Source organism: Rhinolophus sinicus, chromosome 2 (genome assembly GCF_057876585.1).
Source record: "Rhinolophus sinicus isolate RSI-liver-muscle chromosome 2, RSI-T2T, whole genome shotgun sequence".
Classification (NCBI taxonomy): Eukaryota; Metazoa; Chordata; class Mammalia; order Chiroptera; family Rhinolophidae; genus Rhinolophus; species Rhinolophus sinicus.
Genome location: NC_142502.1, coordinates 47,100,915 through 47,203,618, shown reverse-complemented (window position 1 = coordinate 47,203,618; position 102,704 = coordinate 47,100,915). Strand labels below are relative to the sequence as shown.

The window sequence follows — 102,704 nt, the reverse complement described above, 5'->3', positions numbered from 1 at the left end:
ACTTTATAGAATCCCATTGCATTAATTATCTATTGCTGTGTAACAAATCACCCCCAGAATTAGCAGTTTAAAACTTACATTTATTGTATCACGTATACTCTGAGAGTCAGGAATCATTTGTGGCTTAGCTGGGTGTTCTGGCTGAGGGTCTCTCATGTAGTTGCATTCAAGCTGTCGCCTGAGACTGTCATCTCTGAAGATTTAACTAGAGCTGGAGGATCCACTTCCAAATTTGCTCACGGGGCTGTTGTCAACTCACCGCGTAGGCCTCTCCATAGTGCTGCACGTAACATAGATGACCAAGAGCAAATAGTCTCAGAGAAAAAAGCTGTGAGTGAGAGAGCGCCCAAGGTGGAAGCTGAAATGTCTTTTATATTTTCTCTTGTCACCTAATCTCAGCAGTGACACAGCATCACTGCTGCTGATGCTATTGATCACACAACCATCCTGGTCCAGTGCAGGAGGGGATCACCCAAGATGTGAGCATCAGGCGGCAGGAATCACTGGGGACCAACTTCGAGACTGCCTACCACAACCTTTGTATAAGCGGGGGAAGTGTTATGTATCCATTCTATCATCAACCAACATTTGGGTTGTTTCCAGTTTGGGGCTCTTATGAATAGAGCTTCTTGAACATGCTTGTACGTGTGTGTTGGTGCATATGTACATGCATTCCTGTCGGGTGACACATGGAAGTGTAAGTGCTAGGTCACTGCCTATGCATGACTTCAACTTTAGTAACTAATGGCAAACTATTTCACCAAGTGAGCCACACATTTACCCTCCTACCAGGACTAAATGAGGTTTCCACTTGCTACACATCCTCAACACTGCTTGGTATTGTCAATCTCTTCAACTTCTGCCACTCTAGGGAGCATGTGGTGAGATCTCATTGTGGTTTTAATTTGCATTTCCCTGATGGATGAAGAGCTTGAACAGCTTTTCACAGATACAGAGACACAGTGTTTTATGAAGTAGTCAACATGGAGACAGCAGTCAGGTCCTCCTTCAAGGGGTTGCTTGCTGCCCACTGACAGGGAGTGTGGTCAGCAGCCAGCCAGCAGCTCCTTTAGGGTCAGCCTTGACTGCAGAGAACCCCCTGTCCAAGGCCATGCTCTCTCGGGGAGCCCACGCTCTGACTGAGCAAGGCCATTGCAACCTGACATGGGACGTTAAGGAGCAATATTCCCTCCTGAGCCCCCACCAGGCTGGCCTTTGCTGGGCCTCTGTCAGAGTCCACCTCCCTCCTCTGCCCAGTCCTGCTTCCTCCCCCTTTTGTTCATGATAAACATCTTGCACCACACACCTTTCTCGGGGTCTGCTTCGGAAGAACCCAATCTGTCACACACTGTCTTTGTAAGCCTAGTGCCTATTTTCCTACCGAGTTATCTGTCTTTTGTTTTTTTTCTTACTAATTTGTAGATTTTTGTTTAGTATGGATTCAAGTCCTTTATCAATTATATGTGTGGCAAATATCTTCTCCCACTCTGGGGCTTGCCGTTTTCATTTCTTTATTGTGTCTTTGAAGAGCAGAAGTCCTTTATTTGGATGTATTAGGTTGGTACAAAAGTAACTGCGGTTTCAAAGGTTGAAAATAATTGCAAAAACCGCAATGACTTTTGCACCAACCTAATAATTCAGTTTATCTTTTTTTTCTTCCTTTTAGACATGCTCTTTGTATCCTACCTTAGGACACGGATAGATTCCCCTATATTACGTCCTAAAAGCTCTTATTGTTTTGCCTTTCAAATTTAGACTTACAAGCTACAATTTTTGTATAAGGCATGAGACAGAGACCATGTATCATTTTTTTCCCAGATGGATATCCTATAGTCCCAGCACCACATGCTGAAAATGACTTCCTTTCCCCCACTGCTCTGCAGCTCCCACTTGTCACATATATCAAATGTGTGGGTCTGTCCACATGTGTGGGTCTGTTTCTGGATTCCCGTTCGGCACCACTGGCCTTTTTGTCTGCTCTTGTGCTGATATGCTGATACCACCTAATTCCCATTCTCTCTCACGTCCACTTCGAGTGGGGTTTCTGTTTCCAGTTGTTCCGCTGAAGTTGTTCTTATGACGATCAGGAACACCCCCTCCTGGTTAAATCCAATGGTCAGTTTTCAGTCCTAAGCTCCCTTGTCTTCTCACAGCCACTGACACCAGTGGTACCCACTTCTCGTTGATTCAGTGTCTTCTGGGACACCCCACTCCTGGTTTTCCTGTCACCACACTGTGTGTGCGTTACAGCCTAGAGTCAACTCTGATGCCTGGTGACCCTGTGACGCCCACAGTGTCCTGTCCTCACAGCCCTGCTCAGCTCCCATAGGCTTATCCCCGTGGCTTCCTTTATGGGGTCACTCCAGCTCATATTTGTTCTTCCTCTTTTCCTGCCACCTTCTGTTTTCCCCAGCATTGTCGTCTTTCCCAAAGAACCCTGCCTTCCCAGGATGTGCCCGAAGTGTGCGCCCCTTCCTCGTCTCTCCCATTTCCTCCTCCTCGCCCCAGCCTGATGGCAGCCCACCTTCCTTCCGGCTCAGACCTCTTGGCACTCATTTGTTTGGTGGTCTCACTCAGCGTCAGCGTGTAAATGCCATTTAGCCCCAAATTTCTATTTCTAACTGGACCTTGTTCTCAAACTCCAGACTCACAGACCCAGCTGCCCATCTAACATTTCCATTTGAAGAATCTCAGACTAACACATTTAAGACAAAACTTCTAAGCTTTTCCCCCAAATCGGTTCCACATCTTGCCTTTACCTTCTCAGCTGATAACAACTCCATCCTTCTAGTGACCCGGGCACAAAACCTTAGAAGTATCCTTTCTCCCTCTTGTAGCAACACATCCAGTCCATCAGGAAATCCTGCTGAGGTGACCTTCACCATATACACATCCCAAATGCAAACACTGACCCCACCTCCATGGCTGCCACCCTGCTGGAGCCTCCATAAGGACAAATGGATAGCTAGACAGTAGTCCCCCCTATTCTTGGGGGATGCGTTCCAAGACCCCCAGTGGATGCCTGAACCGTGGGTATTACCGAACCCTATATATACTATGTTTTTTCCTATACAAACATACCTGTGATAAAGTTTAATTTATAAATTAGGTACAGTAAGAAGTTAATAACAATGACTAATAATAAAATAGAATTATTATAATATACTCTAATAAGCATTATGTGGTCTCTCTAGTATCTTATTGTACTGTACTTACCCTTCTTCTTGTGATGATGTGAGATGACACACTGCGTGAGGAGAGGAAGTGAGGTGAATGAGACATTGTCCAGTAAAATAAGGGTGACTTGAGCATAGCACTATGTGGACCGAGACAGTCCCCACAGCTAGTAAGTGACAAACAGCCAGGGAGCGTACACAGCATGGATACGCTGGACACAGGGGTGATTCGCCTCCCAGGCTACTCAGAGCAGCATGCAATGTAAAACTTGTGAATTATTTCTGGAATTTTCCATTTAATTTTCAGACCACAGTCGACCTCTGGTAACTGAAAACTGCCAAAAGCAAAACCGCAGATAAGGGGGGAACTGCTAGATGACATCCATTGCCTGACAACATACGTAAAAATTCCAGGGAGATTTCTGCAATAACCTTCTAATTAGTCTTCCTACTCCAATCCTCTCTCTCCTTAGTCTTTTTTTCCCCCTTCACACAACAGCCAGAGGGATGCTGGTAAGACGTAAGCTGGATCCCGTCACTCCTCTGCTCATAGCCCTGCAGTGGCTCCCACTTCTCGCAGGGTAGAAGCTCAAGTCCTTACAGGGACCTAAAAGTCTGTCTGGCTGCGACTTCCATCACCTCCCTGAGCTCTGTGCTCTATTCCAGCCGCGGGCCTCTCTAATGTTCTCCGTGAAGGCCGGGCTGCTCCTGTCTAGAGCCTGCGTGTTAGCTTGGCTCTCCTTCTGGAACCCGCTTCTCCAAATACCTGCAAGGCTAACCTCACTCCTTCCAAGCCTTGGCCCCAATGTCGGCTTTGAGATGACACCCATCCTGACCATGAACCCTGAATCCTGCCCTCCCCCTGCCTTCTGAACCATTCTTGGCTCTTTTTTCCATCACACTGACCACCTTAGCACATTCTAATTAAGTTACCTATTATGTTTATTGTTCATTCTCTTTCTCCCGCTTCTAGACTGTATGGCAGGGATCTTCATATGCTTTTTTTCTGCTGAGCTTCTCTTTGTATCCCAAGCACCTGCAACAGTAGACAATTGTCTACAGTTAGGTTTGTCCTCTGTCCTTTGCTACAGGCTCAGGGCCCCAGACCGGAAGCCGTGAGGAACCTCAGTGAGGCAGCTTCCTGTTGCAGCTCTGCTGTAGGAAGCAGTGTGACAAAAGAAGACACACGGAATGCTGTGCGGCACCTGTAGGGGAAGGGGCCTGGTCCCAGCTTCAGTTCTGTCACCAGCTGTGACAAGTCACTTCACTTCTTTGGGTCTTCACTTCTATGTCTCTCTCTCCTGTCAATGCCTGGCCATCTGTGGGTGCAACTGGGAGTGCAATTTACTTCAATTCAGAGCTGAAGAGAGGGTGCCTCCTAAATTCTCCGCACTTACACACAGGCTTTACTAACTTCCAACGGTAATTCCACCCCATGGCAGTAGCTCCAGGACTAAAACCCAGGAATTTTATTTCTGTCCCTACATTCCAGCTCTGCTTATACTAGGCTGTGGAGAGGTTCGGGGGCAGGTACCTGGTTCAATCAGATTATAAGTACCACATGCAAAAAAAACTTTACAAATCATACTGAGATGGAGGAAGGCTTTTTAAAAATATTCTTGCTCTAAAATGTATTCTTTTTAACACACGGAAACATTCACCATTCTATTCAAAACACCATTTTAGCATTACCAAACCTAAACTCCCATCTGAAATGCGCTGCTCCTCAAGTGTCACTCCTGACATTTTGTGAGATACCCTGTCATTAAGTCAGCAGATGTGAAAGACGTGGGGGTTTCAGTGTATAAAAAAATAATGCTGTGAATCACAACACTACAGTTTCACCTCCAATTCTCAAAAGCACTTTGCTGAAAATCACATTAATCCTTATAATTTCCATGATAATAGGCCCAGATCAGTGTTTTGTGAGTAGGGCTCCGGGAGATGGGGCAAGATCTCTGGGATCGGATCGTGGGAAAGAGCTGCAGAGACCTGAACCAGGAGTTGGCTGTGGGGAGAGCTGCCACTACAAGACACTTGGAAGGGGTGCTATGATTACCTTCAACTTGGGGCCCCTCTCCTGGTGCTCCCCCTTCTCTATGTATTGTCATGTCATGTCAAGAAGAGGGATTGTAGGCTTTTGAAGAAATTTGAAATGTGACGCACAGCACAGCCAGTGACGCGTCCCAAGGATGTGGTAGAAAATCAAGAAATTTAAAAGTTGGAGAAACTTTGCATGCGACTATAAAGCAAGTAGGCTAATTTTACAAAGATATAGATGCAGAGTAAGGTGTATAAATGTGGGAGGCTATAGTTATTGCAATTATATTATCGGTCACCTCCCTGGGAATCTGCAGATGTGATTTAAAGATCATGGTTTTTAAAAAGTCTCATTGAATTTTAGTCACATGGCTAATTTTTAATCAAAACGTCTATCAGCAAACGTGATTACCCTCCCTATTCATCTGAATCATCTCTAAATGACTTTTCAGTCAAAAACAAAAACACATTTTCCCTCGAAAGATGAGCAAGTGCCAACACATCTGTTCAGAAGAATGTCTCGGAGGTCCCTCAATGATTTCAGCTAACGAAAGGTCCAAACGCTCCCTGGGCTTGGGCAGCCTCTGAGGAAAAAGGACACCACTAACAGAATGGCAACTCTTCTACATGAACTGACTTATGTGGAAGCAAACAATCAGTTTGTTGGGAAGAGTGTGGACGTTTTTGTTGTTGCGGGGTGGGGTGGGACAGGTTTTAGGTTGAGGTTTTGAGGAGGGGTGCAGAGAGCAATAATCAAAATCTTTTATGGTCACAATATACAACAGATATAGTTTTTGTTTTTTTAGACACCCGTTTTCCATTGTCATGCTGGAATGGATTCAACATTGGAAAATTCTGGATATTTTTTTTAGTTGGTGAATTAGCTTCCAGTGTAACCTAAAATTGTCTTTGACAATCAGATAAAACACTTGCAACAGGTTTACATGAATATTATTCTCAAGGAAAATGACCTCGCTGGTCCTAAGTTTCACTAAATAGAACTCATTCCCTTTGAAAATAAGTACTCTATACACCTTTGTAAATAGAAATACTCCATATTTTGAGTTCCAACTTTTGAGGCAATCTTCCGTGGGTAGCTCATGTTTCTGCACGCCTTGTGAGCAGTGGGCCACAGCTTTGGTTCCATACTTTTCATGGCTGCTTAAGGAACAGCGTTGGAAGACAGAGTGTCTCTTGGACAGCTTTGCTTGCAGGCCCTTTAAAAGATTAGGTTTCCTGAGCTCAAAATTCCTCAGCCATGACGCAAACACACTGCATAAAAACACTGCCAAACACACTGCATATTCGGCATGCGCCTGGCCTACTCCCTATCACCCCATGGAGCTTGGGGGACAAGAGGAGCAGATGGGGACATGCAGCTCACATGGTGCGGTGTCTCTGACCTGGGAGTCTCCTGTCTTCTGACGGCTCCATGACACTGTGGCAGGATAACTGCTTAGCTTGAATGTTAGAGTAAAAATCTCACTCTGCACATTCTTGACAACAAACATCCAAAAAAATTAAATTTCGTAGAATAAAAGGATTTCTTTGTCCTACCTGACTTCCCACCTCTTTTAAGCAAACAATATAATACTCTAATACAGTTCTAGCACAATGAATAAATACGGATTGTCTCCTGGAGTTGCAAAGGGTCTTCATGTTTCCAGCTCGAAAACTGGGAAGTAAATTTAATGTATTAAAGGATACATGTAGGAAAGAAAAAGGTTAGATAGGAATAACAAAGATTAAAGGGAAAGGAAGTAATCCTAGAAGGTGGAAAATAGAAATGAATTACAAAGCATGTCTTTAATTTTGGTTTCTTAGTCCCACAAACTAAACCATTCTATGCTGAAGAAAATTATAGCCCTATTGCCCTCTACTGGAATCAGGCTGGGAACTACAGGGCAATAGTTTGAAGTGGCTCTGTGGAATCTGCACACCTATGCGGTATCCATTGCTGCCATTGTCCAGATTTTAGCCTCATTTATCCAGATTTGAGCCTCAGGCATTCAGAATGGTAAAAGGAACACCGCTCCTTTGCATACCCAGCCTGACAGGTTCCAGTAGAACCACCTAGTGCTGAAGAGTGGGCCACCTTCCCACACTCACCTTTAATGTGTAGCAGCCACCGATGCCAGGACCACTAACAGAGCTGTCGCCTTTGCTGGAAGCACCATTAGAACTTCTGCCCTCACCTGCCCCACTTTCATTCCATGCACAATAGTTGTTTAGAACCCTCCCCTCGTCTATTAACCCCAGCACCGAACCTACTCAGTTCCATCTCAAAAAGCATCATTTTGCTCCTTGGGGCTACCGTAGGGCTGGACGCAGTGAATGCCAACCTTTCGACTCCTGCTGAGTAATGACAACTCATGAACTCCAATGCTGACTGCCAAAGGCCCAAACCTTCACGTTAGCTTAAACGTCACCCTATCAGGACGTCCAAGCAGCGTTTACAAATGCTTTGATTATGCACTGAAATCAGAAAGAATATATAATGCACCAATAAACGTATTTATTTATAAATTATAGAAGTGTACAATTGTACAATATATTATGTACATTATAAAACACACAAAAATAGAAATTTAAAAGGATGAGATTAAATACAAAGAACCATTTTAACATTTTCCCAATGGACTGACCATCTGCATAGCCCTGGGATGCTTACACCCCCCACCCCCCCAAAGCATGCCAATGATTGCTATATTTGGATTTTTAGCTCAGGTTACAAGAAAATGTACAAGATCACAGCTTTCTTTTTTAAGTTTTGCAAAATAGCCCCAGCATCAAGTTTAAATATGTGAAGACGCTTGATGTTAACTTCTTAAGACAATATATATTTGGACTAATCACTACACAGCTGGTAAAATGTCACGTTATGTTTATGGTTCACCGATAAGCTGTTTCACTTTAAGGCAGACTGTAACAGGGGAGTTCACGGAGTTCACTAAGAATATTTGGGGAGAAAAATGCTCTAAGAAACAGAAATAAAGGACGAGGATTTGCTTTTTTTTTTTTAAGCTAACAAATAGCACCTAAAATAATACCTCTGCCTACAGCAGAAAGAGCTTTAAAAAAAAGGTGTTCCAAACAATGGCCATTAGCCAACGCAAAAGGATTAAAATGGCCTGCCACACGTCCGCCTGCCCAATTACCAGTGAGTCCTCAAGAACATGAATTTTCTGATTTTTATAGGCCCCGTTTCCAATCACAGACTCAGGCACATAGAAACTCAGTAAATATGTAATGAATGATGAACCACCCCTCCAAAAATCTGAATTACATTTGAAATAAGTATTGTTGCTAAAGAACACGCCAGTGTCTGGATAAACACTACGGTCAAGAATAATACGCTCAGAGCCTTACTCCATTCCACACACCCCCTCCCCTTTCCCACGTCAGTTCTGTGGCCTCTGCCTCCACTGATTCCACCCAGGGCCTGAGCTTCCCACAGCACAGGGGACAGTGCAGGGGGACAGGCCCGTCCTTCTCCAGCCTGCAGTGCAAGCTGGGAGAAATACGAGAGTATTGTTCTATCAGACAACCTTATTCAATGTGCTCCTTAATTTTTAAAAAATATTCACACACACACACAAAAGTTTTTAAACGACATGAACATCTAACTTTGAGATTGATATGCACAGAGGAAACAACGTGGGGCCTCAAGTTTTCTAACACCAAAATTTACAAGTGCTAGACTTTCAATTGTGGTCTCCTCCTGGGAGAGTTATCTTTTCATAAGTATTTCACCAACTTAAAGAGGTAAAATATTATAGTTTAAGTAACAATTTCCTAAATAACCTGTGTCACTGTGTAGACACACACTGAATGTTTTCATCTATATGTTTATCTATTCTGCGGGCAAAATGTCACTGTTTCTTGATGGGAACAAAACTAAAACTACACTCAAGAAGGGTTTCCATTAGATTAAATGCAAACCAGGGTAAGTTAGTTATTAAATTTTGAGCAAGAGAAAGAAGGGATATGGAGTTTCACAGACTTGCTGGAGATATGAGAACCATAAACTGAAGCCTGTTTTTTCACTATTGCGGTATAGAGTGTTCATTAGAGGAAAGTTTATCTATTTGGTTGGGAAGAGTATACATATATATCACACAAAGGGTAAAGGAAAACAGACTGGTGGTTGAGGTGATGCTGTTTTTTTAAGCACTGTGGTGAGTTATTAGGTTGTGAAATCATTCTTTCTAGAGTCAAACAGAAAGAAGCCAGCCATTTGAATGAACTTATAAAGGTTCTTTAAGACAAAACAGCCACTAGAATACACTTTTCTTGAAAAGTATCATTCAAGAAAACCAGGACATGTGCATACTACACATTGTTTTGTTTGCTCACTTCCCTTGCCTTCACACCACATGTTTTCCTAACCTCTCCTTTCACTCAACGCTACAGGCTGGCTCAGTCCCTTCCACCACTTAGGTGACCAGAAGCTGCCTCCCCTGACACTGGAGCTTCCCAGTAAAACCTGACTAGAAAAGTAAACCCACCTTCTTCTTGTAAAATGAAACAAATCTTCAGTGGCACTCCTGCCTGCCAAGGAAAGGTCTCACACCTTTAAAAAAGAACAGGTGATGGAAGTTCCCATGAAAAGAACTACTTTGAACATATTATACGAAACACTACATTCTCAATTTAGAACCAAAAAAACCATTCATGTTTCTGGTAATTTTCAACTTTTATTTCCAACTACGGCAGTTAACAAAATACCCGTGGTAATTCTGCATGGGAAGTGGCCACCTTACGTAAACAAGGTCACAAATTAGTATTCTGAGAGTACTTTGGCCTATGGAGATTTTCATAGGGAAGGATTATTACAATCAGTCCTATATTACAGACTTATGCTTCCTCCATATCTAGTAATAAAAATATTCATCTTACCTCAATGGTTTATTGTGTGTACACTGCTACTCTTTATAATTTATAAGCACTATCCTTCAGGGTTGCACTGTGTGGGGGGGAAATTCTCCGACTCACGGGTTTTTCTATAGTATACAGAAATAGCAGTCACTTCAGCAGTAATGTACAATTATTATTAAATTTTTAGTTGAAAAATAAAAGAATTATCCTATGACATCCTTTCTCTGGGAGTAAAAAGACACACACCACTACAAACATAAAATGAGTCAAACTTCTATTTTATTGACAGGAGTCCAAAATGAATACAAAAAAATGCCTCCTTTTCATGTTATATATTTTTTTTTCCTTAAAAGGCTTCTGATAGAGTCAGGTAGATTAAAAGCTAAGAATGTGTTTCGGCTTTTATAGTGAACCTCTTTAAAAAGGTTTAATAAAGTAAGTCACCAAGAACAGAGAACATATGGTCCCACCATCATTTTTAGATCTATAACTTATAAAAAGAATTAGATCCTGCACTGATCTGCTAAAATAGAGGCTTAAAAATGTTTTAAGCCATTAAAAGCCATTTTTACAATCTAACTTTGGGCAATTAAGAAAGGAAAATCCCAAAATGTAGCCCTCTATATTATGTGGAATGTGAGAGAATGCCAACTTATGACCAAGATAGGTAAAAATAACAGGTTGAAAGCTAAGAATGACGCTGTTATAAATAATCTTGTATCACTGCAAATGTAAGTAAGTGAATGATAGAGTTCATCAAGATTAAAACTTGAGCAGACGTTACTTGAAACGTATTTGTGGTGTTTATCAGACTTTAATGTTTGCTAAAACTAAAGCTGAACAAATAAAAGTTGCTCATTTATAGACTGTTTCTCATGTACCTTTACTTTTACTGGGACCATAAATTGATCAGATAATACATAGCCCACACTTCGGACAGTTATAACAAAGGGTTTATTATCGCTTGCAAATGAAATGAATGCACCATCGCATACTTGAAAGGCTTTACCAAGCTGTAAGCATCTTTCAGACTGTACCAAGGCACCAGCACTGCCCGCTTACGTTATGCATCCATTTCCAGTAAAGAACTAACACCTCCCTCACGTCAGTTCTGCACTGTTTCCGGTTTATTATACACTTCCAAAACAGTGAAAATGTGAAAATATTGTGGTCCATTTGCAGTACTGCTTAGTCGTCATCTTCCTCTTCTTCTTCCTCTTCCTCAAAGCTATCTTCAAAGCCCTCGCTGTCCTCCTGGTCTTCATCCCCCTCTACTGCTGTATCCCACTGCGGGTGATTTTCTGGCACAGGTTTAGCCTCATGAACTTCCAACTACAAAGAATTAAATGTAGACATCAGAAATTTGGGGATGAATAATGGAAGAAATATCTGGTAAAGAAAAGGTTTTCTTTGACCAAAGCACTTCTAAAGAAATAGATTTGTAATTCCAAATTTAAGACATTCATTTAGAATTCGTCCCAGGGGGGGAAAAAACGTAAATCTACTAACATGTAAATGTAGTTAAATTTCTAATACAGTTCGATATTTTGATTTTATGGAAGTTATACTATTTATTCTGTGGCATGAACGATTAATAACTGTGATTCTTGAGCAAGAACACTGAGTGATATCTTAGTAAGTCTTCTGATGAGGGAAGAAAAACTCAAATGTGACTTTCAAAGAGGTATTTTGCAGCTTCGGGACTCATGAAGTAAAATTCTATAGCCAGCGTTAAGAAATATGGTACTCTTGTGGAAAAAAAGAGGCACGTCTTTACTGGCTCCCTTTCCTTTGGGACTGCAGTACACAGTGAAACAATACTGCAGCACAATCTCTCTAACACCATAGAACGACTTTTATAAAAACCCCAAGTAAAATGGTAAACACTAATGGGAGCATGCTTCAAATGATACTTACACAAAGAGTATACTCTAAAATGCTAAAAAATAAATTAGTTTCAGAAATTAATAAACATTCCAACAGAATCTGTGGAAAAACACGTGCTTCTCTAAAGAAAACAGAACCCCTATGGTAAAGTTATATAGCATATTATAGCACAATTAAAAGGTATCACTTAAAGTAATTTATATTCAACGTTCTAAATCATTACACTACTTTAAGTCAACAGCTTCAGTTTATTGAAAGAGTAGTCCATCAAGAGTATCATGTATAAAGTATGAGATGACCTTTTGCCCTCTATGACTACTCTACGTTTCAAAAGGAGAAATGCTTCCTTAGCACATTAAGCACTTAAACAGGCAACCATATTTATTGAAGAGTCACTATTCTTACCTTCAAAGGTTTTATCTGATCCAAACCCATATAAGAGTCTGATCTCAGAAACACTGTATACTGATAATTTCCAGGCTTCCCTGGTGCAGGAAACTTAAGTTCTACCTAGAAGACAAAATCAGCACTTAAAATCTGTATCTTGAGGAGTGGAAGAAACAACAGGTCACTCCTAAAATTCCTAGACCAGAGTATTTAATAGCTACCATAGGTCTTTACTCAGGTGACACAGAAAACCCTAACAAATGTTACAGAAGTTCTAACAACACATATATATAACATACAAAAGGAAACCGAATTAGGCAGAATTGATAGGGTAAATTTGTATCTCCACAATTTAAGAAAGCACTTTTAAAGCAACCAAGTTCTGTGCTGACCGTCACCTTGACAACTTGAAGAAATGAAGTACAAAAATAAAATAACTGGGGGCGGCCAGATAGCTCAGTTGGTTAGAGTGTGAGCTCTTAACAACAAGGTTGCCGGTTTGATACCCACATGGGCCACTGTGAGCTGCGCCCTCCACAACTAAATTGAAACAACTACTTGACTTGGAGCTGACGGGTCCTAGGAAAACACACTTAAGTAAAAGTTTTTTAAAAAAATGTATTTGACATGTAACATTGTGCAAATTTAAGGCATAAACATGTTAATTTGATATTTTAAAATAAAATAAAATAAATGAAATGTTGAAATTATTTAGACGTCACCAGAAAGGCAATCATTCTCACCAAGTTCTTATTTCTAAGATAAATGCTGATAATAGGAAAATATCTATATCTAATCTATATGCATATATATATATATATACACACACACACACACACACATATATAAAATGTGTTCCCAGTTCCTGACGGAGCTCCTGTAACTTCCTAAGTGATAAGAAGCCTAGGAGTCGCTTTGTTCTAATAGTTGGTCTTTGACCCTGGTTCATAAATCTCTTGGAATTTCCTGGGCGATAGGAATGTGTTTTGTTCTAATAAACTGACTCCTGGTGGGTTCCTACCGTGTTTCCCCGAAAATAAGACCTAGCCGGACAATCAGCTCTAATTATACTGTATTATTATTATTATATTATATTATATATTATATTATACCCAGTCTTACATTATAGTAAAATAAGACCAGGTCTTATATTAATTTTTGCTCCAAAAGACGCTTTAGAGCTGATTGTCCGGCTAGGTCTTATTTTCAGAGAAACAGGGTAGGTGAGGGCTGATCACCAGAAAGACCAAGCCATGATTAGAAGCTTGGAACTTTCAATCCCACCCTCTATTCTCTGGGGAGGGGCTGGAAATTGAGTTAATGATCTACATGCCTATGTAATGAAACCTCTATAAAAATTCTCCAAGGGGCTGTGGGGAGCTTCTGAGCTGGGAACACGTGGAGGTGATGGGAGACTGGTATGCTCAGAAAGAGCATGAAAGCTCCAAGCCCCTCCCAGCACACCTTTACCTATGTATCTCTTCCATATGGATGTTCATATATATCCTTTATCATAGTCTTTCATAATAAACTGGTAAATGTGTTTTCCTGAGTTCTGTGAACCATTCCGGCAAATTACTGAACCCAAGGAGGGAGTCGTGGGAACCCTGATTTATAACCATTTGGTCGGAAGAATAGGTGACAACCTGGGACATGTGATTGGCATCTGAAGGGGGGGGGGGGCAGCAGTCCTGTGGGACTGAGCCCTTGACCTGTGGGATCTGATATTATCAGATCCAGGTAGACAGTGTCGCACTGAATTTAACTGTAGGTCATTCAAGCTGCTATCACAGAGAATTACTTGGTGTGCGGGGAAAAACCCACACATCTGGTGTCAGAAGTGTTATGAAGGTGGTAGTAGTGTGAGAGTAAAGGAGAAACACACAGGAAAAGTGAGTTTTTCTTTTACAAATGCCCAATGCCCTAAAAGGTCAAGAAGATATGTTATTTCCTATCAAATCATAAACTTCAAACACAAAGAAGTTTTAAATATACTTGAGCAAAGTAAGAATAAATCCTTAAGATGACATTTGAGTATTCTGGTGATCTGCCTCCAATCTCCAAAATCCAGATTTTGTAAGCAAAATTAATTTATTAAAATATGCCATTAAAACTAAAATATATACACACACACACACACACACACACATATATATATATATATATATATACACACATACATATGGAGATATATATATGTGTGTTTGTGTGTGTATGTGTGTGTGTGTGTATACATATGTATGGGAGAACCTTTTTTAAAAAAATTAATCTCACACTGTGGCCTTTCTAACTGTAAAACAAAATCTGAAATTCATAAAAGAAAAAATTAGTCACAATTAAAAAAAACTCCAATATAAATAAATGAATAAGCAAATAAATAAATATTTATATTTTCGCTTGGTAAAAACAACCTTAATAGTAAAACAAACAGGGGACAAATATTTGCAACACGTACCACAAAGGGTTAATTTCATAGCATTTAAAAAAATATTGCAAAATCAACTTAAAAGACAAATAACCCAACAAAAATGAAAAATTATCACAAATAGATAAAAATAAAAAATACAATTCAAACACAATGAATTTAAATATTTGGTTTCGCTCTTAAAAGAAATAAAATTTAAACTACACTAAATACAACAAGCATACCTTTCCCCAAAACATAAGATCTAGCTGGACAATGAGCTCTAATGCGTCTTTTGGAGCAAAAATTAATATAAGACCCAGTCTTATTTTACTATAAGACCGGGTCTTTATAATATATAATAACATAATATATATAATACTGGGTCTTATATTGATTTTTGCTCCTAAAGACACGTTAGAGCTGACTGTCCGGCTAGGTCTTATTTTCGGGGAAACACAGTAGTAAAAATTGAGGCAGGCAAGAATCATCAAAATGAATGGATAAAAAGACTGTGGGAGAACAGGATATTCACATAGTGCCCAAATATCACCCCACAAATTAGAGGGGAAAAACCCCTTTATTACACAATAGAGAAAAGCCTTAACTAAATGATCAACCATATTACCACCAATGCGGGGTGATATAAACTGATATAATGTGTCCCTGATATGATACAATAAGGTTATATCATCTATGTTGTATTTTTGCCAAAAATATTTAAGATGAATACAATCATGAGTAACCAATGAGACAAATTCAAATTAAGGGCTAATTTACAAAATACCTTGCCTGGACGCCTCAAAAATGTCAATGGCCTGAAAAATTTAAAAAGTAAAAGGCCAAGGAAGTGTGCTAACGAGGAATGGCAACCAAACGCAATGTGTGATCCTTGATTGGATCCTGAATTTAAAAACAAGACAAAGACTGTAACGGGTATTAGTGGAGTATTTGAGGAAATTTGAATATGGACTGCATATTAGACAATAATACCGTATCAATGTTAAACTTCCTGAATATAATTGTATTGTGCTGCTGTAAAAGGCCCTTGTTCTTAGAAGATACGTGTTCAGGTATTGAGGGGTATAATGTCATGATGTCTGCAGGTACCTAAAGTGGGTCAGGGGTGAAATATGCATGAGTGTGTGTATGTTCTTTGTGTGTACACATACAAAGATATAAAACATACATGGCAAAATGTTAACAATTGGTCACTGCAGATGAAAGGTCTATGGAGGTTCATAATACTGTGCTTAGAACATTATTATAGGTTTTTAAAGTTTTTTAAATAAAAAATCAGAAAGAAAAATTAACGCTGAGATGTCAGTTTTCACCTTTCTGATTAGCAATGACATTCAAAATGTCTGAGACACTGAGAAGCAATGGGCATACTTAAACATTAATTCTCCCTATGGAGACATAAATGCCCAGTTCTATGTATCAAAATTAAAAATGTACAGAGCCTGATTCATTAATTGTACCTCTATGAACCTATCTGACAGATATGCACGCATATATACAAAATGACATGTGAGGTTACTCACTGCAGCAAAGGACAAGAAACTGGTAAGTCCGTTAGAGTGCTAAATAAACAGCCACACAAAGGAATACCATGCAGCTATAGAAGGAAATGAGGAAGACTTTTCTGTACTAACATGGGACAAATTCCAAGTTGCACCACTGAGAGAAAAAGGTAAGGTGCCGAACATGGTATATGGCCCTTTTTGTGTAAAACCGGGGAAAATACACAAATGCATTTACTTGTAATTTACACACAATAGCACATGTAGAATAAAAATTTGACAACATTGATGGCCTCCACGAAGGGACTGGGTGAGTGAGAGACAAGGATGGAAGATGTTTCAATATGCACAGTTCTGTGTATCTTCTGAACTCTTAATTCGGTCAATGTTATTATCTATTCAAAAGTAGGTAAAATTTAAGTTAAAAAAATGAAATTGCTCTGTCAAAGAAATACCTGTAAGGTGGCTGTGGTGCCAAATAAACAAACTACTTCATACATTTATACTTGGCTATAAAGGGGGAAAAAATCTTTCTGGATTAAAAATCAACACCATAGAACTATCTCCAAATTTAAAAGCCTTGCTCTTGTCCAACAAGGCCAGGCAGACAGAACCTGTCTTCCTAAAAAGGTAACATAAAAAATCAAGAGCAAAAGTAAGAAAACAGAAAGAAGTTCCCATGGGGTAAAATATGCTCATCAAATGCCACCGTGGTGATGTCATGAACAGTGGACAATGCCACGTAACCAAACATCCGATGCTAAAAATGTAATCTCCCATTCTTACATTGGTTTTTAAGAAAAACAAATATATGTATGTATACATCTTAGCACTAATCCAATGAGGATAAAAACCATACATTTTTGTACAGTGTAATTAAATTCTGGAGAGAAAGGCGTATGTTCTTAGACATTAACAGTGAAAACTCCCCCAAATAAATTGAGAACAAGTTTTCAAAAGACTGACAAAATTGTCTTTATAAATTTCAAATGAGCTTCCCGCAAGAGACACCAGAGAACAGTTATAGAATGTCTTAATAAATAAAATGAAATAAGCCAAATATGATAAACCGTTTTTTAAAAAAAGATTTTATTAAGTAGCATGATGGCAAAATGCTGTACATTTATAAAAACTGGAATACTGTTGTTGGATAATTACCTCTTCTGTATCTTTTAATGTACAGACATGATACGGCATAGATACGAATGTCTGTTCCTTCCTATCTGCGATATAAAGCCACCACCATTCTTGTTTTTCCTGCAAAGAAAACAAAAAGAGTATAAATAATCAGAAAACTAGAGAAATCTTTTTGCCTTGTCTCATTTTAGAGGTACTGCCCTTATTTTACTCACTGCTGTATCCCCAGCACTGATACAGTGCCTGGTACAAAACAGATGTTCAATAAATATTTACCAAAAGAATAAGTTGTTCTTAACCATTTCTAGACCTGCTCTCCAAAAGAAGTTTGTAACAAAATTTCAAATGGCCTTTTCAACCCTATTGATGGGTCTCTGTATTAAAAAACTCCTGATTAACCTTAAATGACAAAAGATATTCTCAAAAAGAAAACAGTATAAACTATTACAATTATCATCTAGCAAATAACCTTAGTGATCTTACCTAGGAATAAGCAAAAGCCAGAAAGTAGGAGTGGAAGAGATTGGGCAACCAAATGAGACATCAATACATTAAAACACATTACTCGTCAGAGAGCATCTTGGGATTCTAAAAGTCTATTTATACCTTTCAATGCACATGATTTTAATATGAATAATCTCAGCATTTTTAGTTATACTTCATAAAAGATGAGGAACAGAAAAAGAGCTTGGTAAAAAAACTGCCACCAGAATGCACAATGACAGCAGGGAGAACCCATGAGAGACAGAAAACTATAAAAAAAAATGAGAAGACCAAGCAGTGTGGAAGCATCAAACTTCGTCTGCTCAGTGACCATCAGGAATTTACAGCACACGTCGGTAACTGTCCGGTCATCTGCTTAGTATCCACTGTTTAAGAATTGGGTAGAAAAGATATCTTTCTAAAATGGCTTTAAGAAAAATGTTCTGAGGCCAAAAATAAAATAAACTCTAGAATATTCTATATACTCACTTAACCAAAACACCAGGCTGTTCTAAATTCTCAACTGTCCAAAGAAGGTTAAAGACATAACTTTTTACTGAAAAGTTTCTTAAGGGAACTGTTTGTTTATAAGCCCAAATCACTTGTACTTTCTCTTTTATTTTAACCACAGGACACTAAAATTTGGTTTATCTTTCTAATAGTGTTACACTAAATTCAACTAAAAGTTCTTTTGTTTAAATGCCTTAAACTACAAAGCACTGCAACATTAATAAGCAGAATAAATAAATCACAGGTGCATGCTTAACCCAGCTTTTGTTTACCCTAAGGGTTAGGACTACCACAATTGGGGGGGGTGTGCGCGCACACACACAAAGTGGGTCAACACATAATGGACTCAAAGTAGAGTAGTTAATACCTGGGCCCTGTGGGCCACAGAATCTGTTGCCACTACTCAACTCTGCCATTGTAGTGCCACAAGAACGAGTGTGGCTGTGTGCCAATAAAACTTCATTCACAAGAACGGGCAGGAGGCAGAGTTGTCTGCAGGCTACATTTTGCCGAAGCCATTTTAAAGCCACAGCGATCTGGATTATTCCACTTCTCTAACCCTCAGTTTTCTTCTCTGTCAAACGATGAGTGCCTACCTCAGGCTGTGTAGTCAAGATGAGCTGAGATAATACAAGTAAAGTAAGTTAGAATGTCTAGCACATAGAATGCAATAAATACATTATGATTATTAATGAAATGAAGTAAACACCTCTATTATTTAAGTGGTTCTGACATGAAATTTCATTGCCAGAAATATCATTACCAGAACATGCATATAACATAAGAAGCATAGGGATATCTTCCAGAACGTGCTTTCTTCTTTACCTCTCCACTTGGAGAATGCCTTTCCCTCCCCTCTCCCGGGCCACTTGATTAAAATGAGACTCAGTCGAAATATTTACCAAGAAGCTAGTGAATATCAATCTGTGGCATGGCACCTGTGCCCAGACTCTGATGCACATGGTGAAGGTGGAAAAGAAGCTCTGCCACGAGTTATTTGCACTTTAAACAAAATTGTTTTTCTGTTGTGTGTGATTTCCAACCACTCTTATTAAATATAATAAATGCACTTCAATAACATGTAAGTGAATTATTAACATAAATCTGTAAGTAATTTAAGTGGGTAGTGTGATAGTTAGGGTAGCTGGGTAGGTACCGGGGAAGGTAGACAGGGACATGTTAGGAAAATCCTAAATAAGTTTTATCTGATAAATGATACTTTGAGATGTTTACCATGCAGGTGCAGGTTAAATTAGAAAGAGGTATTTTTACTACTAAAATGTTCTAAGAAAGTGATAATATTTTGCCTATTAACTAAGCATGGTCTAAAATGAAACTGTCTGTTTTAAGGATAAAAATTATGCAGTTTATAGAATCCCATGGCACGTACAAAACACAATCAGTGAGTGGCATTTATTCGCTTGCTGTCTGGAGCCGTGGTGCTGGCAGAGCACCAGTGCGATGGGCAGCGTGCCCTGACAGACGGGCTCATGACCAGGACATGCCAGGAGAGCAGCGTGTGCATTGAGACGGCATCCTGGGCTGACTTCTCCCCAAGTCAAAACAACAGTCTGTGCAGAGCCACTCATTTATGATGAAGAAACCCACATGACTTAGGACTCTGCCTTCAGCAGCCCCAGCAACTCGGCTCGGACATTCTAGAGCAGAAAGCAGATTTATACATGAAATCACCCGCCAAACATGAGTGGTAAGCAGAAGGTTCTGTGGCAAAGCTGTGAGGCAGTCTGTGGAACAGCTTCCCTGAACTAAGAGGCAACCAGTTCTTGACCTCCAGCCGCAGGCAGAATCATCCACAAAAGTGAAATGGCAAGCAAATCCCAAATTCATTTGAAACACAAACTATATAGCCTGTCATGGAGATCAAAAGCCGAGCAGCCCAATCACAAAGCAAACAAGGGCAAGAGAACAACAGCACTATAGTGATCTGTCCTGAGCTGGTGGTTCAGCCACGCTCAGTTCTTACTGGACTTAGCTAGTCCCATGATTCCCACGACTGGGGCAAGTACTGGCACCAGAGCAAGTCCACTGGCTCCAGGTGGCCAGTATAAGACCCTCAGAGAAAACCCACGGGAAAAGTGGAAGAACTTTACATCCTATTTAATATTTGATAGAAGCGAGAGATTCACAATAGCCACATAGTCAGCGCCAAGACATGCTTTTGTGTAATTACGACTGCCTGAACTGCTAATGAGAAGTCTTCGTAAAGCACAAACCTCAGTAATCGGAACAGAAAAGATAGAAGCACAGGAAACCACAGAAATTCTTAAAAAGTTAACAATATTCTTTTTAAACAACACATTCACTAAACATAATTCATATTGAAATATACCCTTCAAAAATGTGGCCTTTCAAGAACAGACCACATTAAGCACATCTGAGCCAGTACACACCACAAAGGGACAAACGGCAACTGAGAAGTATCTGAAGAGAAAGTGAATGGAGTAAGGAAAACAACAGGGTGTGTATAACTCACCTCAGGGAAGTAAAGACTATAAACAGGATGTGTTATCTTTGATTTGGTTTCCAGTAGAGCTCTCTCCTTTCGCTGTATACTTTGTTGTAATTCTTGCCACTCCTAGTAAAATAAAAATTAAGTATTTGAAATCAACTATGTTTTTGATCATTTTGAGGAGTTCCCATCTTCTAGCTATTATTCCTGACAATGTTAACTACCACTGAGTTCGGTCCCAAATCTGATCATTTCCCTGCTCGAAACTTAACAATGCTTCTGTTCAGAAATCAGATCTAACCCCTTTAGCACGACTACACAGCTGTTCATGACCTAACCTGGGCCCTTCTCACCACTGCCTTTCTCCTTGGCTTTTTTTTTTTTCTTCCCAAATTAAAAAAGACTATTTAATGATATGGAAAGAAATTTAAAAGTTTACAAAACAATAATTATGCAGAACTCCACATTTGTAAAATACGCATACCTATAAATGTATAAACAGAAAACAATTTAGAAGGTATGTACCAAATGTTACCACTAGTTATATCTGAGTTGTTGGATTGTAGGTGATTCCCCCTCCCTTGTCTCATTAGGGAGACCACTTCAGGGACGGTGTAGATGCCTGACCACTGCGCTATACACCTGAGGCTGAAGCTGAATCACAATGAATGTCAACTCCTTGGCTTTTATATTCTAGTCATTTCACAATATATAGACTTCTCTGAACTCACCAAGCTGGTTCACAACTCCTAAAACCTGCTTGGATTTTTTGTTTTCCCCTTTCTCTACTTGGCAAATTCCTACTCATTATTGTTTGAGGAACAGCTAAAACCTAAAGTATGAGCTCCTGAGTACCACAAATTTCCCTCCATCTTGGGACTGGGTTGATCACTCCCTCCTTTGTGCTATCACTGTACCTTGTGCAAAATGTGCATAATCTCTTTTATACTATTCGTTTATTTGCCTTCCCCACTAGCCTACAATCATTCAAGGGCAAGCACCATTTCACATTTGGCTTTGCACTCCTGTCATCTAACACAGTGCTTGCAATGTGACAGATAATGAATAATTATTTGTTTTTTGTATAATTACTTGCTAATTGAATGAATGTGGTTTTGGTCATCGGAAGAAATTAGTCTGCCAAAACCTTATGGGTCACCTCTACTAACCCTAATAAATTCAGAAAGAAATAGGTCAACTCTTTCTCCAAGCAAGGCTAGGGATAATTTCTTTGATAGTTTTAATTTTCTGGCTATCAACTTGATTCCCAAAGTACAAAAACAGTAACTGCTAAAAACAGCCATCCTTATTTTTTCCCCACGATTCCCAAGGGCAGGTACATTATTTCTTTTACTTTTATCCTTTGCCCTTTACCTTTTCCTCTTTTTGGCCTTGATTTTCTCACAGAGGTTATTTAGGGAATTTGTTTTTCTCTCTTAAACTACAAGGGTTATTGTAGACCAACGGTCCAGTCAAAAAGAATAACACAAACATAAAGAAAACCGATGAGCAGTTCACAGTTTATTTGCTGGGAACTTCTTTCTAAGGACCATTATTTGTCCACAAAATACTCTTTTCTATAGCCCTCCCATAAATCATGCGCAACTTAATGCCGTGTCATGAGATTTTTTCTCTTCTCTATACCCTCACAATCTTAAATTACTTAGAGACTCCCTTTCCTTAATGTCTTATATACGTCTTGAAACAAGGTGGCATTCTGTAAAGGTTATAGCTTTCCCCTTATTCAACCTCTTGACATTAGAGGTCCCAATAACGTTTCTTTACCCCAAATATTACATGGAACTTTTGAGAGACTCTTCCAAGTAACTGCTACCTATTTCAAAACCCACCTTTCCTTACTCATAGCTCCAGAGTCGTCTTCGACACTGAAAACTGCCCTAAGAGACCAAACTGACTTTACCTCAGAGCTTAACCTACCTAGCAATTTAAGATTTAAGAAAATTAGGATCTCCAATCATTGTTAGGAACTACTTTTCTTTAAATTCTGACCACTACCCCTCAAAACTATTCTTACAAAGTAATACAGGATTATAAAATATACTGGTAACAAACTGATAAGCAAACAAGCAAGCATTTATTTTGTTATTAATAACAACAAAAACCAAAAACATCCTCAGAGGTGTAATTCCAATTGTTTAAACCTTACTGCTTCGTCATCTTTGTTTTGCTTTTCATCCTGCTCTCTATCAGAATCCCTATCACTGCCGTCCTCCTTGTCACTCTGGGAGTCTCTATTGGTTTCTTCTTCTTCAGAATCACTGCCTTTCTCAGAAACTTCATCTTCATCTTCCTTTCCAGCCGCTTCCTAAAAGGAAAACACAACCACAGAAGTTCTGAGTGTCTCAATGAGTATCTTACTCTGAGTCCCTGAAGGTAACTTACTGTCATATTTAAACTGGCTCAAGATGATAACTTCACTATTCATATAGAATTTTAGAGAATTATAAATATTCTTATTTATAAATATGTGGGAATCAGACTGAAGCCTTTAACATTTGGCTTATTTGTCAATTATTATTTTATTCATTCTTCATAGTTTGTAAAATAAAAAGTCTATTTGCAAAGCATGCTACCACAATGGCTGAAACAGCTTATCTTTCAAAAACATCAACTATGCAATATATTTTATTTGAGATGGGGAAATGGGAACTTTATAGAAAAGTACTGTTTGGGGAGTTTAATATTATCTTCTAAACTGACAGAGTACAATGCAGCAAAGAAAGCCAATATCCCAGACAAAATAGTTACTAGTCCATTTCAAGAAGAAAAGGAAAAGCGAAATAAATGTAAAAGGAAGTAGAAATAAAACAAACCAGAAACCAATTAAAGAGAAAGCAAATATACAAAAGGAAAACTGAAACAAAAGTTGGTTCTTTGAAAAGATTAACAAAATTACCAATATTAGGAATAAAAGACGTAACTACAGATCCAAAAGACCTTAAAAATAAAGGATATTATGAATAGCTTTACATCAACAAATTTGATAACTCAAGAGGAAATACACAAATTCCTTGAAAAACACGAATACGAAAATTGATGTAAGAAAAAAGATCGAATATGTTAAAGACAAGAGCTCTGTAACGAGCTCTTAGCCCACATGGCTTCTCTCGATAATTCTTCCAAATAAGAAAGAAATCCAACCTTACACACACTCTTCCAGGAAAAAGAGAGAGACTACATCCCAATTTGTTTACTGAGGCCAGCACAAACCCAATACAAAACATGGCAAGGATATTACAAGAAAGGAGAATGACAAACCAATATTCTCTCATAAAAACAGATGCAGGAATCCGAAACAAAATATTACACTGAATGTTATCAAATCCAGATAAATATAAAAAAGGATACTACATTGTGATCAAATGAAATTTGTTCTGGGAATGTAATGACTGTCTAAAAACTTTTAATGTATCCATACAATTCACCCCATTAACAGAAAGGAGAAAAATCATACAATCACCTCAATAGATGGAGGGACAGCATTTAATAAAATTCAGTATCTGTTCATGATAAAAATTCTCAGCATGGGAATAAAAGGAAACACTTCCTTAACCTGATAAAGAATATCTACAAAACCCTATAGTTAACATCACACTTAGTAGTGAAATAATGTTTGCTTTCTCCCTGAGATCAACAAGAGAAGGGTGACCACCATCTTCACTTTTAATCAACATTACATTGCAAGTTCTAGTCGGTATAATAAGACAGAAAGGAAGAAAGAGCATAAAGATTAAAAAGAAAAAAGTAAAACTGTCTTTATTCACAGATGGCATAATTGTGTATGTAGAAAAACTTTTCAAACATGTCTACAAATGGTTAGAATTATTGTCAATTCATCAAGACTCCTTGATGCAAGATCAGTATTTAGAAAGCAACTATATTTCCATATACCAGCAATAAACATTGCAGAATGAATTTTTTTAATGTTATTTGCAATAGCACCAGAAAACATCAAATACATAGGAGTATATCTAATGAAATATACTGCCATTGGAAATTATAAAAAACTACTGAGAAGAATTTAGGAAGGTCCAAATTAATAGAGATAAGCCATGCTTATGACTAAAGACTCAGTATTGGTAACATGTGAATTCTCCCCATATTGAACCACAGATTCAATGCAATACCAGTCTAAATTCCAGCCGCTTTTTTTTTGGTGGAAACTGTCAAGCTTATTCTAACCATTTAGAATGCAATGGATCTAAAATAGTCAAGACAATTTTGAAGAAGTGAAATAAGAATTTGAGGACTTACACTACCGTATTTCAAGACTTAGCATAAAGCCACCATAATTAAGACAGAGTGACATTGGCAAAAGAATAGACAAATAACAATGAAATGGAGTAGAGGCCATGAAGAGATAGGTACATACACAGTTACAGCGCCTTGTTTTACAACGTTGCATTTCAGGGAGGAAAGGATGACCTTTTCAATAAATGGCGCTAGAACATGTTGTCCATAGTCCCCATCTCACACTACTCACAAAAATTTATTCAAAATGTATCACAGTGCTAAATATAACAGGTAAAATAATAATACTTCTATAAGTATTATAGAAAAATCTCTCCATGTCTTTGTATCCTTGGGATAGGCAGTGATGTCTTAAACAGAACACAAAAGCACGAACCATAAAAGACTGATAAAACAGACTTCATTAAAATTCTATCAAAAGCTAAGCTACCATTAAGAGTAAAACAGGACTCATATCCAGAATATATAAAGGAATCCTACAAATCCATAAGACAAACACCCCAACAGAAAAAGAGGATATCCAAACGACCAGTAAGCATATGAAAGGGTGCTCAATATCATTAGTCATCAGATAAATACAAATAAAAACCACACGCAAAGATACAACAGACCCACCACAGTAGCTAAAATAAAATAAAAAAGACTAGTAAAACCAAGTATGTGCGGATGTGAACAACTAGGCTCTTATTTTGCTGGTCGGAGCATAAAATGATACAACTCTGGAAAATGGGCTCTTTCAATGAGTTAAACATAAACCTATTTTATAATCCAGTAATTCCACTGCTAGGTACATACCTAAGAAAAATAAATGTCCACAAAATGACATACACAAGAATAAGCATAGCACCTTTATTCATAATAGGCAAAAAACTAGAAACAACCCAAATGTCGACCAACCACAGAACAGATAAGCTGTAGTATATTCATACAATGGAAACACACACACACACTGGACAGCTGCTACACACAATGTACGTTAATGTCATGGACATGATAGTGAATAAAAGCAGTCAAACCATTTCACTCACATGAAGTTTAAGAACAGGCCAAACTAATTAATAACAGAATGGGGAAAGGGTGTGCAGGTGGATGGGAGTCATTGACTGCAAAGGGGCACAAGGGAGCTTCCTATCCTAGGGTGCTGGTAAGGTTTTCTATCTCGTCTGGGTATCATGGGTACATACGTACAACGTAAAACTTCAGGAGCTGTATGCGTAAGATTTGAACATTTCAATAGATGTTATACCTCAATAAAGACAATTATATAATAACAGTAATAAACTTACACTCCCAATGACTCCATTTGCCTGCTTTTGTTTCTGTTGCTTTGATTGTGATAAGGGCACAGGTGTAGGTTTTTTTTTAACAGGTTTCTTTTTTTTTGATTTAGCAGTTTTCTTGGGTCCTTTACTCTTCTGTTGCCATCCTCCTTTTGTCCTGTTCTTGTTAGTGTCACCCAGCTGTAAATCACAACATACATACACATTCTGAAGTTATAACAATACTTTCATTTGGGAGTCATAGCAATTTTTAGGTGGAACGGCTAAGCTAAATGTTTTAAACTGAATTATTCTCCTACAGCAATATAAATCAGAGAACTAAACAAAACATTTCTATCATCGAGAAAGAGAGGTAATGAAATAAGTATTTACCCCATCTTCTGCTGGCTGTTCCTCTGCAGCACAGATGGACTGTTCCTTTTCAAATACTTCCTGGAGGCAGTGAAAAGAAAAATATAGTCTGTCAATCCGTTCTTTCAGATAAAACTGGTGACGATAGGGAGGCAGGGGGGACAGGAAACTTAGCAATTACTAAATGATACTTCAGAAGTTACCTTCAAAATATCTCACATCTGTCTTGAGTATATTTTGAAAAGTACAGTCTACTTAAGTTTACAAATACAATGACTTAAGATGTGTAAATTCATTCTAAAGCCAACAATATTTCAGTTTAAATTTTCACTTTTATTCTAAAGTAATAAGACGTGACTATTTTCAAGTTATGAGAATTTTAATACATTATATTATTTTCTAATATTAAAACTTCGTAAGACCAATATTAGTTTATTCATTATTGTCAGTGATATTGCTCATTGGATCTGTAACAAAGTGGAACGCCAAGAAAATACACATATCCTAAAGACATATCCACCCGCCATATAATCCATTTAGAATCAGTACAGAAACTGTAAGTTTAGGATTTAAATTCCAGTAAGAATCAACAAGTGATGTGGGTTGTGTTTAACAAGCTCCCTGGGATTACTAAAGCTAACAAGTGAAAAATGATAACTGTTAGCCTAGTAATTCAAGGGTCAGCAAACTATGGCCTATTGCCTGCTTTTTAAACAAAGTTTTATTAGAACACAACCATGCCCATTTGTGAGTTCAGTAGTTGCTACAGAGACTGTATGGCCTGTAACATCTAAAATATTTACTAACTGGACCTTTACAGAAAAAGTCTGCCAACTCCTACTCTAATTCTATCATCTCTGCTTGTTTCATTTATTACTGGGTTCTAATACTTAATTACTCTGAGGTACAGTTCATACAAGAATTGGACGATAAATACTCAATTCTTTCCCTTCCTCCAGGACAGTTTTGTTTTTTTTTTCAACCAATTACCCCAGAGTGTTAATAGCCCAAGGCCAATTTTTTGCTCATTTCTCAGGCTGGGAACTCAAAAGCATGTGGGTAGTATAAATCTGGATTCTAAACCCAATCCTGGCCACTGACTTAGAGTTTCCACTTTTCCCATCCAGAGTCCACGACACAAATGCTTCATTACCACTTGCTACCATAAAAATCAACATCTTTGATTTGATATATCCTACAAAATATGCTTTTCTACCAGAGGTTTTAGACATGTGGTTTAAGTGTAGCATATGTTTTCTGCAGATGCTCACAGACCCAGAGCAGAACAGGCTAAAACTACCACTCGTTAAATAAACTGAGTTGAAATACTACAGTCTATTAAAAATGAGTTACAATTATAGTTGTAACTTGGGAAGTACTACAAATATGTAATAGTAACAGAAAAACAAGATGCAAGAAACATATACAATATGATCGGATTTAATAAAAAAAGAATGAGAAAAATAGCAGCACGCATGTATAAGCATATACATTATGCACTGTAAAGGTCCAGATAGTAAATATGAGCTTGGAGAAAGATATGAAAGGATATACACAAGACTGAATTCTGGTCATAGGGACTGACAAAGGGTTTCCTGAGGGATGTGCATGAAAGAAGGGATCCGTGAAAAACACATCATTTAACTCTATGGTTAGTCATGCCTTAGGATATGTAAAGGGGTGAGCTTCAAAACTGATAATCTCAGAATGATAAGATTTTAGGAGATGTTAATGTCTTCCTATACTTTTCTGCATTGCTTGATTTTTTTCTCAGACAGCATGAATTTTTCACATAATTTTTTAAAAAGTTTTCAACAAAATTTTTAAAATAAATAAATAAAAATAAAAGGAGCAAATTCTCAACATAATAACCTCTGAATAGCACTTTAGAGTTTAAGAACTATACCCACATTATAGGGAATTGACAAATCATCACATGAAAAATTAATCTATTGTTTCAAAGTTTTTGTGTGAAAATGAATGTGAAAAAACTCTGAAAATTAATTTAAAATTTCAAAACAGCTAACAGAACTTGTAAAATTAAATTCTGCTGCTCAATATTTTTGACTTGGGAACATATAACTGAAAATGAGAAAATAAATACAAAACACCTTAACACACAACTTAAAGCATAAAAATACAAATAGATGACTTACCGCCATTGTTTGCCTTGTCAATTTCACGAGCACCGTCACTAGGGATCCTACTGTGATGTTGTTGCTGTCTTCATCATCCAATACTGTCAGAAGAAGGGGAAAAAACTGAGTGAAAACTAAAAATCAAGCTCTTTGTCAAATCAAACAGCAAAACTTAACTTACCCAAATCAATGTACTTCAGTATTTCAAACACTGTATTTTAATCTTACTCAATAAAAAATAATTTATTGTCTGTCTATTCTGTATAAGGCTCTCCAGTAGATGCCTTCAACAATGTACTCATTTAATCCTTAAACTAGTTTTATGAAGCATTACTATTATTTCTACTTTAAAGAAGTGAGATTCAGAAATAAAGTAAAATGCCCCATGTCACATAATGGCTATATTGGCACCCACAAGTTTCAAACTCAGGTTTTTAAAAGCAAAGTATAATGTGAGAACTACCATACATAGCTTTCTTTCATAGCGATATCAAAATAGGATTCTGTGGCTCTATTAAATTGTGCAGATCTTATATTCACAAGATTTCATCTGTATGATCATTGCCTGCCTGTCAGAATAAAATAATTAAAACTAGTATTCTACACCACATTAAAGAGATTTTGAAGACAAGAACTTCAAAATATTGTTTATACTTAAAAATATATTTTTGCAATGTTTTTGTAATTGTTTAATTTTTTTAAACCACATTGGCCACACACAGCCCCAAAAACCTAATAACAAAATAAGCTTAACAGTAAAATAAAATAACATTACGATTAATAAATTAATATAACTTATCAAACATATCTTCCATTCAAATGCAGATGTAATTCATTTTTTTCCTACAAACTTTATCTATTAGCATTTTCTTCACTATGTATTTCTGCCTACAGGTTTTCTAAGTTTGCCATGTTTATTTTACAGATTTAGATTAGCACACTCTGTTCTGTCCTGAACTAGCACACCACCAGTTGGAAAAGAATGACCTTCAACAACCTATAACTGCTATCTCCTCCATCATTGGCTGTGAGGTACAACAGCTGGGTATCAAAAAAGGGTACGGTATCCTTCCTTAAACCTGGAAGTCTCCATTATCTCAAATCAAATCCGTGCTACATATTCATCAACACTGCAATGCTGTCTGTGCATGAGCACTGCACGTGAATTAACACCTATAACAATGTCTGTCACTTGGCGCTTTCAAGTGAAGAAAAGCCTATAGGGGATTCTATACAGCCCCTAGAATGTGGGAAAAGAGATCCACTCACTATCTCCAGCACTGGATCAGGCAGATGCCCCTTTCCTGCTTCTGTAATTCTCCTACTCTCCCTCCATAAGCTCTACTACTCATATTACACATTTGAACAGCACTGTAAAAATATAAAATAAATTGTCCATACAAAATGATATGGAATGGAACACATCATGGTGTTCTGGAGTGAGACTGAATACTCTTACCTTACATCTAATAAGAAAATCTCTCGACATTCATTTTCTAAGGAGCATGTATTATTTTAAAACCTTTGATAATATCAAAGAGTACCTCTTCAGTCCCAAACTAGATTTTTATTTGAATAGTTTCTGATTAAATTAGCGTGGTCCTAAATGAAGCCTTCAGCTTTTAGTATTTTTAATGTTTAAAATTCTAGGACCCACAAAGAAATCCCAACTCCCCACACCAAAGCCGCCCGTTTTCCTACATACATGCTACACTCCAGTCAAACTAAAACTAGGCTGCAGTTCACCTTCTTTTCTCAAACATCCCCGTCTTTGAGAGCCACTTGTCTCTTCTTAATTCCAACTGGAATGCAAACTCAGTAAGGCAGAGGCTTTGTCCTACTCACCACTACTTCCCCGGCACCCAGAAGCATAGGTGGCACTCAATATTTGTTGAACGAATATAACGTACAATGTCTTTGTCATTCACTTAGTACCCAGCCTATGTTTCCTTGTTTTCAATCCTATGTTTATGGCCTATTTCCTCAACTAGAAGATATAAAGCCCTTTAAAGACCAAAACCATTTCTAATGCATCTTTGTATTCTTGGTTCCCCAAGAATGTTATCAGAACAGTAAGTTAGTAAATGTCAAAGCTCAGAACAATGCCTCCACGAAGGAATGTGGCAGATAATCTCTAATTCTGTCACCATTCTACAATATTATTATTCAGCTATTAAAATGGGAACTCAAGGGGCAATTAAGTAGGTAGAAAAATACTCTCAGTTTTCTTCACTCCAAGCAGATAGAGGTAAGTGAAGAAAAACAGAGAATATGGTAATTTTCAAGGCTTAATTAACATAAATAAATTGGTTATTTTAAATTAATTTTAGAACTAAGCAGCTACGTCTTTCACACTAACAATAGATACAGTGTTGTAAATATCTTTCATTACATCTGAAACGCTCTCATTCTTTGAAAAGTTAAGATATTCCTGCAAGTTGAACTACAAAACTCCTCAAACTGAATCCCATTATAAGGATAATAAAAGTAAGACTTTATCAGTGTTCTCAAAACTATGAAGTATATAGTACACTATATTCCACCATAGTAAATCTGACAAATAAACTAGTTCTGCAAAGCCTAATTACAAGTTATGTTATTAAATGAAGTGTTTTAAGAACCTTGAGCCAAACAAACGAGAGCCAGTCTATCAAAAGGGAAACAATCAACATTCAACTGCAAACCCTCCTACTTGCCCTGTGATTTTATGTCCATAGTCACATGTGGGAAACTCCCAAGGACAGCCATAACCTCTTCATATTTTTCATCTTCAAGGAAATGCAGTAGATTATGACGATCTGATTCTTTTAAACTCACCAAATCCTGGATAGTCTTAATTTTGTACTGAATTTAAAAAGAGAGAAAGAAAATAAATCCAAAGTCAACTTTATAGCATTTCGTGGCCTTTTTCTCCAAGGAAATTTAAATTTAGGATTTTTTTTTTTTTAATTATACAGTTAATACAGGGTTATTTTTTAAAATTAGAAAAAGTTACAGGGAAAAAAAAAAATAGCATTATATAAAACCTTGACCTAAGCAAGAACTATTGTGATTTAATGTGCTCAGTACAATGACCTTTATTTTCTATTTTAATGATAAAAACTTTTAAGAGTATGAATATATCTCCAAGTACAGCTACACCCTAAAGTTTTTATTATGGAATATTCTCATTTTTTGTTATTTTCCAAATATAGTTGTCCATTATTGCAGTAATATCCATCTTGGATAAATGGATATTTAGGAGAGTGTCTTTTAATTTCCAGGTGTTTGGTGCTAGCTATTAAGTTTTACTTTCACAAACAGGGATTAGATCATGAAGCATGTGAAATGCCTGTTTTTAGATTCTGAACTTTTCAATTATGACTTAAAACAAGTACTTGAAAAGAAAACTCTGGTACAAATTTCTAATATACATTTATTAGTGCTACCTAATATACTATCAAATCCAATGTCTATCTTCTGCCTACTTTGTTGAATGGATATAATGTAATGTTTAAAATCTCCAACCAAAATTATAATTTCATTGTTTTATTTTATATTTCCTCAAGTTTTTCATTTATACATAAGGTATTTTTGCTCTCTCTAAAGATTCATTATGTCTTCACTATAATTGCATTTCTAGATAAGAATTATCTTTATTTGAACTACTTATTTTTCAACGTTTATTTTGTTCATACTAAACTAATAAACCATTACCCAACATTTAACCACAAATGAAATGACTAAAAAGTATACAGTGCATTTTTATTTAGTATATTCATTTTTGGTAACTATTAAGCTGCATTGACCCCTACGAGTAGTAAAATCACGTACAGTAGTAAGATACTATAAAACAGCTACCTAATCAAAAAAATATGAACAGAACTACTTGAGGGATAGTTTGAGAATGTTTAAGACATCCTGAATCTAAAAAATTCATGGTAACCATTTCTAGAAAACTTCCATGTTATCTTTAAGTAACATGACAAATTGTTCAAAACTGATTTGAAAGTAGCAAAGAATTACCTTTTTATGATTAGAAACCCTTCTAAGATTGTCCTCTTCAATGTGAGGGAGCTGCAGAAGGGGAGACTTAAACTGCTGAAGGCCTTGCACGGCCATCTGGGACAGCTTCATGCAGTTTTCTAGGGATGCCAAAGTTGGAGCACGAAACTCCCTTTCTTAGAAAGAATAGGAGGAAAGGAAAAAACAGAGCTGGACTTTCTATATGTTCAAGAGTATACAATTCATCACAAAAACAAGATTCATGTGAATATCCGTAACCCCTCAAATTTTAAAATCACAGTGTTGAATTTCCTTTAAAAGTTATTAGATAAAATACAAAATATATACACACGTGGTCAAATGCACACTGTCCAGCAACAACCACTGATTTAATAGAAAAATTCTTTACATCAGCTCCAAAAACGGTACAGTCTCAGACGTTACCAGTACCAAGAACATAATGACACCATGCCAAGAATAGACATTATTCATCAGAACAGACCACAACCACTACCTCCTTTTTTAAGGATCTTCCTTTCCATTACTGACCACAACTCCCGCATTCTTTTTCCCTTTATGCAAAACCCACTACATTTCAAATGAGTCATCATGACATCACTTAGAGAATTACTTCAAACACACCGTTAAAATGCAGAATAACCTAACTCTAAAAATATTCAGAGGAAGGAAAAGGATGTTTTAAATCTTTGCCAAAATAAACAATAAAAGGTGAAAAAATTAAATTCAAAACATAATGATTTGTGATAAATACTTTACATAAAAGAAAATACGTGGAAAGAAATAAGAAAAACCATGAACAAAATTGGGAAAGCTGTTCCAACTTATAGACAGAATCACAGTAAGTGCCCTTAATCTTAAAACTATGAAGTGTCATCTGCATATGCTTGCAAGAAACAGTACAACATAATTAATTATGTTTCCTCCTCACCTTCACGGCTCCGGGCCATTATTATTAGTTGGCAGATTACATTAACCATTTCTTGAAGTAGGGCAGGGCATTTTTTCAGCATAAATTGTTGATCTGCAAAACAATTTTTAAAAACCCTGAAATCAATCATTCCACTTTTATAGTTAAAACATCATTATCAACTGTAGTCTAAGACTAATACTAATTGTAAGTTGTCTTACAAATATCTCATGTGACCCCAGAATTTTACAGGTTGAACCCAACAGCGTCTCCTCAGCAGCACTATGTCAAAAATCAGTCAGAAAACCCAGCTCAGATCAGATGTTCGTTCCAAAGGCAAATTTTCAATATTATGATGTTGGGCTTTATTAATTAACTCCCTACATTTTTTTGTGTGTGTTTTTTTTTTGAAATAGTAATAGTCTAATCTTAATCTTACTGTATTTAAAAACGAATTTTCTTCTTGGGCACCTAAGTTTCTTTGAGCATAATTATGGATAAATCCAAAGACTAAGCTTAAGAATAAATGTCAACTAAATGGAGAGAGAAAATGGGCGGAGGAAGAGGAGGAGAAAGAAGAAACAAGCGAGGGGAGGAGAGAGAGGAGACACTTTCATTTATACTGCATATCATAATATGATAGTTAACCATTAAAATAATCCATTGGGTTAATATTCAATCTAAAAAAATATTTGTTCCCTACTTTTTAGGTAACTGGTAAAACTGGAGATGGTATCATATCTGTACAGAACATTAGGGACAGAATTACTAGTTAACTTGCAACTCTAATAATGCCTAAACAGCGCTCCCTCAGTCCATCATAAGAAGCATCCTATCTATCACCAATCAGCCTCAAGTGGCCTTCTTTTCAGAAGCATTTGATTACATTATTGTCTTAAAAGGGGTGAAGGGGAGTTGCATTCAGAAAGAACATATATTCCCTAAAATAATAACTTTCTTTTAAAACTTCAATTGAAATAACGCAAGTGAAGAAGAGATGACACTCAAATTCGTAACATCCCTGGAAACACTGCTGTCCCAATCCACTGCTTTTCTTTTAAGCAGAATTAGATGACTTCAAGTACTTATTATTGGTAACCACCGCTGAAGGGTGACGGTGGTGGAGTAATGGAGTTGATGGAGGTATCTGCTTTGAAATCCATTTTTTCTCCCCACCTAAAGCTTACAAAATCTTTTCTTTTTTAAGTCATTAGGAATTATTGTATAATCTGCAATTGACTAAACATTTCTCAGAGTACTCTCACTTTGAAATACTAAATTTTAACATTTACCAAAACATCTGATTTCCTTAGACCTTTGAAGTCTTTGTGAAGTAATTATGTAGCATACAGACTTCTTTTCAAAAGGTCTTTAAGCTAATTATTTGAGGAGGGGAAAAAAAAACAGCAACAAAAACACTGCACCATGAGGTCTAATTAAATCTGCTGCTTTCGAACCACTACAACCCTGCAGATAGTAGAATCACAGATACCTTCTTCAAGGGTCTCAGGAATTTTCATTCTAGCAAGATGAGACAGTAAAAGAACTCTGGCCTTCAGGCTATATGGGCAGGTAAGTGGAGGCTCATTCTTCTTTAAATTAATGCTGCCAATTTCTCTGATTAGCTAGAGTAAATAAAATAATTATTCAAAAATAAACATTTTAAAAAGCATTAACTTTAATAATTAAATGCTTATCAAAGAATTTTGGAGAAATGCCTAACCTGAGGTATTAGAATATTATCTGTTGGTCTGCTTGTGGCATCTTTATTATATTGAGGATCAAATTCAGAGGCTCCAGCTAAAACCATGATAAGACCTAAGAAAACAAAAGAAACATGAGGGTAAATAAATATATTTGCTCACTACTCATTTCCCCTCTTATGATACTTCATTAATCCTGAGTGAGGCAGTTTTCCAATCACGCACAGTGCTTAAAAATCACTTGAACTCCACTAACAAGTATTAATTTCTCCCATAAAAAAAGAAATGGCTCACTTTTTCAAAGATGAGCAATATTACCTTTTCTATCACAAGTGACTAGAAATATATATCAAATTAAGGGCCAAAGCAACTGGATGCATTAAAATCACTTCCAATAGTATCTGTTTCTAGACCAAGGCATGTGTTCCACAGAAACTTTCTACAGAGTGTTAAGTATTCCATGTGATATTAATACGTTATATGAAAAACAGAGGACTCTATGTTTTAATATGGCTGAAAAATAATGAGTTAAAAAGAGTTTTAAGTTTCTTCACTTCATGACTTCTCAGGGCCTTGAATAAACTAAAATACACTGTCATTTACAGAAACTTTTATTCCAGAACCCTGGAGAGTTTTGTGGGAGTAGTGTTCCTGGAAATACATATGATGTGCAGCCACATATATTAGCACGAGTCATGTTAGTTCATACAGGCTCTTTAATGACTGGCCCTATAACCATCAACCTCATCTTGCAGCAGAAAATACATGCAATGTATTCAGAAAAAGCAGGACAGTATAATAGCAGTTAAGTGCATAAACCGTGGAGTTTTCACTTACTAGCTAAATAAACTACACAATAGTTTTCACCTCTCTATGGGGGCCTGTTTCTTCATATGTGCCTGACATACAGTATGCACAGTAGTATGTGTGAGCTATTACTATCACTACCTTCAAATGTTTTCATGAAAACAACTGGTCCTAAGACAGCTATGTAAATGGTACCAATGCTAAAGTAAACAAGGGTATACAACCAAACCTACAAGCTAAAAAATATTTTTTAATAGAATTGTGTAAGGCTAAGTACCACTCTCAGCAATGAAACAGAAATCAAGATCACTGATGCAAAAAAAAACCACATTAAAATAGATTATAAACACGAAACATTTTCATAAGGGAATAAGTTCTCAACTATTAGGGCGGTGCAAAAGTAATTGCGGTTTTGCAATTATTTTTAACCTGTTAAACCGCCTAACATTTCATTACTTTTGCACCAACCTAACATTTCAATCCAACATAAGGAAGAGTGATACATGTGCATAAGGGAAAATAACACTCACTCATTCCTCAGAAACAAAAGGCCTCTCATGGTTCAGAAACACAGGATCTATTAACACAGTCATGACCCTGAGGCGTCTCTTTCTGGTTACCAAGAAAGTCAGTAAAATTCGCAAATCCAAAATACAGAAAAGTCCATTTAGGTTTTGGAGTAAAAATGCATTCTCCAGTGAAGCACAATTTAAAACTTATTGTCTTCTTTTTGTTTATTTAAGGAGGGGAAAAGGGACGTCTATGATTTCTGCAGAGCAGTGATTCTGAAAGGCAATACTACATTGTCCAGGGATAAAATGTACAATGCTACTTTTATGGGATCAAAGCAAGTATTTAAGATGGTACTTCCTTTTCTCATAAGAAATTCTGAAATAAGACTCTAGGAATGAAATATTCTAGCAGTTTTCTTTTATTACACCTAAAGACTTCTACTTATTTTACAATTAATACAGTATAATGTACTAATTTATGACTCAGGAGCCAGACTGCCTGGGTTTAATGTTTAATCCCAGCTCTGTCACTTACAGACAGTGACAGAGTTTCCTCATCTATGAAATGTGCTTAAAAACAATATTTACTTATGGGGGCACAGCAAGGATTAAATAAGCTATTACATGTATAGTCCCTAGCAATGCCTGGCACACAACAAATACTCAAGAAATGTTAGCTGGTATTATTACAAAATTAGCCCCCATGAAGCTTTGCCATAAAATTTCTGAAACACACACACACACACACACACACACACACACACACACACACGTGGCTGAGTAAAGGAATAGTAAAAATACATATCAAGAAATGGGACAAAGAGTGTTAGCATTTTCCTCCAGCTTTAGTTACATGAACTAAGTGTCTATAAAAGTGTTTCTCCAGTTGAATGCATATCAACTACATAAATGACTCAGAAAATAATTTAATGACACAGTTACTTAAATTTACTTACGTTTCATATCCATATTTCGTGTTTTATAAACAAAATATGTATAAATCTGTGTTGTACGTATTAGAATCTGATCTCCACTATAGCGTATTGAACGATACCACCAAGAGCCCTAAAACACAAATAAAATTAAACAAGAAATAAAGCATGAAAACTGTAATAAATGTTAAGTTTGAAGCAGCACATGTTTATGGTCAAATTTTCTAACTGTTCATAAACCAATAAAAATACCTGAGCTTTAGAACAAATGCCTTTGCTACACTTTTCAAATGATTTATTTAGCAAATATTTATATCTGCATGATACCTAAACACCAACCTACCTCACTACATATATATGATTTTCAGCTAGAAATTGAAGACAAACTAGGAACGAAATAACCCATTTCTATAAGCAACAAGGTGGTTCCTGACACATAGCATGTCTTCAATAAATATTTAATAAGTGTAGGAGCAACTTTACTGTTGACATACTACTTTCATCCACATTATTCCATACAATTAGATCCTCATACAACAATCCTATGAAGGTAAGAAGGTTAATTATTAACCTCACTATCGGATTCAGCAACTATTAATCAGAAAGAACACTGCCAATCATGAAAGTAATAAACAGTGGGGGCTGACGGGGGCTCAGTTTGTCAGATTGAGGGCTCTGGGCAACAGGGCTGCCAGTTCGATTCCCACATGGGCCAGCGAGCTGTGCCCTCCGTAACTAGAATGAGGTCAATGAGCTGCCGTGAGCTCCTGGAAGGCCAGACGGCTCAGTTGGTTGGAGCACATGCTCTCAACCACAAGGTTTCCGGTTCAACTCCCACAACATAGGGTGGGCTGCGCCCCCTGCAACTGAGATTGAACACAGCACCTTGAGCTGAGCTGCCGCTGAGCTCCCAGATGGCTCAGTTGGTTGGAGCATGAGCTCTCAACCACAAGGTTGCCGGTTCGACTCCCACAAGGGATGGTGCTGCGCCCCCTGCAACTAACAACTGCGACTGGATCTGGAGCTGAGCTGTGCCCTTCACAACTAAGACTGAAAGGACAACAACTTGACTTGGATGGAGCTGATGAGAGTCCTGGGAAAAACACACCACTGTTCCCCAATAAAAAGTCGTGGAAATACACACTCTTCCCCAATAAAGTCCTGTTCCCCTTCCCCAATAAAATCTTCAAAAAGAAAAAAAAGTAATAAACAGTAAAATCATAAACATTATGGTATCTCCATATTGAGATACTATGCAGCTGTTTTTAAAAATGAGGTTGCTCTATATGTTGTGCCCCTAATATGTGAAGAAAAAAAAAGGTCACAACACAATACATATGGTAAGATCACTTTTTTAAAAAAAATGTGTTTGTCTACATAAATGCATACAAGAATATTTGAAAGGGAAAACACCACACTTAGCGGTGATTATCTCCGACAGAGAAATGGAGTTGAGGGAGGTGGTGACAGAACACTTGCATTTTACACTCTAAATACACCTGTATTATCTTAGTGTGTGTAACTTTGGGATTGGAAGTAGATACATTTGACATACATCAGTGATGTCACCTTTAGAAGACTTTTGAAGTATAGTTGAATATAAGCTTCTTCAAATTCAAGTATCAATGGATTATATTTTAATACAAATTATATTCTCTTAGGGAGACTCCAAGGTATGCCATCAACTCCCTTTTCAAAGCAGAAAAAAACATGTTATTAAAGAGAGCCAGAACTTACCACAACAACGGGAAGGATAACCATGAATGCCAACCCATATACAAGTAACACCTAGAATTGAAAAGAGAAAAAAATTATAGCCTTTATCAGGCAAATTATAACATCCATGAACACTTATGTTGAGGCTTATATGGGGGAGGCACTATTAAAAACACTCCTCATGTATTATTTCGTTTAATCCTTACTTTCAAACTCTATGAGGAAGCTACCATTATTATTTTCCTGATAAAGACAGAGAACCTGCAGCATATATAGGTTACATGGCTTGTCCTGGGTCACACAACTAGTCGGTGGTGGAGCCAGAATTGGCATTCCAGCTCTAGAACTATGCTCTATTCCACTATAATTATTTTTTAATTTGCTCTATAAATAACACCAGCCAAACAGCTTTCTAAATTATACTTCCCTTCCAGTAAAGTGATTATGTATCTACACCTTGTCAAGTGGTTAGTGCCTTGGAAATAAATGATAGAACCCTACTTGGTTCCTTTGCCTAAATATCAAGGAGCAACTTCATAATGTTCTGTTTGAAGTCTGTTGGTCTCCTACTGCTTGCTCCCAAATCTGGTAGCCAACTACCTTTCTCTTTTATATTCCCAGAGTAACCCTAAGCATGGTAAATAAACATACTTATATACAGCAACCATACTGAAGATAATAGTAATCTGCCACAAAATAAGATTATATAGCCATTATATATAGCCAATTACAAACCACATAGATTTTATTGCTTCAAATATAGCTCCTAGATAAACACTTTCAAAAAAGACAATCATCTACTTCTCAACAATAGGTTAAGGTAATTCCTGATGTTTTAGAGATCAGTGTCTATAACTGATTGAAGTCTGATATCCTACTGCATCCTGAAGTACCATAAGGAACATATACCATTAATTTAGCATATTTTAACATTAACTTAGCCTGGGTAAATGTGAAACGAAGGATAATTTAAATTTTGAGCACCATAAAAAACAGTAGTTCCTCAATCCAAGGGTAGAACCCAATCTGAAATTGCCTCCAAAGGAAAATCACCACAACTTTAAGGTTTTAAAATTACATTTAGAACACACTGCCCCAAACCAACAACCTAATAATGGAAACCAATTATTTTCTCCATTACATACCAAGTTTCACAATACACACTTAAATTAAAAACAGCATAGCAGTATTTTCATTGTAATAGCTCTATAGCAACAAAATATGTCAAACACATTGTATTAGGTTAGTGCAAAACTATTTGCGGTTTAAAAGGTTAAAAATAGGGTGGCCCGATGGCTTAGCTGGTTAGAGCGCAAGCTCTGAACAACAGGGTTGCCGGTTCAATTCCCACATGGGCCAGAGAGCTGCGCCCTCCACAACTAGACTGAAGGACAATGACTTGGAGCTGATGGGCCCTGGAGAAACACACTGTTCCCCAAGATTCCCCAATAAAAATTTTAAAAAAAGAAAGAAACCACAGCAAGCCTCCCCTGCAGCCCCACCCCTGCCCTCAAGGGCCACATCCTGGCTGCCTGGCAGCCCCTGCAGCTCATGCACTGCAAAAAAATAAATAAAGGTTCGAAACCGCAATTACTTTTGCACCAACCTAATAATATGTCTTATTTAAGTGCACTCACCAAAATTGAATTTTTCTGGTCAACTATCCAAGCTGGCAGGGCAATTCCAAAGCTTGTGGCTAAAATAGGAAGAATATTTCTGAAGAGTCTCCACTTCCAGTTTTATTTATTTATAATCTTAAAATTTTGCCTCACACGCCCCCCCCCCCCCCAAAAAAAAACCCTGAGAAAGATTATCTCATTATGCATGTTCCCTCCCATTACACAAAAGTTAAGGGATATAATTTATGCCTGAAACTAAATTTTTCCAGAAGGGGAAAAAAAACAAAAAACAAAACTCAATCTAAGTACATGAATTCCTTCTTCCTAGAAAATCTATAGTCTTTTGTATTTCCTGAGTTTATGTAAACACTATGAAGGTTTAAAGTCAGCAAAAAACCCAGATTTTTTTCATCCAATTTTTATCAACTAACTGGAAATGATGAATGACATTACTACTCTTCGCATCAAATCAAAGTTCTATCTTCAAAACTAGTCTCTAGAAAGAAAAATAAAGTAAAAATTAATTAAAGAGAAGTCAATTTACATATCTGCTTAACTCCTTATGGTTGCAATTTTCCTATTCATAATCTTTAAAACATCAAAATATTCTTTTTAATTTAGTTAACATTTTCATAATATACACTATATCCCCAGTATTTTTTAATCATCATTTACCATACCTTGTGGTCCATCTGGATTTCCAAACTCTTCCCAATTTTTCCGGGACTCTTCATCAGTTAAACTAGCATTAAAAGAACAAGGTATAACCATTAGAAAGCCCCATCTGAGAAATAAGTATTCATATATACAAACTCCATTAACCATCCAACTCATTTCTTAAAGATACTAATTTCAGATAATCAAGAAAAGCCTCTCTGAAATTAGAAATAAAAGGGGAGGGAGAGAAAGGAATTCTGCATTAACAAAAAATGCCAACTATTAAGCCTTGATACAAATTCTTGGTTGGCCCACGTGTCCTCAAGTTTAGCCAGTTCAAGCCAACAGATGAAATTTTAAAGGCTAATACATTTTCTGAGAAGGCAGGGAGGATTACAGTGACTTTTTTTTCATATGCTCATTTTCCAAAATTTCTTCAATGAGCATGTTCATACTTCAATAATGATATATTCCTATTTTCTAAATATAAATTTAATACAAAATTAATAATCCCTCTAAAACTGGCACCACATTCTCAAAGAAAAAAAAATACTTATAAAATTCCATTGCTGTGGGAAAGGTCATCTAGATTGTGCTGAGATCACAGTTTTCTCCTAAGCCAACTGCCAGTAGGACTAGGAAAGTAACTGCTAAAGCAACAGCTTCTTAACCCAGGCAATATGAAAGTGACAGAGCGAATTTTTTTAAATACCTAAATACAAATATAACCGCTAACCTGGGCAATGGCTCAAGGCACAGAGAGAGTGGTTTTATTCCAGGTCCCAGTATACATGTTTAAAAAACATTAAAAGAAAATTTTAATTCTTGCAAAAAACTTTAGTGTTGGTTAAAGAGACAAGGCAGACGCACACACTAAACTAAGCAACAGTAAGGAAGGCATTCATGTACACCAGTTGGTAAAAGATTATGCTTATGTCAAAATCTAATTTTAGCCGTATTTCTATTTCTCAGAATACATGTACTTAAGATACAATGTAGGTTCTATTCAACCAAGTTCCATGTTGAGAGAGAGAATGCAGAAGTACCTTTATAAAACAGCAAAAATTTTCAACAATTTTTAAACTTATCTCTTTGTTCATTTATGAAAATAAGTACCTTGACATCTTTAGTTCTTATTTAACTATCTCCACTTACACTATTTAGACTAAGGCCACAGTAGCTAATGGAAAGCATTTTTAGAGACACTGCAAGTTAATAAGGAGTGGTGCCAAGATTCTTTTCTGCTGAGGGAGGGATGTTTCTCAAAAAATTTTGCTCTGGTATACCTGTATAATTGCCCACCTCACCCAGAGCTTTAGCTACTGTTTCTCTCAATATTCTGTCTTCTAATTAGATTCTTTTGCCCCAAATTATTATCTGTCCCCTTCTGCCTTTCTGCTGACAGCAGCACAATAAACTGCTCTGTTCTCTACATAATGCCCTAGGATTTTGCAAGATCAAGCATAGCTCACATTATAGAAAAACTTGGGTTTTTAACCTGCACACACATTTGATTACAATTCCATGAACTCATTAATTAACCCAACTTGTACAACTGCTTTGTGACACGCTGGATATTCAATCAAATTAAAGGATCAACTTTTTTAAAAGTCAGTGTAAAAAAAAGCAACTGATTTTTTGCTAGTTATTAGTGCTTTAGTGTACTACCATTCCTAAGATGCAAAGTACTTAGAAAGCTATGTGATTTGTTAATTCATATACAACAAGCTTAAACAAGACCAATGATACTAATTTTTAAAAATTCAGTGAGTATCAAGTTTCCTAAACATGATTATATCCCTTCACTTCGGAGGTGGGAGATTGTGTCCTAGATCCAATTATGAATCTAATGAAGTATATGCCCCTTTTGCTCTGGAAAAAATACACAATTACAAATACACATAAATTCCGTATATAATTTCAGAAACCGATTATAAATCCTGATCTAGAAAATGCTTTCTCTAAATTATATCTGAGTGACCCTGAGTGGGCTATGGAGAGCTAAGTTACATAGTCATGTGTACCAACACATGAAAACAAATTTCTAAAAATTACAGTAGCTTTAAGGTAACATCTCTGCTGCCCACTTGTTATAAAGTAGTTTTAAAGATGAGTTTTATACCTGAAAGCCAAATCCCAACTATATCCACAAGATTGACCCAGAGAATTCAACAGTTGACCTAACGCCTCAAAAGTAACCAGACCTCCTTTCCTTTAAGGTAAAATCTGGTATTAAGATATAGGAATGATCCAGCTAGTTTATTATAATGGACAAATAAGGGAAGAGAAAATATCCTGAATCACCAAAGCAAATGCTAAAAAATTTTGCATATCAAAGCCTATAACTGCATTCCAAAAGTTGCTTGAGCTATATTTAGGCTGCTCGAGTTATACATAAGATGGGAGCTTCAATTCAATCAGTCAGAACGTATCTTGAGTAAAATGCACCCCTTTAACTAGTTATACAAGTTACAAAATCTCAAAGTCTGAGTCCCATAATCATTTACTTCTTAATTTGTCTGGTAGACCACCACATTTTACATACAAAACATTCTATATCTCAATCATAACCAAAGACCATGTGTTATTCTTCTGTACTTTTTAGAATAGTGACCATACATCATAAAGAGTCAGATTTCAGTAACCTGAGAGCTTGAAAATGTTACAACACCAGAAGAATGAGGGGAAAAAAATAATTGCATCGAAAGCACCAAAACAAAAACTACTAATTAAATAATCTTGGCTATCTGATGACCTCTGGAAATCTTGAGTTCTTCTTAAATTACCTGAAGACAGCAACTAAAGCTCTACAATACTTGAGCAATGAGAGTAAATGCTTGAAGGAGACACAGTAAAAAAAAAAGGAGGGGTTTGGAGGGCACCACCTGAAAGACAGCAGTTTGGAGGACACCTGCTGTATAGATAAGAAAATGTAGTACACACTTCAGAAGCTCCTGAGGGCACTGCTTTCTCACAGAATGATACCCACATGGACAACAAGCCAGCCACAAGAAAGCGGGGAGGGCAGATGCTCAGTACATTTTTATAAGCACAAAAGTGGGTATGACAGTATTTCCCAAACTTCTCGCATTTATGTGCCACTTACAGTTTGCTATTAATGAATAGCCTATTATTTACTTATATTTTTTAAATTACCTCACAAAATTATATATTGCTCAGTTCTCGAAAAAAAGACAACCTCTTGTCTTTATTTTATTCTTTAATTCAACAGACAAGCTGTTCGGAGATATACCTATCATGAGTCCTAAAGATTCCAGCTAACTTTTGTTTCTTGTAATATTAACACTCAAAGAATAACTACTTCTAATTTTATATAGTCTATCTTGTTTCTAAATTAAACTGGTCTTTAAAGAGTTTAAATGAGACACTCTACACTGCCAAAACAGGAGAAACAGATTGAGCCTAACAATAAGCCTAGAAATGAAAGCAGGTGTAAGTCCATCCTCTTCTAATCAGGATGCTTCGAAAATAGCTCAATTAACATAACTTACTACTTGATCGAACCAACTTCATATGGCAGAAGCACTAGTCTAACTTATTTAAAGTAAGGTTTAGTTAGATTACCACTTTAGGGTTGCCAGGTAGTTCTATAAATGACAGACTCAACATATGAGATCAGCATTTAATAAAAGCATATGACAACTATTTTACTTACTATTTTATTCAAATAGAAAGCTATCTTTACCACTCTTAAAAATGTGTAATGGGTACTATGATACTTACGCTGCATATGCTTTTGCTATCCTCATGAACATAACTTCATCACCTCCTTTATCTGGATGATACTTAAGTGACAGCAAACGATACTGTTTCTTAATTTCTGCCACTGTTGCCCCCTAAAAGGAAAAGCTTTGTTTTAGTAAAAATAAACACAATGCTGTAAAAACAAAGTCCATCCCATTTTGAACTTAAAATATGAACTACTCAAAATTTTCAGAAAGAGAGAATGAGGGTTTTTTTCTATTTTATCCCATAAATTTTACCCCAAGTACTTTTTAAATAAAAATATACTTTGTCTCTTACATTTATTTAATTGAGCGCCTCCTATGTGCTATGCAGTACACTAGGCACCAATAAGAGAATAAAACCATATATGGTTGACCCTTGGACAACACGGGTTTGAGCTACACAGGTCCATTTATACACTGATTTTTTTTTTTTGGTATCTGTGGTTTCATATCCGCGAGTTCAACGAACTGCAGATCGAAAACAGTATTTTGGAATTCCCACCCGCAATGAACCAAATGCAGATCAAAAATACTATTTTCCATCCCATTTGCAGATGCGAAGGGCGGGCTGACAGTAGAGTCAAAAGTCACAAGTGAATTTTCGCCTGGGCGGGATCAGCGACCCAACCCCCACGTTGTTCAAGGGTTAACTGTAATGCCATATTTAAATAAAAGGATAGTGACATTCAAATATTGAAGAATGATCACGGTAAATTAAGTCTAGCTGAAAAAAATTCTCAAATCAAAGGTTAACTTCCTTTCTAAGAAATAATCTGAACAATATCTGGTTTCATCTGCTTGTCAATATTTTAAGCAAATAAGTTTACCTTAGTTGTTCTCTAATTAGACTCAATTTCTTTTTTGTTATTTTTTTCTTTTTTCTTTAGAGTCAATTTCGATTAGTAACTTTTCATATTGATTTTTCCTAGCATTAAATTGCCCCCTGACCTTTTTAATCTTTAAAATCTCTGATGACCATGATCATCACAATAAGAAAAAGCAAATGATATGTCAACCTTTCTTCTACAAAGTGGAAAACTAGAAAATAAACACACTCCTTTCTCTGTATTATATGAATCTCTGGATCAAGTCATCTGCTGAACAGAGACTAGAAGTAAAAGAAAGTGGTTTGGGGGAAAAAGGGAAAGAGCATTCGATTCAGCTTGGCCACCAAGAAGTTATGGGACCCCAGACAAAACACAAATTTTCCAGGCCTCATTTTCTCCATCAGAAAAAGAAAGGCTAGATGACATTTAGCATTCATTTCAGTTCCAACTTTCCAGTGATATACCTAAAAGATTACTTTCTGTTAGGACCCGTCAATCAAGTTCAATCAAGAGATCACCCACGGGGTACACCCAAGGTTAACCTGAATTTCTATGATAATGACACCATTTCTTTGTAAGACATAAAGACTTAACATGCTGCCTTGTGTCAACTAATACAGGGTCATAAGATTTTTATCATCCAAGTAACATATATGAACTTCCTGGTTTTAACTCTGCATTAAAGCAATCTTACACATCTTTTAAAAATATTCACTAACTTCTTATTTCATCTTCAAATATTCTTACATTTTGGCGATTACAAACCAATCCTTAATAGGATGGCAATCAACATCTACAGTTTTAAAAACATAGGTATATTAGAATAATAATGGATTAGATCTTACTTTAATAAAAAATTTAACTGACCAAAGTCTGATCTTTTCTAGGCACAACCCAATTTCTTTTCAGATATGGACCTATAGTATTTTCACAGGATCATTAAACTAATGTGCAGTATATAAAAATACTACTTACCGGATCCAAATTTAATACTTCATAAGGATTGTATTCTTGATATTCTCGATCTGTTTTGGAAACTTTGTACGCAAGGAATAAGAACAATGCCCATCCTGCAAGCAGAACTATTTTCCTGTTTAGGAAAAAGACAAGAGAAGTATAAATAGATACATCTATATGGTTTTCCTTTAAGAGTTATTATGGCAAGATTAAGCCATAAACAATCTAAGGTAGTCAGTCTCATATCACTATGTTATTGACTCCAATTCTACAATCACTGGGTTATAAACTCCTGTTAGAGCAAGGACAGTGTCGTTTTCACCTTTGAATTCTCTAGAATCTTGCACAGTGCCTGGCATGTAATATTCTCTCAGTTACTATTTGCAGAATTTTAAGTGCACAAGTTAATTCAACGTATTACCTTATTGGACTATTACATCTGATCAAAATATATTAATACTAAGTATTCAGTAAACCATTTAATTTAAAAAAGAATTGCTTTTGACCTTGCAATAATACTTTTAGTAAGATAAACTACAAAAAATAATGGGTCAACTGTGAAAAGATGAATAAATTGCCTTGTTTATAATAGTAAAACTTTGGAAACAACTTAAATGTTCATTTATAGGGAATGAATAAACCATTTGCAGGAAACTAATTAAATAAACCAAGATAGAACCACACAATGGAACATTTTTTAGCCAATGTAGGTATAGAAAGATGTGCATAATAGGTTTAAAGGTATAAAAGAACATATAATTTGGGGAAAATAACTAATTTCTTCTTTCTAATATGTTCTGTTTAGTAAAAATATTTAAAAGATTGATATTATCAGTGTTGGAAGGCTAAAGAAAAAAAAGCTCTCATACACTCTACACCCTGAAGGACTATTTGGCAATACAAAAGAAGTACATACCCATTTAACTATCCATCTACTCCACTTCAAGAAACTTAGAAGGAAATAAACTAGAATTAAATATATATAGTGTAAAAGAGTGGTTAACATATAAATAGCAGAAAACACACACACACAGATGTCCATCAACAGAGTACTAGGCAAATAAATTAATCGTGTATCCATACGGTGAAATACTGTCTAGCCACTAAAAAGTAGTATTTGTAGTGGAAGACTATCTACCTTGTATTGTTAAATTAAATAAAGAAAAACAGCTTTCAAAGCTATATGTACATATAATATAATTCTATTTTTTGTAAGTTTATTATAAATAAAAATATAGAAGGTAAATCATCTTAGCGGCTATTTTTAAGTGATGGAATTGAATGATTTTTGTTTTGTTATACCCTTTGTATCATAATTTGTTACACCGAATAGGAACTGTTAAACAAAGACACAAAATGAATCATAGGAGGCCTAATCAAACAAAATTCAAGTGACCTGTTTTGAAAGACAGGAAGAAAACACATTCCATGTGTGTAAACCCTCCTGGTAGGAACCTAGCTTAAACGTGTTTATTTAGAATGAGACTCTATGATCCAGTTCCAACCTACCTGCTTACCTTTATCACCCTGGTTTTTCAAGCAAAATAAATCCCCATCTCGCAGAGTTCCCTAAGCTTTTACCACCGTCATGCTTATGCTCCCTTAGATCTTTCTACCTACAATTCCCATTTCCCACCTCTGCCAATCCAAACTATATCCATCCTTCAAGACTCAACTCAAATTATCCACCCTTGAAGAAGCAACCCTGGTCAAAGTGATCAATGGGGACACTGTGGTTACAGTCACAAAGAAGCACAAACCATGACTTTCCTCCCCTGACTTGCTGTAAGCAACCTGAGCATATGGACAGGGTCTTAATTCAGTTTTGACTAACTCCAGAGTAGCTCAGATGCAAATTTCTTTCCATCTGGCCAAAATAATGCTCTAAACCAGGGGTGTCCAAACTGCAGCCCGTGGGCCAACTGCGGCCCGCAATCCATTGTTAATTGGCCCGCAGCAAATTCCAAAAATATATTTAGTTTACTTAAATAAACCAGGTGAGGCAATACATACTTCACCTCGAGTGAATGGCCTGGCTGTTTATGTATTTTACCGCATACGGCCCTTGGTGAAAAACGGTGAAAAAAGTTTGGACACCCCTGCTCTAAACCTTATCAAGGACATAATACTGCAGGCTGCTTTGCACACGAGCTACAGGCCAAAAGAAGAGGGAGCCCTACCTAGAACACTTTTACTTTTACGTGGCTATCTAGGGAGAGGTAGTTAAGAACACATGCTCTGGAACAAAACTACCTGAGGTCAATTCATAGCTTCACCACTTACTAACAGAGATCTTGGCAAATTGCTTAGCCTTTTACAACTCAGTTTCCAACTTTTAAGATAGGTTTGAGAATTAAATGAGATTAGGTATGTAAAACACCTAGAAAGTGCCTCAGAAACAGTAAATAATCATGTTAGCTATTGGCTCCTATCCTGTTTCCCCGAAAATAAGACCTAGCCGGACAACCAGCTCTAATTATATTGTAATATTATATTATATTATATTATATTATATTATATTACACCCAGTCTTACATTATAGTAAAATAAGACCAGGTCTTATATTAATTTTTGCTCCAAAAGATGCATTAGAGCTGATTGTCCAGCTAGGTCTTATTTTTGGGGAACACAGTGTTAGTAACTTCTACCCAAATCTCAGCTCAGACCTTACTAACTTCTCTGCCTAGAGCCAGAGTTAAGAGTTCTTCCTTTGCTCGTTCACTGCATCTCCCTCACAGCCCTTACTAAACTCTTATCATTACTTGTTTACTTGCCAGTATCCCCCAAGACTGTAAGTGGTTGAACCAGGTCCATTTGTTAATACCGGACACATACATAGCAAGCACACAATAACTACTTATCAAATAAATGAAAATAATTTAAAATAGTAATTTTCAACTGAAACCTCGAGTTTACTAGTAATACCCTCAATATGCTAAAGAACACAAAAATGTACTTGATTCCCACACAAATCAGTAACTCCACATTTTCTTTAGTCAATTCTCCCAACAGGCAAACAAAGCTCAGAAAACAAAGATAAGGGTGAAACTGGAAACCACTAAAGCAAGATATAAAGCAAACAAGGGTAGAAGAGAAAGGAAACAAAAAGCGTAGGATATGCTACATCCCTTGTTAGATGCTTTCTTTACATGCAGCACCTGGCTCTCTGAGCCAAAGAATGCAGAAAGGAGAGGACAGGCTCATGACAGAACCCCCAGGCTGATAAAACCACAACCAATAAAACCATGCTCTACTTTCCCAAGAGCCAAAGCAAAGGTGGAAACATAACGGACTGCATCATGCTCTATGCCCAAGTTTTTTAAAAAGCATGTTTGGTTCCTCTGAAAAGATAAGCATTTTCACTACATGTAGCTTTAGTAATTAACTAACTTGTGAAGTCTTGGGGTTTTTTTGTTTGTTTGTTTGTTTTGTTGTTTTTTTTTTAGCATACTTTAGAAGTCATTTTGCAAGCAACTTCCAGAAATTAGAGTATTACACAATCACTGCTTAATTTTGCAAAAAAGCTTCAGGTTTAAGTAGCAGAAAGGTTTTGATGGTTTCTGACCTTATTTAAATTGTTACCAGTATCTATCTATGCAACTGTTGCTTAAATATCCTTTAATTTGTACTTCCATTTATGTGAGTCAGTTTATTAATCACTGAAGAAAACTTCAAAGTTGGGGGTTTTTCCCTGAAAACTGAGGTTCAAATGCTCACAAAGTGCTGACCAAAGACTGAAAAAGAGATTGGGAGGCCAAATTATTTGTCTTGCTGCCTCATAAAGGTTTAATTTAAAATGAGAAGCATCAGCAAAGAATAAACAATGAACGTGAAACCTGTAAACACTAATTTTGTCTTTTAATTTCACATCACTGAAGAACTCTGAACTCAAAGGCAAGATTTCCCTCCGTCTACAAAGGAACTAAACCAGGCAAAGTTAAGCCTTAAAAACTATTTAACCCCCCCGAAGTTACATAGGTATGTTGAAAACTATCATCATCATTTAAACAAAGATTAAAACATAACTGGTTCTATTTTTACTAATTTCCTCCGTTACGTCTTTCCCTCCCTCCTACCTACTGGATAGATAAATATAGGTAATTCACAAGATGCAGTCCTCCAATAATGGCAACTCTTTCACCTCCAATCAGTTTCATCTATTACCTCTGAATTGATGGCTTAGGGTGAAGGTCCAATGCCTAGGCTCTAAACCAGCATTCCCATAGCCTCCCACAATCAAACAGGCCTTCTCTAATTAAACATGCTATCATGGCCTGTTTAAGTGATGGACCTGCCAAAAAAAAAGGGTGATGAGGTCCCTGCTCCACCACTTCTAGCTGCATGACCTTGGTCAAGTTATCTCATTTTCTTAGTCTCCTTGGACGAAAAAAAGGGTTCTATGGAAAGTAACCTCACAGGGTGATCTGAAGGTCATGGTGGGTAGTTACACCCCAGGCATATAACTTTTTAGTAAAAGGTTTACCTTTGCCTGAAGTAAGCCCCGTCCATTGTTTATGTGTATTTAAGTTAACACACCTTTGAAATAAGCTGTAACCACCAGAAAGCACATAATCTTGTTAGCTATCCTGTAATCTAATCCCCGTCTTGCTTTTCAAACCTCCATGCAATCTTCCTTGTGTTCCCTCTTAATTTCAACTGCATAAAAGAAGTTGCAAAACTGTTATTCTCGGGAATATTTGAGATCTTGCTCCCCGGAATATGTCGTCAGTTTGGCTCAAATGAACTCTTACAAAAACTCTCTACAGATTTGGACATTTCTTATGTCAACGGTCTCAGTTTCCTCATCTGAGAAAAAGCAAAAACAACTACCTTGAAGTTAATATAAAACTAATGAGAGAACATATAAAGCCCTAGCACAGCACCTGGCATACAGTATGTGCTTAATAAACTTTAATTATCACCATGAAATGCAAACTTGATCATGTCACCTCCTTGCTTTTGATAATCTTTTAAATATTCCCCCAGTCTTTAAAACAAAATTCAAATCCTGACACAAGATGCACAAGGTCTTCCTTCAAGATTTGACTTCTCCCCTCCTAAGTTAGAAGTACACTCTCTTTTCTTTGAACTTGTAAACCATTCTGTTCTCAAATTACACTGTTCATATCTTACCCTTACTAAGGCTACAGTTTCTTTACCGATATGTTTTATTCATTATTATACCCCTATTTAAGATGATACCTAGCAAAAAGTAAGCACTAAGTATTTTTTTATTGAAACCGAATACTTACTTTATTGTAGGAATAATATTTGGCTGGGGTTTTAATAGCCGTAAACGATACCACATACATCTTCCATATACTTTTCTGATATTCTTTAATCGAATTTGCTCTGTAAAATAAATAAATAAATAAGGTGATAGGTAAATCATTTTTCACAGTGAAGGCAAAATAAGACTTAATATCACACCAACCTTCATTACCATTCTAATATTTTATTGGAACATGCAAGTACTGCCTACATAAACAACCTTAAAGAAAAATTCACAAGATAGGTTAAATTTTCTACCACTTAGAATAAACGATCTATATGGAAAATTTTATTCAACTACCAAGGAACTGTTTGTCACGTGAAATTTAAATAACTTCTAACTGAAAAATGTAAAAACTGACTTGAACCCGAAATATTTAGTTACATGATCAGTAATTTCTGAGAAATTCTCTCCTCCTTTCCCTTCTGCTATAGAAGGAACAAAACAGTATAAAATAGTTGAAACATGGTTTATTAAGGAACCTAAGCTGAAATGATATTCTTCAAATATGAAAATAATCATGTTGAATTAGAAATGTCACCCAAATCCATAAAAAGTTAAAATAGGTTCGTATAAGAGTTGTGACAAAAGGTCTTAGTTTAGTCCCCAGGAAAAAATCTGCAATTCAATTCAAAAGTAATTAAACCAAAGCCAAAATATCATACATTGTTTTACTACAATAAAACTACATTTACTTGGTTTGAATAACTCTCCCAAGTTAAAAAATTTTAAGTAAATTTTAAAATAAAATGCCTTTTCACGAAGATGGCACACAGAAAGCAAAGAAAGAAGCCCCTCCCAAAGCCGAAGCCAAAACAAAGGCTTGGAAGGCCAGTGCTAAAAGGTGTCCACAGCCACACACAAAAAAGAAGATCCGCGTGTGATCCACCTTCTGGTGGCCCAAGACACTCCAAAGGCAGCTCAAATATCTTCAGATGAGCGACAAGCCTGACCACTCTGCCAGCGATCGGGTTCCCCTTAGCACTGAAGTCGGCCATGAAGAAGACAGAAGACAAAAGCACACTTGTGTTCACTGTAAATGTCAAGGCCACCAAGCACCAGATCCAACAGGCTGTGAAGAAGCTCCGTGACATTGACGTGGTCAAGGTCAGCACCCTGCTCAGGCCTGAGGGAGAGAAGGCGTAAGTTCAACTGGCTCCTGACTACGTATGACGCTTTGGATATTGCCAACAAAACTGAGATCATCTAAACTGAGTCCAGCTGGCTAACACTAAATATAAATTTTTTCACGATATTAAAAAACCACCATCCTTAAATGAGATGTCAGGTTAATAAATAACTCTGCATATAATAGCATGCTCCAAGCCACCACGTGAGAAGTCCAACTACCTTGTCAGCACCATCCTTTGAGGAAAGCATCCACATGGGAGAGCTACAAGGCAGGCGGCGTCAGAACCAGGTGTGGTGAAGAAGGAACCATGTAGGGAGAGGGGTGGTGGCAGAAAAGGTGCTATGCAGGGGGACTGATCAAATAAGTTAATACATTACGGATAACTGGAATCCGTTTTTGCCTGTCAGAAAAGGGTCTTATATGTATATATGAAAAAATAGAAAGCAAGCATGAATCCTGCAGTGTTGGATTGGAACTGAAGGTATCAGTATGAACTAATGTCATTTAATATAGTGATATAGAGGGTGCCAAAAAAATGTATACACATTTTAAGAAAGGAAAAAGCTTAAAATTGCAATATTCAATATTGAAAATGAAAGATGAATACAAGTCAGGTTTGACTTCTGCAATTACAAGAGGTGCTCAAAGTGGAAGACTTCTGTGGCGAGCGTGTAAACTGTTCTAACACCAGAGCAGAAGAAGCAGGATTTGTTGCTGTGCGAGGCCTCCTGGATCTTCCCTTGTGACATCACACACAATACGATGCATCTCAAACTTATCATGAAAGCGTGCAATTGTTAGGTGTGTTGGAGGTTCTATTGCATACTCACCCTTCCATTGTTGTTGTTCTTCCACATCATTCTCAAATTTCAAATAACACTTGAAAATGGTCTTGTACTCCTCGAATGACAACCATGCTTCCGCCATTTTCTTTGACTGTCCTGCCTGTTGTATGGTGACGCCATACGTTTATTTGATTAACGCCATCTTTTGAGCAAACGTCATACTACACATTGCTACCGTAATTCAATTTTGCTTCAAAAAGCAATACATAGATAACATCGCTTAAAACGTGTATACATTTTTTTGGCACCCTGGTAGATATAGTTCTACAAGTATACACATACATACGAGGTGTGATCAAACAATACATTGAATGTTTAAATTTAAAAAATGTATTTCAGTAGAAGATACATTGCCATTAATACCCCTCAAAACACTCCCCCTCACTTCGAACACACTTATCCCATCATTCTTGCCACTTTCTGAAGCAGTTCTGGAAGTCCTCTTTCATGAGTGTCTTTAGTTGCACTGTCATGGCTGCCTCCATGTCCTGAATCATTTTGACTTTGGGGAAGAGCCAGAAGTCACACGGTGCCATATCTGGTGATTAAGCTGGATGAGGCCACACCATAATGTTTTTGACAGAAATTGCCACATACCAGAAGTGATGTGTGATACAGAGTGTTGTCATGATGATGATTATGGCACACTTTAAAACACACCTTCTCTCAACTATAGCTCACTCCCGACTTACTGAACCAAATAAGTTGAAACTTGTCACACACTGTTACTACTGAAGATCCCTGCCTTTCCATTGGATGGGACTCGGCAGCATTCACCATATTTTGTGATCACAACAGAAAAGCTCCATGTCACACATCGCTTATGGTTTGGCAATTTCTGTCAAATAAAAACATTACAGTGTGTCCTCATCTACCTTATTCACCGGATCTGGCACCGTGCGACTTCTGGATCTTCCCCAAAGTCAAAATGACCATGAAAGGTAAACATTTTGAATTAATTCAGGACATCAAGACAGCCATGACAGCACAACTAAAGACACTCACGAAAGAGGACTTCCAGAACTGCTTCAGAAAGTGGCAAGAACGATGGGGTGTGTTCAAAGTGAGGGGCAGTATTTTGAAGAGGATTAATAGCAATGTGCCTTTTACTGTAATACATTTTTAATTTAAACATTCATTGTATTTTTTTTATCACACCTCGTACATATTCCCTCGCTCTGTCTAATAAGTGAGCCTAGAAACAGTGACATCTCAGTAGCAGTGAGCACAGCTAGCACCTGGATGTTGGCTTCTAAATGCCATTCTCCACTAACAGGAACCAAGGATCCAAGTATCTTCCCACAAAAATATTACTAAAAGGAAAAGAATGATTTTACAGTGGTAAAGTGTGGTAGGCTGAATAATGGGGGGGGGGGGTCTCTACCCCCCACAAGGATGTCTAGATCCTAATACCCAGAACCAGTGAATATATTAACTTACATGGTAAAAGGAACTTTACAGATGTAACTAAATTAAAGATCTTAAGATAAGGAGATTATCTGGGTGGGCCCAATATAATCACAGGGGTCCTTATAAGGAGGCAGGAGGGTGAAAGACAGAGAGATGATATGACAATGAGTAGAAGTTGGATGTGTCCTTTGAAGATGGAAGGAGGGGCCACAAGCCAAGGCATACAGGCTATCTCTAGAAATTGTATAAGACAAGAAAACAGATTCTACTCTAGAGCCTCCAGAAAGAACCAGCCTTGCCAACACTGTGACTATTGACTAGCCCAGTGAAATGGATTTTGGACTTCTGGCATCCAGACCTATAAGAGAATAGATTTGTGTTGTATTAAGCCACTAAAGTTGTGGCAATTTGTTACAGCAACACCAGGAAACTAATACAGAAAACTTGGCAATCACCATCTTAATCAGGTTATTAGCGAACATCACCAGCAATGGGACAAAACGCAACCGTACAACCTGACGGAACGAAATGAGAAGAATCAGTTTTGTTAAATTCCTAAGATACATAACTTGAATGTAATCATGAGAAAACACCAGACAGCCCAGATTCAGGCCATTCTACAAAATAATTGGCCTATAATCTCTAAAGTCAAGAAAAAACTGAAGAACTGTTCCAGACTTAAGGAGACTAAAGAAAACAGACCAAATAAATGTGATGTGTGATTCTGAATTGGATCTTTTACTATAAAGGACATCATTGAGCCACGTGACAAAACTTGAATGCAGTCTGAAAATGAAATGGTAGTAATGTTAATTTTCCGATTTTTATGGTTAAATTATGGACACTTTTGAAAATTCCGCTGGCAATTTCATTAAATTAAGCCTCCACAATCTCCCACTTTCAGGTATGAAACCAAGGAAACATTTGATACGGTTATAATGGTGAAGTCTATTAGCCAGACAGCTGATCGATTCAAAGGAATGGCATTATCCCAATGTCCCTTGCCAGGACAAAGTACACATGGTTTGCAGCCCCCACCCTCTTACACAATGTGTGCCTACCTGCGCCCTGTATGCCTCACTTTTCCAATCCAAAAATTAAATCTTAACCGGAGAATATTTAAGTCGGTTAGTAAGTACTACAAAGTATGGTTCACACTGTAACACAGTGGCCCTTAGATTTCCAGCACAACTAAATATTCATAGTACACATTCCAAATCTCTAGATAAATGACCTCAAGTCAAACTGGAAGTAAAGTCCTTCCAGACAAGTTTTATAAGACACTTAGAAGAATAAAAAGAAGTTCACTTACAAACTCCTAGTTTATAGAATCACTAGTTCCACGGCCAGTGAAAATTGTTGTAATATCATTAACTTATGATGTAGTTTTTAAAGAATTTATCCACATTTATAGAAAAGAGAAATTACAAGGTCATAAAATAATTCTGTGGTTTAAAAAACAACATAACAACATATTATGACTGCTCTCAGCTGCCGAACATAAACTTTATATGACTGTGGGAGCAGTTCAGATTTGGGGGGAGGTAATTATGGTTGTCTTTCATAAGCTATACAGAGCCTTTGCTAAAACAGTCGCGTCCATCTGTCCATGCCTGGCTGATCTGCCAGTCTGCAACAGAACTGCGGGAACTCAGCATTGTATTCCTGGGACCCAAAGAGCTGAAAGAATGTTAGCCAGATCTAACATCTTCAAACCTGTTTGCCAGCTTACCACAATAGAGTTTTTAAAAATCATGTACCTTCTTGTAGATTTCTAATTTGGCATCTAACATTTTTCATTGAAAGTTTGAAGAGTTGCAAAATATGCCATTTCTAACAAAAAGTTGACATTTTAAAATAAAATAGCTCCACTGCTTTTAAATGAGCCGATGAAACCTAAAAACCATAGTAATGTCATACCCATCCATTTACAAAAATCCAAGAACAAGCGCTTCATTCTACTTCCCCCACATAAGTTACACTAATGTGTTTTTATCCTGGTAAGTCATTCCTTATAATACTAACACGGACTCCTTAAAATTGTTTTAATCCCTGTAACTATTAAGTTTTTTCCAACTTCTTATTGCGAAAATTTTCAAGCCTTTGGCAAAGTTGAAAGAGTATTAAAAAGAATAATACATTTCATCTAAATTTACTAATTATTAACACTTTGCTACTCTTGGCTTTATCTCTAGCTCCCTCCTTCCCTCCCCCCTCCTTTTTATCTGAATTATTTTAGAGTAAGTTGCAGACATAAGACACTTTACCTCTAAATGCTTTGGCACGTCAAATGACATCAGTAAATTTATCACACTTAAGTTTAACATCTATAAGATTTTATGAGTTGAAATTTCTGGGGTCGGCCCTGTGGATCAGGTGGTTGGAGCGCCTTGCTCCTAACACGGAGGTTCGATTCGTGGACCAGTGAGCTGCGCCCTCTACAGCTAAGATTGTGAACAACGGCTCTCCCTGGAGCTGGGCTGCCGTGAGCAGCAGGAGGTCGGTGTGAGCTGCTGTGGCCAGGAAGCTGTGTCCTACACAACTAGACTGAGAAACAATGGCTTGAACCAGAGTGGGGGTGGAGGGAGGCGGAAGAAGGGGGGGAAAATTTCTGACACTACATTTTTTTGGTGTTATCAAGGCAATATAAATATCACAAATTGATAAATTACTAAAATAAGAGTAATATATCTGTTGTGCTTTCACTTATAAGCAACTTGTAAATATCTCATATGTTCAAAAAGAGTTAAAACTCTAAATACTAAAACTTTTTTAAACTAAAAAGTACACTTTTGCCAACATGGCACAGTGTTAGATGAAACAGCTTTATCTTCTACTTTGTGTATCGTGCTCAAACTTGAAGTTGCAGATTACCTTGAATGACTCAATTTACAGAAAATCCATGCCATACAACCTAATTGGCAAAGGCAGGCCTCATTGTTAAACCAATTATGCAAATCAAACTTGGTCAAAAGTCTGACTTCATTTTTCAGTTCAAATATATCTACACATTTTGATATTTTGAGGATGACAAAAATCACTGAGAAATAAATTTGAGGACATGCCTTTTCATAGAGATTCAAATTAATAAAACTTAATGATACACAGGTAACATAATTTATTTAAAAGAAAAAGATGTATCACTCTTCTCTTTCCAAACTTCAGAGACTCCTAAAACTACTTGTAAATCCCTAAAGAGTTCAAAATAGTACCAACAATCAGGTTATATTCAATATTCCAAGAAGTCTAAAAGACTTCATACAGCAGTTTTCTAGTCACTCAAAGTCTCTCTGTAGCTAGTCGAGAATATAGCATCTCACATGATGATACTGGCTCACTCATTGTTGGCAAATTTTGTTCTTTTATTAATTTAAAAAGATAGGAAAACACATTTTACTCAGTGCAGTCTGGTTCCCCGAATGCTTCAAAATAAAATAGGAAAGGCATGAGAATGATACTTTGGAAGTGAAAAATTGGGAATCACTGCTCTAGACCACTAAAACTATATAGTTCACCTAGTCACCCTAATTTCCACATAGACAAGGAGAAACTAAAGCATAGTGTTATGCTCTTAACTTGAATCTGAATAGTTAGCCATGGTGTGTGATTCTCAAGGCCAGTTAAGAACCATTTGAATTTGGGACAGATGGAGGCTTGACTAAACACTGCTCACCATTACCACGACCCAATGAATATAATCACAAATTATTTAAATTGAAAGGATTTCAGAAACTTTGGTTCATTTGCCACCCACCCCCTTGCATACTCTGGCAAAGGAGTAGGAAACCCAGAAGGCAACTAACTGAAAATGTTAGGATCAGAGCAGAACCACCCACCACCAACAAAGTTTACAATCTTCAGGAATGTCTGAGGATTATATAAGTGCAATACACAGAGGGTGTCAAAAAAATACATACACATTTTAAGAAATGAAAAAACTGTTATTAAAATTGTAATACTCAATATATACCAAAAACAAAAGATAAATACAAGTCATGTGTATACATTTTTTGGCACCCCCAGTATAACTGCAAACCCATACAAACCAAGTGGTTCAAATAGATCAAGAACTATTCAATCTTCCTAAAGCTGATATTTAATTGGACAGCAACATACAACTATATCATACGCTCACCCACTACCTCAATTTTCTTTTCCCCTTTTAGTGCTGAAACAAGTACCAGAGACCAAGGTTTTGCAGTCTCAGCATTACTGACATTTTGAACTAGATAATTCTTTGTCATGGAGGGCAGCTATCCTGTGTGTTAGAGGGTGTTTGGCAGTAGTATAGTCTCTGCCCTCTAGAAGCACCACCCACAGGAGACAATACTAGACACACACACACACACACACACACACACACACACACACCAATAACACTGCTTTATAGAGGCCTCATTGTCAGCAAGTTCAATGATATGGCCTGCAGACCAGGGACTCAGGGAGAAGAAATAAAGGAAAGGTTAGAAGAATAAACAGAGGTGATAAAACAACAAGTGTCTTTTTCCATCCCTCTAAAAGTATCCTTCAGAAAAAGAGAATCCCTATATATTTGCCTACTTATGAACACCTGGGTGGGTGCTCAGGAGCTTGATTTCTTTATTTTACAGACCAAAAAAAAAAAAAAAAAGCCAAGAAACAACAACAACAAAAAGGCTTGGGGAAGACAGGCTAAAACAATCTCAATTAATGTTAGTTTGGCATACTTAGAGGTCATCTAAAGGCAAAAAATTTTTAAATTAAGATTTCCATAATTATCCCAGGGGGTATATCTCACGATTACAAGTGTTGGCTGTCACTGTAAGCAACTTTTGTAAAAACCACTTTAAAAATACAGCAAGTCGCTTCATTATGGAGATTAAAAATATATACCTACAGGATGATGAAAATACCTAATGTTATATAAAGCCACACTTGTGGCTTGAATGAAAATTTCCAGTCATGGCATCATAGTATTCAGAACCCAAAGTGCCATATCCCAAACAAATGCAAAGAAAAGTATATATTCTGAAGACCTGTTAGATGAGTCAAAAAAGAGCTGTGATCACAAAACCACTGAGGATGAACACATGAAGAATTTGAAAATAATTGTTTCTTGAAATGTAAGGAGATAAAACTATTTTTAAAATACTATATTTTATTATATGGGATTTTAAATATGCAACTAAAATTTATAAACATTTTAAGTAGATTGAACTTCATCCTTAAAATGATATATATTCAAGATGGCCAAAAAACTTTTTTCATCTCATTAAGAAATAGAATAGTAGGTCAGATCTTGTCATTTCTCTGCTTAAAAACCTTCAATAGTTTCCTATTGCACCTAAAATAAAATCCAAGCTCCTTACCTTGTCTTAAAGACATGGTCTGCACCCCGGCTCCCTCTCTGACTTCATCCCAAATTATTCTCCTCACCTGCCACACTCCTGCCACTTTGGTTTTCTCTGTTCCTGGAATTTGCCCAACTCCTTCTTGCTTCAAAAGATTTTGTATACAACTATTCCCTCTGCGTGAAATAGGCTTTTCCCACCCAGTTCAATCTTGTAATGGCTGACTTTCTTTTGTCGCTCAGCTTGAAGAAACGTTCTCAGGAAGACTTCTCTGAATACTCCTCACACAGTATTCACCACTACCTGATATTTTTTACTGTTTATACATAGTATGTCTATCATCTCGAGGATGAGAACAGGGATCTCATCTATATTGCTCACCCCGATAGTCCACTGCCTAATACGATGCCTGGCAAATAGTAGGTGCTTAACAAATGTAGTGAAGTATGAATTATCTCATTTAGACAGCGCCCCAACCAGCCTGGGCGTGGGTATGTATGCATGTATTATTATTATATTTAAAACACTGAGGCTCAGAGAGGTTAAGCAACTGCCCAAAGTTACAGATGGTACCAAAGGAATAGCAAATAATCACTAAAGAGATGGGACTTGTGCCCAGGTTCAAATTCATAGGCCTGTGTGATTCATCACGTTATTTCAACTGCCTTCCCCTAATAAAAGAACTAGATCGCCTAAAAGACACTGTGTCCCTGTGCTCATTAACTTAATCACACCTATCCTAACCATATCTCCAAAGCAGAAAATGTAATATGTAAGAAATCCAAGTAAAAAATTTAAGAACATGGGGCAGATGATACTTCTAATAAAACAACTGAGTAGATGGTATCTCTAATAAAAGTCTAATGAAATATTTTATGAAAAAAAAGTGTTACAAATAAAACTGGAAGGTCTTCAGTACTAACGTGTGTGTGGGACAAGACAACACAGCACATAAATTTCAGAGGAAAATGGCAAACCAGTTATTTTTTGTTTGTTTTAGCTCAATTGGCTATAGAAGTATCAAGGTCCAAAAGAAAAGCAAACATCCACTTTATTATAAAGGACTGCATCCTTAGAAGAGTCCCAGAAGTGAAATTATTAGGTTTAAAATTTTTAACATTTGTATAGCTCCTTTCTAAAAAAGTAATGACTACACATTCTGTTGTGCTCCAAATATAATAATTTGTGTATCTGTCTAATCATAATCCTTCCACTCCACCCAGATTAAAAACCCTTATCAAAACAGGACTATATTGCATCCATCTTGTATTGTCTGCTGCTCCTAGTACAGGCAAAACACTGAAATGCTCAATCTATTAGATTTAACTACTAGATGTACCAAACAGAAAAATCTAAAGCCAAAAAGATCTGGAATCTGTATGAAAAAATTCCTCCATCCACACTGCCACAAACACAATTCCAAAATATAAGGAACACCTTTTTAAGAGAATGAACCACAACGCCTTTCAAAAACACAATGAGATGGTGAGATAACATTTCTTATCAACAAAGTCTGGTAATAAACATTTTTAAAAAGGAAGTCTGAGTACAATATGGATATATTTGTTATGACCTTCTTTATGTCTGAATAAAAAGTACGATTAAGAGAACAAACATCTGAGAAAATGAAAATAAGCCTATCTTTGTTTTTCTTCAAGATCAAACAAGTATATAATGTGACCTTCAAATAAAAACAATTTTACATAATGCATTTACTAAGCCACTGTTTGTCACTATACCTATAAAGCCTAAATGTTGCATTATAATTCATACTGCCAAGTCCCCAATTGGTTTCCTCTCCTGTGGAGCACTTATGTGTGTCTATGCTACACGTCTGATACCCTTTTCTGTCAGGATAGAACTTTATTTCAAAACAACTAAAACTTTGCAGATTTCTAATACTCCTTCAAGATCTAAAGTCTTAGGAAGACGATATGCTCTAAACTGAATATGCACATTCATAAAATATGCTTTGAACACGAAGCTAATACTAGCTAGTTTTTTCTATTAAAAAAACACAACACTCAAAAAATCCACTCACCAAGAGACTGAGGTAATCAATTCCACTGCAATTGGAAATCACCTAGATAGATTAAATCACTAGACAGACCAACAATTCACTTCAAATAAAAATGTTTATCCCCATCCTTTGCCCTGCACTCAATCCTCAAAACTGATAAATGTTAATAGGTTACTATTGGGCCAATCACCAAACAGCTTTTAAGAGAAAGGGAAATACAAGTAAGTAAAGCAAGGAAAGACAGAGAGGAATGAAAATTCAAAATCTGCACTGCACTCTCTCCTTCCCACCATGGTACTTATATTCCATAAAAAGCCCAAGCTATCTTAGAATTCTCTTTCTAATCTGTCCATTCCCCTGCATCCTGACTTCTCAGTGGACTAACACTCTAAAATGGACTCATCCACTGAAACGGCCTCCTCCATCCTTTCCCCCATCCAGTCACCATCACCTTCCAACCTCGCTTCCACCAACTCATTCTTCACGCAATGCTCCACAAAAGCAAAACTGGCCATGTTGTTACCCTACTTAAAAACCCCTTGTTTACCCAATTAACGTATGAGATAAAGTATATAACTCCTAAAATGGCTGATTTGCTCTGAAGTGCCAATCACATTACATTTTTACCATTCGCTGAACTTCCCCACACTTTTGCACCTGCTTTCCCCTACATCCAGAATGTGCTTCTCCCCGTTACCTTTTAAGACCTATCCCAAATTACTTCCTTGGCATGAAACACCCAAATCCCCAAACAGAATTATTCACTCCTTCCTCTGTGCTCCCACAGCACTTTGCACTTGCCATTTTAATATTTATTATAACGTGTTAATTACAGGAGGCGGTATAGGGCAAGTAGTGGCTAACAAGAGCGGCTCTGGCATAAGACAGATTTGGGTCCAACACCCAATCTTCCACCTGGTAGCTATTTAGCTTTAGGCAAGTTAGTTGCCTCCCCGAGGGCTCCATGTTTTCATCAATAAAACTGGGATAGTATATGAGTATAAGTAAGTGCTACTGTGAGTGCACTTAGTACTACCCACCGTGAGGCCAGTAAACATTCCTTGAAGAGCAGCAAAGCTGGGATGAGGGGGCTCACAATTCTCCCTCATACTGGAAGGGGACGTGGGGCCTTCCCTCACAAGAGGAGGGACTAAGGCTAAAGTCATCCCCACAGGGGAAGTAGGGGATTGCATAGACCAAAATGTTGAATTACCCTTGGTGATGGAATTACAAGCAATTTTTGTTCTGTTCCTTTGTGCTCTTCTGCACTGGGTATATATACAACTTATTAATAAAAAAGCTACATGCACTTAAAAATCTGATCTATCACCTAGAAGCAGCATCTAGCACCAAGTTAATGCTCTATAAATATGGGCTAAATGCAGCAATTTCTACAGTGTATTCAATTTTGCAAGCCATGTTTATAAGCATTTACTTATTCGCTTATCATGATCACTTCTTGAGTAGGTAGGGCGGGTTATTCTTATTACCCCTAGAAAATGAGGCTAAGAGTTCAGAAATAGCTAAATAGGGACTAGGCTGGAACTTAAAACTAAAATCTAACTTTCCAAATTCAGTTTTCTTACTCTACTACTCAGCACTAAAAGTGGACTCCTACTCACAGTCCCAAGTCAGAGAGCTGAATCACTTGTACACCACTTGAGAGGGAGCAAGCAAAGAAGAATAAAGAAATGTAACTTTTTTTAAAAGTTCCATTAATCCTTCCAAACAATAAAAAAAAAAAATCTGAGTACTTAAGTTCCAGATCAGATTGTTCCAGAAAGACTATGTAACCAGCAAAAACAGTAGGAGCTAACAGCCCTACTACGTGCCAGACACTGCTCTAACACTTTCCATGTATCAATTTGTTTCTCACTTTAATTCTAGGAAACAGATAACTACAGCTCTATTTTACAGATGAGTAAACTAGAACACATAGGGGTTAAATAACTTGCCTAAGATCACACACAGTAAGCGGCAGATCCAGGTTTCAAAACCAGGCAGTTTTGAAAAAGTAAATCAAGGATTAAGGTCAATAAGTTTTGAAAAACTAAGGTCACAAAAAATGGACGTAAGTATTTCTCCAAAGAGGACATAAAGATGGCCAGCAGACACATGCAAAGATGCCCAACATCACTAATCATCAGGGAAATGTAAGTCAAAACCACAATGAGATATCACCTCACACCTGTCAGAACAACTATTATCAATAAAACAAGCATTGGCGAGGATGTGGAGAACAGTGAAACCTTGTACACTGTTGGTGGAATTGTAAATTGGTGCAGCCACTGTGGAAAATAGTATGGAGGTTCCTCAAAAAACTAAACATTGAATTACCATCTGATCCAGCAATTCCACTTCTGGGTATTTATCAAAAGAAATCCAAAACACTAATTCAAAAAGATACATGCACCTTATGTTCATACTTGTACGTAGCCTCCTGTCAGTACAAGTCACCAAATTTTTTGGCTGCAAACATCTGAAAAAACTTATTTCCAGAGCTTTGGGTGAACCTGTAAGTCAAGATTTCTCTTTACTATTCAAGACACTGCAACTGGACTTTAGAAAAAAGGCATTATGATAAAAACATCTTTTAATACCACTGTAATTTTAAAGAAACAACTCGAGTTACTATTGTAGCCACAAAAAAATCCAAGTGGTGTCCACCAACTGTCATGATGATTAGAATAGCATTAAAGCATCCACCTTAATTTTTATAATGCAGTTTGGGGCAAGACCAAACCAATACGTCAACATACGCACATTTACTGACTAAGCCAAGTCTGAAGCAGAGAGCCAGATGTGAAGAAGGGGCAGATCAACACTTAACTTTCTATCTAGCAATGGAAACAATAGAGGGCTTGGAAGCTAAACAACTAAAGACCTGGCTCCACCACACAGGAAAGTTACTTAAGCTCTCTAAATTCCAGGTTCTTCATGTAAGAATAAAGGTGATAATAACAGTACCAATTTAGTTGTATTTTTAAGAGGATTAAATAAAGTAACATTTGAAGTCCGTGACTTATAGTCAATATTAATTCCCTACCACTTTTTCAAAGACCAACTATATGCTGAAGGGACTCAAGTATGACTTGCCAGTAAGTTATCAAGCAAATTTTATAATACAAAGCCCACCATGAAAATATGACTTTCAAATTTCAAAAATCCAGTGTTGATTAAAATGCTAATTTGTGAAATCAGGGCAGCTTTTTGAAACACATTCTAACCACACCTACTTACTCTCCCAAAATCCTTTTGTCTTCCACACAACCAACTGCACACAAAAATAGGTGTTAAGTGAAAATAAACTATTATACTGGAAAGTGCACTCTTTTAACTTGAAATAAAATTACCAGAATGGCCTAGGTTTTGCAGATGAGGGAAACCATTACAGTATTAAGACTTCATCACTTACACACAACCACTGTCCAAAGAACCCAGACAATTTAAACAAACTTAGGGAAAAAAGGTACAACAGACCAAAATCCAGTTTTCATAGACTATCCACTGAATGAGAAAACTGGTAACTTTAGGCAGATTTTTGCACCTAATGGATAGTTTTATTATTATTAAATGTACAAAAAGATGGCATCCTTTATTATTTATCCTACATTCAATGTAATTTAGTTCCATTATGTAAGTCATGCATTTTACAGAGAAATTAATCAGTCTTAAAGCCTAAGTTCTGAGCTGATTCAATGCTTACTGTTACCAATTTCCTGCAAAGTACAGTACAGGAGTACAATCTAGACAGCCGGGGCCTCCACCACACCCAATATGAGGGAAGATACTTAATCAAGTTAGCATAGCTCTTGTGAAATAGAAAGCTTTCCCCAAAAGTTAATACTCAACACCTACAAGTTACTGTTAGTGCTTCCATAAATAACCAATCAGGGCTTTGCAGTTCCATTGGCTTTTAGACTGTCACCTGCCGTATGTCCTAGGAGAGTGCAACAAATGGAATCCAAGCATTACCTAAACAAAAAATGCCTTCACAAGAATCTATATCATTCTGTGCTCGAAATCGATGTTTAAGGTGAAGATTTAGAACTAACCACAAATGGACCAGCTACCTCACAACTACCTACAAGGTGAACTACCTACAAGACTTAATCCTTCTTAGTTGCACTTTTTCCGCCATAAACAGGAAACGCCAAGGAAAAGGAAATACAGAAAAGCCTATTTTTGGTAAGGGGAACAGCGGCATTGCTTCCAACTACGACAAGTGAGTTAAGAAATGAAAGAGCAACGGGGGAAAAGGCCGAGAGGAGGGGCGACTGGTGAGCTCAATTGGAATCCTAAACATGCCATCCAGCTCAGACGGTGCCCAAAACATCTGTAACGACAGCTGCAGCAGGGAAGCCAGCGTGTGGGAGGAAGACGATCGTGGCTTGGGGGCTCCGACTTGTGCCTTCGCGTCCTCCTTTGCCAACTCTTTTCTCAGCTCCCAATTCCCATCCTCCCCATCCCATCCTGCTCCCTCCGTAAAGACAAATACCCATTAAAACCGGAGACAGAGAAGACAAAGAGGCAGGTGGAGGCAGCAAAGAGTATTCAGAACAATGGGGAAAGAAGGGAAACTCCAGAGCAGGACAATGAAGGGCGGTGGAGAGGAGCCGAGAGGCACCGAGGGCAACACCGAGCCCGGGCAGCGCCAGTGGCGGGCGCATGGACGCGAGGCCCGGCCGCGCGGGCGGTATCACCCCGGACACGGCGAGCGGGGCTGAAGCGGCGCGGCGCGGCCCGGAGGGGCCGGCGGGGCCTGAGCGGGTCCGCCGGCAGCTGCCAGCGGGACTCACCGGCATTCTGGTCTCGGGGCCAGAGGTAGTATGTGGCCGGGATCACGATGAGCCCCACGAAGGAGGTGAGGAAGTAGAAGAAGGTGTTCCCGCTGTCATCGTACTGGAACTGCTGCCCCGCCATGGCACCCCCTCCTCCGCCTCCCTCTTCTCACCGCCGCCACCACGACCCCGCTCTGGGATCCGGCTCCCAGATCCCCGGCCCGGTGTGGCGTAGCTCCGACGCCGACGCCGCCTCTCCTCCCCGCCCCCACGCTACTCTCACCGGCAAGCCGCCGCCACCACCGCTGCCGTCGCCAGCCCTCGCGAGAAGAGACAGTTTCTTTCCCGCAAGGTACCGCCCCCCATCCCTTCTCCCCCACACGCTAGCTAAGGGAGACGTGGCGCGCGCAGCCGTGGAACTCGGCGAGGTCCCGCCCTTGGCCCCGCCCCCGAGGCCACAGCCCCGCCCCTCGAGCTCCTGTAGTTCCGCCCCTAATCCCAGAGTCCCTCCCCCTTCCTTCTGTGCGTCTTTACCCAGGGTCCCACTCCTGGTACCGAGGTCCGTGTTCCTCGTCCCAGCAAAGGCCACGGGCTCGTGCCGGTCACCTGGCTGCGACCGGGGTCACAGCTTTTCCGAGCAGAGCTCCCGTGCCTCCCCTTCTCCTATCCTACCTCACCCTGTCCTGCCTTCTCCCTTTTTAATATCCCTGGTCGATAATGGTTCCTTAGGTTCCGGATCCGCTCCTCCAGCCCCCATTTTTTGGAAACACGGGTCATTCAGAGTAGAGCGGTGCAGGGGGGGAGGGTCGGGGTTTTATTGTAGTATCGTTTGCAAAGTAATGTTTGCTATTGAAAGACTGAGCTCTACACTGCGCCCATTTTGCACGTGGACAGTCCCCAAGTCGGTAGAGATGGTGACCCACCCATCGCAGAGCTAATATTTATAGCCGCCAGATCAACAGCGTTTCTTCGACCCAGGCAGTAGGCTAACACTTTTATTGCTTTATATCATTTAATCGTTACTAAGCCTCTTGGAATAAATCAAAGCATGCCCCGCTCTCCAGAGGAGGAAATTGAGGCTCCGGAGACTGACTAAAGTCACGCACTTTAAGAGAAGGTCTGGGGATTGAAACCCAGATCACTCTGATGCCACAAAGCCAGTGCCGTCGAGCACCACCTCGTCGTGGACCTTAACGTTTGCCTGAGAGCGGCTGGCGGTCACCGCAGGACGTGGGCAGGAATGTGAGCTTGGAGGCGGGACCACTGGGGACGCAGTCTCTCGCGCGAGGCTCTCCCCGCGCTGGCTGTGAGAATCCAGGGACAGTAGTCAGCTGAGCTGGTCCCGATCTAGGAATGACCCCGCCGTCCCGTGGCAGTCCTGGCTGGGGCCTATCCCAGCGTCTCCATCTCCCTTCTGTGGATGAAAAGGCACCCCGCAACCCACCTCACAGAGTGGTTGTGAAGATTAAAGGGAATTATAGTGAGAATGCTTTTCAAAAAACAAAACCAAACAAAACTATGTCATAAGCAAATACCACACATTACACTGAATTTTTAAAACTCATTTTAAGACTTCATAGTCTACTTACTAAATTCCTTTCAATATGCTTTCTGTTGTTGGAAGAGAAATCTGGTCGCATATCATCTTTTGTTTCATGTCCTCAAAGCTGGTAGTTATCATTATCAGTGATGCTTTCCTTCATAATAGATTATGTTGACACAAATTCTCTCTTCCCTTTCAAATGTCCTACCTACCCGTTTTGAAAGGAAATTTCAGAAAATCATTTTCTCTGCATTTTTCTCCTCGATTTTTTTTTTTTTTTTTTTTTTTTCTGTAGAAAGTTTTCAAAGACTGCATTAGAGGAGGAAAAGAAAACAGAAAAATGAAAGGAAGAGGACCGGGCTTTGAAGTGAGCAGAGCATTGTGATCAGCCAATGCCATAAAGTCAGTGCCCAGAACAATTTGCCTTGCTTCAGAAACAAATTAGCCAGAACATTGGCTCTGCGGATATGGGTAAGATCCTGACGTTTCTTTTGTTTATGTTGAATTTATTAGTAAGTCTTCCCAGGTTTCAATAAAGGTGAACCCGTTATTTTTTATTTCTCTGATTATATGTTTTCCTCAGCATTTGTGTAAAGACAACACATCAGTTCTATAACCTTGTGGCAATATAAATTATTGAGGATAAGTATTCCACTTCCGACTTTTTTTCTACAGGAGTAATCTTTTCACTGCAGCTTTGGGGTCATGTATAAGAGTAGCTTGAACAGCATTGAACCATGAAACAACATTTTGAACAAATCACATTTATTTGCTAACCTCCAGACCAATCTAAAATATGATTGTTTTTACCAAAGCAGATTAAAGATTTAAAAATGTATTTTCTATTTACAAAGGTATAAAAACACATTTTATCCTAGAACTTAACATTACTGAACATAGATAAACTCAGATCATCCAAGTACTCTCCAAAGCAAATTGAATTATACCTTTAATTATTAGTAATCATAATTTCTCATTCGTCATGTTTTTAAGCTAACACAAAGATTGTTTCTTTCAAGAGATCATATTAGTGAAATATTTAATAGTAAGTGAATATGGTAGAATCAAAGCTGCAAACACATTTTGTTCTTACTCTAATAGCACATGTTAAAAAGCATTGTCTCTATATGTGTCTGTAAATGAATATTTTAATCAATTTTATTTTAATTACTAGGTAGTTATCAAGTATAGGAAGTATGACTATTTCAGGTTCCTCTTAATAATTTGCTTTTTCCTTAGAATGAATCTTTCCTTCCTTGCAAGTCATCCTTGTACTACTGGTGTTGACTTACATTTATACATACAAAAATATATTTGTGTAGCCATAATCAACATTATTTAATTTTTGGCTTAATGGAATTAGTCTCAAAGAGATGGAAGAGGGCCAAATTATTAAGTAGGTACCGTGTTTCCCCGAAAATAAGACCTAGCCAAATAAGACATCAGCTCCAAAGTGTTTTTTGGAGCAAAACTTAATATAAGACCCGGTCTTATAATAAAATATAATATAATATAATACCGGGTCTTATATTAAGTTTTGCTCTAAAAGACTCATTAGAGCTGATGGTCCGGGTAGGTCTTATTTTTGGGTACAACAATATCTCCAGTCTTTTCCTCCTCTTCTCACCTTACAATAACCTTCACTGCCAAAGCCTAGCAAATTATCTTTAATGTTAAATTCCTTATTACTTAGTTTCGGTCAGGATTTTCTTCCATTAAGAGCTAAATCTCTTCTGATACAAATTAACCAATTCTTTTTTATTTGTTTTTAATGGAAATGAAAATTTACCCCCATCATAATAGCAACAGTGACATCAACAGAGTGACATGTGTACAACATTTATGATTGACAAAAAACTTCCACGACATTATTTCAGTTGAAATTTCAAATCATGACCTAGATGTGGGAACCGTGACTAGGTAAAAGGTCCTCAACCACTGCAATCCTTTCATTCCCCAACCCCCTAAAGCCCTTAGCACCCAATGAAACCCCAATCTCACGCTTGAAAAAAAATGTGAAGGGAGGTATGGGTTGGAAATACATTAGGACTCGTTTATGCTCAACTCTGAAACCATGAAAACAATTTTAAAAGTTGAGGGCTGTGATTTTCCTTTAGCATTGGGAGCAGGTTTATATTTTGGCTCCTCTATTTTCATGAGTATGTTGGATTTGTCAATACATATTGTACTTATTCTATCCCTACTTTTGTGATTGAAAAACCGAGAATTTATTGTATGAAAAGCCAGTTGTCAACAAGGTATCAACAAACTCAGGTCATTTCTTCATGAAATAATTTTATACATCACCAACATGTATATCTAAATCGCTTAGTGAAAAAATGATTGACATTGCACAATAAATCATAAAACAGCACTTAATAAATTTCCTAACCAGACTGAAATATAACCTGGAGGAGTTGTCATAAGTAAACAAAAGAGTTCACACTGGGCAATTTCAAAGGTATATATTTGAGTAAGAAGAAAATAGATTCCCAATAGAGATTAGAACTTCAGGAAAAACATAAATCATCATGTTGAAAAGCAAATATTTCTGGGTCCTGAAGCTTAGAATATTGAGGGGCCCTAATTAAGAAAAGGAATATAAAATTATGATTATAAAATTAGGTACAAAAGTTAATATTTATTATGGATTTTGGGTGATAATGATGCATCAATGTAGGCTCATCGTCGGTTGTAACAAATGCAACACTGATGGGGAAAGTGGATAATGGGGGAGGCGGTGCATGAGTGAGGGCAGAAAGTATATGGGCATCTCTGTATCTTCCATTCCATTTTGCTGTGAACCTAAATCTGCTCTAAAAAAAAAATTACTATTTATAATAATTGTAATTGCTATAGGTTTGTGTTCTACAAAAGGAATTCTGATAAATTCTATTTTGCATGATTTCCATCAGAATTTTTTTAAAAGTATGGTACATTTATAATTGTATGCACTGCCTATTGAGTATATTCCTACAAAGAGAGGTTTTTCTTTTCAACAAGGCTTAATGAGAACCAAATACTCTACTTACAATTTTAACATCTAATGAGTGGAAGACTTTTCCACAGACTAGTTTCTGACTCAATACATTTCAAGCAACGTTTCTCTTCAGGTGCCAGACCTAGTGAGATATATTCACATTGTGACTCAAGATGTATCACTCTTTCATGTTTCAATACTGGGTGAGTTTGCCCCAGGGGGGCAGAGTTGGAAGGTATTCCTGGAAGTGATAGCAACTAGACATGAAGTAACTTCATGTTACTTCATGTAATTTCACATAAAAATATCACCCTAACTCCAGAATGAATGTACCTCCTAACCTCCAAATATATGGATTATTATAAAGAAGAAATTCAGTCATTCAACACTTAGCGCTCGTTGAGCTCACACACACTATTAGCCAGTGTGGGCAGTACACGGATGTTTAAGACATGGTCTCTGACTTCCAGAAACTCGCCTACCATCTAATGAGAACATACTATTTCAATAAGTGATAAAACCCAAGGAAGGAACTGATCAATGGAATAAGAGGTGTACAGATGTAATTATTTGACAAGTTCATAGAAAAGGGTCATTTCTTTTGGCAGAAAGAATCAGAAGGCTTCAAGGAAGAGGTGGCAATTGAGCTTGGCCTTGAAACTCAAATAGAAATTAAAGGGAAAAACCCAGGTGGAATCAGCTCAGAGCACATTTGGAGAATAGCATGAAGTCCAGTCTGGCTGTGAGTGGGAATAACAGGTGGGAAAATACTTTTAAGTCCAGCTTCCAGGTTACGGGCTACATACTAGCCACATTTTCTTTCAAGAGAGCTTTATTAAAGGAGTACATGAGTGGAAGACATTGCAATCTCCTTTGGATACAGAGAGAGAGAGACAAATGATTTTAACTAGCATGATTGAAGTATGGTCTTACAGGAAACAACAGGGTGGATTCGGTCACCATGTCTATTGTTTTCTTTTTTCCTCTTTACCCAGAATACAGTTTCCACTCTTGGATATCAACCAAATCTTCTTAAGATCTAATACAAAAGTTATGTTCCCCAAAAAGACTTCTTTGATATACCTTACCGCACTTTGCTGGCTCTTATATTTCACATCGTGTCCCACTCTCTCTTCCAATCCTGCTTTCCCACCTCTGTCCTGCCCCACATCTGTTCTCTGCACAGCAGCATGGGATCCTTTTTTCTTCTTCTCCTTTTTACTTTCAGTTTTGAAATAATTATAGATTTACAGGAAGTTGCAGAGACAGTAGAGAGGGGACCTATATACCCTTCACTCGGTCTCCTCTGATGGTAACATCTTACATAACTATAGTGGTGGAATATCAAAATCAGGAAATTGACACAATTGACATTGATAATCTATAGACCTTATTCAGATTTCACGTGTGTGTGTGTGTGTGTGTGTGTGTGTGTGTGTGTGTGTGTGAGAGAGAGAGATCCTCTAAAGCCTAAAAGATCATGTAACTTTGGCCAAAATCCTCCAAAGTCTTCCTGTCTCACTCAGAGTAGAAGCCAAAGGTTTAGGTTGACAAGGTCCTAAGTCATCTTCCCCACTCCCCCACCCCCCTTTTGAGTCCACTGCTCCCACTGCCCCCTCATTAGCTCACGCCAGCCACACTGGCCTCCTTACTGTTCTTGGGATCTTAGCCCAGGAATCGCTCTGCCTGGAGTACTCTTCCCCCAACTCTCCCTGTGCTACTCTTCTCTTTATCTAGGTCTCTTTTCAAATATGAGTTCTTCAGAGAGGCCTTTCCTGATCTCCTTATAGCATCCTCCTTCATTTTCTATCTCCTTATTTGCTTTTATTTTTCTTCAGAGCATGTATCACTAGGTGATGGAGTCTGTATTCATTTGTTTATTTATTGAATTTCTCCCCTCACTAAAATGAAACTCCACAAAATTAGAGTCTTGCTTTGTTTATTGTCATACCCCAGGTACCTAGAATAGTGTCTGGCATAAAGAAGACACACACGAAATTATTTGTTGAATGAGTGAATATTCAATTTATACTGTGTCATATGGAGCTTCTTATGTATCATTTTGTAATTGTTTTTAAACTTGTGACATTCTGTATGCTCTATCCCCTTACCATAGGTTCTAGGTAAATTCACAGTAACTGTTATAATCTCAGGAACCAGATTTTCTGCTTCAACTTGACAAAAACCTGGTCAAAATCTTCTATTAATGTTTAACAAAAGTTTCACTGAATCTTTTTTCCTCTTTCCCTCTTCCCCTTGTTTCTCCCCATTTTTCCTGGGTCACACTATAAAACGTCACAGGGTGTAGATAATGGGAAATAGAGTATGTTACGGGATTTTTGCATTTGCACAAAGAGGAAGGTTAAGGCTTCTATAGGTATGTCCAGTGGTGGAGCTTGTGTCACAGCCATGGCCTAGTTGCAGGAGAGGCTTGGAAAGTATTTAGTACTTTCCCTTCTATAGTGAGATGACGGTACTGCCTCAGAAGGTGGGAGATTCCCAAACTTTGGGAGGGTGCAGATGTCACTAAGGCTGTCAATGGTCCACCGTAACTGGGTAGTTAAATGGTGAGGACCTCTAGCCAGTACTTCATGTACCATAGTTAGCATCTGGCTAAGATCCTTGATGGAAAAAGGAGAATAGTAGACATCTGACCTCTCTGAGCTATTGAGGTTGCAGCAATCCCACTCACAGTGGAGACGAGCTAAGTAACTTCAGAAGCACGGGAAAGCATCCACGGCAGCCTGGACCCAGGTAAGCAGCTGGGTTGGGGGCTTTGTTGCTGGACTGCAGAGGGCTAAGTAGCTGTGGTCACAATGGGGTCCCCAGTTCTTATGGCTCCCTCAGATTAGCCCAGACTCAGAGTAGCCATCCTCTAGGCTGACTGATAACCAGCCAAGTCGTTTCAGCATCGCTGGGTATTTCCCATCCACTGAAAGCATATTCGTATGGGCCATTCCCACCAACACTTACTAATCAGATCAAAGGCGGGAAGATTTGACCTATAGCTGATTAGATTCAACCCTCATTTTAATTTCTGGAAAAGTTGGCAAGAGACCATTAGTGTTAAATAAATGAATAAACTTGCCCTACAGGGTAAGTTGTTGCCTTGCTTTGCTACGTAGTGAGATAATGGCCAGACCTACATGACAAGGGAACTCTAACCCACAATCCTTACAGCAACCAATCGAGGAAGCTGAAACCCAACCTCTTTAGCAATCGGCCTAAAGCATTAGGACTAAGTCAACTGCCACCTTCCCAACTTTTCCCCACTTCCAGATCAGGGTCAACCAGCCAAATATCCTACCTGAACCAATCGAACAGGCTGCTCTGCTCCTCAGTAGCCTGCCTCTAGCTTCTCTTGCCAACAACCTACTTTCGGAACACACCTGAACCCTTCCTTTTTTTTTTTTTTTCACTCCAACGCTTCCCCATTCCCTGGCCTGACTTTGAGTCTCTGCCAAACACAAATGATGGTATGGCAGAATCTCTTACTATAGCAAGCTCTGAATAAATAGTCTGTTTGTTCCCATTTAGATGATCTTCATTTGTTTCCACATTCGGTAAATACTAAATTAATTGCCTCTTGCAGTTGCTAGGTATAGTATTACACACTAGTGGCCTAACATAATGATCTAGTCTCAATGATATTTGCCAAGTGCCTACATCTCTTCTACCAAAACCCAGACACACGGGCGGGACAGGTGCGGGGGGAGTGGGGAGAATTTGACCAACCTGGGAATCAAGCTTACTGCTTAAATCTGAGACAGGGCCACAGAAATAAAAAGCCTTTTTAGAACGTAAGGAATGTTCTTCCTTAGCAGGGATTATTAATTTGATCCTTATAAGTAGCCCTTCTGTATGCCTATTTACATGTCATTCCCTGTTCACGTGGATAAGAAGAACTACTAACAAACCTTGTATCATAGACAGCTGCGCTTTTCAAGTTGTTTTGACCATTAGTCATAGCAAGAGATATATTTTACATTATTGCTCAGTATGTTACTGAAAAAAAAGTGTCATAAAACAGTACTTAATCCTCCCATGTGCAATGTTGTGTGATATTTTTCTATATTACACTGTGTATTTAATCACATTAAATATAAATAAATTATACTTTCTTACATATAAAATTATTTATTAAAGATATACTCAACTGCAGTCTGGAGGCTTTCTGAAGGTGCTTCGGGGTGCTCAGTCAGCATACAGGTAAGTGTGTTCTTGAACATTCTTTGCATTATCAGGTGGGAAACTCATTTAAAGAACTCTGGTGCAGTAGTTCTCAAACTTCAGTTGCAGGAGTATCACCTGGAATATCACTCAGATTGTAAAAACGCAGGTTGTTGGGCCTCAGCCCCAGAGTTTCTGTTTCAGGCAGAACAGGGCAGCCTGAAAATCTGCATTTCGCCCAAGTTCCCAGGGGATCCTGATGCTGCTGCTCTGGGAGCCACACTGCTCTCGTGAATCATTTTTGTAAATCAGGTTACCCTTTTGTGCAAGGAATACCCACTTCCTAACTTAACTGCGTATCATCCAATGAGTGAACCAAAGCAAAGTATATTGTGCAGGTTGGATGTGCATGAATGTAATTTGTGCCTGAGCAGGTCAGAGTCAGGAACGAAGGGAGACAGTCTGCCGGCCGATTCCTTCCAGCCATTCTGGTGCTCCTTGCAGAGTGAACTACTCCTATGTTTACTTGAGACCCTGTGCCAACAGCTGTCCTGGGCCTTAGATTACAGTCAGTCTGAGTATTTTGTATGAAAACATTTCCCTTCAGAAAGCTGTAAAAGGATGCTAAGATCATTTTTTCTGTGCTTTAAAACCATTTAGTTCCTGATGGGTGAGGATCAGGTGCCCTTCCAGAAACAGGAAGGTGACAAAAGCAGGCAACTGCTGTAGACTTTAGAGCTCCTAATCCACAGGTCTTTGAAAGCAGTATCTTCCAAACCTCCTCTAGGAAGAGCAGAACACTTGGGTGCTGGTTAAACTTAAAGCGCCCAGTCCCTTGGTGATTCTGACGCAGTGAGATGAAGATGGGGCCTGGTTGTTGCATTTCTAGCAATTACCCCAGGTGAGCCTTAATTAAAATCAAAGAAGTATGAGAACTCTGTTTTAAATGATCTCTGAATCCAATGAAGATCCCAGGATTATATTAACTGAAACAAGAAGGTATTCACAATAGTTCAGTGGTCCTCAAACTTCGCTGCATGTAGGAATCCCCTGAAAAACTTAAAAAATGTCCACAGCCTACGCCACTCTCTATACCAATTATATCAGAATTTTCCTCCCCACCTCCCCCTGTGATTCCAATTGGCAGCCACATTTCAGAACCAGTACAATCGTTTATATAAATTAAGTCCCTCTTCATCCTGCAACTCCTTTCACGGTCTCTTCTCATTGTAGCTGCTTCCCATCCCCAGGAAAACCTACATCCTGCTTAAGTGTTGGGAACATAAGTGTTGAAACAGGTGAGGTCTCATCAAGTGACCTTGAGGGCTCTTGATCTGCTGAGGCCAGCAGCCTATTCGCTTTCAAAAGCTCTTCGCTAGATAAGGAAATACCCCAAAACTTGGTGGCTGCAGGGAGTCTGCTCAAAGCTATAGAGTAGTGCCTCTCAAACTTTAATGTACAATTAAATCCCCTGGGGATTTTATTAAAATGAAGGTTCTGATTCACTAAGTCTGGGGAGAGTTCTGCCTCCACGTTTCTAACAAGCTCCAAGTGGTATGTATGCTGCTGGACCATGGATGGCACTGTGTGTAGTGAGCTATAGATCTTCCCCCAAATCTTGTGCCGATAAAAGTATATTGCTATGGCAAATACTCTAAATAGGAGGGAATGGGGACTGTGACTCTCATGTAGCAGGATGCTGTAAAGCCTATTAAGCATCGTAAGAGGAGGTATTTGAGGAAACAAAGTTGGGAAGAATTGTAGACCAAACTGATGAGATAGACTTGACATAAACTACAGAATGTGTATAACAATATAGTACTGAAAGATATGGCTAGAGGGTTCGTGGCCAGGAGCAGAGGAGCATAGAAAGTAAGAGCTTGGGCTTGCAAATCAGCTTAAATTCAACACCTGGCTCTACTACTTACTACCTACCATATGTGACCTTAGGCAAATGACTAATTTCATCTGTAAATAGGAATAACTTCCTGTGTGTGTGTTTAGTTAATGAAAGGTGTTCAGCCCAGGACCTAGCAACAGTAGGCCCTCAATAAATGAGGATTAATTATATATACACGTGATTATATACACACACACATATATACTCATTTATGCTATATAAATATAGTCCAAGTATCTAGGGCTTCACCAGGTGTAGATTTATTTATTCATCCAATCTTGATGGCTCACCAGCCCGGCTTGGCAGGCTGCAGGACATCCATCCTTGTGCAGAAGTTGTGCAAGTAACCCGGGAGCTCTCTTGTGTGCCCATTTTGGACTTGCTCATTGCTCTCTGCTATGGCTAATTAGGTTACAGCCCTGCAGGCTCAGGCTACAACAGAACCCAGAGAGGCCACTGCCCAGCCCTCACCACCACTGTTGCTACTGCCTAAATGCTAGCGCCTTTACATCTGCTTGTTGAAATTAATGGCATTGCTCTTGCAAAAAGAATATACAGGAGTATTACTATGTCATTTGTCCGGGATTTGATGATGGCAGTAGAGTGTTCTCTGAAGTTGGGCTGGAGAAAGAGGAAACAGTGGAGAAGTTCACAGAAAGGATTCTGGAGTGCCGCGGGATCACAGAACCTTCAGTTCACACAGACAGGCATTCTCTCCCCAGAGCACACAAATGAAGTGGAATTTCCAGGGTCGACACGTCCCCTCTCCAGGACTGCTCACTACCAGCTCATTGATGCCAAAACCTTATTGCTGATAACAGGACTATTTGCTGAGCACTTTACATACATCAGCTCACTGCATCCTCAAACAGCCCTGGGAAGTAGGTACTAGAACTGCACCCATTTTTCCACATGAGGAAGCTTAGAGAGATGAAGAAATAGGCCCAGGGTCACATAGGCAGTAAGCAGCAGGGGGAGTTTGGGATCCAGGCGGTCTAACTCCAATGCACAGATGTTTCTCTCTGCATCCACTCCTATCCTACCCCCTGCATCAGACTCCTCTTACTTACCAATGTGTTCTCCTGGAAACCTGGCTCCCCCTGGGGCCCTCAGTCAATCAGACATGTCTGTATATCTCTTAACCCCAACTGTGGACAGGGTTCAAGTACTTTGCCGAGAGGCCCCTCAGTTCTGCTGCGTATCAGTGAATACAAGTAGCTCCAGGTGGAGAGGGGGTCACCAGGCTCCCCTCTCCTAGAGTATCTGAGTCTCAGCTCTGGCCCAGCTAAGTCACCCAGTCATGGGATAAAGATGATGATGATGGAGCCAGTTTGTAAAGGGCTTTGAAGATCAGAATAAAGAAACTAGACTTCGGGGCGGCCGGTTAGAGCGCGGTGCTCTTAACAACAAGGTTGCCGATTCAATCCCCACATGGGCCACTGTGAGCTGCTCCACGACTAGATTGAAACAACTACTTGACTTGGAGCTGATGGGTCCTGGGAAAACACATTTAAATAAATAAAAGTTCTTTAAAAGAAAAATAGGCAAATTCTATGACTATATCATTACTATAACGGACAGGGGGTGAGGAGGATAAAAAAAGGCAAATGGGAGAAAAAATTAATTTCAGGTTCATTTGTTCAGGTTGCCAGTGCCTTCAGATATGGGTTCCAACACTAGTGATGGGGACAGCCTCGGTGACAGAGAGCTCTATGTGAATGAATGTAAGAACAGGTGAGCAGCTCTTGAGCTATCATATTAACTGTGGCACATACAGTGTCCTCGCTGCTGTGACCCACCCCTCACCTGCAGGTGTCAGATGAAGGCCTCCTAACTGGCATGAGGCAGGTTTGAATCTTTAGGAAATCCATAGTTCTCCTAGGAACTGCACTCTGTCTTGATTACCAATGATCAGGTCTCATTCTAAGAGGATAAATACCTCTTCCCTGTGTTAGCTAAGAGGAATGTGAATTCCTCCGGATGACTCCTCCCTAATTCCTGGAGAGTGTGTGTGAGGGTGTGTCAGTGTCTGGGAGAGTTAGGGAATGGAGAACAATGGGGAAGGGAAGGAAGGAGTCTGTGGAGAGAGTGGAATTGAAGATACAGAAGAGGGGATAATTGGAACATTTATTAATGAATGCTAACCTGTTTATAACTCTAATAATTAATGTAGTTATAAATATGTTTGGCAAGAAAAATGCTTTGCAGAATTTATCATCCCAAGAGATAAAAGTACAAAACTTTAAAAACATGGATACTAGTTCTGAATATGCCATTAACTAACTTTGTGACTTTGGGCAAGTCACTTTACTTTGCACTTCACAGTTTTGTGTGTTTGTTTTTGTCTACAGAATGATATAATATTACACACCTTCTCTCCTTCACAGGGATGCCACGCAAGTCAAAGGAGATTTCCATTAAAATAGTTATAATTACTTATATTTGCATAACACTATCATCCACAAAGCACTTCTGCATATGTTATTCTATTTGCATGAAAAAGCTTTGAACCGTTATAAAGTGCTATAAAAGTTTGAATACTAGCTCCATCGCTCTCTACAATTTTCTCATCAGGAAAATGGGGATAATAGTAACATCTACCTCATAGGTTATTGAGAGGATTAAACAATATGCACTTATGAAGTTATCAGCTCAGTGCTTGCACAGGAGAAATACTCAACAAAATTCACTTTGTTCAGGTCTCTATGCAAATGTCACCTCCTAAAGGCCTTCCCAGGCCTCTATCTAGAACAGTGCCTCCCTCCCCCATCCCTTTCTTTCCTTGACCTTCTTTATTTTTCTGAGTAACACTTGACATTACCTGATATCATATTGACTTAATGGCTTACTGTTTTCTCTCCGATTAGAATCACTATGAAGACAGATTTTGTCTGTCTTGTTTCTCTGTATCTAGACCATAGTAGGTGCTCAGTAAATATTTGTTAAGTGAATGAAGTTAGCTGTTACAATTGTTATTGTTACCTAAGGGCCGTCCCTCACTTTGCCTGTTCTGATACAGCTCCATGCATAGGCCAACCCTGCTTCCGGAATGTTCTCCCCACAACAGCTTTATTGAGGTGTAATTGCCTCTTCCCTGTGTTAGCTAAGAGGAATGTGAATTCCTCCGGATGACTCCTCCCTAATTCCTGGAGAGTGTGTGTGAGGGTGTGTCAGTGTCTGGGAGAGTTAGGGAATGGAGACCAATGGGGAAGGGAAGGAAGGAGTCTGTGGAGAGAGTGGAATTGAAGATACAGAAGAGGGGATAATTGGAACAATTCAGTGGTTTTAATATATTCACAGAGTTGTGCAACCATCACCACTATCTAATCTCAGAACATTTCATCAGCCCAAAAGAAACTCTCCACCCAGTAGCAATCACTCTTCATTCTCCCCCATCTCCCTTGAGCCTGTGGCAGCCACTAAACTACTTTCTGTCTCTATAAATGGCCTTTGATGGATATTTCATAAACATAGAATCAGGTAACATGTAGTCTTTTGTGACTAGCCTCTTTCAATTCAAGGTCCATCCATGTAGCAGCATGTAGCAGTACTTTATTCTTTTTAATGGCTGAATAATATTCCAGCACATGGACATTCCACATGTTGTTTATCCAATCATCATTTGGCACACGCATGGGCTATTTCTACCATTTGACTATATAATGCTGCTATGAGCACTCATGTACAGGTTTTTGTGTGGATGAATGTTTGGAGTTCTCTCGGGTATGTACCTAGGAGTGGAATTGCTAGGTCATATAGTAACTCTATGTTTAACATTTTGAGGAATTGCAAGACTGTTTTCCAAAGTGGCTGCTCCACTTACAATCCTACCAGAATTGTATGAGGGTCACAATTGCTTCACACCCTCATCCACATTTGTTACTATCTGTCTTTTTTTATTTTAGCCATCCTTGTGGGCATGAAGTGGTATCTAATTGTGGCTTTGATTTGCATGTCCATAAAGACTAATGACCTTGATCATCTAGTCATATGCTTATTGGCCATTTGTATGGCCTCTTTGGAGACATGGCTATGCAAATCCTTTGCCCGGTTTTTTTGTTGTTGTTTGGTTTTGTTTTTTTGTGTGTTTTTTTACAATTGTGTTGTCTTTTTACTGTTGAATTGTAAAAGTTCTTTATTTAACTCTGGTAAAAGTCCCATATTAGATACGTGACTTACAAGTATTTTCTCCTATTCTGTGGGTCGTCTTTTCGCTTTTTTGATGGTGTCCTTTGAAGCACACATGTATATAACTGTGATGAGGAGGTTCAGTTTATTTATTTTGAATTCACTTTTGAAATTTCTTCTTTGGAAGACTAGAGATGATTAATCTCTGTTCCATTGCCCCAAGAGCTGGCAAAGCTTTATTATTCCTGAGCATCAGACTTGTACCACCAGCTCTGGAACTTTCCATCAGCCCCTTTCTCACCTTCCATCCCATAGCACATACTGTTTCCCTACTTGGAATTCCACCTCTGCCTCACCAAGTCTTTATTGCCTTTTAAGACTTAGTGCAGACATTCTTTCCTCCTTCCGTGGGGGTCCCCAGGTCTCCCTCCAGAGATGGAGCCAGGACCTCACAGATGGTATGCAGCTCTGTCTTCCTTTATGGAAGCCATCGAAGGCAGGAATTTTGTATTATTGTCTTTCTTATTGGAGAGTGGAGTATAAACAGATCTGCATTTGAATTTCAGTCCCATGATTAGCTGCATAAACTTGGACAATGTAATGTTTTATTTTTATGAAATGGAAATAATTTCTAAGCATAAGGTCATTGTAAAATTAGAGATACAGTAATAAAGTTAAACTACTTAGCTTGGTGGACTCTCAATAAATCCCTGCTATTTTTAGCATTATGTTTTTTCTTTTAAATGTGGGAGCTAAGAATATCAGCCACACGTTAAGTTCTCAAGAAATGGTAGTTGTTTTAATTTTCTAATTCCAACTCCAAAAATGGATGCTTTGTGGCAAAAAGAACCACGACAGGCCTGTCATATCTCGTGTGTGGGCACCCCAACTACACTCCTTTCAGAGTTTACAAGATGAACTTCCTGAGTCATATCCATCTTTGAGCATCCGATGAGAACAATGAACCATCTCCCCAGAAAAATGCACATTACCCAACCGTTTGTGTGTGACTTGAATGGGATTCCTGAAGCCCATCAGGGGCCCAAGGACTAAACGTTAAGTACTCTTGTTATGATGTCATAGCCAGTGCTGCCCACTTAGTCCTCTTAAAAATGAACAACTCTTACCATACCACCCAACAATCGCACTCCTTTGTATTTACCCAGATAAGTTGAAAACTTATGTTCACGCAAAACCCACCAACGAATGTTTATAGCAGTTTTATTCATAATTGTCAAAACTCGGAAGCAACCAAGAGGTCGTTTAGTAGGTGAATGGACAAACTGTGCTACATCCAGACAATGGAATATTATTCAGTGCTAAAAAGAAATGAACTATCAAGCAATAAAAAGACACAGAGGAAACGCAGATGCACATTACTGAGTGAAAGAAGTCAATCTGGAAAGGCTGTATTATTCCAATTATACGACATTCTGGAAAAGGCAAAACTATGGAGACAGTAGAAAGGTCGGTGGTTGCCTGGGTTTAGTGAGGGATGAACAGATGGAGCACAGAGAATTTTTAGGGCAGTGAAACTATTCTGTATGATATCGTAATGGAGGATACACGTCATTATACATTTGTGAAAATGGGTAGACCAAATGCGTAGACCGTACAACACCAAGAGTGACTCCTAATGTACCCTATAGACTTTGGATGATTAAGATGTGTCCACGTAGGTTCAGCAATTGAAACAAATGTACCACTTTGGTACCAAATGTTGATAGTGAGGTAGGCTATGTATGTGTGGGCCAGGGGTATATGGGAAGTCTCTGTATTCGCCACTCAACTTTGCTGTGAGCCTAAAATTGTTCTAAAAATTAAAGTCCATTTTTTTAAATTAAAACTTACTGGGGTGACAATGGTTACCAAAACTACATAGGTTTCAAGTGTACAATTCTATAATGCATCATCTATAGACTGCATTATGTGATGAGCAACTGGCCCGGCATATTAACGCCAAGTAGTTGTGCAACCATCTTCCCAGGAAACAACTACATATCGTTGTTTCTGAGAGGCAGAGTCTCTGGAACTTTGGCATGACTCTCTGATATCATCATGGACATTAAAATGTCGTTGTCTCTAGGGTTGCAAGAACTACTTAAATCAAGCAATACTCAAGTTGTTGCAATCTTCCTGGGAATTTTTGTCTAGTGTGGAGAACCACCAGCAGATGGCAATCAAAGAACGCAAAACCTGAGTTTATCCTATTCAAAAAGATTTTGATAAATATATTTAAGAATGATAAGATGATAAGTTTAAGGAAAGCAGATGACTGCATTCTACCTCTTGAATGTTTTTCACGGAGCCACATTTCTTATGCTCCAAACAAACAAGTCTTCTTCCACCAGGAGCTGAAATAAATAACCTCAAAAACGGTACCAGACAAATTCTTAGATTCTTTAGTTAATCAAATGAGAACTTTGGTTACTCTATGTGAAAATGAATTAGAAGAGTTTGCTGTTTTTATTTAGGCACTGTATTTCCCTTAGGTGTTCTGCTTACATTGTAAATGTTCTTTGGTATGTAAAAATTAACATTTATGTAAATGGTTTTCCAATGATAGAAACATACAGCTATAGTAGAATAGGGCTGCAAAATTAGCAGAGGGAAGGAATTTGCTTAAAACAATCCAGTGTGTGTGCCTGGAGGTGAGGGTGACGGGGGTCGGGAGGGGTTTCTCACCAAACATAAGATGTTACAACTGGTTTTACAAAAATAAGGATTTTTTCTTTCCTCCTTTTTGCTCTTTGCTTCTGGAGTTGTACTAGTGAGTAGATTCTCAGTTAAATCACACATTCTCAATAATGTGACTATTAAGGGTGAAAGATTTTGTCCTTATTGGTAAATTCTGGTATTGATGCTTCCACTTGCTAAAATCACGATGAGTCCCCAGAGAGTTGCAGTGTGGTAGAGACTGCAGAATATAAATATTGCTACTTTGTTAAGTTGAGACAAAGAAATTTCAGTTTCTAGTTTACAGTTCAGGCATATTTGATGGCCTAACAAAACCCCTTTATACATGGCTGGTGGATCGTTGTAGAAAATGATTAACCTATTTTGTTTATTAACAATATCTTTATGGGGGGAAAAACCTCATAAAGCACTTAAAGAAAAAAAAAACAGAAAAAAACACAACATTGGACCTGGAGAGCTTGGGGAATACTCAGTGTTTGAGAGAAGCTAGGAACAGTAAAGAATATATTTTTTGGACTCCTACTATTAGGCAAAATGATCTCAAGACAGATAAATTATTCAGCCCCATATTTATCGATGAGGGAAGTAAGGGTCAGAGGGCTTCATAATTTGCCAAGGTTACACAGCTAGTAAGTAGCTGAGCTGGGATTTGAACCCAGGCCTATTTGGGCAAAGGTACGCACTACACTGGCACTGTGGATCTTATTCTAACAGGTGATGTTAAACATTTGAAACTCCTAGCTAATTCAGAAATGTAGCCAAATCACCCGAGGAAGTCGTGCCCCTAGAGATTCTAATTCAGAAGATTGGGGGTGAGGCCCCGGAATCTGAATTGTAACAAGCTCCCCAAGTGGTTCTGCTACCAGTCATCTACTGACCTCAAACACCTGGAGAAAACACAGGACCAACCCAATGGACCTTAACCTTCCATGAGCAAAGAACCCTTTGAGAACTTGCTGAAAGCTCTGGACCTTTTTTTCCCCCCAGAATAAAACACATATTACACCCAAATTTTGCTTACAACATTAGGGGTTCACGGACACTCTGAAGCCATGGACACCTGGCCTCATGCGTGTCCCCATTAAAAGTGGCCTAATAAGAAGCCCCTTCGGTCTCTCCACCGAGAGATGTCACTCTTCAGCTGCAAACAGCCTCCAAAAGACTCCAGTGTTTTCTTTTTTCCTTTCTCCTCAACTACAAAGGGAAGAGTTTCCCAGGAAAATGAGTTTAGTGTTTGGAAAGGAGCCTTCCCTTGTACACGGAGCAGACTCTGGCACAGCGCTTCAAAGAATTAAGCTGAAACAGAGTAATAGTGTTACCTACAATCATGATGAGAGTCCATCAGGAAACCAACAGTAAGGACCACAAATAAATATGGCACGACCAGAGGGAAGGGCCATGACCTTTATTTCCCCAAAAGCCCTTTCTCTAACTTGTTTTCAGTCCCTAGGTTTGCTCTTAGGCCTCCACTTTAAAGCCAACCTTTGCATTGTTAAATAACTCAAGACTCACACAGCACATCATTTGAAACACGTGCATAAATAATATTGACACACAGTCCTTAACATGTATCTTGAATAGGTTCTGGATTCTGTCAAACAGGAAAGGCATAAGGAGAACATGTAGTTTTCTCTGTAGGTCCCGTGTCTGGATAAACCTATGGGGAGAATTGAGGAGTGTCTGAATGTAAATGCCATATGTTCATGTATTTTTTCTGGAGAGAGAGTCCATGGCTTTTGTCAAACTCTTAAAATGACTAAACCTTCAAAAGTAATCACGTATAGGACATAGGACGTGTCTTGTCTCACAAGGTCTACACGGGCAAATAGGTGAGCAGAGCCATGTGGGCAGGCGTGGTGGGCACCTTCCTCAGATACAAAGTGGCCGGCAACACTGTTGTGTTGTGTGTGTGTTGTGTGGACACAACATTGTCAGAGTGAGATTTAGATGTGGCTCCATTGGTCCAGGAACACGTCTTCCCTGGTGTGAGAACAGAGCTGTTTTCTGGGTCAGGAAGGCCATGAGCAGGGCCATAGCAGATTATACACATGTCTCCGACTCCTCATGTACTTGTCAGGGAGGAATAATCATTCCTAATTCATCAGGGGTGGGGAGGCAGAGAGTAACTAGCATCTGTAAAGCTCCCAGCAGTGTCTGGCACAGACTGGCACTCAGACGTGTTTGTTCTTGTCCTTTCTTGACCCCCACGCTAAGATCCCCCCGTGATGGGGCTGCTGAGTACCAACTATCTCCTGCTCAGCCAGACCTGCACCTGTCAGGCTGACTGGGGTCTGGTCTGGGAAACCTGAAGGAAAACAGGTTTTCTTTAGGAATTCTCACTTTCCAGTCTCCCCTCCATCACTGTTGCATAGATAAACAAGGACCTCAAGACCAGAATATGCCCGAGAATCACAGGAAGTCACAAGGGACAAAAAGATACCATCCCTGTCCTTGGAGTTGCTGGACCCTAAAAGGGCGGGCATTACCAAAAATAAGCGAGCAGGAGCCACAGGGCATGGGCCGCTCACAACACACATATAAGCACAGATCTTCTACACACCCGAGAACAGGTTATGACAGAAAGGACAAAGCCACATGCAGTTGATTTAGGAAACAGTCATGAAGGAAATGATTATTGAGCAATGTTTCTAAAGTGGGGGAAGGGATATGATTTGGGAGAAAGAAACAAGAAAGTTAAGAAAGGAGACAGTGCCATAGGGGCCGGCTGGAGACGGAGTTGGATAGGGAGCAGATCGGCAGGGCAGCAGGGGAAGCCATGCTGGCGGGCCTGTGAAAAGATGACAGCATTAGGTGTGGGGGAAGGGAGGCAGCTAATTGGTAGAGACCCTTGAAACCCATGATTAGCAGTTTTAATTTAATTCAAGAGGCAATTGGAGCTATCATAGGCATCTAAGACGGGGAGTGATCTGATCAAAATGATGCTTGAGGACAATGGTTCTTGCTGCTGTGAGCAGGGTGGATTAGATGAAGGAGCCCCTCGGGCAGGGAGGCTGATCTGAGGCGACTTCGGGGTCCAGGGTTATAGGGCACGGCTTAGAGCAGGGCTCTGGGGATGGAATGGAAGGAGCAGACTGGAATATACTATGGAGGATAAACTTTCATTCATGCTTTTTAGAACTAGACATAGGGGTAGGTGCTGGGATACATGGGGAACAGACACAGAAGTTGGGATGGGGAGAGACAATTAAGCAATTACAATACGGTGAGATAAGTGCTGTGACCACTGAGTCAGAGACACACGAGAGTGAAAGCAAGAGCAGCGCATAGCTGTGGCTTAGAGGGGGACGAAGTTGTCAGGAAAGCCTTCCCTGAGGAAGTGGTGTGTAAGCTGGGAACTTAATGAAGAATCAGAAATAAACTGAGTGAAAAAATTCATTGGGCGATATGTCCCAGGCAGGAAGCCCCAACATGAAAGGGCAGGATTGGTTCCATGAGGGGGAAAAGGAAAAGTGGTTTCCAGAGGGGTCCAAGGAAACAAGCAGAGTGGGACCAGACCGAGAAGGGTCTGCAATATGGACGGTGAACTTTATCCCAAGGGCAGTGAAAGGCCAGAAGAGAGGCCTGGTTTGTTTTCTCATCTCAGAAAAGTCTCTCTGGCTATGTCATGAGAGAAAAGGATGGGTGTGCTGGCTGTCAGGATGGGAGATGGGGGAGAGAGAATTGGGAAGTAAAGATGGAGACATGTAGATACTTAGGATGTAGAATTGCTGGGATGAGAAAAGACCTGGAGGAAGAGAGTATCAGCAGGATGTTATTAGCCCAGAGAGGGGAGAGATATTCTTTAAAGTCACACAGCCAGCGCATGGAAGCATCAATCCCAGAATCCAGTTCTCTGGTTCTTTTTAAAATAAAAATCTTTCATATCTCTTTTCATCATGCTCATGTTTTCCTTTATATCCTCTAACATATTATTTATAATAGATATTTTAAGTTCTTTGTCTGCTAATTCCATTACTTCTGTCATTTCGGGAACTGCCTCTATTGGTTGGTTTTTCTCCTGAGTATGGTTCATATTTTCCTGCTTCTTTGTTTGCTTGGTAATTTTTATTAGATGCCAGACATTGTGAATTTTACATTGTTGGACACTGGATTTTGTTGTATTCTCAAAGAGTTTTGGACTTTGTTCAGACATGCAGCTAAGTTATTTCAGTTTGATCCTTTAAATGCTTTATTTTAAACCTTTTCACGGCAGAACTAAAGGAGCCTTTCGGGGCTTCTACTTTAAGCCATGATGGAGTAACAGGGACGGGATTTACCCTCCCACCTGAAACAACAATGAACCAGATTAAATGTGTGAAACAGGGCAGTGGTCCCTGAGAGACAGGAAGCAAGTGAGGTGAGTTTTATGACTGCCCCAGCTTTCTGCTTTGAGAGGTTTCCAGGCCACAGCAAAGCAAAATGGAACCCAGGTGGATCCTGTTAGACTCTCTGAATGGAGGAGATGGAGCTGAGATTCTGGGGGGTCCAAGGCAGTTAAAGTTCATAGGACAGAGTGCCAGAGAATAAAGGGCTACACAGGGAGAGCACCCCAGAGATTTACAGGAAAATCACCTTCAAATATTCAATAGAGTATTTATCAGTACAAGCATGTAAAAAACAAAATGACCCAAGGTTGGAGAAAGATCTACATGCATCAGAGCGAGTAATACCTGGCACTTGTGGAGGTCTAAGAATAGTGTGTCCCCACCAGCCTGACTAGAAAACCTCATAATTCATGGAGCATTTGTTAGAGTCCTCAGAACGGTCTTGCGTCAATAATGGGGAATGATTATTAGCCCTAGACTAAACACTGCTCTAGTTCACTCTAAAATATCTTAAACACAACACCCAAAAGGATCAAGTGATTTCCAAGTAACTTAACTGTTGCTTTCAGGGCAATGTTGAAGAATATTTATGAAAATTCAAAAATATCCATTACCCAACAAGGAAAAATTTATAATGTCTGCCATCAAATCAAAGATTACCAGGTATACAAAGAAACAAGAAAATGTGCCCTATTAGGAGTGTGTGTGTGTGTGAGTGTGTGTGTGTGTGTGTGTGTGTGTGCGTGTGTGTAAAAGCAGACCTCATAGAGGATGAACTCTTGAAGGAGGAACAGGAATTCACCTGGTAGACAAATGACCACACTTTTGCAGCCCAGTTGGAGGGATTTGAACATGTGAGTGTGGACCACGGAGGCGCGGGGTGTGACTGGAGCTACAGAATATGGAAAGGGAGAGGCTGGTGACAACACTGGAAGGTGGGCCAAGCAGAGTCCTAGGAGAAGCCATTCTTCCAGGTGCTTAAAACAAATAATATTTTTAAGTTCGTAGTCACCTTTGATTTTTCTCTCTCTCCCCCTTCCTCTCCCCCTCCCGACCTCCCTGTCTCCCTGCCAGCCCCTCTTCCTTGTATCCATTCCAATAGCATGTCCTCATGTTGGCTCCACTCTAAAAAAATATGGCATCCCGACACTTCTCACCATGTGCACAATCCAACTGGAACCAGGCGACTGTCATCTCTCTGTTAGATTGTTGCACTAGCCTCTGAACAGGTCTCCCTGCCTTGGTCCTTACCCAGCGTTCCTCAGCATTCTACTCAACACAGTAGCCAGAGTGATCTTTTCAAAACTGAAGGTAGATCGAAACTCGCCTCTGATGAAAATTTCTTAACACCCCATCTCACTCAGAGTAAAATCCAAAGTCCTTATAATGCCCACAAAGTCCGACACAATCTCCCCTCCCCTTCACCTCCTACCTCTCACCGTGCTCGGTTCCAGCCCCACCGCCATGCTCCTTCCCACCATAGGACCTTCCTGACACTGTTGTTCCTCTGCTGGTGAGCTCTTCCTCCAGGTTTTCATTCGGGTCACTCCCTCACGTCCCCCAGTCCTTACTCAGAGTCACCTTGTCACCTTTGCGTAGAAGTTTTTCCGGACCAACCCAGGAGAGCACTGGTTTCCCTTCCCTCACTCGACATCCTTTTCACTTGTTTTCTTTTTTCCCATAGCACTTCTCATCCTCTGACATACTATATACTTACTTGTTTATGTGTTGTTTGTTTTCCCCACTAGAATATCAGCTCCATAAGTGCAGGATTTTGGAGTGTTTTGTTCGCTGCTGAAGTCCCAGCTTCCAACACAGTGCGTAACACACAGTGTGTGCTCTATAAATAAATATTTGGGGAGTGAATGAATGAAAAACTGTGGAAGGATTTTAAGCAGAGGAGTCTTATGACGATATTCCTGTCTTAGAAAGATCCTTTCCAAGAAGGTTGAGACAAGCAGGAAGGCGTGCAAGAGGTATTAACAGTCCCACCACAAAGACTAGATTCTAGAGGTAGTTATAAAAACAACAGAGATCAAAAGAGTATTTACAGACGAACTAAGATTAGAGGTAGCAATAAAGAGTAATTCAATTTGACCTAGCAAATATTGCGTAAGTATTGCTATAGGCAAGGGATCATGGGAGAGAGAATGAGAGCCTAGATGGGACAGATGGTGCCCTAAGGGGGTTATGACTAGGTGAGCTGAGGGCACAAGAGAAGGTTAGTGCAAGAAATTTTCATCAGAGGCGAGAGAGAGGGAGAGGAAAATATTTGATTTCCATCAGTGAGGGAAATTAGAGGCGATGTCATGGAGGAGGGAGGATTTAAGTTGGGTCTTGGAAAATGAATAGAGTTTCAAAGGCAAAGACTAGAAAATGCAGTGATATGATGGATTTTTAATGTCCCATCTCTTCCATCATGTACACAACTGTTGAAGGCGTTGCTAATGACGTCAGAAACAGTGCTTTCTACATCCCATAAAATGAAACTTTAAAAAAGGGAGAGGAACACAGAAAGGAAGAGTTCAGATAATTCACCATCTAGATAATTTGGTCCAGAACAAGTGAACCATGCCAGTAAGATTTTAAGAAAGCACGGACAAAATGACTTCCTTGTTCAGATGTGTCACAGAGGGAACCACAACAAAAAACTCAACCAAGCAAGTGACTCTGCTGACTCCTGGACCTCAAACTGTGAGAACGATTTTCCATCAGTGTGATATTGTTTTACAGGCACCTTGTCAGGTCCTTGGTAAGCAGGATTCCTGCATAAAGGCTGACAGTCAAGCTGGTTTGCTGAGCTTGCCTACACTTTTAATAAAACTCTCAGATTAAGTAATGCCCTGCTGCCGTGTATTATTAATGCAAATTCTTAACTGTCAATTAGTTAACTGGTCAGTAAAAAGAGCCTGGTTTATAAGATTGTTGCTAATGAATATACTGCTTTGTTCTCCAGCAAAACATCTGCTTTGAATGTGTAATTAGAAGGCCCCATCCCTCTTTTCTTCCCCAGAGAGAGAACCTACGCTGCTGATAAAAAGAGCTGTTTATACCTGTGAGGGGTCAAAGTCTGTGGATCTGTGGTGTATGGTACTATGACAGATTACAAAATCACTCCATTCTGTTAGTCAATCTGTTTCCAAGCACGTAGCAGGGAGCTAGCCAGGTACTGGATGCTCGGAAACAAGATTCCCATCGGTTTTCTTCCTAAGGTCTGATGACAGGTCAGCTGTTGTTGACATCACCCGACAGCTCACATGTCAGAGCCTGTCTGTCTTCTGCCGCTGCTCCTGCCAAGCTCTCCTCTGAGAGGCAGCCTGTGCCTCAGGCCACAACCAGCTCCCAAGAAGAGCTTAAGTTGATTGGAAACCCATCACTTGTGCTAATGAAAAGGAAGAGGGAGCAGAACACTTGAAACACAGGTGTCTTTTGTTTCGGACTCTCTCTCTCTCCTATCTTTCTCCCAATTCCTCTTTTGAATTTCCACTATTTCCCTAATTTCTCATCCCACTCCTTATCCCATGGGCATATGCCTTCGTATAAATCATATTTAGAGAGGAGAGCAGCTAGAGACCTCTCTCTTCCAAAAGCCTTTGTTTTTTTAAAGTCAGTTGTCACACATACCTACAAAACCATTTCAAACTCCAGAGGTTGAAAAGTATTTGCCTGATATTCCAAAGAAGTGATTTTAAAGAAAGTCAATTTTATCCCCTCAGCAGAGTAATGATTATCTTCAAAGTTTCCCTCCCTCATACTTCTACTTTTCCAGCAGTGCCCTGCCATTGGCTAGATGGTATGTGGAGGAAGGGAGGGAGTGATGATTTTCGTTCCTGCCATCTCCAGCCTCCCTGCCTAGTTTCTGCCCGACAGCCTAGAGTTTATGAAGGGGAAGTTCATGGGGGCATGTGACATGTTGAATCATAATATTTACAAGACTTAAGGAGCATGAAGAACACCACAATTTTCCAAGTAGTAATATCTGAAAGAAAAACAATATGAAAACCGTATCTACAGTGGCTGGGAAGAGCGGAACTGCTTCCCCAAGATGGAGGAAGAGTTTGGTTCCAGCGGGAAACCAGTTCTCTTTGCTGCCCATTCATTGGAGAAGTCACACCCCTTGGAAGACAGGGCTGCTTTTCATCAATGAATGCTCTTTAGGTGAACGTTAGGGACTGAAAAATACCTATGTTAAGGCAAGAGATGAGAGGAAGCTGAACAGACCTGGGGGTAAATGGCGTCACCCAGAAGGTCTCCGCAGTTACAAAAGGGGAAGCAGAAGCTAAGCCCATTAGGACCTTGTGTCAATCACATCTGAGTTATTGTTTCCTGCTATTTTTGCCCTGAGTCTTTCAGACGTCCTTAGAGCTCCTACCACCTCATATAATGGTTCTATCAGACCACTGTGCTATTGGGTTGCACCCTTTGTAAGGGAGCCTGCCTGGGTCCACAGGGTTTCTACCTGGTGTGTGTAATACGTTCTCTGACATGAGTACAGAAAGGAAGTTAGAAAAAGATCCATTGAAGGTCAAAAATGGAGAAACTGAGTCCTGGAATATTTGAAACAAGAGTCCTTTGCAAGGAACATGGGCTCTGACGTGAGAAACACTCAGACTTGATTCTTTGCTTTCACTTACTAGTTGTGTGACCTTGATCGAGTTACTGAATTTTCCTGAGTCTCAGTATAATCATATGTAAAAATGAGTATAATGTAATCAGAACTACCTTAGGAGAAAAACAGTGTAAAAACTGCCCAGGACGGGGTCAAGCACATACCATGAACTCAGTAATAGGTAGGTTTTAAAAAACACTATTATTGGTTTTGAAACAGTGGACACTTTAGGGGAAGCTTCAAAAGGTGAAGGATTCAGAAACCATTTCAACATCTTCTATGGTAGAACAACGCTGCTGAGACTGCTTCATGTGCCAGCGAAAATCCTGTGGTCTGGATAATTTATGAAAAATAAATCCTCCTATGTCTTCCCTGCACTAGACTACCAGATCCTTTAGGAAAGGGATAGAGACTTCCTCATTTCTGTGTCCCCAGTACCTACATTAATAGGTATCACAACTCTCAGTACTGCTTGGGCATTCCCTCATTGAGGCATTTAGACTGATGTGTGACGGAAAACATTACAAGGGATGGTCAGAGTGCCGCCCAGATTTAGGACAAGTTCCAATTAGAAGCAATTACCTTGAGCCGATGAGTCTACGTGTCTTACTGCCCAGTGATATTCTTGGAGGCTTCCTTCCTGGCAGGCAATTCCGAATCCAGGTGATGTTGTAATTGCACAGCCCACTGCTACTTGGACAGTAATCCGCAGTCCTCCAGCTTGTTTTGTTTGTTAACTCATATATTAAACACGTATTTATTCAGCACCTACAACATGCCAGGTGCTGTCTGAGATGCTGGGGATATGTTTGGTAAACAAGACAAGCAAACAAATTCTTACAGAGCTTAGCTTCTTGGGGGAGGAGATACGCACAGAAAACAAACAGTAAACAATTAACTCAATAATTTCAGATCACGGTAGGTGCCATGGGGGGATCAAATAGGATGCTGGGTTGGAGGCTGTGTGGATAGAGGTGAGGGCCTTCTTCAGGTAAAGTGCCTCAGAAAGGCTTCCCTTGGAATGAGGAGCCAGTCCTGAGAAGGGAGTGCATCCTAGGTCAAGGGAACAGGTGAGACAGGGTCTTCAAGCAGGGAATAGCAGGTAGAAGTTGAGGAACAGAATGGAAAATAGCTGGGCTGGAGCACAGCAAACGAGTGGCAAGTGGTCAGCGATGAGCCTGGGAGAAGCAGGTGGGGTCAGTTTGTGAGCTCCACGCAGGAGCTAAACAAAGTGAGGGGTTTGGGCTGACCACGTGGTCCTCAGGCGTCTCTCATGGAATGCTTGGCGGATACTTTCCATTTGTGTACACTGGTTTTTCGGCAGGGTACCAAGAGGGCAGTCTGGATGTCTACAAACCCTTTATGCTATGAGCAATTACTCTTCCATTAGTCTTTGTCTACCTCTATGAGCCACGTGTCCTATGTTCTCAAGCTGTATTTGAAGAAAGAATTGGAAGTGCAAGGGCAATCTATTGGATATTTCATTTTTCTTTCAACTTTAATTTTTATGTGCAAGTAAATGAAGAGACACTTGAATGGGTACCTTTCAAACATCTGAGAATACGGAAGAAACGCAAAGAAACAGGGGAAGCACACAAGAGAGTTTTAAGTCTCTTGAATTCGTCCAGGGCTAAGGGCCCCCAATGTGGTATTAAAGACGTTATCAGAGCTTGTGCTTAAGAAATATTGGGCAGTTGACTAATTATCTGGAGAAACAAATCATAAATCTAATAATAAACTTATACTCAAAGTAATTTTAGTTTCTAATTTATTGGGGATTTCTCTTATTACATGGGTTTAGCTCTTTACCTCAGGAAACTAATGTGTTGAAAGCACAAATGCATGTGTAATATTATTACTTTTGCCAAATAAAAGAACAACTTTTTCCTGCAAGCACTGGCATCTTCTTTCTCCTTACTGTTTTCGTAGAGAAGCAAGACAGCATCACAGGGTAAAAAGAATTTGGGGCCATGAGTCAAAGACTTGGTTTCCAATGGCTGTGGACAAATAATTTCAACTCCTGGAACTCAGTTTCCCCTCAGGGGCTATTAATCCAGATGCTGGAGAGTCTCTTGAGTCCTTTCTAGCTCTAAGAGACTGATTTTAGAAAGCGAGGAGATGTTTCTGAGGAAGGATGAAGGAAATATAATGGAAGATGAGGGAAGCAAGAAGAGACAGAATGGAAGAAAAACCAAGTAAGATTTGAAGAACAAGCATCCTGGATATTATACTGTAAAGTCAACCTGTTCCCAGTTAAACTGCAGAAATGCTGAATGAACAGAAGAGAAAAGATAAAAAGCTCCGAAAAGTTAATTCATCAGCTGGGAGAAATGCACCCATACACTACACTGGAGAAAGGCAGGGGGCTGGAGGAACAAGGATGAGGAATGAAAAGATTCAGACACTGCCTAGCTAGCCCCCAAGGCATCCAGATGTGAGGTAGCTTTCCCTCCTCACTGGACTTGACCCTGAAGTCCAAAAAGCTAAAAGGGATTTTCACCGTGTGGGCTGCTCCCAAGAATGTGACTTAATAGTATCCTAGTTGCTTAATTTATCCAGAATTGTCTCTTAAACCCTTTGCAGTGTGCTTCATCAGGGATTTCAACATGATGAAAAAGCTCTGAAGATACTTTGATAAGTGAAGCTTAGAAATGTTTCTTTATTTTAAATCAACTCTTATTTTCACGGTCTAAACTGATTAGGATTCATTTCAGGCCATGTTATCTTTCAAAATATATTGGCGTTTTGGGGTTGTTGTTTTTTAGTATCCAGTGGCCAAACCCAGGGAAAGAATATTCTTGTTGAGCATATTAAATAGAATTCACAACCTCCTGTCTCCAGCACTGGCTTAGAAAATAGTGTCACTCAGATGTAGTCATCTATGCAACACACCAGGCCCTGAGCTCATGAGGGAGGAGGTGGTTGAGTAAACAGCAATTACAGTACCCAGCAATGGGGTGGTACAGCGTGCTGAGGGAGTTCATAGCAGGCTATTGTAAATGAGCTATGAGGGTGGCTTGGACTAGGGTGGTGGCAGTGGAAGGGAAGAGTGGATAGACTCGAATTACATGTTGGAGGAAAAACTGACAAGAAAGGGCGATGGACTGCATAAGGAACATAGGGGAAAGGCTGTGTTTCTAGTTTGAGCAATTGTGTGGGCATTGGTACCCATTTACTGAGAAATCAGGAATTCAGTTTTGGGTATGTTCTCCAATAAGCTATCACTTCTAAATTAAGCTGTAACTCTTTTGAGGGATATGTGCATTTTAAAGAGGAAAGCTCTCAAGAATCAAAAAGGGTGAAGCTAGAGTGGCAGGCAGTTGGGTTGTCATTTTTTGTTGTTTTTTTTAATTGAGATATAATTGACATATAATGTTATATTAGTTTTCAGGTATAAAATATAATGATTCGATAGTTGTATGTATTGTGAAATGATCACCACAATAAGTCTAGTTAAGATCCATCTCCACACATAATTACAAATTTTTTCTTGTGATGAGAACTTTTAAGATCTACTCTCTTAGCAACTTTGAAATAAATTATATAGCATAACTAACTACAGTCATCATGCTGTACATTACGTCCCCAGGACTTACTCATGGGTTGTCACTTTTGACTCAAGGATTACCTACTCTGTCTGTGAATACTTGGGGCATAATGACGACATGTTATGGAGGTGAACACAGGCTCTAAGAGAAGGCCTGTGACACTTCTTTACCTCCTCTAGGCTAGAGAGACACATCTTCCTTTAAAAAAAAAATGTCCTCTGGTGCTAGGAACCTGAGGTTTGGTGGAGAATTTTCCGAGTGGCTCCTGACTACATCTTGACTCAAAAGGCTGGGTAAAATCCGTCTCACCCACAATGGCTTGTGATGAAGTAACCACCATTCTTCTCCCAAAGCAGTGCCTCCCAGCTCCGTTCTCCATCCTTCCCAGCCCTGCTCTGTGACCAAGGACACTGACCCCTTCTGGTGAGAGGGCGGGAGGAGACAGGGGTCAGGCTTTCTTCTCCTCCCTCCCTGCTCAGTTAGCTGTGATGTGCCACATACATGTAGGACCCCCCTCAGGTGGCCCCTCTTTCACACTGCAGCTCTCACCAGGTTCCAATACCACTCTTTTCTCCCCTTTCCCCTCCAGCCCGAGCGGGAAATAACGGCTTCCTGCTCGTGCCACACCCTGCGTGCCTCGTTCGTTTCCTTCAGCCTGTCATACCTCTGGAGGTAATCTATTTATTAAAGTCTCCTCCTTGAACGATCTGTGGTGAGTTTTGTTTCCCGTGGGGAACCTGACTGATACCCCACTGACACTCATTTTCAAAATGAATCTATTAAAAGAGACCTTGAGTAGTGCCTTCCGCGGTCCCCCGATCTGTCTCTTGCTTCAACAGTGTTTGGACGGAACAGACCCAGGGACCCCCCTTCTTCCAGCCTCTGACCACCCTCCAACCCCTTTTCCACTCAACCTTGGGAACCAACTCACCCATTCATGGCCTCCCAGACCAGCCAACACCGTGTTTTGAGCTTCACTCCTTATTACTGAGCAACCACGAGCTCCCAGGTTCGTCAGAATTATTCCACCGACGTGGAGGCCGCAGTCAAGCGCCTGATCCACCTGCACCTGCGGGCCGCCTACACCTACCTCTCTCTGGGCGTCTGTTTCCACCCTGACGACGTGGCTCTGGAGGGCGTGAGCCACTTCTTCCGCGAGGGGAGAAGCGCGAGGGGAGAAGCACAAGGGCGCCGAACGTCTCTTGCAGATGCAAAACCAGCCTGGCGGTCGCACCCTCTTCAGGACCTGCAGAAGCCTCCCCAAGGTGAGGGGAGTAAAACAGGGTGCCATGGAAGCCGTTTTGGAGAAGAACCTGAACCAGGCTCTTTTGGAACCGCAGGCCCTGGGTGCTGCCGGCACAGACTCCCATCTCTCTGAGTTTGGGGAGAACCACTTCCTGGATGAAGAGGTGAAACTCATCCAGAAGATGGGCGACCACCGGACTAACCTCCACAGGCTGGCCAGCCCCCCGGCCGGGCTTGGCCCTGAAAGGCCTGCCCTCAAGCATGACTATAGGAGCCTTTGGAGCCCAGAGGCCTTTGAGGGGCCCCTCTGCATCCCCTTGGCGATGGGCTTCTGCCTGAGCCTCTCCCTGAAAGGACTAGGCAGCCTTCTAACCACCCCGGAGCCCTCTCCCACGCCATGTACCTAGTTGAAACAATAAAGCTTTTCCCAGCAAAAATAAATTTAAAAATAATAAAGATCTTGAGTTAATAGAGTATATTTCCTTCACAGCTTCAGAGTATTGCTTAAAGTATGGGCTTTGGAGTCATACAGATCTGTTCTTATTGTGTGATTCTAGGTATGCTTAACCTTTTTCTCTAAGTATCAGTTTTCTCAGCCAGAAAATGGAGCTAAAAAACCGCACTTAATTTATTTAGCACATAAGATTGTTGTTGGGATTAAATGAGATAATGTTTGCAAACTACTTAGCACAGCACAAAGCTTAAAACATAGAAGACTGTTGGAGCCCTTCTTTTTATTATTATCTTTAAGTATATTTCAATTTTTAAACTATCAGAGAATGCATGTTTATCTCTCTATTTGTACAATGTTTCTTATTTGTAAAACTAAAAGCTAAATGCATTATAGGACATTATTATTTTACTAATATGGACATTGAAGTAGCAATCTACCAATTTTGTCTTCCAAACGTGTTTCTTTTCTTAAGGAACTGTTCCCCTGCCACTCTGTGATTGTGTAGTGGGAGGAGCAGCCAAGCAGAGATCCTTAGGCCCAGCCAATCACAGTACCTCATTCTCTTAGGCACAGTGATTGGTCCAGAAATGGGCATGTGCCCGGGCCTAGGCCAATTAAAGCCTTTTTCTATGTGGAGCTTGAGAAAATAGGGTCTTGCTTTTCTGAGGTATGTGAATGGGGCCTGCCAGCAGCCACTTTTTTTTTCTTTTTTCACTACATAGAGAATACCTGCCTGCAGTAGGAAAGAATAAAGACAATATTGACAAGTGGGTGGGGGCTGCCTATGGCAACCTTTGAGTTCCCAAGTTTAGTCAAACCAGAAGCTAGATCAATTCCCAGACTTCCCAGCTATGTAATCCAATCAATCTCCTTTTATGCTTAAGCTAGTTAGAGTTGGGTTTCTGTCAGGTGTAATCAAAACAAGTCTGAACTAAGAAAAAAGAAAGAAAGAAGTTAAATAACATGCTCTTTTGTTAGAAATAGACTTAATAAACTTCTAGGAGTCCACAGTAAATTCAATCGAATGAATGCATAAGGAGATTGATAGCTAAGAAATGTTTATCAGCAAACAGTGGACAAATCAAAGCTGTTTACAAAAATGTTGAGGAAACCAGTTTTGTTCTGTTTGCTGTCTTCCTTCTTACACTGGTAGTTTTTGCTTTTGAAATTGTAAGAGGAGGAAAAACAGTAAGATGAGTCAGTCAACGGAGAATAGATTGAGGCAGTGTGGGGGCGGAGCCCCAGAGAGTAGTTTCCAGGCTCTCGGCCTCACATAGAAAGGTGTTGGCTCAGGTAGTAAATGGCCAACTGTGATTGCATGGCCATCAGCTGTGGCTAGTTGGCCGTCAGCTGTAACCAGTGAGCCATTGGCCACTAATATAACTGCTGTGGCTATGCTAGAAGAAGAAAAGAGAAGAGAGAAAGAATGGGGGCTAGCAAGAAGATGGCAGCTGGGCTGGCAAGTGTGGATGGCGGTTTGCGGACAGTGTGGATCCAGCCTCCAGTGAGAGTATAGTGCCGCCAGAGAGAATATAGTGGTATGACTCCCCTACCTATGGCTCTGTGGGTGTTCCTTTTTGGCCTCACCATATCCTGCGTTCTTGTATGGGGAGCGGGAGCAGAGACCCCACAGGCCGCCTGGCACGACAAATGGCGCTGTGAGCAGGATCTCCCGCATGACAAATGGCGCAGCGAGCAGGGTCACCCCGCACGACACATGGCGTAGTCGGCAGGATATGGTGCCGGCCAAAGCTCTCCAAAGGACAGTGGAGCAGTTTGTGTGTATGAACACCCAGTCTGAGGAAGACCAGGAGGAGCAGCTGCTGCAGAGCTGGACCCCCGTGGAGGGGTGGGAGGATGTGGACGGTTCTCCCACCAGCACAGGAAAAGCCATGCAGCTGCTGGAGAGATGGAGCCCCGTGGAGAGGTGGAAAGATGTGGATGGTTCCCCAACCAGCACAGGCCGGAGAAAGCAAAGGTCGTTGCAGCCCTGTGGGCCGGGAGGTTCCTGCTCAGGCAGCCCGGATGCAGGACTTACAGTCCCAGGAGGTAACGCTTGCTGAGTCCTCCGTGGGAGATGAGGGTGAGGTCAAGGTCATCCTTCACCCCAGGACAGCCCTGGCGAATGACTATGGACTATGGGGAATTGCTTTCCATCCCTAATTTAATGGACCGCTTGACTGTTTGTTTGGGAACTGTTGTAGTGGAACTGGGGGATATTTGCTTTTGTGTCTTGACTGGCCGCCATTGAGAATATGTAAGCACCTTGATTGTGAGTCGCTGCTGTTCCAGCAGGGTACCCTGAGAGGCACAGAGAGAGTGGCAGTGCTTGAGAGCCCTGGCTGAGTCCAGGAAGTCTGGCTGAGCCCTGAAGATACCCTGGCTGTGCCCAGGAAGTCGGGCTGTTCCCAGAGAGAGTGGCAGTGCCCTGAGAGCCCTGGCTGAGTCCAGGAAGTCTGGCTGAGCCCTGAAGGTACCCTGGCTGTGCCCAGGAAGTCGGGCTGTTCCCAGAGAGAGTGGCAGTGCCCTGAGAGCCCTGGCTGTGTCCAGGAAGTGTGGCTGTGCCCACAGAGAGTGGCAGTGACCTGAAAGCCCTGGCTGTGTCCAGGAAGTGTGGCTGTTCCCAGAGAAAGTGGCAGTGCCCTGAGAAATCCTAGCTGTGCCCGGGGAAACTAGTGGTACCCTAAGAAGTCCAGGAAGTCTGGCTGTGCCCAGGAGTACTGGTGGTGCCCTGAGAAACCCTGGCTGTGTCCGGGAAGACAGGTGGTACCCTAAGAAGTCCAGGAAGTCTGGCTGTGCCCAGGAGTACTGGTGGTGCCCTGAGAAACCCTGGCTGTGTCCGGGAAGACAGGTGGTACCCTAAGAAGTCCAGGAAGTCTGGCTGTGCCCAGGAGTACTGGTGGTGCCCTGAGAAACCCTGGCTGTGTCCGGGAAGACAGGTGGTACCCTAAGAAGTCCAGGAAGTCTGGCAGTGCCCAGGAGTACTGG

The 102,704-nt window shown here is 39.2% G+C and overlaps 1 protein-coding gene, 1 long non-coding RNA gene and 1 pseudogene across 2 annotated transcripts; 2 read left to right on the top strand and 1 right to left on the bottom strand.

Annotated features, from left to right (window-relative positions):
• Window positions 1-10,355: 10,355 nt before the first annotated feature.
• On the bottom strand, window positions 10,356-68,446 carry SEC63 (SEC63 protein translocation regulator). Its single transcript, XM_019735010.3, has 21 exons — window positions 68,136-68,446; window positions 52,580-52,679; window positions 47,346-47,460; window positions 45,539-45,651; window positions 41,818-41,879; window positions 41,156-41,214; window positions 39,540-39,590; window positions 37,827-37,935; window positions 35,572-35,666; window positions 35,341-35,473; window positions 33,870-33,962; window positions 32,942-33,096; window positions 31,633-31,780; window positions 28,955-29,037; window positions 26,820-26,879; window positions 26,454-26,627; window positions 23,063-23,221; window positions 20,920-21,021; window positions 17,454-17,552; window positions 12,387-12,491; window positions 10,356-11,426 (listed from the first exon to the last, which is right to left on the bottom strand). Exons 1-21 carry the CDS (start codon window positions 68,257-68,259, stop codon window positions 11,283-11,285), a joined length of 2,283 nt encoding a protein of 760 aa, XP_019590569.2. The 5' UTR covers window positions 68,260-68,446; the 3' UTR covers window positions 10,356-11,282.
• A 4,264-nt stretch (window positions 68,447-72,710) lies between these two features.
• LOC141571693 (uncharacterized) lies at window positions 72,711-98,799 on the top strand. Its single transcript, XR_012496709.2, has 3 exons — window positions 72,711-75,394; window positions 76,787-76,849; window positions 98,607-98,799. It is a non-coding gene; the product is annotated as an uncharacterized LOC141571693 (long non-coding RNA).
• Window positions 98,800-98,954: 155 nt separating this feature from the next.
• Window positions 98,955-99,738, top strand: LOC109449061 (ferritin light chain pseudogene; annotated as a pseudogene).
• Window positions 99,739-102,704: the final 2,966 nt, after the last annotated feature.

What these genes read in the sequence shown, in the direction of transcription:
- SEC63 (XM_019735010.3), bottom strand. Translation starts at nt 68,259, where the DNA reads ATGGCGGGGCAGCAGTTCCAGTACGATGACAGCGGGAACACCTTCTTC. An exon ending in AATATTATTCCTACAATAAA is followed by an intron (nt 47,461 to 52,579) that starts GTAAGTATTCGG and finishes TTTCCTAAACAG; the next exon opens with GAAAATAGTTCTGCTTGCAG. An exon ending in ATCAGATAAAACCTTTGAAG is followed by an intron (nt 11,427 to 12,386) that starts GTAAGAATAGTG and finishes AATTCTTTGTAG; the next exon opens with TTGGAAGTTCATGAGGCTAA.